This window comes from Triturus cristatus, chromosome 11 (genome assembly GCF_964204655.1).
Source record: "Triturus cristatus chromosome 11, aTriCri1.1, whole genome shotgun sequence".
NCBI lineage: Eukaryota > Metazoa > Chordata > Amphibia > Caudata > Salamandridae > Triturus > Triturus cristatus.
Genome location: NC_140594.1, coordinates 218,721,483 through 218,865,661, shown reverse-complemented (window position 1 = coordinate 218,865,661; position 144,179 = coordinate 218,721,483).

The window sequence follows — 144,179 nt, the reverse complement described above, 5'->3', positions numbered from 1 at the left end:
CTCCCACTTATGAGCTCTATTCTAAACATGGTGTTGGCCCCATTGCCTTTAACGAGGCATGGATCCGATACACGAAGAATGATGGTGTTTTAAAATGGCCAGAAAATGGTAGCTTTGAGCCTGACATTCTAGATAATTTGGAAGCTATTTTATTTAAACGAAAAGCCCGGCCGGCAATGTTTGACTCTTTCCGCCTTTGGCGTAAGGAAGCCAAACAGAAAAAAATTAAGCAAGAAAAACGACATAAGAAAGCACAGGGTATGACAATTATACAGGCTGCTCAGCAATTTAAAGATGATGAAGTTGATAATCCGAAGGAAATTTCAGAAAGACAGCATCGTATGGCGATTGATAAATGCTATCCGATGTTGCCAGCTTCCCCTTCTGATAAAAGAAAGGATTTAGAGGAGGATTCCTTGATGTCTCACCTATTGAGATTGCCTCCGCCTTATGTACAAGGTGCTAATGCACCCCCGTTGTTACAGCCTGTTCAGCCGCCAGTTGCACCTCTGCTTGCTCCGGCTCTTCCACATTTGCCCCCTCAAGTATTGCCGCCTTTGCCAGCTTTGCCTTCGAATCCTTTACCTTCATTTTCTACGCCCTCCGCTCCTCCGGTAATTACTGATTTCCCTTCCGTTAGTTCGCCTAATACCTTGTCCCCTATCCTTATGTCCAATTCTCCGTCTATGCGTAAACGACTCACAGAAACGGTCTCTGGTCTTTTATCACCTTTCTTTGAGGCATTAAATGTGTCTCTGGCTTTTTCTCGAAGACAGTCTCGTAGTTAGTTCCCAGCTTCCGAAGAACAAGAAAAGTTGGACTCTCTCGCTCGTAAATGGATTGAGAAGGGTCTTCGGTATAGTGTACCCGACATTTTGCCTACCTTCTCACAGTGGAATGCGCCTACGCAGAGATATGTTTTCAATGTTATGTGTGATACTCTTATTAAAGGGTGGGAGGATATGGACTTGGGTTCGGTTCCTCATGGTCTGTTAGATATTCAGGCTGATTTTGATAAGGGACTCATTGTGGGTTCTAAGGTTGAGGACGCTGTAAAGATACTTGTTTCATATAGAACCTTATTTACCTCACAGACTTTTCTAGATTCCGATCCTTCAGTTAGGTTGACACTGAAAAATTATCCAATGAGAGAGGTTCCTCCGGTATGGAGAGAAGAGGTTCCAGGAGCAGGTGGTAATCCACCTATCCCTGCTCACTTCCAGCAAATATGGGTACATGTCCCCTGGAAAAGGTCTGAAGTTTTAGCCCTTAAACAGTCTCTATCGGATCCTCGTAAAAACCCTGCAGGTTATTATAAAGAATTGTCACAAACTGTTGAAGCCTGCATCATGAATTTAGCACATATTGATATGTTGATGGGGAATGTAGTTCCACAAGCGTTATGGGCTAGGATTCGTAAAGAGAATCATGCCCAAGAATTAGGTGGAGACTGGGATGCTATAATTGCCGCAGATAGAAACCAAGTGGGTGGTGCGAAGCCTGAGGCTTTGATTTCAGAACTCCCTGGTAGGATTATTACATTAATGAAAACGATGATGCCTGCCTTGAGAGTTAACTGGGATAAACTAGCCGCGTGTAAACAGAAGAAAGATGAGAGTGTCTCTGATTTCTTCACTCGTTTCGAGGAGACATTCATTGATCACAGTGGTCAGGACATGACTACGGAGGGTGGACAGTGGTTATTTGTAGATAAGTTCGTATTTAATTTGCTTCCCGAGCTGTCGCATAAGCTGAAAGACTCCGAAAGTTCATGGGCTGTTTCTTCTTCAGCTCAGATATTGGCTACTGCTCAATATTATGAAAATAGAGATAAAGAAGAGAAAGCTAAGCAAGAGAAAAAGACTAAAGAATTGAAAACTAAGGTTCTCTTGCAACAGGCTTATCCACCTCGTTATGCTCAGCCCCAGTTTCAACAGCCTCCACAGTTTCAGAGGGTGTATCAAAAGCCTGAGCCATATATTCCGCGACCTTTGTTAGGTCCTAATCAATGTGCCTATTGTAGAGAGGAAGGTCATTTTAAGAATAGTTGTCCGGTTTTATTGCAGCGTAAAGGGACACTATCTGCTCCACGAGGTTGTGCTGGCCTCCAGTCAGCAAACAGAGTTAGAGGTCGAGGTATATTGACCCAAGAACAGCGTTCCCTTCCTCCCTCTAGTTCCGTGAACTATTTTGATCAGCAAAACGCTCGGTCTACACAGTATTACAATGAGGATTATTATGTTGAAGACGGGAATGAAAGTCTTCATGCTAACTAGGACAGCCATGGACAAAATAAGGGAGTTGTGTCGATTCCAGTAGATCAGAATGGACCTTATGTTAATGTCACTGCAATGGGTGTTTCAGAGCCATTTCTTTTAGATACTGGTGCGATGAGAAGTTCTATCATTCATTCAAAACTCCCTGGGGCACCTTTGTCTGGCTTAACAAATGTATCTGTAGGTTTTTCTGGCGCCCCAGTGCGTAATCCGGTTTCTTGCCCTTTGCCTATTTCAATTGGCCCTTATGATTTAGAAGTTCTGCTTCTCTTAACGAATGGTTGCGGGGAGAATCTATTGGGTTTGGATCTATTGAAAAGATTGCATGCAACAATATATTGTTCTCCTTCTGGTGTATATCTCACTTTAGGACAGAAACTGACTCCTCCAATGTACTTGTCTAAAGATCAATTTCCTCCTGAATTGCTCTCTCTTCCTACAACGCTTTGGGCTACGGGTCCGAATGATGTTGGTTGTCTCGAAATTCCACTATATATTGTTACTCTCAAGCCCAATGTTGAATTGCCACGTGTTCCTCAATATAGAATTTCCACTGAAGGTGAAAAAGCGCTTTTGGAAATCATTCATGACTTGATTCAGAAAGATGTGGTTGAGGAAACAAGAGGTAACATATGTAATAGCCCTATTCTTCCTGTTCTTAAACGCACTGATCCTTCTCAGCCTCCTGTTTATCGTTTTGTAATTGATCTTCGGGAGGTAAACAAAATTGTTATACCACAGTTTCCTGTTGTCCCAGATATCACTGCACTGTTGACGATGATACCTTCTACAGCGGTTTGGTTTTCTGTTATCGATCTGAAAAATGCTTTCTTTAGTATTCCCATTGCCGAAGAAAGTAGGGATATTTTTGGCCTCTCTCTTGGAGGCCGAAGCTTCCGGTTCAAGAGCGCACCTCAAGGCTATTGTGAAAGTCCTTCTATTTACAGTCAAGCTCTGAAATGTCATCTCGATGCTTTCTCTTTGCCGTCTGGTGCTGCTCTCATTCAGTACATGGACGATTTGCTAATCGCTACTGATTCAGAGGATCTATGTAAGAATGTGACGGTTGCATTGTTGCGACACTTATCCGAACTTAATCATAAGGTTTCACCTTCTAAGCTACAATATGTCCGCCAAGAGGTTACCTACTTGGGTCATCTCTTATCGAAGGAGGGAAGACGATTAACCCCAGAATGCATCCAAGTAATTGCGCAAATGTCTGTGCCATCCACACAAAGAGAGGTACGTGCCTTTCTGGGCATTACTTCCTATTGTACGCAGTGGATCCCTAACTTCTCTCTGTTGGCCAAGCCTTTGTTGGCACTCATTTTGAAAGATACGCCTCAGCCCCTTCCATGAACTGATGAGTGTCAGAGGAGTTTTACTGACTTACGTGCTGCTCTGTGTTCTGCTCCTGTACTAGGTACTCCTGATTACAGTAATCCTTTTACGCTCTATGTTCACGAAAAAGAAGGTTGTGCGTTGTCAGTTTTAACGCAGCGATTTGGAGATAAACAGCGGCCATGTGCCTATTTCTCGGCTATGTTAGATCCAGTAGCTAAAGCATTGCCTAGTTGTCTTAAAGCGACAGCAGCAGCAGCAATTTCTATTCGACAGTCTGGTGGAGTGGTGCTAGATAATACTCTCATTGTTATGGTGCCACATGCAGTGGATACTTTGCTAAACAGAACAAAACGCAGCATCTTACGAGTGCTCGTTTGACTGGATACGAGCTGACACTTTTGGCTAGTCACGTGCACATCAAACAATGTAATACTTTAAATCCAGCTACTTTGTTGCCTCTTCCAGAAGAGAAAGGTGTTCAGGAGCAACATGATTGTTTCTTTCGTACTGAGGAAGAGACAAAAGGTAGAATTGACTTAACAGATATGCCATTAGTGAATCCGGAGGGAACGCTATGGGTAGATGGTTCTTGTTTCAAGCTTCCTAATGGAGAAACAACTTCAGCCTATGCTGTTACTACCTTGCATACAGTCGTGGAAACAGCACGCATCAGACATAATTCAGCCCAGGCAGCTGAACTGATAGCCCTAACCAGAGCGTGTGTGTTATCCAAAGGAAAAAGATTGAACGTGTACACCGACAGTCAGTATGCTTTTGGTGTGGCGTTCAATTTTGGACGTTTGTGGAAAGAAAGGGGATTCCTTACTTCCCACGGCACTAAGATACAACATGGTCAGTTGGTGACTGATCTTCTTGAGTCACTTGCTTTGCCTACCCAAATAGCAATTGTGAAGTGTAGTGCGCACAAGAAGATTACTGATGATGTTGGTCGCGGGAATGCATTTGCAGATGAAGTAGCGAAAAAGACAGCCAGAGATGCTACAAGTCGCATGTATGTTGTGGGCCCTGCAAATTGGGTCAGAGAAAGAGGAATGTATGAGGATACAGTAGAAAGTGTGAAATCAATTCAAGAAGAGGCTACAGAGAAAGAATTGAGTAGGTGGAAAGAAAGTACAGGAATGTTAGATTCGATGGGATGTTGGGTGGAATTGTCCGAGCACCAACGTTGGCTGTTACCAGACGCTTATGTACTACCTGTAGTTACCATGGCACATGGTCCAGCCCACCTAAGTGCGAAAGGAATATGCAAGCTTCTGGCTCCAGTATGGCAAAACGAAGGAATACCGAAATGTGCAGACAATGTAGTGAAACATTGCATTGTTTGCTTAATGTACAATCCGGGTAAGGGAACCCCAACTCCAGCAGGTCACTTTGCCCCTCCGACCTATCCATTTGAGGTGTTGCAAATCGATTACATTCACATGGAACGATGCAACAATCTCAAGTATGTTCTAGTGGTGGTATGTTCCTTTTCCCGATGGATAGAAGCTTACCCCCTGAAAGACAATACTGCTTTATCTACAGCCAAAGTACTTCTAAAAGAGTTTTTCCCTAGATTTGGTTTGCCGCGCATTGTCCGGAGCGACAATGGGAGCGAATTTGTGGGCCAAGTCATACAAAAGGTTTGTGCAGGTCTTGGTATAAGACAAAAATTCCATGTGGCAAACCATCCACAATCAGCGGGTCTAGTGGAGTGCTATAATGGCACTCTCAAACTCAAACTTGCTAAAGTACAGGCTAGTACAGGCCTTAGTTGGCCCGATGCGCTACGTTTGGCTCTTCTATCCACCAGAACGGCTGTGCATTCTCGTTTGGGACTTAGCCCTTATGAGGTAGTTTTTGGACGCCCAGCTAATATATGGGGAGTCCCTCGCCCTAAAAAGTATTCAGACTTGCCATACCCAATGTTGATTGATTACTCGCATGACCTCACAACTAAATTGCGTGTTCTTCATCAACAGGTTCAGAGCGCTTTGCCAGAGGCCTCCACAGACTCAGGTAATTCCATCCGACCAGGTGACTGGGTTTGTGTGAAGAATTTTCAAAGAACGAATAATTTGGAGCCTCGCTGGAGGGAGCCCCGTCGGGTCCTCCTAACAACCCGTACAGCAGTGAAGGTTGAAGGAAAGAAGAACTGGATTCACGGCGTGCACTGAAAGAAGGTTCCTTTGCCTTTGCCCTTTGATCAGTGTATGTATGTATGTATGTATGTATGTGTCTTGTACAGCGCACTGCTGCCCTGAGGCGTCGTGGCGCTGTAGACCGCTGGGGAACCCGTCCTGGCTATCCCTGTGAGATGGTCCCTCCTGGGTATCTCCAAGGTGAAACCAGGCATCCCCGGCGAATGTGGGGGGCCGTTGTGGAGATGAGGCAAGCTAATGCCCAGAGTTGCCGAGTGTGTTCCTGGTTAGAGTAGGTACCGAGGCGAGAATTATCGAGTCCGTTTTGACCCTGGTCCACAACCCTGCCGCGTCAGGAATTGAACCCTGGTCCCTGGCCGATTCTCTGCTTGCGGATCTGCCACCTCTAACCAGTGAGCCACACCTCTCCACTGATCAGTGGGTCCGTAAGGGTATAGGTGACTCTGAAAGCGAGAAGGTTCCCCGATTTATACCCTTTAGTGATGCACGCTTTAATGGAACATTGTCGGAAAAAGAAAACGACGACATTCTCCAAGAAGCTGTACCATCACATTTTCGTTTGAACACCACAAACCCACGAACACTGTTTCAGGATCAGACTGTACCTGATACGACCCATTACGATTTGAGACCCAGACTGAAGAAGAGAATTTGAGAATCTCTCTTCTATGTAGTTTCTATCCCGGTTGCAGGGTCACTGTAGGAGTCTTGGTTGTGACCTGAGTAGTGGCAATAGGCCTGCAGGACTTGCAGTGTCATAGGACGGCAGACAATCGTGACCAAGTGATTAAGGAAGATTGCCGTGAGCATCCATTTAGAAGATGGAAACTACATTAGGCGAAAGAGAGAGAAAGAACAAAATGAAGAACAATCATTGTAAAATAATATACAGTCATTGTAGTATAACTTTATGTGTCTTCATATTATTGTGTATTCTATTGGCATGTATAGGCTGGATTTTTTATGCTATGCAGCAAAAAGTTGTCCCTTCTTCTGTTACTGTGCCTTCTTATTCCACTATCTCTCTGCATCTCTTTCATACACTTCCTCAACATGAACTCGTAAGAAGAATCGAATACTACAATAATTCATTTATTTAATTATTACACCAACACCAATTAGTAATTAATACAACCGATTGTTGGGTGTGTGGATTAATGCCTCATACCACAGAAAAAGGGATGCCATATTTAGTCCTTCCATTCTCTTATGAAGGTTCTGCTTGGGCTTATTTTGTCATTTTCTCTAACTCCTATCAAAGCCGATTCAAACGACCTGTCAGTTCTTATATTGGTGAACCAGATTTCAGTTATAGTTCATTGATAAAGGGAATGGTAGCTATGGCTAAAATCATGGAAAATAGTAAAATTGCTGTCGATGAGAGAAAAGCATATACTAATTGGAATGTCCCTCATTACATCACAAGTCTTAGTGATAAGGTTAAACAAGGAAAATCTCCACCGATTTGGACTGTACCTCATCAAGGCAATTTCTGTTTGCAAATAAATGGTCAAACTACTGACCCCGAACAAAGAAAAAGCTTTTGTTCCCATACTTACATCCACTCCTCTCAGAATTCGCCGACGTTAGTGCCATCTCAGGGCACGTATTTCATCTGTCATGATAGAGCCTATACACGGTTGCCGACTGGTTTTTCTGGAACTTGCTATATAGCTTTTCTTCTTCCCCCTACATACACTGCTTCTTCAAATTTTCATAAAAACAGATATGGCAGAGGAATTATTGATTCCAAAGACACAGCAGGTCAAGAGGGAGGAGACTTCCTAAAAGGATTTCTTCCTTTTTGGGGTCCTATGGCAAACAGCAGGAATATGAGACAACTGGTTCGTGTCGTAGAGACTACCATAGACATCACTGTAGGAGCTTTAAGTAATATTACAGCGGAACTACAGGCGGAGCGTCTTCTGACTTTACAGAACCGAGTTGCCCTTTATGTTATTCTTGAAGATCGTGGTGGAGTCTGCAAATTGATCAAATAGAGTTGCTGTATTTATATACCTGATGACGCTCCGACAGTATACCAGGCCATCTCTATATTACATGTAATCTCTGAGTGGATTCATCAGGACGAAGGAGATTGGTCGTTATTGGGATGGTTTTGGGAACTACTGTCTAAATGGGGTTGGAAAGTGCTAACATTCCTTGGTATGGTTTTAGCCATCGTATTCTCTTGTTGTCTTTATATGCACTGTGGTCCCGCCATCTGCTACCTTTGTGCTACTGTGTGCATCCCAAAACCCAAGGCACAAAGAACAGAGAATATTAGAATGATGTTACAGCAACAGCTCGATGACCTCATGGCCATCGACATCGACTCAGATTAACATGAGTCTGTGTATCTTGCCTGAGTTCTGGCAAAAGGAGGGTCTGAGGAAATTCATTTTTCGATCACGATCGCATTGAGCCGCCATTTTGTGCTCTGCCGCCATTTTGTGTTGCCCTCACTCAGGCAGCACGACGAACGAAGTCTTTTCTGCTTTTCCTGCAATATTGTGTCAAAATAGCCTTGTACCTCTGTTTACGAAGCTGGTGTTAGAGACTGGCCGAGTACACTAATCCCTGTCTGGTTCTTCGAATCCCTGTCTTAACTATCTGTTGGTTCACACTATTCTCTCCTGACTTTATCTTATCTTCTGGCCTTCGCTGTCCTCCGCTCGTATTCTCTCATTTCACAACTGTCCTCCAAAACACACAAACGTATCTCGCCACCTGCAAACCAGTTACAAACATGTTAATACCTTAACCTGTGAGAGGGATGGCACACACCGTTGGAGGAGAGGCTTCTTCGAGTCACTCGATATCTTTGTTTTTCAACCTTTCCTATTGGACACGTTCTGTCTTTAACCTTACCTTATTGGTCCTTCATGTATGTTTTAGGTGTGTTCTTTGTTAATGTATATGTTACCTATGTACTATAAAAGATTGTGCGTCACGGAGTGAAGTGGCAGTCTCCCGAGAACATACCGTGTGTACTTCTAGGACAACTGTACTAGCTGCAGCTAATGAAATCTGATCTTTTACGCCGACAGAGTGTCCCCGTGTCTCTGTTAGCTGAAGCAGGAGAACCCAGGAGATTAAGGCGTAACCTGCGCCGCCAGGCCCAATTGGTTCTGGTTCTTCAGTGTAGCCAATCAAACCAATAAATACAGCCCTCCATCGCCACCTCACATTGATTAAATCTAGTAACACATTTAAAAACACACCATTGTTTGTGGTACTGCCCTCAAAAGGTTCTGCAAATTAGTGTGCTTGTAAAGTCCCCCAGGCCGGATGAAAGAAGAAAGAGATCAATAAAATAAAGCAGGGGAGGAAAGTGCAAACATCTCCCATACAGTGCAGAAAGCAGAGACTGAGGGCCGTGCGCAATTACACCACCAATAGGAGGGTGAGCCCTTGCGGGACAATCAAGGGACATGCAGAAAACTCTTCCAAAGAGTCTGCTCTCCATTCACCCCCTTCACTGAAAGGAATGTGACATCGCCTCAAGCAAACTTCACACTCTGCATCAATGGGCGGCTTTGAGTGACCCTTTAAAGAGGAAACGCTAGTTATGTCATTGATATCTGCAGGACCGCACAGATTTGCATTTCCATGTCATTTTGTGGCGATTGTTTTCAGATTAAAGCCAACTGGAAATGTAATGATGCAGAGCGGCTGGATTTGTGCCAGTGGATCTGGAGTTATATCTCCTGTTTAGCATTTTTTTCACTTGAATAAGTCCGCCGGCAGGTTTTGTAATCCTGTTTTTCAAAAAAATGATAAAACGAATGTGCAAGTTATTGAAACTGCAGATATCAACTTTACTGGAACTGCTGCTGTCACAACCGAGTGGAACTGAGGCAAGGACAGAGTGGAAAGGCATGTAAGCTGATAACCCCACAACCATCCTAAAGCACGAGCCGAGGCAAAAGAGTAACGCCGCACGGCCGTGAAAGCTAAAGTCATCGCGATCGCAGTGAAAGCGAAAGTGATCGCGATGCCGCGCTCTGTGCTCAGCACGCGATGTGCGCGTAACCGAAAGCTGGTGGCCTTTGGAAGCATTTCCAAAAGCCACTGACTAAATATCTTGCAAAGCAGCGCATGCGCAGACACAGCGAGACCTAAAAAGACTTTTAATCACATGTCTGACTGCAGTGTTCCACACAACGTCGTTCAGAAGGCAAAGCGACTTGACATTTAAACGCTGCTTCACAGGAAGGGCATGTTTGGCCAAAGAAGGGGTAACAGAAGAGGCTCTGGTAATGTTAAGGAAGGGAACTTTTTGCAGCCGCTGCAGCTGATAGTCAGATGTTCGCAAGTATTATCAGTTGGTGGAATCTAGTCTTGTGGTAATGGATTGCACAACAGCTGCGCGGCAGGAGCAACATTTTACCGAGTTGTTTAATTAAGGCAAAACAGGGACCAGAGGCAGTGCTAATCTGTTCGGGAAAGAGAGACTGTGTTTGAAGAAGATACCCAGGTTTCTTGTTAATTGAACTGGAGAGGTGGGCCGTGGAAGTACCACGTTCATGGGGCCACCTTGAAGCGAACCAGACTGAGGTAGACTTGTTGAGCATGAGGACCTCAGTTTTATCACCATTAATTTTTAGGCAGTTTCCTGAGATGGAAAGGATAATCTGTGTCTACTCCACATAATACAGTGAAGTAAAGCAATCCAGCGTATGTTCTCGAAGCTTTGAAGTAGGCCTGAGCAGAGTGGTCACCTCCCTCGGAGCGTTGTCGATGTTCTAGCAATGGCTGCCACTGTCACACATGGGACGTGTGGCGCTGGGTGAAAATGGTGGTCTTTCCACACCGTCTCTATGAGTTTGCCGTCGCCAATGTACCCCTCCGCCCACGCACTCTGGAGCAGATTTACAAGAAAGTGACTCAGTGTGTTTTGCAAGCCATTTGGCTGCCCGCACTGAGTCACTCTCAAAGCACAGGGATGCGCCATATTTACAACAAAATGTCACATCTCTGTGCTTTCCCCGGCGCTGGTGCACAAACTGCTGCCATGCGCTGTCGCAGGCACCCTTGCACCATGGTGCAAGGATGCCTGCGTCGTAGGGAGTTTATTTTTGTTCAGGAAGGGGTCCCTTTCTGCACAAAAACAATCTGGAAAATGCAATTTTCCAACTTCTATGTGTGCTGCATTAGCACACATAGAAGTTGAAAAATGTCATTATTTCAATGATTTTTTATGTGCAGGAAGGGAACACTTCCTGAACAAAAACAATCATTAGAGGTGATTTCCTCTTTCTATTTGTGCTCTAGAATGCAGCACGCATAGAAAGAGGAAAAGAAAAGGAGGAGAAATTAATAAATGTCTCCTCGTTGCGCCTCCCTATGCCTCCCCTGGGGAGGCATAGCATTCACACGTATTTCCAAGTTTAATGATTCCTTGTAAATCTGGAAATGTGTCTGGTTCCATGGGTGTTGCGTGGGAACACCCACAGCAACACCCATGGAATGCTGCTTTCATGCAAAGTGCTGTGTGTAAAGGGGCCGTATTTACAAGGACAGGAAAAGTTACAAAGAGTGGCTTTTCCTGACTTGTAAATATGGAGCAGTAAAATGCGCCACCTGTACGACACAAAAAGTGACGCACCGGTGGCACAAGGGGCTTGTAAATCTGCCCATCTGTTTTATGATTTGATTAGCTGGCTTTCTGATATAATCCGAGCCGAGGCCGAACAACACATGGCTCTGATCAAATTGTATTTACCCACTGGCGGTAGCGGACTGGGAAAACGGATTATGACCTGTATTATCTGACCTGCCTGTTGCACTGGCTGATGATGGGCTTGCCCAAAGGGAACACCCTCCAGCCTCACAGGATAAGGGAAGGCTAACTCAGAGATATACTGGGGAGAGCCCCACATGCAGGGTAGGTTCCCTCCTGCTCCACTTGGACCTGTATTGTTGGGAGTGTTATCAGCGCCGCCAGTGCCCGTGCGGGAAGAAATCATGCTTGCCGAATCTGCCATTATGGTGTTTACCGGCCTTTGACAGGTTCTGGACGATGGCGCACCAGTCGCTGTGGAGGCAGCCAGCCTTTGTAGTCACACTGGGTTAACTGTTTAGAGACGGGATTGCCCTCTCTCATTCAAGGACCTCTGGGAGATCAGATATACAAAAAGTACTAGAACATACTCCCACACATGACCTGTATTGCTTCTCTATTGGCTAACCAAAACTCTATGGGTGGTCCATCATTGAAGTTTTTAAATCATGAACATAAACACAATAATATTAATTATTTTATTATAGTTTTTTTAGAATATCTTCAGACATTTCTATTCATACAAAAAAAGTGATCTGATTATACAAAGTTAAAACATATTAAGACCACAGATTGTTCATAAGTGCATATGTATTGTTCTTGCGTATTCTAATACATCAAATATATTTGCCTATTAAAACAAACAAATTAGAAAACTAAGCATATATAATAGAACCAATGACATGAGTGCCATATGTTAAGCCCCCTATGTAGTCAATCACACATAAACATTCTAACATTTAACACAACAGCACACTCTCACATTCACATCTCACACTTGTGAGATGTAAAAAGGTAAAGTGATAGGCAAATATAAGCAGAATCTGCGGACTAATATCTAGCTTCCGCCAAATTTGATGTAATTCCGTTCAGCAGTTTTTGCTGTAGCCCTTCTTAAAGAAGTTTAAAGAAAATGCAGGGGGATTTTGCATTTTGGGTCCCCCCTTTTCTCTCATCTCTCACTTCACAGATCACCTGACAATTTCCCTGCATAACAGTAGCACCTGTTTGGGAAGTGTCCTGGAGATTTGTCAAGCAAGGCCTAAGGTATTAGCAACACAACAACTTCTTTTCTTATGGAACGACTGACCTGACTATAACTGGGTAAGATATATATATATATATTCACTTAATGACGTCAGATATTACATCACTGTATTTAGACACTTATTTACCCATGTCTTCTTCCATTAATCTTTAGCTATACATATATTACAAATATTTAGTTTTCAGAAAGACACATATGTCATCAGTGATGTAATATCTGACGTCATCAGCAGAGGATTGCGTTCGCGTGAGTTATAGTTGCCTGCACTAACTATAACGGGGGAATTTCATTGTTTTTTTACGAGTGAAATGTCCAGCTAACTATAACATATGTGAAACCTATGGTTTTTTAAGTGAATTTGCAAGGTTTTTTAAATGCTAATTCGTAACTATAACGTGTGTGAAACCTATGGTTTTTTCAGTGAATTTCAAAGGTTTTTTAAATGCTAATTTATGTATGTATTTTTTATTTTTTTTATGGGATTTTTAGCGCGAACCTCGCTTAATTTTCCGTTAAAAATTAAAAAAACATTTTTTACGTATGTATTTCAGCGTGCGCGCACAGTGCGCGCATTCCGCGATTTTTTGAAAAAAAAATAAAATCTTTTTTTTGCCCTTGGGGGTCCTTCTGGGACCCCCTGACAAAGGCTAGGGGGTCAGGAACTGTCCACCCTGCCCCCTTTTCACGTTCTCCACCTTTGTTTTTCACCCCATCAGACTGCGAGAGACAAAATGGCGGCCGACACTTCCTGGTTTCGACCGATTCGAATGTTTACCGACATCTAACAACCAATCAGAATTGCGCTCGCGCACGGCAGGGTGTGCGCACAGTGTGCGCACGGTGCACGCGTATAGATATTTATATGCTTTTAAATGCTATTTTCTCAGGAAATACTGAACAGATTTACACGAGACCTTCAAAAGGCACTTCCTAGACCTTATGGCTACCCCTCTGCCAAATTTCACGTAATTCTGTTCAGCCGTTCGGGCTGTACCTTCGACTAAAGGTCCTATGGAAAAATGCATGGGGAAAACGCGTTTTGGGACGCCCCCTTTTTCTCGGCCCCCACTTGACGAATCACCCCTAGACTTTCAGGGTAGGAGCTGAATGGAGCGCCCCATTTGTTTTGAAAATTTCGCGAGAATTCGTCAACCGGCGCCAAAGTTATTCAAAATAGAATTATGAGATTTCCTATGGAAACTAGTTTGTAACTATAACTATATATATTACCTACTGGCAGTCACCAGTAGTTAGTTATAGTTAGGACCTATTTTCCATAGGAAATCCACAACATTCTATTCCCAATAAGTCTGGCGCCGGTTGACGAATCTTCGCGAAATTGTCCAAACTTTTGGCCAGCTCCGGTCTGCTCCTATCCTGAAAGTTTCGTGGTGATTCGTCAAGCGAGGGCTGAGAAAAAAGGTGGGGTCCCAAAACGCGTTTTCCCTATGCAATTTCCCATAGGACCTGTTGACGCAGCTACAGCATGAACTGCTGAACGGAATTACACCAAATTTGGCAGAAAGGTAGACCTTGGTTCAGAGTCGTGCCTTTTGCTTAAATGGTGTAAATCCGTTCTGTAGTTCCCGAGAAAATCAAAAGTAAAATTACATATATATCTGGGCGGAGCCTAACCACACATCTCATCGTGAGATCTGATTGGCTGTCAGCACTTCATCCAAGAAGTGTTGGCAGCCATCTTGGGACCAATATACATGATAGCACCTCATTAAACAGCATTGCAGTTAATAGAAGGTTTTAAGACTTAAGTTACATTATACATCATTTGTTGATGGTACCCTACTCATTTTAGGAATTGTGGTATGTTCTAAGGTGATTTTACCATGTGAAAAAGCCTACTGCTGGGATATCATGAATCATGTTTGAGAGAAAACTATTTTCACATGCTTTTCCCACAGAGGTTTGGAAGGTGATCTATAAGCTAAACTGAGAGCATATTTTCTGTAAATTCACATTATCTTTCTCAGTCATGTGAGAATGAAGCCTGACATTCTCAGTAAAACATGTGCATCCAACAAGGGCAAAGACTGTCAGTTGATTCCTTTGTGTTCTACTGCAGCTTCCCAGAGTGTTCCAAAGAACAACTAGAGCGCTAACACTCCTACTTATGATAAACGTATGGCACACCTGAAGCCATTTTGATTGGAATAAAGTGGTAACTCTTAAAACATTTAATTTAAAACGGAACAAAATAAGGGGGTTCATTTTGCCATAGACTGTATGATTAGTGCTGCAGAAAGAAAAATTAGGGCACATTTTGAGTGACTTCTCAAATCCTCTTCTATTTCATTAAAGAATTCTGACATGCAGACTGAAACATACATTTTCAATATCAGCAGCAGACTTCCCTGGTGAGCAGTAGCTTTCCTACAGTGATCTAATGAGCAACTAGACTGCTAACATTCTGAATTTATGGCAAATGTGTGACACATCTGAATGCCTTCTTCATTGAATCAAAGTAAAAAACTGACAGTATGCCTACTGAGGAGACTGTAGTAAATGAGGACATTAGAAAACTTCATAACAAGTCTCCCAAGATGGCCACCAGAGACAAAAGAGCCCAAATGTAGCACAAATATCACCGAGGTGTAGCCCAAGTATAGCCCAATTACAGAAATCCCAGAGTGTTTTAAAGAACAGCTAGAGCGCTAACAGTCTTACTTATGACAAAAGTATGGCACACCTGAAGCCATCTTGATTGGAATAAAGTGGTAACACTTAAAACATTTAAGTCGCAAAGGAACAAAATGAGGGGGTTCATTTTGCTATAGAAATTATGATTAGTGCTGCATAAAGAAAGATTAGGGCACATTTTGACTTCTCAAATCCTCTTCCATTTCATAAAAAAATTCTGACATGCAGACTGAAACATGCACTTTGAATACCAGCAGCAGACTTCCCTGGTGAGCAGTAGCTTTACTACAGTGATCTAATGAGCAACTACAGTGCTACCATTCAGAATTTATGGAAAATGTGTGACACATCTGAATGCCTTCTTGATGGAATCAAAGTAAACAAGCATTGAAAATGCAATAGATCTCGCCCTCGTTTAAATTAAAGCAATTCTGTTTGTAATTAGGTGGCTTTTTAGCTTTGCTTGTATTAGAGTTTTTCAAACTTTCATGTACATACCATGCATATGTATGCATATATGTATATGTATATGTTTGCATGCATTTATATTTATATAGATATGCAGATAATATTTATATGTTTATATATATATATATATATACACATACGTATATATATATATATATATATAAATGCATACTGACTATGTCATGAGTGATGTAATATGTGACGTCATCAGCAGTGCATTGCGGGGGCGCGAGTTATAGTTAGCTCAACTAACTATAACAGGTGAATTTCTCTGGTTTTATATAAGTCAAATGTCCAACTAACTATAACGTCCCTGAAACCTATGGTTTTTTTAGTGAATTTATAAGGTTTTTTAAAATGCTAATTCCTAACTGTAACGTCCCTGAAACCTATGTTTTTGTAGTGAATTTCTAAGGTTTTTTAAATGCTAATTTCTAACTATAACATGCCTGAAATCTATGTTTTTTTCAGTGAATTTCAAAGGTTTTTTAAATGCTAATTTCTAACTATAACGTGCCTGAAACCTATGGTTTTTTCAGTGAATTTCAAAGGTTTTTTTAAATGCTAATTTCTAAGTATAACGTCTCTGAAACCTATGGTTTTTTCAATGAATTTCAAAGGTTTTTTAAATGCCAATTCCTAACTATAACGTGCATGAAACCTATGTTTTTTTAGTGAATTTCTAAGGTTTTTTAAATGCTAACTCCTATCTATAAGTTATCTCTGAAGCTATGATGTTTAATGATTTTCATTGGATTTCTAAATTTTTCTATTTGTGTGTCAATTCCTTTAATTATGTTTTTTAAAATACTTTTTTATCACCATTTTTTAAACTTATTTTTTCAACTAATTCTTTTAAAAATTAAAAAATATAATTTGTTTGTAATGTTTTTTTGTAAAAAAATTGTAAATATTTTTTACAATATTTTTTTATATTTTTTAAAATATTTTTTAACTATATTTTCAATACTTTATTATTATTATTTTTTCATTTTTTTGGAGATTCGCGTGCCCTATGCGCACCGTTCTCGATCCCTGCGCGAAAGCATCCGCGTATGGTATGCGTTGGGTTTTTCAGGTTTTTTTCCTTGGATCCGCGCACCCAACGCGTTAGGAACCGCACACCCAGCGTGAGAGAAACTGTGCACCCAACGCCTTAGAATGCGCGTCAGGATGCGCAACTCCTAATTTTACCATTAAAAAAACATAGCCCCATCACTAATTTTTATTATCCCGGGGACCCCATCCCCCAGGGTTTATTAAAAAACATTGGGGACCGTGGGGGGAGCCCAAACGCACCCACGGTCCCAGCTGGCTCCCCGCATCCTTCGGGAGCCGGCATTGCTTTTCCACATGGGGAGCTGCTAACATGCAGCTCCCCGTGTGGAAAACTAATATTGTTTGGATTTTGAAAGAGAGAGCAGGTTTCCCTGCTCTCTCTTTCAAATTCCAAACGAAGTTTGCTATGGGAGGGTGGGAGACTCCTGCCCTCTCATAGCAAACAACAATGTCCTGGGGGTGGGCACCCCAGGACACTGTAAGAGCCGGACCTGGGGGGTGGCGGTCCCCAGGGCCCTCACGGGCTCCAGGAGGGTGGCCACACAGCCCCCCCTCCCCCATTCATTTTTAAAGATTTTGCCCCCCTGATTTGGCTAATTATTAACAGAGCGCGGAAGTCTGCGCTTCTTTTTTTTTTTCGGTCGGATCCGCGCACCCTGCGCGCATTTCGCCGTTAAGAAAAAAAAAGAAAAGGGGGCCCCAGGGGGTCCTTCTGGGACCCCCTAAAACCAACACTAGAGGGTCAGAGTATTTCTACCCTGCCCCCTTTACATCTTTCACGCACTTATTTCCCTTACTTAATCAACCTCACTTCTACCGAGGCACAAAATGGCTGCCAACAGTTCCTGGTTTCGAATGTAGCCAATTAGCATTCAGCGCGTGATCAGGAGGGTGCGTGCTCGGTTTGCAGAGGGTGCGCTTAGGGTGCGCATAGGGTGCGCGGATCCTCCGAGGCCATAGATATATCTATCTTTTTTCCTCTAATTTTCTCAGGAACTACTGAACGGATTTACACCATTTATGCAAAAGGCACGAGTCTGAACTGAGGACTACCTCTTTGCCAAATTTGGTGTAATTCCGTTCAGCAGTTCGGGCTGTAGCTGCGTCGACAGGTCCTATGGGGAAAACGCGTTTTTGGGACCCCCCTTTTTTCTCGGCCCCCGCTTGACGAATCACCACAAAACTTTCAGGATAGGAGCAGACCGGAGCTGGCCAAAAGTTTGGACAATTTCGCTAAGATTCGCCAAACGGCGCCAGACTTATTGGGAATAGAATGTTTTGGATATCCTATGAAAATAGGTCCTAACTATAACTACCTACTGGCGATTGCCAGTAGGTAATATATATATATATATATATATATATATATATATATATATATATATATATATATATATATATATATATATATATATATATATATATATATATATATATATATATATACACACACATTACCTACTGACGGCCGCCAGTGGGTAGTTATAGTTAGGACCTGGTTTCTATAGAAAAAGCATTATTTGATTTGCCAATATCTTTGGCGCCGTTTGCCGAATCTTCACAAACGTTTCAAAACTAATGGGGTGCTCAGGGCAGCTCCTGTCTTGAAAGCTTCAGGGTGATTCGTCAAGTGGGTGCCGAGAAAAAAGGGGGATCCCAAAACATGTTTTCCTCATGTTAATTCCATAGGAAAATATAGACACAGCTACAGCCCGAACTGCTGAACGGAATTACACCAAATTTGGCAAAAAGGTAGGTCTTGGTTCAGAAAGCGACCCTTTTTTAAATGGTGTAAATCCGCTCAGTAGTTCCTGAGAAATTAAAATAAGCAAACTTTCAATATCTGAGCACTGAGAAGGGTTCGCGAACCCCCCCCAAGCATGAGCTCAATTCTGATTGGCTGCCAACACTACAAACCAGAATGGGTTGGTAGCCATCTTGTGATTCAGTAACTGAGTTACATAAAAAGAGTGAAAAAAGGTTGAAAAACAAGAAGAGGGGGCCGGGTAGAAACACCCTGACCCCCAGGCCCATAAAAAAGCATTTTAATTTTTTTTAAATGGCCAAATTCACGCTGGGAGCACGAAACCGGGCAATTTTGTTTTTTTTAAAAGGAAGCGTGGGCTCCCGCGCTTTGTTTTCCATAAGCCCCAGGTGGGCCAGGTCCTGGGGGTAATCACCAATTAATATGCGGGGGCCAGCAGGGCCCCCGAAGCCTCTGGGACCGCCACCTCACCAGGGCTTAAATAGGATTAAAACATATGTGGGGGACTCCTGCCCCTTCCCACACTGCCCCGGCGACCACCACCTCCCAGGACATTTAATATGCTTATATGGGGGTCTGTTACAGACCCAGAGGCCCCAGGGACCACCACCTCCACTGGGCATTGACCAGTAAGGAAGGGGGCCACACGGCCCCCTCCTGGAGCCCTTGATGGCCTGAGGACCGCCACCCCCCAAGGCCAGCTCCTGCTATGTCCCGGGGTGCCCACCCCCGGGACATTGCTGTTTGCTATGAGAGGGTGGGAGCAAGGCTCCCGCTCTGCCAAAGCAAACTCTGCTTTACTTCAGGGAAGCGAGAGCAGGATTGCTTTTGAGCAAGGGGAGCTGCATGTCAGCAGCTCCCCTTGCTCAAAAGCATTGCCGGCTCCCGCTGATCCAAGGGCATGGGCAGGATGGTAAATAAGACTTTTAATCACATGTCTGGCTGCAGTGTTCTACACAACGTCGTCCAAGAGGCAAAATGATTTGACATCTAATCACTGCTTCACAGGAAGAGCGTGTTTGGTCAAAGAAGGGGTAACAGAAGAAGCTCTGGGAATGTTAAGGAAGGGAATTTTTTGCAGCCGCTGCAGCTGATAGTCAGTATTATCAGTTGGTGGAATCTAGTCTTGGGGTAATGGATTGCACAACAGATGCGCGGCAGGAGCAACAGTTTAATTAAGGGAAAACAGGGACCAGAGGCCGTGCTAATCTGTTTGGGGAAAGAGAGACTGTGGTTGAAGAAAATACCCAGGTTTCTTGTTAATTGAACTGGAGAGTTGGACTTTGGAAGTACCAGGTTCATTGGGCCACCTTGAAGCGGAACAGACCGAGGTAGATGTGTTGAGCATGAGGACCTCGGTTTTATCACAATTAATTTTTAGGCAGTTTCCTGAGATGGAAAGGATAATCTGTGTATACTCCACATAATGCAGTGAAGTAAAGCAATCCAGCGTATGTTCTTGAAGCTTTGAAGTCGGCCTGAGCAGAGTGGTCACCTCCCTCGGAGCGTTGTCGATGTTCTAGCAATGGCTGCCACTGTCACACATGGGACGTGTGGCGCTGGGTGAAAATGGTGGTCATTCCACACCTTCTCTACGAGTTCGGTGTCGCCAATGTACCCCTCCGCCCCCGCACTTTGGGGCAGATTTACAAGAAAGTGACTCAGTGTGTTCCGCAAGCCATTTGGCTGCGGCGCACTGAGTCACTTTCAAAGCACAGGGATGCGCCATATTTACAACAATATGTTGCATCTCTGTGCTTCCCCCTGTGCTGGTGCACAAACTGCTGCCATGCGCCGTCGCAGGCACCCTTGCACCATGGTGCAAGGATGCCTGCGTCATGGGGAGATTGTTTTTGTTCAGGAAGGGTTCCCTTTCTGCAAAAAAGCAATCTGGAAAATGCCATTTTGCAACTTCTATGTGTGCTGCATTAGCACACATAGAAGTTGAAAAACGTAATTGTTTCAATGATTGTTTATGTGCAAGAAGGGAACACTTCCTGAACAAAGATAATCATTAGAGGTGATTTACTCTTTCTATGTGTGCTGCAGAATGCAGCATGCATAAAAAGAGGAAAATAAAACGAGGAGAAATGAATACATTTCTCCTCGTTGCACCTCCCTACTCCTCCCATGGGGAGTCATAGCATTCACACGCATTTCCAAGTTTTACGATTCCTCGTAAATGTGGAAATGTGTCTGGATCCATGGGTGTTGCATGGGAACACCCACAGCAACACCCATGGAATGCTCCTTTCACGCAAAGTGCTGCATGTAAAGGGGTGGTATTTACAAGGACAGGAAAAGTCACAAAGGGTGGATTTTCCTGACTTGTAAATATGGAGCAGTAAAATGCGCCACGGGTACGACACAAAAAGTGACATACCGGTGGCACAAGGGGCTTGTAAATCTGCCCCTCTGTTTTATGATTTGAATAGCAGGCTTTCTGACATAATCCGGGCCGAGGCCCAACAACACATGGTCCTGATCAAATTGTATTTACCACTGGAGGTAGCGGACTGGGGAAATGGATTATGAACTGTATTATCTGACCTGCCAGTTGCAGTGGCTGATGACGGGGCTTGCCCAAAGGGAGCCACCCTCATCCTCACAAGATGAGGGAAGGCATACTCAGAGATATACTGGGGAGGGCCCCACATGCAGGGGAGGTTCCCTCCTGCTCCACTTGGACCTGCAATGTTGGGAGTGTTGTCAGGTGACAGTGGCAGCCATTACTAGAACGTCGACAACACTCCGAGGGAGGTGACCACTCTGCTCACATCGACTTCAAAGCTTCAAGAACATACGCTGGATTGATTTACTCCACTGTATTATGTGGAGTATACACAGATTATCCTTTCCATCTCAGGAAACTGCCTAAAAAACTAATGGTGATAAAACTGAGGTCCTCATGCTCAACACATCTACCTCAGTCTGGTCCGCTTCAAGGTGGCCCCATCAACCTGATACTTCCACGGTCCACCTCTCCAGTTCAATTAAAAAGAAACCTGGGTATCTTCTTCAACCACAGTCTCTCTTTCCCGAACAGATTAGCACTGCCTCTGGTCCCTGTTTTGCCTTAATTAAACAACTCTGTAAAATGTTGCTCCTGCCGCAAAGCTGTTGTGCAATCCATTACCCCAAGACTAGATTCCACCAACTGATAATACTTGCGAACATCTGACTATCTGCTGCAGCGGCTACAAAAAATTCCCTTCCTTAACATTCCCAGAGCTTCTTCTGTTACCCCTTATTTGGCCAAACATGCCCTTCCTGTGAAGCAGCACTTAGATGTCAAGTCGCTTTGCCTCGTGGACGACGTTGTGTAGAACACTGCAGCCAGACATGTGATTAAAAGTCTTTTTTACCATCCTGCCCGTACCCTTGGATCAGCGGGAGCCGGCATTGCTTTTGAGCAAGGGGAGCTGCTGACATGCAGCTCCCCTTGCTCAAAAGCAATCCTGCTCTCGCTTCAATGAAGCAAAGTAGAGTTTGCTATGGCAGGGCGGGAGCCGTACTCCCGCCCTGCCATAGCAAACAGCAATGTCCTGGGGGTGGGCACCCCGGGACATTGCAGGAGCCGGCCCTGGGGGGGTGGCGGTCCTCAGGGCCATCAAGGGCTCCAGGAGGGGGCTGCACAGCCTCCTCCCTTACTGTTTGAAGCCCAAAGGAAGTGGTGGTCCCCGGGGCCTGTGGGGGGCAGGAGCCCCCACACACTTATTAATTCTGTTTAAGTCCTGGGGAGATGGGCCCCGCATATTAATTGGTGATTGCTCCCAGGACCTGGCCCACCTGGGGGCTGATAGAAAACGAAGCGCGGGAGTCCACACTTCGTTTTGTTTTTATTTTCTCGTCTTGATTCGCGCACCCAGCGCGAATTTGGCTGTTTTAAAAAAATTTAAATCCTTTTTTATGGACCTGGGGTACCCCTTGAGCAGGCCTAAGGGGGTCAGGGTTTTTCCACCCAGCCCCCTCTTCTTGATTTTCAACGTTTTTACCCTCTTTTTCATGAGACTCGGTTACCGTGTGAATGGACTTTGGATTAAGGCTCAGCGGAGACGGGACTAGTTGTGTGCTTATCAGCTGTTCCTGATTGACTGCCTGCCATCTTTCTTTGCCATTAGCCCGTGAACAAGAGCATTGTAATGCTTGAAACGCATTGGGCTGTTTATGGATCTCGGGGTGAGACTGTTACCCTGTTGAGCTACAGCCATTCATTAAAGGCGTTGAACTCTCTGCTGTGTGACGTCTTCACTGTTGGGCAACCTTCGATTTGAATATATTTATATATATATATGTATATATATATATATATATACATATATATATATATAAATATATCACTCACGCTCGTATCACCTCGTGATTGCTTGTGCATGAAGAACGAGTGCAGACCTCCAATGGTGCCAAAATATTTTATTTTTATTTTAGTCCTCTGCCATAACGCTTTTCGGCCGTTCTTGCGGCCTTGATCACATGACGACGCTCAGCTGGTCTGTCCCGCTATTTAAAGTGCCAGTGCATACAAACCATGAACATAGTAAAAATACTATAGTAATAGTACTATAGTTTGTAACAAACATATTCTCTTGAAAGCTTGTGCATGTTATTAATAGACATTTTATGCATTTCCTACGTTTTCAGACATAAAATATGTCCGCATTAAATAATATAAATATAATTTTTCTGGAAATGTACAATCAATGCTCAATGCTGATAAAACCACTCAAGATTGCGGCCTAAATGCCAAGTTTGACCCTCTTTATACAGTTCATGAATATTGAATAAAGTGAATGAACAAATGTTAAACGTGCTCCCTAACCGTGAAAGAAATGCTAGCATATACTTCACAAAACCAATAATGAAAGTGCAAATAATCTATATATGTATATAAACAAAGAAAAAATAAATTTTAAATCATCGCCATATTAAATCCATTATACCTAGTTCTATGAGTCGTCTACTCTTCTTGGGGTTGATTCCATATTCTGTTTTTAACCTCATACCTGGCAAATGCCAATTGGGTATCTCATTAGTATTAATTCCTATTCTGATTTTGCATCATCCCCCACACAAGATTAAAGTGACATCGTGCTACAGTACTTTGGATTAAAGTGACTAATGCCCTTAGAGTGCAAATATACAAAAAGTTCCAAAATTCATATTTTCACAAATGTGCCAATGATCATAATGTACTGTTGGTACACACATTAAGTTGTACCAGTATCTCAGCGTTGACCAAATTGCCTAGGTCTTACTGAAAGGCCCTAGAGGAGATTTTGAGGCAATTGTGCTGCGACCCAGCTCTAGACCGAGGAAATAAAAGACCAAAAGATAAAACTACCCTATGTCCTAAAAATCATCCATCCGAGACTGAGCCACCTCACAAAGGCTGCCGAATATATTATTTGGTAAATGAATTCATGTAGCTCTAAGAGGAACCTGTCATTTATCCTCTGTACTAAATTTATATAAAATCAACAACTTCATTTCTAAAAGTCATTCTACATGTGGTTGACATATCCCCTGTTACACGCTAGAGAAGACTGATTTGGTTCATTAAAGATAGGTGTGGAGATCTTCCGTAATGTTAAGCCCTCCTGGTGATTTAGAATCGAATTCCAATATAAAACTTGTCTCCAGGCGACGCAATTTTGCTTCCCTATCTCCCCCTCTTTTTGTTATGGGGATAGCTTCAATAGCAAAGTAACTCAAATGCTTGGGGTTGCTGTCATGAGCCGTCTGAAAATGCCCTGCCACAGGGTAATTTTGATCTTTGTTGACTATTGCCGTGATGTGTTGCAAAATGCGTTTATGGACTGCCAGTTTGGTGCTGCCAATGTACTTTAAGTGACAGTCACACTGCCAAAATATCAAAGGCATACTCGTGGCATAGGCGTACTCACCGCTGCCACTACATTATCCAGAGTTCTATGGGGCTATTTGCTGGTATGATGAGCAGTGTGCGACCTATTTCGTATTTGCATTTAAGCTCTCTCGAGCGACTTGGGCTGACGAGCCTTGGTTCCGCACCACCGCGCCGTGAGAGGTACTATACCTTTGATATTTTGGCAGTCTATTCCGCACCCCACATACTTACCTGCTCCCTGCTGACGAGAGGCAATTACCTCGAAACACGTGTCCAGGGATGGCATAATAGTGACATACTCGTGGCATAGGCGTACTTACCGCTGCCACTACATTATCCAGAGTTCTATGGGGCTATTTGCTGGTATGACGAGCATTGTGCGACCTATTTCGTATTTGCATTTAAGCTCTCTCGAGCGACTTGGGCTGACGAGCCTTGGTTCCGCACCTGCGCGCCGTGAGAGGTACTATACCTTTGATATTTTGGCAGTCTATTCGGCACCCCACATACTTACCTGCTCCCTGCTGACGAGAGGCAATTACCTCGAAACACGTGTCCAGGGATGGCATAATAGTGACATACTCGTGGCATAGGCGTACTCACCGCTGCCACTACATTATCCAGAGTTCTATGGGGCTATTTGCTGGTATGACGAGCAGTGTGCGACCTATTTCGTATTTGCACTTAAGCTCTCTCGAGCGACTTGGGCTGACGAGCCTTGGTTCCGCACCTGCGCGCCGTGAGAGGTACTATACCTTTGATATTTTGGCAGTCTATTCGGCACCCCACATACTTACCTGCTCCCTGCTGACGAGAGGCAATTACCTCGAAACACGTGTCCAGGGATGGCATAATAGTGACATACTCATGGCATAGGCGTACTCACCGCTGCCACTACATTATCCAGAGTTCTATGGGGCTATTTGCTGGAATGACGAGCAGTGTGCGACATATTTTGTATTTGTATATATATATATATATATATATATATATATATATATATATATATATATATATATATATATATATATTCAAAAACAGATTCAGCTCCTCCTGGGTTATCCGCCCATTGTCTGGTGGCGCGCAGGGCCAGTAGAGCCACAGCCGGCGTAAAGTTTAATTCCGGTTTACAAAATGAAGCGCGCTCTCAGAAGGGTATATCAACCAGCGATCTTTATTCCGACGTTACGCGTTTCGAGAGTGAACTCTCTTGATCACACGTCTAACGCTTGTGACACAGTGCATTACATACAATTCAAAAGCTCAACATAGACAAAGGACTCCCATTGTGATAGTACCTCTGTATGCGGGTGGCCGCCATATTGGAACATGTCATATTTGATTCATATAACCTTTTAAATGGTGAATACCAACAGATTTCTGTGATCCGATTTTGTAAGCAGGTTGTACATACATATACATAAGATACCTGGTGGCAAGGTGGATCTGCCAATCTTGTACTTGTTCACAGTCACTATATAATCACAGTGCTCTATATAATGTGACAGACAAATGTCTCGAGTACTCGTTTATACATTTGTAATGCGCCAAGTGGCATGCGAGCCTGATAGGTTTGTGCGGCTATGTATTTTTGCGCGCAGTGTAGGCATCTAACTTTGTGTTATCTATTGCCAGCGTGGAGTTCCCGTTAGTCGCCTTTTTAGATTTACTACTAGCGCAGGCAAATGTTTAGGGTAGTTGTATGTACATATACAAATCAGCGCCAAGTGGCGTGCAAGCTTGACAAGTGTGTGTGGTTGCCTGTTTTGGCGCGCAGTGACGGCATCTATCAATATGTGATCTATTGCCAACCTAAAGTTCCCGTTTAATGGAGATCTGTACAAGCAAACAACAGGTACATCTATGGGTACGAGCTTTGCGCCAAGCTTTGTGAACCTCTTCCTGGGGCTCTGGGAGGAGGAAATACACAATGATGTCCTGTATGATGCCCATTTCAAGAAGGTTAACAAATGGTTGCGGTACATCGATGACCTCTTTGTAATATGGCAGGGTACCAAACAAGAGGCAGAAGATTTTGTGAATCTTTTTAATAGAAACACCTATAACATCGTGTTAACCCACAAAATACGCAGAGACGAGATAGAATTTCTCGATGTGAAAGTAAAGGCTACCGCCAATACTTTACAGACGGAACTCTTCAGAAAAGAGACTGCAGGCAACAGTCTCCTTCATGCTCTCAGCAGCCACCCTGACACTCTTAAATGGAGTATTCCGTATGGCGAGTTGCTGAGAGCAAGAAGGAACTGCAGTGACACCACCTGCTCCCAGGAAGAAGAAAGACTCATGGTACAAAGATAAGATTCAGGGAAAGGGGTTACCCAGAGTGGGTCTTAAATAGAGCTGTGAAAAAAATGGAACACATAACAAGAGAAAGAACCATGGAAGCAAAACCCAGATAAAATCAAGATGAGGGCCCAGAAAGTAGAGTAATTCTCACGTATAATAAAGATTCCCAGAAAGTGTACAAAATCCTCAATGAGAATTGGAACATCTTACAAAGTGACCCCATCATAGGTCACCAGATCAGTGACCGACCCAGAATCACATACCGCAAGAGTAGACGTCTCAGAGACATACTCATGAAGGGATACATAACTGAACAGAAAGCTAGTATCCAGCATAATCTGAAGGGGTTCTATCCATGTGGCCACTGCAAGGCATGCAGGAACAGCGGAATGGTGAAGGAATTCAGTACACCACAAAAAAATGTAAAAACCAAAATAATGCAGTTTCTCACATGCACCACATCGTATGCCATTTACATACTGGAGTGTCCCTGTAACAAAAGATATGTGGGGAGCACCACACTGACGGCAAAGAAGAGGGTCTTAGAAATCTAAGAGCCATTACAAACAAAGATCCCCAATACCCTGTGGCACGCCACTTTGCGGAATTCCATCTATCCAACAGCAGCCTGTTGAGGTATTTTGTAATTGAACAGATACCTGCCAAACATAGAGGGGGTAATAGGGAACTGGCCCTCAGAAGGAAGGAATCGAAATGGATCCTAGACCTCGAAACCAAGCAGCCCAAGGGACACAATCAGGATGAGGAGATGGCAACTCACCTGATAGAAGACTAACTGCGAAAATGTGGATTGTGATTATTGTTTGTGCTTAACTCATGATGCTTTAGTGACTGTACCTACTAGTATTATTTAGATTTTGTGATTTTATGACTTTTAGAACACTGCGTGCTCTATTTTAATCGAATTTCTCTCTTTCCATGCAGGAAGAAAGGAAGGGGCCCATCACAGCAACACGAGCACAATCACGGGCCACCTACCCTTTTCTTCAATATCTCGAGGAGAGCACCGATGAAGAAACTAGATAAGAACTTTCACAAATTATTATATCACTATAGTTCTTCACTGTATAAGGTCGACTGCTACTCACTCAATAGTATCATGCCTCTCTGATTTCTGTGCCACTATGGCGCAAGCAGCGCTTTAAGCATTCCCACTAACGGGAACTTTAGGTTGGCAATAGATCACATATTGATAGATGCCGTCACTGCGCGCCAAAGCAGGCAACCACACACACTTGTCAAGCTTGCACGCCACTTGGCGCTGATTTGTATATGTACATACAACTACCCTAAACATTTGCCTGCGCTAGTAGTAAATCTAAAAAGGCGAATAACGGGAACTCCATGCTGGCAATAGATAACACAGAGTTAGATGCCTTCACTGCGCTCAAAAATACGTAGCCGCACAAACCTATCAGGCTCGCATGCCACTTGGCGCATTACAAATGTATAAACGAGTACTCGAGACATTTGTCTGTCACATTATATAGAGTACTGTGATTATATAGTGACTGTGAACAAGTACAAGATTGGCAGATCCACCTTGCCACCAAGTATCTTATGTATATGTATGTACAACCTGCTTACAAAATCGGATCACAGAAATCTGTTGGTATTCACCATTTAAAAAGTTATATGAATCAAAAATGACATGTTCCAATATGGCGGCCACCCACATACAGAGGTACTATCACAATGGGAGTCCCTTGTCTATGTTGAGCTTTTGAATTGTATGTAATGCACTGTGTCACAAGCGTTAGACGTGTGATCAAGAGAGTTCACTCTCGAAACGCGTAACGCCGGAATAAAGATCGCTGGTTGATATACCCTTCTGAGAGCGCGCTTCATTTTGTAAACCGGAATTAAATATATATATATATATATATTCACTGAAAAAACCATAGGTTTCAGACATGTTATAGTTAGCGGAAATTTTACTGATAAAAAACCAATGAAATTCCCCCGTTATAGTTAGTGCAGGCAACTATAACTCACGCGACCGCAATCCTCTGCTGATGCTAATACTGTATTTAGACACTTATTTGCCCATGTCTTCTTCCATAAATTTTTAGCTATACATATATTACAAATATTTTTTTTTCATAAAGACACATATGTCATCAGCAGAAGATTGCGGTCGCGTGAGTTATAGTTGCCTGCACTAACTATAACGGGGGAATTTCATTGGTTTTTTATCAGTAAAATTTCCGCTAACTATAACATGTCTGAAATCTATGGTTTTTTCAGTGAATTTGCAAGGTTTTTTAAATGCTAATTCCTAACTATAACGTGTGTGAAACCTATGGTTTTTTCAGTGAATTTGTACGGTTTTTTAAATGCTAAGTTACTTTACGCCATTCGTGGCGTGCACGCCCACTTAACGAAGTTCGTTCTGTGCGCGCACGGTGCGCTTCGCGCACCGTGCGCGCACAGTGAGCACGCGGTGCGCTTCGCGCACCGCGCGCCCACTTTACGCAGTTAGTGCCGTACACGCAAGGTGGGCACGCAGTGCGCTACGCGCACCGCGTGCCCACGTTACGCACCGTGCGCACATGGAGGACATATTATGCGCTTCCTTGTGATAGGTAATCTGTTAAATTTAATTTGTAAGTGATGACAATAATATGCCATGCACAGAGAGTGTTTTTTTTTTTTTATTAAAATTTTTAGCGTAAGCGCACCGTACGCGTACGGTAAGCGTAATCGGCGAAATTTTCAAAAAAAATTTTTTTACCGTTTTTGGCCTTGGGGGATCTTTGAGGACTCAACTAACATGGCTATGTGCATGGGCGCTGTCTAAACAGCCCCTTTATATGTTTTTTGCCTTTGTTTACAGCCCCCCCCTCAGAGTGCGAGAGAGAAAATGGCGGCCGCCGCTTCCTGGTTTTGCCCGATTCGAATGTTTACTTAGATGTAACAGCCAATCAGAATCGCGCTCGCGCATGCCACCGTACGCGTACGGTAAGCTTACGGTAAGCGTACCTTAAGCTGGCTCAGATATATATATTGATTTAAAGGCTATTTTCTCAGAATCTACTGAACAGATTTACACCAAACCTACAAAAGGCACTTCCTTGACCTGAGGACTACCTCTCTGCCAAATTTCTAGTAATTCTGTTCAGCCGTTCGGGCTGTAGCCCTGTCTAAAGGTCCTATGGAAAAATGCATGGGAAAAACGCGTTTTGGGACCCCCCTTTTATCTCAGCCCCCGCTTGACGAATCCCCCCGAGACTTTCAGGGTAGGAGCGGAGCGTAGCGCCCCACCTATTTTGAGAGGATTCGTCGACCGGCGCCAAAGTTATTCAAAATAGAATGTTGCGGATTTCCTATGAAAACAGGGTCCTAACTATAACTACCTACTGGCGACCGCCAGTAGGTAATATATATATATATATATATATATATATATATATTCACTTAAAAAACCATAGGTTTCACACATGTTATAGTTAGGTGGATATTTCACTCGTAAAAAACCAATGAAATTCCCCCGTTATAGTTAGTTCAGATAACTATAACTTGCGCGCCCGCAATGCACTGCTGATGACGTCACATATTACATCACTCATGACATGGTCAGTGACATCACTCATTACATCACTGATGACATCATCCTTGTGATAGAGTGGCAGTCGCGTGAGTTATAGTTATCTGAACTAACTATAATGGGAGAATTTCATTGTTTTTTAAGAGTGAAATATCCACCAAACTATAACATGTGTGAAACCTATGTTTTTTTAAGTGAATTTGCAAGGTTTTTTAAATGCTAATTCCTAACTATAACGTGTATGAAACCTATGGTTTTTTCAGTGAATTTGTACGTTTTTTTAAATGCTAAGTTATGTATGTATTATTATTTTATTTATATATTTATTTGACAATAAACTACGTATTAAATGTATTTTTTTTTCTTGTTTTTGGTTTTACACCGTGCGCGCACCCCCGCGATTTTTTTAAAAAAAAGTAAGTTTGTTTTTTTCTGCCTTCGGGGTCCTTCAGGGACCCCCTGACAAAGGCTAGGGGGTCAGGAACTCTCCACCCTGCCCCCTTTTCACGTTCGCACCTTCCTTTTTCACTCTCGCACTGAAAACAAACAAAATGGCGGCCGACACTTCCTGATTTCGACCGATTCGAAAGTTGACTAACATGTAACCACCAATCAGAATTACGCTCGCGCACGTTAGGGTGCTCGCACGGTGCTCGCACAGGGCGCGCACGGTGCGCGCACGGTACGCGCTTATAGATATTTATATGCTTTTAAATGCTATTTTCTCAGGAACTACTGAACAGATTGACACCAGACCTGCAAAAGGCACTTCCCTGACCTGAGGACTACCTCTCTGCCAAACTTCAAGTAATTCTGTTCAGCCGTTCGGGCTGTACCTTCGACTAAAGGTCCTATGGGAAAATGCATAGGGAAAACGCGTTTTGGGACCCCCCTTTTTTCTCGGCCCCCACTTGACGAATCGCCCCGAGACTTTCAGGGTAGGAGCTGAGCGGAGCGCCCCATTAGTTTTGAAAAATTCGCGAGCATTCGTCAACCGGCGCCAAAGTTATTCAAAATAGAATTTTCAGATTTCCTATGGAAACACGGTCCTAACTATAACTATCTACTGGCGACCGCCAGTAGATAATATATATATTTATATATATATATATATATATATATATATATATATATATATATATATATACATATATATATATATATGTATATATATATGCATACGCAATCCGTCGCAGTACTCCCCTTCCCAAGCTCTGCACAAAAGACGGTACGGACCCAAGTGTAGGTGCTGATTAATTTATTTTCTTTAAACCGGCACTGCCGCCATGACGCGGTTCGGCTTCAGAGAAGCCTTGATCACATGACGCCACGAGGAGTGACCATTGAATTTAAAGTGCAAGTGCAACAAACGTGATTATGGGTTCATAAACATCGACAACATACTTTGGAATTTCTCAAATGTGCAAAATACTGCTTTCTTTGTGCAAATTTGCGTACATTCAAAGACATGTCTATTATATTCAAAAAACATGTTTAGACCTATTCCTCAACGATGGACATCAACAACATATTTTGACTAGTGCAAATAATGTTTCACGGATGTGCAAAATACTGCTTTTTTTGTGCAAATTCGCAATGCTTCAAAAACATATCTATTATATTCATAAACACGTTTAAGCCAATTCTTCAAAAGTATGAACATATATATACTGCTTCTGCTAGTGCAGATTATGCTTTACACATGTGCTAATTGCTGCATGTTATGTGCAAAATCACATAATTGAAAATCATGTCTATTAAATTCATAAAAATATTGAAACCAATCCTTTATAGTTGCTGCAAACATTGCTTCAGCCCGCATTGGTCAATAATCAATACCGTACTATGCAAGTAATGGCTTTCTTAGAATGCAAATAACGTTCAATAAATACAACAGTATCAGTTTATATTATATTGTATCACCATTAATGGAGAGAACGTTATGGTTAACTTAAATTCTTTTGTACACTACGTCTAAGAGAAATCTTGACAAGAGTGGATTGTAACCAATACTGCAAAATTTGTTTCATGAACATTATGGTGTAGTGGACATATCTAAAATACGATAATGCCAAGATCCGATACCGTGCCAATCAAGCCCATGTGGGCTGTCATTCTGCTTGTCACATACAAATGGCCATGTATGGATTATTAATAACGTTCACCAAAACCTTCCTCATTTTATGCATCATATGTGCAGTACCCATATACTCTATGCAATGCTGTTGAATAGTATATATATCTTATGTTTTGCGAAGATTGTAATATATTTTTTGTCCCTATACTTTTACTCAATAAACCACAGTCGAAAGAACCCGTATCTACAAAGACAAAATAAGTGCGTAAGTGCAATGATCCACTATATATCCACAAGTGTTAAAAGCATATAGTAACTCATTTCTTCACATATAAAAAAACATCATATTAAAAATTATATTGCAGAGGAGGTGGTTAACACTCAAGCAAAATATTGTTAAATCCAGAAAACAAACTCTACAGGAAACATTATTTGTTACTTTATAAACATGTATAAAGATCATCACTGGAATTGAGCCCATTGGGCACTTTAGAATCCAACTCCAGGATGTATTTGGTCTCTAGTTTTCTAAGTAATGCTTCACGGTTACCCCCTCGTCTGAGCGGTGGCACCGTATCAATCACATAATAACTGAGATGGTCAAGACAGTTATCATGGCATTCTTTGAAATGACGAGCGACAGGGTATGCCACATCACTATTATTGATTGCCCTTATGTGCTGGAGTATCTGTTTGTGAACCTGCAACTTGGTGCTACCCACAAATTGCAGGCCACATGAACACTCCAGCACATATACAGCATATTCTGTTTTACAAGTTAATCTCCTCAATATAGTGATGGACACCTCATTGAATGGACTGGTAAAAGTGGTTTTATTCATACCATATTTGCAAGCTTTGCATGTAACACATTTGCGAAACCCTTTTATGTTATGGAGCCACGGTTTAGACGATGTTATTTCAGGACTACTTTTAACCAACATATCGCTCATAGAGCGTGCCTTGCTGAATGTAATAGCAGGTTTTTTAGGGAGAAGTTCTCCTATAACTGGGTCATTGCGTACTACAACCCAATTTTTGTTGATCAACTTGCGCTAGGCCAAATGCTGCCTATTGTAAGTTAAAATCAACCGTGGTGAATCATTGCTAATGTTGGACCTGCCATTGGGTTGATTAATCATTTTAGGTGCAAGGGCTACTGTTCTGGAAATCGTACTAGTTTTGTTCATTGCCCTGTCCAGAATTTCCCTAGAATATCCCCTGGTAAGAAATCTTTTCTTACTCTCGATTTGGGCTAGGGTACATTCCGACTCAACACTGCATATCCTTCTGATTCGCAGCATTTCCCCGTAGGGAATGCTGGGAATCAGATGCTCAGGATGATGACTAGATGCGTGGAGCATTGTATTACTGGCTGTTGGTTTACGATGTAAAGTAGTCTCCAATTTGCCTTGGTTGATGTATACCTCTACATCTAAGAAGTTGACTCTTTCCCTACTAACGTGTGCTACAAAGTGCAGATTCAGCTCATTGTCATTGATCTGATCTATGAAGGTCAAAGCTTCTTGTACATTGCCCTTCCATACAAGGAACAGATCGTCAATGTAACGATACCTTCTAATTACATTGTTGGCCATAACTCCCGCAAATTTATTGATGAGGAGCTGCTCCTCCCAAAGGCCCATATGCAGACAGGCATAACTTAGGGAGAAGCAAGCCCCCATCGCAACTCCTCTCATCTGCTGATAAAGCTGGTTGTTGAATAAAAAGAAGTTGTTAGTTAAACAAAATAGAATCATGTTCAACAACATCTTATTATGGTTCAGCATACATATTGGTCTCTTGCTTAAGAAATAGTCCACTGCCTTGATGCCATCACAATGGTGAATGCTGGTATAAAGAGCACTGACATCTAGGGTAATGAGGAGGTAGTTTTCCTGCCAAACAATGTCCTCCACTTTCCGCAAGAAATCACTGCTGTCTTAAATATATGAAGACAGATGTTTAACATGTTCTTGCAAGAACAAATCAACATATCTTGACGTGTTCTCTAAAATACTATTGCGGGCTGAGATTATTGGCCGCCCCGGTGGTTTGTTGGCATCCTTATGAATCTTGGGGATGAAATAGATAACCGGAGTCACCGGATGATCATTTTTTAAAAACTTGAATTCATCCTCACTAAGTAGACCCGCACTCTTCCATCCTACAAGCTTGACAGAAATTTCACTCCATGCCTGTTTGACTGCTTTCATGTCACTGATTTTGTAACAGTCTCTGTCTTTTAGGTGGCAATATGCTTCCTCCAAATACATGTCACGTGGCCATAAGACCACATTGCCACCCTTGTCGGACTGTCTGACGATTATATTGTCCTTGGATTGCAATTTTCTTATCAGTTGACCATAGCAATTGTTGTCTCTAGACACTCTGCGCCGTGATTTCAGCGTAGAGATATGTCGTTTTTTCAATTGATTGGTTAACAACTCATTAAAGACATCCAAATTGTCATGTAACATGATTGGATTGAATGTAGACTTGGCCTTAAAGTGCGTTGAACCTGCGATGCCAATGTTAGGTATGCTGGAGCTGCCTATGTTCTGAGAACACTGCGAGCCTTTGCTTTCTTCGCGCAGTTCCTGTAAATCTCGCAGGAGTTCCATATCTTTAACTGTAAGCATGGATGGACTAATAGCTGCAGAAACCCCCATTGTTTCATTATTTGGTTGGCCTTTCTTTTGCAAAAAATTGAATTTGCGTAGTTTCAATTGCCTTGTAAATTTATAAATGTCAATGCGCGTCTGCACATAATTAAAATCGCTAGCAGGGCTATGAGATAATCCCAAAGCAAGAATGTTACGTTCATTGTCATTCAATTTCATGTCAGTTAAGTTGATTACTGACAATTTGTTGTTCTCCATAGTTACATCTACTTGCGATTCCATTTCTTGTAGGGTTTTTTGTTGTTTTGTTTTACTCCACTTTTTAATTCTGTGGCTTTGTCGTCTTTCCTTGCGCTTGTGGTTGTATCTTTGTCGTCTTTGGCTGTTTTCTGTATTCTTGGTCTCAGGGTTTGTCTTCTGTCCTGGCGCAGGCAATCTACCTCCTGCGCCAAGGACCGCTTTATAAACCCGAAACTTGCTGATGCCAGTGCCTGCTCACCCTCAGATTCGCTTCCAGGAACAGAACTTAGATCAGATATGTACGTAGAAGATTGAATCATATCTGTAGCTTTGCTTTTGCTACCAATTTGTTCCTTTGCCAACTTGAGTGCCTTAAATTTCTTCGCAAAGGTAAAAACCTGACCATTTTGGTAGTCAAGCTTGTCCCTCTGGAATTTGAAGGCTTTCCGTTTGATTATATCTTCCTCCTTCTTTAAACGAATTAGCATCTCTTCACGCGGTTTCTTCTCATTATCTGATGGTCCTAGATTGTTGATTTCCACATTAAGTTCATCTATCTTACTTTGTGGGACCAAACGATCACTCTCTGTGTATTTAACTAGAATCTTAACAAGTTTGCAGGAGGATTCCAAATTACATTCCGCCCACTCTGATAGCATCCTGGGGTCTGGATTTTCGTAGCTGGGGGCCAGCATGATGTGCAGCCCCCGAGGAATGCGCCCAACTTCCAAGTATCGTTATAGAGAGCGGTGCTCCCACCACTTTGATTGTTCACTGCGCATAGTCTTTTCCAATTTTTTAAACATTTCCCGGAGACCAGTGCTTTCTGCAGATGGATTAATTGGATTTATTCGTACTGATGACTCACACAGGTGAGTCATCAAACATTTTGTTTGCCGCCTCCTCGTGACCCCTCATAGCTTCGGCAGACATAGTGCAATTATGGTTGCGATTAATATTGAGGTAGCAAAAACAATCAGAAACAATGTTCCTGCTTGTGCCGCTTGCACACTCTTGAACCAGACTTTTTAAGCTTTCGCTCCTACCTCGGCAATCAATTCCAGCGTTGCTCGCGTCCTTCGGTACGCGCTGTATCGCCTTGTAACTTCGGTGGGAGAGTGTAGAGCTGTCTGGGGGCAACCACGGCTGAACCACACGGGAACAAACAATCTCTTTCGGTACACGAAATAATACTTCCTGCCGCTCGGCCCAAAACACCAGGAGGGGTCCGTAAAATACTGATGAAGCAAATCAGTTTACAGATGCACACGCAATCCGTCGCAGTACTCCACTTCCCAAGCTCTGCACAAAAGACGGTACGGACCCAAGTGTAGGTGCTATTACCTACTGGCAGTCGCCAGTAGGTAGTTATAGTTAAGACCTAGTTACTATAGGAAAATTGCAACATTCTATTCCCAATAACTTTGGCGCTGATTGATGAATCTTCGTGAAATTTTCAAAACTAATTCTTTGTTGAGATCTGCTCCTATGTTGAAATTTGGGGGTGATTTGTCAAGGGTGGGCTGAGAAAAAAGGGGGGTCCCAAAACGTGTTTTTTCAATGTTAATTTCCATAGGAAACTTTAGACAAGGCTACAGGACGAATGGGTGAACAGAATTACCCCAAATTTGGCAGGAAGAAGGGTCTTGGTCTAGAAAGCACACTTTTGTTTATTTGGTGTAAATCCGTTCAGTAGTTTTTGAGAAATATCAAAATTTACAGATATCGATATTTGGGAATTCTGCCATCTGGTTGGCAGAGATGTTACGAGCACAAGCTTGCTGCTGTTTGGCTGCGAGCGCTGCGAGCGTTTGCAACTAGGAAGTGTGGCCACCATTTTGTGATTCCTTCGAAGCGAGTAAGGAGGGAAAAGGGCGAAAAATGTGGGAAAGAGGAGCGTAGGAGCACTGTAACCTTTGTGGGGTGTTTAGGGTGTGCTATAGAGGGGTGCGAAGTGAACTAATCATACCTACCGGTGTGAAAGTTCTAGCGCCCTGGGTATCCACAAGCGACACAAGCACATCAAAGTAGAAAGGCGGTTTACTTCCCTGGTGCTCCTCCTGGCCAAACGATGCATTACTATGCACTGGAAGACACCGGAGGGGCCTCCCTTAGCGGCATGGGTGGGCACAGTCAAAAAATGGGGTAAGGCAGAGGAAGAGCTACTCAGAGCGGAGGAGGCCCAGGGGCTTTGCAAACACCCAATTTCCCTGCCCTGGGCCATGCTACTGCATTCCTTAGCGCAGGAAACGATACCGGTGGCGGGGCCACAACCGATCGGTCCCCCCGGGGCCCCCATGATCCATGAGCCCACCCAGGGAGACGTACAAGGGGTCCGGACGCCGGCGGGTCATAAATGTGGACCGCAACTTTTCCTCAATTGCGCCCTTGAACGGGTGGCGCTCAGTGCTCCAGCCTCCCCCCCCTCGCGCCCGCGTAATCCCAACAATATACCCTGTAATGGTATAGCTCTCAGGCGCACGATTAGTACTGTTCATCATCCGGGACACAGTGCACCCCCCAGTTCATATATCCCCAGTTTGTTTATGGTTCACATGTGGCTGCAATCCCATAGCCCCCTATGATAACATACAAAGGGGAATAGGCACACCCCGCGGCCCTTGCAGGGCGCGGCGACCACCACGCAAGCTGGTTGGGTGCGCTTAGGCATAGGCCTCGGGAGACTGTTCTCAGCTCATAGACTGAGCGGGGGCTCACCTACCATAGGCACCCTCGCTCAGACGTCCACACAGGGTGCAATTGAACGCTCTTGCTTGTATGTCTATGTCAATCATTACCAGATGTGCTGCTTTATGTACTATTCTATAAATGCCAATAAAAAAGGTTTTTTTAAAAAAAATGTTTGAGTTGCAAAATTGTAAGTTTTAATAGCTTTTGCTGATGAGTCTTCCTGGCAGACACCTGTTGACATTAAGTCTATCTATGGCTATAGTGGCGGTAACGGGAGTGCAGGGGCTCGTTGTTTTATTTCGTAAGGTTAAACATGGGTATGGGTATGGGTGGGGGTGGGGGATGTGCGTATGTTGCTGATTATAAGACGGACATTTGTAACGTGGGCATGTGTAGTTAGTAAAGGTAATGTAGTTTGAGCGGGCCTATTTATTAACCGTGCTATGGTATTGTTTATGTTTTTCCCATGAATTTGCTTGTTTGAATACTTTTTGTTGATAAGTGTTCTGGCACACACCTGTTAAAATTAAGCCTGTGTATGGGTATAGTGGCGCTACTAGGAATGGTGGGGGTTTCTGTTTGATTTTGTACGGTTAAGGAAGGGCGGGGTGGGTGCGGGGGAGGTGGGTATGTTTCGGATTAAAACACAGAATTTAGTTACATGCAGATGTCGAGCTACTGAAGGTGATGTAGTACCACTGGGAGCACTTCTAAACTGCCCTATGGCATGTTATATGTTTTACCTGTAAATTTGTATGTTTTAATACGCTTTGCTTATGAGCGTTCCAGACGTTTGTTGAAATTAAGTTCTTGTATTGGTATAGAGTGTTTACTAGGTTTGGTGTGGCTCTTTCTTTAATTTTGTGAAGTTAAGGAAGGATGGGGAAGAGGGTGGTGCAGTGGCAGTGTGCCCATTTATGAATCGCTTTATGGTATGGTATATGTTTTTCTGGCAAATTCCCATTTTTTAATACGTTTTGGTGATGAGTGTTCCAGCAGACAGGTACAGAAATTGCACAACATTTCTGTGGATAAGACATCTTCGTGCTGATAGACACTCTTGTACTGTGGTAGAAGGCTGATTGCGTTGATGGAAAATTATGAAACTTGGTGCCATTATAGATTTTAATGGAAGGTTGCATTGTTTGTTTGTTACTATGGTGTAGTTGGGTTTCTAAGTCGGAGAAAAAAAAGTGGGGGTGCTCTAAAAGGGGGGGGGGCAAAGCTCTTAAAGGGGTGTGGGCTTTGCAAGTTGTGGTGTGGTCTAAATCAAGATAATTGTGTGCTTTAGAAAATCCTTTCCAATTATCGTAGGTTTGGAAAAAAACATTGTTTAAAGGACTTCCCTTTCTTCCACAACGTGGGTAACCTAGCGTGATATCTCCAGTTCTCAGTAGTGAGCAAAATAAGCATGCGTACATCGATGAGCATGCGGTCACTGAAGTGTAATACAAAATAAAAAAATTGACTATTTTTGAGAGGGCCCGAAAATAGAGCCTGGTAGAGAGTCGTTTGGAGGCTGCCTGAAAATAAGTGCGGTCACCAGACCCGGCCAAATTAAAGCGCAGTATCCATGCATCCTAAGCACTTCGCCATTCAACCATCTTTTAATTGATGGATATTTTCCTACTTATATATATGTACATAAATCTGTTCGTCCGCTTATCTTAAGGATCAATGAGCGCACTCGCCAATAGTAAGCACTGTGCCATTCATGCAGCGATACACCTATATATGCATAGATATTTCTGTCCCAGAATCAATCGTAAGCATTTATCAGCCCACCCGTCTATCGTATGTACTGCTCTTTGCATTCATTCATCCTTCCATCCATCCATACATTGATACATTGATCAATATCTCTATCCATTGATGCATCTCGCCATGCATCCACTCGCCCTTCATTCAACTATACGTTCTTATTTCCGTGCATCGTCCGCCCCGATCTTAAATACGACGTATTATACTCATCCAGCTACCCTCCTAAGGTGTTGAAAAGGCTTGCGAAAAGCATTGACAGGCAGATTTTTTAATAAAGAATGACAAATCTTTGAGTTACTCTTTGTGGAGCATACTTCAACACCCTTCTCTGGTGGTGTTTTAAACAAAGGTACATCTAGCGAAAGAAATGTAAAGGAGCTTTTAAGTGTAATACATTAATTTAGAAACATAACGTTTTGTTGAGTTGTATATAGGTACACTGTTTTAAAGTGGCCAGGACTAACAGATAATGAATACCTGTACTTCTTATATTTGAGAAAGTATACCACAGAGCTAATTTGGGGTGGTAAGAACCTTGAGTTCTATATTTCCATGCGAAGTACAGTATAGGACTATAAAAGTAATTGGAAAGCTTTTATGTTCATATTAAAGAGGGGGTGTGAGAACTTAGTGAGGCAGTCAAAGTGTGTGTTTTCGTAGCATTAAAACAAGACCGTGTGTAAGGTGAGAGCAGGTTCGTGCTGGAGTTGCCTTGTTGTGGCCATTTGCAGAGGCGCAACCAGAGGGAAATTTCGGGGGAGCCTAATTCTTTCAGCAATAGGCAGAGAGGGCATGTAGGGGTTGTAAAAAGGGGTGAAAAAGAACAGAGTCTCCTTTACAAAAAAATGATGTTTTGAAGACCGGTGAAGTACTCGGGTGCGGCTCTGTGCGTGCGCCCGGGAAGCTGTGTCAGAGAGTCCGGGGCAATGGGCGTTGCGTGCCTGGAGGTCTGTCTGGTAATCACCCCACGATGATGTTGCTGGTGCGTTGCAAAAAGAGAAGGGCAATACTGAGAGAAAATGGCTCTCTTTAAAGGATTTTCCTTCTCCTACAATGCGAGTCACTTGGCATGATGTCTGCACTTCTAAGTAGTGAGCAATGTGCATGCTCTCACAGTGTCACTGCAGTGCAATAAAGAAAAAAAACGGATTACGTTTGTGAGGTTGGAAAATAGAGCCCTATAAAGACACGTTTCAAGGCTCCCAAAAATAAAGTGCTGGTGGTCACATCCCCACAGACACCCCCTCCAGTTAAAGCCCTGGGTGCAGTGTTATGTTTGCGAAGTTGTTGATAATATCATTCTAAGTACATAGATAAAAAATGTTAAAAATACTATTTATAAAGTTGTGTGCGGTGGGTTGCAGAGAAAGTGGTGTGGGGGGGGGGGGGTGGGGTGTGGCGTAGAGGTGAAAAGTATGAGGTAGTGCAGTTATATAAATTGTAAAGGAGTATGTAAATAATTAAATAAATACTTGCTGTATGTTCTACGGTACTACTTGTCATCCTAGTGTTCATCTGCCGTGCTCCATCACGTTGCAGCACTGAGTCTGGAAGTTGTTAGTGGAAGTTTTGCAATTGTATGTTATTATTTTAACATAGTGAAGAAATGTGAAAAATAATTGAATCTCTTTTTTGTTTTTCAGAAAATTATTTCGTTTGGATTAAAATTTGGAAATGCCTAGAAGAAGTGAAAAAAAAGAAAAGAGAAGAAAAATATATTTGACGAAAAGGAAAGATCTTGAAGTAGAAAAAAATGCGAGTAGTAGAGAAATTGTTTGTTTGAGGAAAAGCAAAAGACAATTTTTGAGAAAAATATTACGAACATTTAATGAGAAAAACATCACACAAAGCAAAAAGAAGTTTTTTTCAAGTAAGGTGAAGCAGAGTTCAATTGCAAATACGAGGAAAAGGAAAGATGATAAAGAAATAGTATCTGGTAGTCGAAGACAAAAACAATTTCAAGAAATTCGTCAGAGACTTTTTCGATCTAGAGTGATTCCGAATCTATTGAAAACATGCTGCAAATATAAAAGAAGAATGTTCCAATTCAAAGAGAAGCAGCGTATTGAAATTATAGTGGATACTGCTTTCAATTTGAAAGAGAAGTTGTTCATTTTGATATTAAAGAGATTGAAAGTATTGGATAAAATAGTGAAAGTATTGAAAGACAAAAGTAGAAAAAAAAGACTTATGAACAGAACCAACTTTTGTAAAATCTTTAGCGGACATTGGAGACCTACTTCTAGTACTGAGCCTTTTTTCAATAAGGAAAGTTACTTCCAGGAAAATAGTTTATCATTTGCTGTTGATACTGGAGGTCGTTGCTGCGAAGTTCAGGATGGTGTTCCTCTTCCAAAGGAGGAAATGGTTGATAAAAGTGCAGGAGAGTTAATAGCCGAAGAAGTGCAAGGGAAATATCCACAAGCTCCTGTGTATAAGTGGAGTTGTAGTAGCATTTGTAATATTCAACAGAAATCCATTTATATAATGAGACATTTACTACGAGAATATACTCAGAAAAGTATAAAACTGAAGATTAAGTTGTTACAAGGACTAGATCCATGTAATGTAAGAAAATATACTGAGAAGTATGGGCATTCTCTGGCTTGTCTTTCAAGAAAAGTTTGTAAAAGTGTTTCATCATTTGAGGATGTTAGCAGTACACCATTCAGAAATGCGGAACATTGTAAAGAAACTGTACTATGTAAAAAGTCCTGCATTAAGTTTAAGTGAACTGAATGGAAGTCTTTTATATGGTTCTTTATCAGATGTGTTAAAAAAAGTGTGATGATATTGAAATGCGATATTTTGGTTCAGAAGAGCAGTTCATAGAAAGTGAAAGTTTGACAATTACAGATGTTGGAGGAGATAAGGAAGTGATTAGCACTGATCAGTTTGAAGAAGACATTGGAAAGTTTAATGTAGTTTGCTCTGAAATACCAAACTATGTTTGTGTTTGTTGTCGACGTACTCATTATAAGAGTCAAAGTAGGAATGTTGATTTGTATTGAAAAGTGAAAAGGAGAACAATGGTAAGTGGGAAGAATTTGCAACTTACTTGTTTGTTGAAGGTCGATTTGAGTTAGGTAGTGATCAACGTATATGTAAATATTGTTACAACAAATTAGAAGAGAACAACATGCCTGCTAGAGCAGTGCATAATAAGTTGGAGTTAGTAGCTATTCCGCAGGAGCTGGCCAAATTGAATACATATGAGTCTGTTCTAATTCAATCTGTTCATCCTTTTCAAACTATAATTCGGATGGAGCCTAAAACAGGTAAACTGCCACCAACAAACTGGCAAAGAGGGCTGAAAGGAAGAGTGGTATACTTACTTTTGGATTTTAAGAAAAAACATTGAAACTATTGCTGGAGAGAAAGAGGAAGATGAGGCAGTAGTTATTTCAGTAAATGGTGTACCCACAGAGAGTGGGAAAATATGGCAAGAATGTATGGATGTTAATAAAGTTGAAAAGGCTACCTAATATCTTATAGAGAACAATATTTATTACAAAAATGTAAATGTGGATGAACAGGTAATACGTTTAGAAGATGATTTTGAAATTTCAAGTGGTCAAATAGAGAAAGTGGACAAGTCAAGGACTAAAGAGATTTATAAACATTATACAATATGTCCTTTGCATTCAATAGAAGTGATAGGAAGCAGCATTGAGTTATTTCAAATGAAAAAAAGCACAGGGAACTCCAATGAGTGTATGGGATAAAAGCTTGGAAGCTCGTTGTTTTCCACAGTTGTTTCCTACTGGAGAAGGTGGACAATATGATGACCGACCTGTGCGGATTCCAGCTTCAGAATATCGGTCAACAAGATTATATTCTGAAGATCCTAGATTTCGACAGTGCATTCCATACATATTTCACCTTTTGTTTGAAAGTGATCTGTCTTCTCTCTCGTATGCAGTGAATCACATACTTAAAACTGGAGTTCATGAATCCCTTCTTTCTGCGAAAGAATTTGTGAAGAATGTTCAAGAAACAGATGAAACTTTAGAAGCCCTGTTAATTTGATGGCATGTCAATGTGGAACAAATGAGTATTGGTATCGTCGTCATGGAGTGTATGTTACGGAACTTAGGTACACCAACATGGTTTGTCACACTTAACTGTGCAGAGAATGCATGGGAAGATGTGCTTGAGTTTTTAAGAGAAGCGAATTCTAATATAACAAATGTTGAAATGAAGACTCCTGGTGAACTGTGTTCATTGGATCCTGTAAATGTGTGCAGATATTTTAATCATAAGTTTCAAGGTATGATGTCTTTTATCTGTAATAAAAAGAATCCACCTCTTGGAGAAGTTACCGATTTCTTTTCGAGAAAGGAGTACCAAGCAAGAGGTGCACCTCATATACATATGCTACTATGGGTCAAGGATGCACCTAAATTTGGAACTGATTCTGATGAAACAGTATTGTCTGTCATCGAACAGTATGTGACATGTGAGATTCCAAGAGAAGGAGGAGATAGAAGCTTGAGACAGCAAGTTTTACGTTTCCAAAGTTACCATAGTGGAAAGTACTGCAGAAGAAAATACAAGTCTAAAGGAAAATTTTACTCCAAATGTCGGTTTGGTTTTCCCGGTCCAGTCATTTGTAAAGGAAGAGTAAATTCTTTTTTTTCTTCTGTGAGGCACACAATCACTCTGAACTCTCCAAAGAATACCTACAACTAAAAAAAGAACAGAAGTGTCAAAGTATATCAATGAATACAATCCAGTCATTTTAAAAAAGTGCAATGCGAACATGGACATCCAGTATGTTGCGGATAACTCAATTGCTGTTGCACGTTATGTTACATCGTACATAACAAAATCTGAAAAAACAGAGATGAAACAAATGTGGGAAGAAATTGCACAAGGTAATAGTCTTAGCAAAAAATTGTACAGCTTTAGTTTGAAAATGCATTCCCACCGAGAATTTGGATCATATGAATGTTCAGACCCCTTGTGTTCTTCAAGTTTATATTCAAAGTCACGAGGAATCATTTGGGTAAGTTTAGGTCTTGCCTGCAAACAAAATAGAGTGTTAAAATCATTGGAAGAAATTGAACAATTAGCAGCAAATGAGCCAGATAGTACAGACATTCTTAAAACTAGTATGTTGGACACATACTAACCGAAAAGGAGTCAACATCTGGAGCAGCTATGTCTGTATGAAGTACTTCAACATTACAGCTTCAAAAGAAACGTTAAATTGAATTTAAAAGAAGGAAAGTTTGCAGTAGTTGGTTGTCATGGTTGTTTAGTAAAACATGCAAAGGGTAATCTTATAAACCACAAGAAACTTAGTTGTGAAACTCCAGATAAGCGAGAATTTTACTATTTAGCACTTTTAAACCATGGCGTAGCGAAAGTGAATTACTTGGAGAGTTTGACTGCTACGAAGATTCTTTTAATGCTTGTAAAGATAGCATTTGATGTCTAATTTTCCCTACATATTTAAAAATGTTGAATGATGAAGTTGAACAGGAAAAGACTATTATAGCTGAAATAGCTCATGAAAATTCTCAAGATAGTCAAAGCAGTGGTCCATGTAGTCAAGGACCTCTCAGACAACCAATGCTGGAAAATGAAGCAGCGATTGCTATGCATGAAGTAGAAATTGCAATGCAACAAGCACAGGGAGAATATAGCATTGGAAAAGTTAGAAGAACAAGTAAATGTTGAACAGAAAGAAATATATGTGCAAGTGAAAGAACGGATAGAACATGGTTTGTTGCAAGAAAAAAAAGAATGTCTGTGTTCATCTTTTAAACCTCTTCTGATGTACATCAGTGGTCAAGCTGGGACAGGTAAAAGTTTTTTTATTAAAGTTTTGACCAGTTATCTTGAAAAAACTACTGGTTCACATTTATGTTGTGTGGTAACAGCTCCAACTGGATTAGCTGCACACAATGTTAAAGGAGTTACTTTGCATATATTATTGATGTTACCAGTGGAGCATGATAATAAATTACAATATCAGAAGTTGTCTGGGGAAGCTTTTTATGAAGTGTCAAAAGAGCTGAAGAAAATGAAACTTTTAATTATTGATGAGGTGAGCATGGTCTCAAACTTAATGCTTGCTTTTGTACACTTAAGAATGCAACAGGTATTAAAAACAGATTATGATGTTCTCTTTGGGGGAAAACATTTCATTGTATTTGGAGATCTGCTACAACTAACCCATGCAAAAAGGAGAACCAGTGTTTAAAACTCTTCTACATGAAGACACTAAGAAATCTTTGGGAAGTATTGGAGATGTGAATCTGTGGTTACATTTTGAATATAAAGAACTCACTCAGAATATGCGACAAGCAAGAGATGAGGATTATGGAAATATTCTAAAAGATGTAATAATTGGTGTTCTAAGCAAACATGGTAAACAAGCTTTTCAAAGTCGTCTACTAAATAACTTGTTTACAAATGAAAACACACCAGCTGAAGTAATGTACAAGAAAATGAAAGAAAAAAAATCTATATTTTGCTTAATGCCTACAGTGGAAGAGTGTTATACATTTAATAGAGAGCTTATGAAATTGGAAAATCAAGAAATAGTTCACATTGAAGCTATTGATAAAATAGAGCATCAAGGAAAAACAATTGTTCTTTCAGAAAACCTACTAAATTGGATTCTTTAGAAAAGTCTGTATCAAAAACTGCTGGCTTAGAAAAGAAATTAGATGTATGTTTAAACTGTCGGGTAATTTTTGAAGTGTAATCTGAATGTAGAAAAAGGTTTAGTGAATGGAGCAATGGGGAAAGTTGTTGATTTTGTGAATTATCAAAATAGAAATGGAATTTAATTTTAGAAAGTTAAATTTGATCAGATTGCAGAGGTAAAACAGATTGCACGTTCTGCCGCACGTTCTTTGCTTGTAAAAGACTTGTATGTTCGTAGAAAACAGTTTTCCTTCTGTTTAGCATATGCAATAACTATTCACAAATCACAAGGTTTAAGTGTAGATAATGCTTTGGTAAATGTTGGAAAAACTGTGTTTAAAGAGGGAATGGTATATGTTGCATTATCTCGAGTTAGAACGTTGTCTGGTTTGTATTTATTTGATTTTGATGAGAACAAGGTTAGTGCTGATGTTAATTGTGTAAGAGAATATAATCATTTGAGAAGGCTTTATGCTCCCCATTTAGGTGAATATCCTATTTATGAGAAACGTGTTGGGTGTTCAAAACGCAAATGTGTTGAAGAATTAACTATGGTTCAAAAGCTGAAAGAAAAGCAACAGAAAAGAAAAGATGTAAAGAAGCAGAAAATACAAACAAGTGATGATGTTGTTGGATACCAATTAGAAAATGCTTCTGGTGTCAACTGCTATGGTAATGTCATTCTAAATGTTATATTTTATCTTGAAGATGTTTGTGGTGAAATTATGGAAAGTCAGGAAAAAACTTTATGTTCTGCACTCTACACTTTATTTCAAGAATTGAGACCTGATAGAAGTAAGATTCATTCTGCTTCTGGTATTCGCCAACTGTTGGATACATGTAGTGGATCTTTAACGTTCACTGCTAATATACAGCAAGATGCACAAGAATTTCTGATGGTTATGCTTGGAGTACTAGAATATGAAGGAATTCAGATTGAGAGTTTATTTGGACTCAGTTACAAATGGGAACTTAAATGTGCAGAGTGTTCGTTAACTTCAAGCACTATAGTTGACAGAGAACGATTTTTATATTTAACAATACCTGACTGCAAATCTGTACCATTTTACAAATTAGTAAAAGAAGCTGATCATGAGATGATGTGTTCTCGTTGTAAATCAAGAATACTATCTGCATTATGCCTACAAAGATATGGAAAATATTTGATTTTAATGCTGCAACGCTGTCGACCAAATGGAAGAAAAGTGGAAACCAAAATTAAAAATGTTGTTCCTAATCAACTATCAATTTCTGGAAGAACTTTTGAAACAGTTGCTATTGTTTTCCATGCTGGAAGTACTACTACAAGTGGACATTATACAGTTTTTTTGAAGTGTAATAATGGTTGGAGGCACTGTTATGATACACACTTGGAAATGAAACCGAGATTGCCTTATGAATTACCCAACTCATACTTAATTTTTCTGAAACAAAGATTCTAGCTACACTATTCGGCTTTAATGGGAAGGTGTATAGATCTTTAAGGAATTCATACTGGATGCTTTCAAAGTGAAACTTTTGATACATTATCTGGCGTAATGGGAAAATGTGCAGAGAAACTACGTAAGATCTTTAAGGAATTCATACTGGATGCTTTCAAAGGGAAATTTTTGATACATTATCTGGTGTATTGGGAACATTGTGCAGAGAAACTACGCAAGATGTTTAAGGAATTCATACTGGATGCTTTCAAAGTGAAATTTTTGATACATTATGTGATGTATTGGAAAAATTGTGCAGAGAAACTACGTAAGATCTTTAAGGAATTCATACTGGATGCTTTCAAAGCAAATTTTTGATATATTATCTGGCATATTGGGAAAATGTTTAGGGAAACTACGTAAGATCTTGAAGGAATTCATACTGGAGGCTTTCAAGGCGTAATTTTTGATACATTACCTGGCGTATTGGGTAAATTTGCAGACAATCTACGAAGTAACGGTAAGCTTTGAACATTTGAAGTACTATTGGATGTGTTATTTGTGTTGATTTTGTATTATATTTGAGAGAATTAGGGTTTTCCTTTTTTTAACAATCTAGTTGATTGTTTTTTTTTCCCTGCTGTTTATGATGAAACTACACTGGCATCACTGTGAATAGTGAAGTTAAGTAGTAGCTGATGACATCAAAAAAGAGAGAAAATATGTTATCTGAATGTTAAATTGTTTTGTATTATTTAAAAACTCATTGTAATTTGTGAAATGTATTACGTTACATAGAACTTTTGTAGTTTATTTTATGTAGTTGAAAAGTTAGAAAAAATAGTATTGATGACAAATACACAATAGTAGTTCTATATTTAAAAAACCTTTGAAATTCATTGAAAAAACCATAGGTTTCAGAGACGTTATACTTAGAAATTAGCATTTAAAAAAATCTTTGAAATTCACTGAAAAAACCATAGGTTTCAGGCACGTTATAGTTAGAAATTAGCATTTAAAAAACCTTTGAAATTCACTGAAAAAAACATAGATTTCAGGCATGTTATAGTTAGAAATTAGCATTTAAAAAACCTTAGAAATTCACTAAAAAAACATAGGTTTCAGGGACGTTACAGTTAGGAATTAGCATTTTAAAAAACCTTATAAATTCACTGAAAAAAACCATAGGTTTCAGGGACGTTATAGTTAGTTGGACATTTGACTTATATAAAACCAGAGAAATTCACCTGTTATAGTTAGTTGAGCTAACTATAACTCGCGCCCCCGCAATGCACTGCTGATGACGTCACATATTACATCACTCATGACATGGTCAGTGACATCATTCATGACATAACGGATGACATCTCAAATGACATCACTCATGACATCACTCATGACATCATCCACGTGAAAATCAGATGCACCTAATCAGACCCTAATATAACACTTGATACACCCAGTCTAAAATACAGACTATAATTTTCAAAACCGTGAACACACCAATACCAGTTAGTGCATATCCACTCTCTAATTTGTAGGTGTACACACATCCATCCATTCACCTATACACTCACTCATACATACAGTCAGCCATCAATACAACATTATCATATCCAGTCACATATCTATACAGACACTCACACACTGCCTCTCATTCTTAGAGTTATTCACACACCTAGTCAGTAATGGAAATAATGAATAACACTTTCATTTACTCACCTGTACAGTTATATACATACCGCATCACTTATTTAAACATATACTAACACATACTTACACTCTAATACAATAACTAATACAAGGACACACTGATCCATACAGGCACTCTGACACTCACTCATTCTCACATACAGTCATTTATATAGTCCAACACTCATATATGCTGCCTTTCACATATGGAGTTACTCACATGTACCACGGAGGCATCCATTCACCCACTGAGACACTCATACACACACTCACTCAGCCATATAGACCTTCAGACTTGAACACATATATCTAGTGAATTAGCCACTCACACATGTATGCAGAGAGTTACACCCCCCTACCCACCCATGCAGACACTCAGATACTCATACAGGTACTCAGACAAGCAATGAATAGCTCATATAGATCCTCATTTAGTTGCTAACCAAACCATGAAACTGCTTACATACCAACTTACAACCTAAACTGTCTATATCAGTCGCTAACACATGCATTGAGAAAGACACAATTAATTAGTCACTTATACAGTTAGTCACACACCTACTTAATCATCCATCCTGAGTCTTATACACTCATTCATTCTTCAATACACCTTGGCATATATATATTTATAAAACATATTTAAACTTTACAGAAACACACATTCACTGGATGATGTCATCAGTGATGTCATTTGAGATGACATCACTGATGACATCATCCAGTGAATGTATGTTTCTGTAAAGTTTAAATATTTTTCATACATATCTATGCCAAGGTGTATTGAAGAAAGAGTGGATTTACAAGTGCCTGAATGGATTATTTAGTAGGTGTGTGACTGACTGTATAAGTGAGTGATTGAACATGTGTTACTGAATGTATGGGTTAGTGACTAAACTGTGTGAAAGTCTGTATTAGTGTCTCAGTTGGTGTATAAGCAGCTGCATGGGTTGTTGAGTAGCTACACGAGTGTCTATATGAGTTATTGATTTGTTGTCTGAGTATCTGTATGGGTGTCTGAGTGTCTGTATGGGTGGGTGGGGGATGTGTGACTCTGTGCATACATGTCAGAGTGGGTGATTCACTGGTAGTATGGATTAAAAAGTGCACCTGGGAAGGGTTGTATGGGTGAGTTAGTGTGTGTATGGGTGTGTTGGTGAGTGAATGAATGTCTCACTGGTATATGTGTGAGTAACTACATATGTTTTAAGGCAGTATATGTGAGTGTTGGAGTATATAAATGACTATACGTGAGAGTAAGTTATTTGAAGAGTAAGTGTATAAAAGAGTGTCTGCTTATATCAGTGATTGTATAAGACAGTAAGTATGTGTTAGTATCTGCATAAATAAGTGATGTGGTGTGTGTATAAATAACACAGTTGGTGTGTATAACTGTATACATGAGTAAATGCCTATGTGATTGATTCTTTGCATGACTGACTAGGTGTGTGAGTAACTCTATGGATGAGTGGCAGACTGTGACTGTATGTATAGGTGTATGAGTGCATATTATAGTACTGTATTGATGAGTAACTGCATGTATAAGTGAGTGGATGTGAGTGTAGACCTAGGAAATAGTGGGTGGTATGCAATGTTCCCTCTAATTTTTTTCCTCTGTGTGCAGCAGTGTAAGGTCTCTGTGCACAGCAGCCCTGGCTATGTGAGCCGCGAATCAGACTGCGCGTGTGGGTGCAGCGCCAAATATCGCTCCAAATATTTGCTTAAAAAAGTGAAAGGACGGTGCATTTCCACACCTGTAGCACCACATGAAGGGTCTAAAGGCAGGTGTTCAATTTAGATACACACGCCATGACATGAATTGGTTACACAGGCAAGTACACTTCGGTTTTAGAAAAGCATAGGACTCCAACAGTGGTACCATAATAAGATTTTACTAAAGATCCTCAAGCCTATAAAAGATCACATATATACAATACATACAATACACATGGATATGGCACTAGATGAATCTGGCTGTGGGCGGCTTGGAGAAGCCTTTAAATACACAAAGTGCAAGCACTGGGTTAAGCCTCACAATGACCCCTGAGCCTTATCTTATATTCCGGCTCCTGAAACTACTGAGCTTAAACATGGAGTTGCATCAAACCGTGTTCCAATACTACCCCACGCTTGCAATGCCAAAGGAGTGTGTAATGATTACAAGGAGACTGATCCAGCATCACCCAGCTTGTCATTGAGGTGCCTTACACAGTGTTTGGTTAAAGTTAGAACACTCTTTCAAGCAATAATACAGTAAATGACCTTTGACACAATTCTGTCCCGAGTCACTATCAGGAAAGTGTATTTATTGCGCTTGATCCCATTAAAATGGCAAAGGTTGAAAGAGTGGCAGACTTCAGAAAGGAAATAGTCTTTTGTGCTTTAATGTCGTTCTCTGCTCATATTAGTTTGTTTTGCTTAATTCTGATTCTTCTTGAATCTATACATTTGTGAGCGATAAAAGGTTCCCACCTTTTAATTGCTGCTTCTACCAGTGATCACTCATGTTCAAGTGTTAGTAGTTGAACAGTGGTTATTGAAGGTAGATGTGAAGACGTCTTTTTTAAAGAAAATCCAGCAACACCTTGTATTGCAAAGGAATTGGTCACTATTCGGTATGCTTGAAGTGTTATGTAGATGCCTTTTTTATTTCAGAACAATTTTATATGTAAAAAGGAAACATCATGAAATGCAATACAAGCTTTGTAAAGTGTACAAAGGGAACACACACTAAAATCAGATGTGAAATCACAAGTTCTACAGTTTCAGGTGCAGTGCGAATCGGGATAAAAGACTATGTTAAGTAATTCACTTTAATATTGTTTATGGATCAAAATGTTGTTGGGAAGCAAAATATTGAGACGCATCAGACATAAGAATAGAAATATCACACAAACACAAGGAAAATATGAAAATGTCACATAAGGAAAATGAAACTTGCCAGCTATCTTTTGCTGGAAAGAAAGAGTCACTCATAGTTGTTAAAATGTCACTAAAAATTACACTGAAATCATGAAAAGGTCACAGAGCAATGTGAAACCTTGACAGCTAGGCATGTAATTTCTAAATATGTTTCACTCCTCTTTATGGCTTGATTTTTCTGGCGAGAAAGTGTTACTCACAGCCCTGCCAGGGACCACGCATCAGGTGTTAGACTAAAGCATTTCAGTGTGGTGGTCCGCACTGAAATGCAAATTCACGCACAATAGGCATAGCACCTGCCTTGGCTGTCAAGCCATAACTCTGCTATGCTGAAACTGGAGTGGCAGCAGGGCTGTGCAAGAGCGCTGCTCCCGGTAGGCTTTGCGGGCTGCTGGCTACAATGTATTAGTTAAAATAGGAAGTAATCCTCATGGCTGCGTGCGGCATTACGCAGGGCGTGGCAATGCCAGGGCAGTGCTTACACCATAGCACGGTAATATAAGCATAATCATGAATGATCCCTGCCACCGCCAAGACCCAATCCCACGGACCCGTGGCGGCTTCTGGAGTCTAGAGCACGCACTGTGCAACTGCTGAGTCTGAATGCAGTCCGGGTGGCACGTTTGACTAGGGAGTCATTCGTTGTGGCCAGGAGGACTCTGATTTCTATGATGAGGGCAAAGCTCTAGTAAAATAGGCGCGTCGGTTCTTGTTAGTAAGTGTGCTCGCTTTTAAAATGTATGCTGTTAATGAATATGCATACTTAAGCTCATGGTATTTAGAGAAAAAAACATGCCTTGGAGTTGAAAACATTCCCGACTTTGGTCTAATCTATATCTAATCACCAGTGTATGATTTTTATTGATCCAGCTAGCTCTTTAGTGGGGCAATCAGTGCCCCAGTTGTACGCCGACGGAGCCAGAGGACAGGGCCGCCAGTCAATGACTCTGTGCCTCCTCCCGTGGAGAGCGAACAGAGACTTTAACATGTGAGGTGTGCTCCCTGTGACCTTTTGCAGTAACATTTCTATACCTGAAGTGGAGAAAACATTTAACAGTATTTAACATTATTCCTGCAGTGGTGAATATTGTATTGTCTTTCTATATCTCAAATCTTGCTCCCCACAGCCCACTTACTCTACGAGTGGCACCAGCACAACCCCACAGGCACCCTCTCCTCTTATGCTGCAGTCTGGCTGTTTTCGGCTGCCTCCAATGCCGCCTCATTGCAAACACGTCCCCTGGCTGGCAATTACCAGAACCCCTCGGGGTGATCCAGGCTGGCACTTGTGTTATGACCGATCGCCTGTTTTGAGCGCTGCGCAGCCGGTTCTCGCTCGATTTGTCGCATATATGTCTAGGCAGGCCTGCTTCAGGGCCTTCCTTTATCTCTTCTTAGTCTTACAAGGCCCAGTAAAGCACACTCTTTTCCAAATCTCTTTCTTAATATTATCACTCTCAAAAAGTGTTTTTTTCCATGTAATGTTCCTTTGATGGGAAGAGGAGGTTTCTGAGGTGGGAGGATCAGGCAAGTGACACTACTCAGGCTCCCTCTGGGAGAATCCCTCTTCATTACTTCCTCCACCTGACCCTGGACTCTGCAACGCACTCCCTTACAGGCTCCCTCTGTGCAAGCCTTCAGGGAGAATCCCTCTTCATACCTACCTCCACCTGACCCCGGACTCTGCAACTCACTCCCTTACAGACTTGATTATCCACTACTCCTGTCCAGTGCACCTTATCTCACAGCTGACCTTGGGCCCCAGCCCCATATCAGGCACCATTGGGCTCCACTTTCATTTTTCCTGGTAAGAACATTAGTAAAATCACCTTCAAACTTAAAACATTGAATATAGCGGTAAATATAATTAGCACACACTTTAAAGTATGTTGCACAGTAGCCCTTATGACCCGACTGCTAATTAAATAAACAAAAACAGAAAGGCCATGACAGGGCCGGCTTCAGAGCTGATGCGAAAATCTTTTTTGGCACCGCACCAATAACCTCTTTCTCCGTAAATAACCTTTACTACCACCTTCCAACAGTGCCCATCATCCCTCCATGACCCCCCTTTTGACCTCCTCCTCGGATTCCCTCACTGCCACCCTCCACTAGTGCCCATCATCTCCCCATAGCCCCTCCCCCTCATGACCTCCTCTTCAGATTCCCTCACTGCCACCCTCCACCATTGCCCCTCATCTCTCTGTAGCCCATCCCCCTCATGACCTCCTCCTCAGACTCCCCCACTGCCACCTTCCAACAGTGCCCCTCATCTTTGCGTAGCCCCTCTCTCATATGCATTTCATTTGTTGTACAGCGCTACTCATATCAGTGTAGTGTGCGTCAGTACTTTACACCACGCACACATTATAGAGACAATGAATCATATAAATGTGTAAATCAGTCTACAGGGAATGTCACATAAGCCAATGAGGATTATAAGGTGTAGGAATCACATGTCATACATACTGGTGGGCCGCATATTTTAAGAGGGTTTGGTCTGGCGAAACACAACCTCAGGATTTAAAAGAGTATTCCATGGGGGTCAACTTTACTGATAAAAATGTATATCTGCCCAAACATACTCATTTTAGCAACATTAGAATAATGAAAGACTGGGGAAGTTCTAACTACAGCACAAAAAAAGAAAGTGAAGTTCTAACTATACCATTGATGTTTGTATGCAGCTCTTTGATGTCAGTTCATTGGTCACTGTCCTATGTTAGGATTCTAACTTCTGAACTGCAAGTAGCACAAGGATCTCTATGACAAAGGTAGTAACCCACTGAGCTTCCACATAAAATACAGTTAATCTGCACTTAAAAACTGCTAACAGACAAATGATTTCTCTCCAGCAGGATCATTTATCACCCGTTATCTGGGCATTTTGTATTGTCTTATTATTGTCCTGCAGTGGCCATGATAATGATAAAAACTGTTTAAATGAACAACACATGAAGTATTTGTCCTGCTGGGCCTGTGCAGAATTTAAAAAGGAAGAAAAAAAGTAAAAAAGTAACACATTATTTTACCTACTTCATTAGTCAAACTTAGTGTCACAACCTGATGTGACAAGCAGCTGCAGGGGTCAGGAAAGGTGAATAGGAATAAACAAACTTTCTCCGGGCGCTGCATAATAAAAGAAATATCCATGCAGCAGAACATTGCCGCCTTTGCCATGTGGAGCAAAACATTGTCGCCTTTGCCATGTGGAGCAGAACATTGTCGCCTTTGCCATGTGGAGATGAAGGGGTGAAAAAACAAATAAAGCCTCTTTAACATGTAAATGGTCTTTTAAAGACCTGTGAAGTACTGGGTGCGCCTGCGATAATCTATAAAACTGTCTGTGTGTGTGTGCGTGCCCGGGAAGCTGTCTCAGCCCGGGTGCACACACACAACAGGATTGGGCATTGAAGCACTTTGAGTCCCATGGCGTTGCACGCCTGCCTTCAAGCCCTCACTGCGAGGGCCAAGGCTCCTGTTTGGGTGGGCCAGGCTCATGTTTGGGTGGGCCTGGCTCACCCAGCCCACCCGCTAGAACCGGGCCTGCTTTGAGATAGTATTCTTGTTAATTGCAGTGCACACCGGCGCTGCAATTAACAAGAATACTATCTGAAAGGCCCACATTCAGCCCCGCAGCTGCCCACTATTAGCTAAAGAACTGCAGGGTCAAATACGGCGTGTGCTTTTAGACGATTCTGAAAGCACACGTTGTGTATGACTCTGCATTCCTTTTGCTGATAATGCAGGTCTGAATGTGGGCCTTTGAGATAGCATTCTTGTTAATTGCAGCACCCGTGTGCACTGCAATTAGCATGAAAACTATTTCAAAGGCCCACATTCAGCCCCGCAGATGCCAACTATTAGCAAAGGAATGTGGTAATCTAAAGCGCGACGTGTTCTTTCAGAATCAAAAACACGTCGCGCTTTAGATTACCACATTCCTTTTCCTAATAGTGCACGCCAGCGGGGCAGTTTGTGCGTCTTTGTGAAAGTATTCATGTTAATTGCAGCACGGCAATTAACAAGAATACTTTCACAAAGGCCCACAAACTGCCCAGCTGGCGTGCACTATTAAGAAAAAAATGCTGCAAGTGGCGGCGTTTTGAAAGTGGCGGCGCGAACGGGCTGCGTTGTGTGTGTGCGCGCCACAATTGGGAAACTGCGCGCTCGGGGATACTTTAGTGCGCGCGCGCGCACCCGTTCACGTTCTAGGGAACAGTGGTGGTATGTAGTATCTGGCATTGTTGTGTGTATGGTTTCAAAAATAGTAGTCTGTATTTTAGAGTGCATGTATCAAAGTTTATGTTAGGCCATCAGTAAATTTTAATTACCTGTACTTAATTTATGCGGTAAAGTTCAATAAGGATAACTCAGAATAAATAAGAGGCAGAATCCGTGATATTTGAGGTTTTAAAAGGGATTTATTCCTTACAAAGGAATTGGTTCGAACCAGGCAATCGGGTTCCGTCACCACGAAGGTTCGGGAAGGGATCGAGCATACTTTATTGACAGGTTACCATATATATAGTCAATGTATTACAGTAAAGCAGGTGCAGAAGGCGTAACAGTTGAGAAGAGAGATAAGAATACACATACGTAATGAAAAAAAGGCGTTACAATAGGCGTACATAAGGGCGTGTACTAGAAACGTCATTATGAGGATGACACAGGTGGGTGGATCCATAAGAGAATCCTGCAATGTCAGCAGAAATACATGGCAGAGATGCACGTGCAGCAGCATGACGTGTGATTGACGTGTAACTGGAGGGTGAAGGGGACTTGACATTTAGCCCTACATGAGGAGACAGAAGTCTGGGATGTCAGAACAACCTAATCCCAAATCATATCTAATATCTTGTGTTTAAGGAACTGTATTATCTGGAAGGAAAGGTCTCTCGGGCAGAGGCTATCCTATACTGACTGCTAGTGCGTGTACAAGCGTCTACGTGTCTACATGAGATGCGAAGGAGCATGGGCCTACCATGGTAACAGGAGCTATGAATTACTTGCACGGAGACAGTAAGGCCGGGCCCTTTGCTCTGCAGCTGAAGGATGTTTACCTAAACTACTAGACAGGAATGTATTTTTCGAGGAGCGGAGCAGATAACTTGAAGGCTAAGTACAGTCTTGGCAGGCAACAGGCCGAGCCGGGCACCGTTAGCCGCGCAGGGAGTAAGACAAAGGTCATGGATACAGATGCAGGTCCAGGCTGGAGCATTCAGAGGCAGAAGGCAGGAAAAGGCTTGATGGCAGAATTCAGGCCTAACTTGCCATAGCTGAAAAACGTGAAAGGTACACCATATAAAGACGGTGGCAAGGCATACTTAGGAACGGAATATTCGACCCATTCAGGGTGGATCTGAAAGAGGACATGTTAACGTTGGACACAAATGTATTTGCGTCTTCATAGCTGGAAGTGGAGGGAACATACATGTACTTGTAGCACGTACATGGAGCCGTTGGGGTCTAAGATAGGGGACACAATTGATCATAAAAATTTATATTTCCTCATTCCCTCCTTGTCCCCTACGGACCCTTCATGATATATCGATCCTCATGAATCCATCAATCTGTTCATGTAACATCATTTGCTCTTCTTTCTTCTTACGGGATTTTGAATGAGAACTTGAGTGTGGGATACATGATGTGGCACACAGGCCGCAAATCGCTGGCCCACATTGTAGACACAGGCAGCAACTGAATACTATGAGAAGGGCAATACCTAGGAAGGATAGGACTTTCCATCCCCAGGCTGACAACACACTCCAGAACCAACCGGACCACGTCCAGGTGCCTGGATTCTGGTGTATCTGACTTGCAATCTCATGAAGACGAGTTATGGCTTTATATACTGATGGCGCGTTTTCTGGAATGAAAACACAGCAACTTGATCCGATGACTCTACAGGCTCCGCCCCTATCGGCCAGGATGACGTCAAGGACAAGACGATTCTGGAGAACAACAATCCGCATCGCAGACTGCTCTTCCGTTAAGTTGCCTAGGGCAGAAGTAGTTTCATTCACTACTGCTTCAAGGGTTCTGGTTAATTTGCGTATCAGTTTACTATTAGAGACAACACCTATGTAGGGAAAGAGACCTTTATTGAAGTCTGTGTATTGCTCCCATGCCGTTTCAGTGTAGTCGACAATCGGGAGATCTCTCTGGGGTCTATTGTGTACTAGATGGGTATTTCTATGATAATCAGGAGGGGCTAGGAAAACAGGTGGCAGAAGGAATGCAATGTAACAGGTACCATCCCAATCTAGAGGTAAACGTATATATGCGGTATGACCACAAATGAAGTAGGAATGACGGGAAGCTCTAAATGTAGACTTGCCTTGATCACTGAATTCGATCACAGTAGTACATTTACTATGACCCAGGTGTACTGAACCATTCTTTCTCGCACATAATTCACCTTTGACTGGTAATACTGACATAGCAGGCAAGACTGGTGCCGCTTCGGATTCTACGTTCAGAATCATGAGGTTAAGTGTAAAGTTACCTAATCCATATACTTCATTTTCTAGATCAGTTCCTGTCCTTCTGGGAAGTCCCTCTTTGTTAGGGTAGCAGGCTTTAAGCAAAACTAAGTTCAGGTTTCCCCATACCCAGTTGCCCTGATAAACTACGGTATTTGAATCCAAAGAATTAATCAAACTAAACCATGCACCACAGGAACCATTGTGTGTGAACGGATACGGAAAGAGGGGCAGAACTCCCTTGTATTTCTGGTAGGGAGGGAGTCGGCCACATATCCAACAATTTGTAGCGTTGTTGGCCTGATGGGAGTGATGTAACATACTAATGAATGTGTTGTTGCGTAGCGCAAGTCTGTAGGGCAACTCATGCGGAGGTAATTCGCTAAAAGTGTGTTCGGCAGTAACATTGAAAGCAGAATGTGTACGCTTGAAAATAGGGTAGTATATGTGCAACAGTATACTTGCAGCAATAATCAGAAGATTTAGAAAAAACATAATCAATAATGTCACTATACAGTGGCTACGAAGTAATTTACAATATGCACGTTTCTTGAGCTGTTGCTGTCTATCTCTCTCTCTATTTCGGTCTAGAGGATACATGTCAGAAACTAATTTAACCGATTCACCTAGGAGAGGACTTAAACAATTAAATTGTCTGACTTGCTAGACCTTAGTTTCAGTTTATATTCCTGGGAAGCGGTTTTCTCGACCAGGGGGAGTTTTGAGTCAGTCTGTGGAGGAGGGCAGGGCTGAGAGTTCGAATCAGAAGGTAGTCCGTGAAATTTCTTGATGTGGCTCGAGTGCAGCCAACCCTTGCGACCCTCAATCTTCACTGCTGTCCTCGTGGTCAGAAGTACTAATTTCGGCGTTTGCCAGCGAGGCTCCAGCGGGCTCCTCCTGTCGAAATTTCTTATAAACACGTAGTCACCGGGAACCACTTCATGGGGCTTCACCTCGGTGTTGTCGGGAAAGGCTGCAGCTACCTGTGAACGGCAAGATTGTAGTGCAGACATCAAGGAAGCAAGGTAATCTGTCAGCATATTACAATCAACATCAGTGATTTTACAAGGTATAGGCATCCCCCACATATTTGGTGGCCTACCGAAGACCACCTCGTACGGGGATAGCCCTGTTCGAGAATGTGCTATCATTCTCATGTAAAAGAGCGCAACTGGTAAAGCTACTATCCAGTCGACGCCTTTCTCTCTGCAGATTTTAGAAAGTCGAATTTTCAGAGTCTGATTATGACGTTCCACGAGATCTGCTGCCTCGGGATGCCGGACACAGTGGAATTTCCACTGATAGCCTAACAGGAGTGTAATGTGTTTCACTAGCTCGGATGAGAACGGCTGACCGTTATCTGAGTACACGATACGGGGCAAACCATACCGTGGGAAGAATTCACGAACCAGCTGCTTGGCAGTGGTCGGAGCAGTGTAATCTGGGACTGGATATGCTTCTGTCCATCGGGAAAGTGCGCATACAACTACGAGGACATATTTGAATCCTCGACAACGTTCCATCTGGATATAATCCATCTGGAGGACTTCAAAAGGGTGATCGGGAGGTTGAAATCCACCTTGCTCTACAGGAATGCTTTTACCTGGGTTGAACTGACAACAAATCATGCAAGTACGCACTTTCTGGTTGGCTGCTGCTCGTAAGTGTTTATTGAACCAAATGTTTCGAATACTGTCTAGCATAGCTTTCTCTCCTAGATGCGCTGGACTATGTATTGTGTTAATGATAACTTGAACCATGGAGTCGGGGAGAAACCATGTAGATTTTCCCTTCGTCATCCATCCCTGATCTGTTTGGATCCCTCCTAGTTCAGTCCATTTCTTGATTTCCTCTGGTGTAGCATGTGTCTGTATGTCAATTACATCAAGGGCGGGATCCCTAACTGTCATGCAGTGTGTCGATGTCGGAACTATTGTCTTTGTCAAGTCAGTTGCATGAGTCCGATTCTGTGCTGTTTGCTTAGCTGTTCGGTCTGCCAGGTCGTTACCCTGGGAAATGATATCGGTGACTTTTGTATGGGCCTTGCACTTCATGATAGATATCGCAGTAGGCAGATGTATTGCATCTAACAGAGCTTGAATGAGGAGACCGTGTTGAATGTTGGCACCATGAGAAGTTAAATAACCGCTCTCTCGCCAGAGGACTCCGAAGTCGTGTACAACTCCGAATGCATAACGTGAATCTGTGTATATGTTAACTCTCTTATTCTTGGCCTGAATACAGGCTTGTGTCAGAGCGATGAGCTCTGCTGCTTGAGCTGACAAGGTGTCAATACAATTCGTTTCAATAACTTCGGTGTCTGTCGTGACTGCGTAAGCGGCCACTAACTCTCCTGTACTTGTTCTCATGCATGAACCATCCACATAAAGTGTCAGGTCTGGATCTGGTAATGGAATGTCTGTCAAGTCTTGTCTGGGTTTCGTCGTAATAGTAATGACTTCAATGCAATCATGTGCCAATGGGTCTGTTCCACTTAATGGCAAAAGTGTGGCAGGGTTTAATGTACTACAGCGTCTGATTTCTATGTGTGGCTGAAACAATGTCAATTCATAACCTGTCAGTCGTGCTATAGTCAAGTGCTGGGTCTGTGTTCGGTTTAAAAGAACTTCCACGGAATGTGGAACTTGCACTGTCAATTGATGTCCTAATACTATGGAATCGCTTTGTCTGATCGCTAAAGCTGTCGCTGCGACTGATTTCAGGCACGTAGGCAGAGCCTGGGCTACTGGATCTAATGTGCTAGAAAAGTAAGCACACGGTTTGTGTGAACCTGCTTGTTCCTGAGTGAGTACTGACAAGGCAGTACCTTCGCGTTCTGTGACAAATAGTGTAAAAGGCTTACTGTAACATGGTGTCGCTAAAACAGGTGCTTGACATAAGGCTTTCTTTAAGTCTTCAAAAGCTTGTGTATGTTCCTGAGTCCAAGGGAGGACAGTCGATGTCGCTGCCTCCTGGGTTGTCAACTGAATGAGTGGCTTTACTAGAAATGCATATTGGGGAATCCATTGTCTACAGTACGAAGTGAGGCCTATGAAGGCCCGCACCTCCTTTTGTGTCTTGGGTGGTGACATGTTTACAATTAACTGGATGCGGTCAGGTGTGAGCTGTCTCCCCCCTTTGGACAGCAAGTGCCCAAGGTACACAACTTGCTGAACACAGAATTGCAGCTTCGAAGGGGACACCTTGTGCCCCTTGTCGGCCAGAAAATGTAAAACCGTCAGTGATGCTTTTTCACATTCGGGCTCACTTCGGGCGGTGATCAACAGATCATCGACATACTGAAGCAGGGCAGTGTTAACAGGCATGTGGATACTGTCAAGTTGTCTTTTCAGTGCTTGGCTATAGATGCTGGGGCTTTCTGTGAATCCTTGAGGTGCGCGTGCAAATTTGAAGCTTCGTCCATTTAAACAGAATCCAAACAAATATTGGCTTTCCGGATCGATTGGAACGCTAAAGAAGGCGTTCTTGAGGTCAATTACAGTAAAGAACGTTGCTTCTGAATCAATAGCTGTCAATAATGAAGAGATATCTGGAACCACGGGATACTGTGGTACAATGCATTTATTCAATTCGCGCAGGTCAATAATTAATCGATAAACCGGGGGCGCATTTGGATCAGTACGTTTAAGAATTGGAATGATAGGAGAATTACATACATTGGAGTCGGTTTCCACAACCACTCCTTGTGCAATGAGCTCGTCAATGATTTGCAGCAAAGCCACTACAGCATCTGGAGGTAACTTGTATTGTCGAATTCGTGGTAATACCACTCCTGCTTTGAGCGTGACTCGATATGGTGTAATGTGCATACAACCTACATCAGTGGGGCCTTGTGCCCATAAATGTGCAGGGACATTCTGTAACCGGTGATCTATATCTTTCAATACGTAGTGACCTTTAAAGTCACGCAAAAATAAGCGTACCCCTTCTGGGGAACAACATATTACAGCTCCTAGAGCTTTCAGTGTCTTTATACCTAACAAGTTTTCTGGGCATGATTTCGTAAGCAATAAATCTGTAGTCCGTATCAATGGACCAACTGCAAGAGGAAGAGGTTGCGATACTTCATTAACAATAGGCTTTCCTGAAAATCCAAGGGAAACATTCTGTGAGCCTGAGAGGGGTGCCCCTGGAACCTCGTCGTGACTTATAGTTGTTCTGCTTGCCCCTGTATCAATTAAAAACTTTCTGTCTTTCCCTAATACTTGACTATGTACATAAGGACCCTCTTGATCTACAGGAACCTCAATAAGAGGCAAGCCAACCTCCCTCTCTAGGCTGTTTCATGTGTATCGCTGATAATCGGGATAGTCATTTTGTGCATACTGGTACATCTGTTGTGTCGTGTTTTGTGTTGCGGCACTAGGCTGTGGCTGCGGTACTGCTACGGTCTGTTGTGGAGTTTGCATAGGCTGTACATTCTGAGGTACTTGTGGTTGGATCTGGTCCTGTCTAGGTGGACGCGGTCTCTCCTTGGTTTTACCGGTAGAGATATTGTGTTTCAGAACTGCACAATCGTTTATATAATGACCTGGCTGTTTATAATAGTTGCATGTCCCTTTAACAGGAGCCGCTGAATTACTGGACTGTGTCGCACCCTTTTTATGACCGTCAGCTGGAACTGACTGAGCAACGAGCATTTTCATTTTCGTGTCTTTCATACGTCTTTGTTCGTGTTCTTGTTCTTCTCTAATTCTATTCTGGTGGTACTGTAACATTTGTAACATTTGTGACGGGGAATTAGCTTGCCAAGTGCTCTCGACTTTCAATACTCTGTTCTTAACCTGGGGCAGGGAATTCTCGACTAATTTTGTTACAAAAAGATGTGGATATGAATCGCTACTTGCTTTCAGGCCGCTATTAATACCAAAACATTTTTCAAATCGGGAATAAAAATCACTAGTGTCTTCATCGGGTTTCTGTTTGCAGGCTGAGATTGCACCCCAGTCTTCCTTTTTCGTAGTTAATAAACGTGGCAATACTTGTACTAATAATCCTGGTAATGCTTTAGTTTTGTCCCCAAGCCCTAGGCCTGGAGTTCGGGTATTTTCTTCGTTTTCTAATGCAGTCCAATCAATCTTTTGCTCTCCCACCTCCCATTCTTTTTCTTTGAGTTTCTCGTAAATACCGGCAGGCAATAATACTTTTAATATTTTCATAATGTCAGGATAGGTATAATCACCCATGAGTAACATGTCTTTTATTTCACGGTGAAAACCTGCTGGATCTTTGTCATGGCTGGGCACTAATTTTTTCATTTCCAACAGTTCTATTTTAGTTATGGCGTGTACACAAACACGCGTCTAAAAGTATTATCATCATTTCTAACTGGGTGCACTTCGCGTAAGGGATTCTGTCTGTCTATGTAATACATTTTTCTTTCCATGGAGGGAGCTGGATCAAGCTGTGGACACAGGAAGGCACTGTATCTGTGCCGATGTTCTAGAATTACTTTAATTAGATCGGTACCTAGACCTCTCCATTTCTTCATGAGTAGTTCTATCAGTATATCAGGTAGGGGACCAGGATCGGAGTGTTGACCTTTATACAATATAAGGAGGTGTTGTATCATGTACATACCAGCTAAACGCTGTTCGTCTGGTGAAAGATTCAAAAACGTGTGTGCTAGCGCATCATCACTATATTTATCAGAACTGTCAGCCCATTGTACTGCTGATCTGGCTAATTCTTGTTCATCCATAGAATCGAGTACATGGTACCCCATTCGTTCTTGAAGTATTTTATCAGTAGCCTGAAATAAGTGTTCGGGGGTCTTTGGATTTGACATGGCTGCTTGAAAAATTCTCTTACTTTCTGGACGTATCGGACGCATTGAATTATTAAATGATCTTCCCTTACCTACATAAGCTATCATTTCTCTAGCTGGTAATTGTAATTGTCCTGTTGTCATTTCTGGTTGTTCCTCCTCCTCTGAGGATTCAGTCTTATCTGCATCTAGTTCTCTTTCAGGCTGTTCTCTTTCACGTATTTGTTCTACTGTTTTTCGGATCCTTCGGTACATATTTTTTATACTATTCTGTTTATCATGTTTTCTGTCTGCTATATTCTGACCCCATTTGTTAAGTGCTTTCATTTCTTCCGGGTCTACACTAGGCCTATCTCTGTTTCTTATCAGGCAGTTTATGAAGAAGCGTAACAGCAGTTTTTGCGTGTCCACTTTCTGGTATGCCATGGCCTCGCCAATACTTTCAGGACCTTGCCCTGTTTGGACAAAGTGATATATTTTGTCTAGATGATCAACCATTCCTGGTAGTATCATTAAATAGTTCGCAACTCGTCGTAGACGTACTGATGATAACATCATTCTGTCGTCTTTACCGGGTACTGGATCATATCTACAGTCTGTAAGAGGCTCTTTAAGTATGTCGTAACTCGCTGTTTGAGGTGTACGTTGGTGTGCTAAATCCCTATAAGTCAATCGATGTGTTGGTGGTGGCGTATGAAAACCTCCTGTCGCACCTCCTGAGGTGCTAGGTCCAAAAGGATTTGTTGGGTGTAAGGTAGGGAGAATAGGTGCAGGAAGGAGTGGAGGAACAGGCGGAAGGTTTGGAACGGGAGGAGTAGTATGTTGCTGCAGAAGTGGGGGCAGATTATCTCGGGGTCGAACGCCGTTAGCAGGTGGTGTGCGTGGCGGCGGAACATTAACATATTCGGGGGCTGCATCGTCTAAATAGGAAGAAAGGAAAATGTCCTTTGCGGTCTTGTGGTGCAATTTAGTCGGAAGCAATGGGGATGGCAGATCTTTTGGTACTTCCAGGGTGGCCTTAGGTAAACCCTCGGCCAGAAGAGGATACATACCATTCATAAGAGTGTTTCGTTGTCTGTCTACTTGTTCTGCTTTTACTCGAATACCTTCCTCAACTAATACGTTTTCTCGGGCTTTGTCTGAATCCTCCTTATTTTTCTCTTCTTTTCTGAGCGCTTTCTCTGTGCGTCTATGCGATTCTTTACGCCATAATTCAATGGCATCTTTCTGTGACTGTCTGGCTTTCTTTTTCCATAATGCTTCTTCTACTCTCATGATGCAATCTGCATCCCATGTCCCAGCAGCGGGCCATCTCTGATTCTCTGCTAACTCCTTGGTGTAGTCCACCCATAAATCGAGATATAATACGGCATCTAGGCCATGTTTATGGTACATAAAGTACCCTGGAGTGTCCCTAGGTGGAATGGGAACGGCTTCCTCGAGTATCCCTTTTCTAGTTTTTATCTGTCTTAGTTTTGAGAAGAACGGCATCTTAAACCTTGCTACTTGATTCTTACTCGGACTTGAACACAATTAATACAATAAACACAGTAATGAAGATCGAACAATCACTCATACCACGACATTTAAAACATATTAAAACATTTTAAAACGAACAATGATAATTAGAATAAAACTAGCTAACTGCATAATACTGGATGTACTGCTAAACAGTACAGATACACTGCTAAAACAGTGCAGACCAGGTCTGTGTACCCAAACCCGTCTTGACCGGCACAAATTAATGCGCACGTCTAGATGCGTCCCCAGCAACGGTACTCACCGGGAAGCACGGAACGGAACGGAAGGCCTCGGAAACTCTGGACTGGACTGGACTGGACCGGACTCGACTCGACTCGTGACATAGGTACTTCGGAACTTCGGAACCTGGTGGGCCTCTGTATACCTCGGATCTTGCTCTCTCAGCTAGGCTCTGGTCGGGATCCTCCGCACTCCTCACCGCCTCGTCTGGGTGTTGATCGCAGCCTCAGTCACCTCCGTTGGCCTGAGGGAGGTACAGGAAATCCTGTGGGTACGCGTAGTTGTCCGTCCGGCTGTGGGGTGGGGGAGGAGTCCCTGTTCGGGCGCCAATTATGTGGTAAATTTTAATTACCTGTACTTAATTTATGCGGTAAAGTTCAATAAGGATAACTCAGAATAAATAAGAGGCAGAATCCGTGATATTTGAGGTTTTAAAAGGGGTTTATTCCTTACAAAGGAATTGGTTCGAACCAGGCAATCGGGTTCCGTCACCACGAAGGTTCGGGAAGGGATCGAGCATACTTTATTGACAGGTTACCATATATATAGTCAATGTATTACAGTAAAGCAGGTGCAGAAGGCGTAACAGTTGAGAAGAGAGATAAGAATACACATACGTAATGAAAAAAAGGCGTTACAATAGGCGTGCATAAGGGCGTGTACTAGAAACGTCATTATGAGGATGACACAGGTGGGTGGATCCATAAGAGAATCCTGCAATGTCGGCAGAAATACATGGCAGAGATGCACGTGCAGCAGCATGACGTGTGATTGACGTGTAACTGGAGGGTGAAGGGGACTTGACATTTAGCCCTACATGAGGAGACAGAAGTCTGGGATGTCAGAACAACCTAATCCCAAATCATATCTAATATCTTGTGTTTAAGGAACTGTATTATCTGGAAGGAAAGGTCTCTCGGGCAGAGGCTATCCTATACTGACTGCTAGTGCGTGTACACGCGTCTACGTGTCTACATGAGATGCGAAGGAGCATGGGCCTACCATGGTAACAGGAGCTATGAATTACTTGCACGGAGACAGTAAGGCCGGGCCCTTTGCTCTGCAGCTGAAGGATGTTTACCTAAACTACTAGACAGGAATGTATTTTTCGAGGAGCGGAGCAGATAACTTGAAGGCTAAGTACAGTCTTGGCAGGCAACAGGCCGAGCCGGGCACCGTTAGCCGCGCAGGGAGTAAGACAAAGGTCATGGATACAGATGCAGGTCCAGGCTGGAGCATTCAGAGGCAGAAGGCAGGAAAAGGCTTGATGGCAGAATTCAGGCCTAACTTGCCATAGCTGAAAAACGTGAAAGGTACACCATATAAAGACGGTGGCAAGGCATACTTAGGAACGGAATATTCGACCCATTCAGGGTGGATCTGAAAGAGGACATGTTAACGTTGGACACAAATGTATTTGCGTCTTCATAGCTGGAAGTGGAGGGAACATACATGTACTTGTAGCACGTACATGGAGCCGTTGGGGTCTAAGATAGGGGACACAATTGATCATAAAAATTCATATTTCCTCAGTATGTGCATCCGATTATCACGTGGATGATGTCATCAGTGATGTCATCAGTGATGTCATCAGTGATGTCACTGACCATGTCATGAGTAATGTAATATGTGACATCATTACAAGTGCGTTGCGGGCTCGCGAGTTATAGTTAGCTCACCTAACTATAGTGGGTGAATTACTCTGGTTTTATATGAGTCAAATGTCCAACTAACTATAACGTCCCTGAAACCTATGGTTTTTTCTGTGAATTTCTAAGGTTTTTTAAATGCTAATTCCTAACTATAACATCTGTAAAACCTATGTTTTTTTCAGTGAATGTCGAAGGTTTTTTAAATGTGGATTTCATATTTTAATATTTATAAAACCTATATTTTTTCCAAAAATATTTGTAATATGTTGGAACTCTATTATCCTTTTTTATTAAAATTTGAAAAATTATGTAATTTTTTATATCTTCAAAAAAAAGTATGTATATACATATATATGTTTTTAAAACTAGACTCCCGTACCAGTAGTGTACCAAGCTCCATCACCACTCAAATCCTATCCGAGATATTGCGAAACTCGTTAAGGATGCGCATTTTGTATCCGACGGCATTGTAGCACCGTGTCACGTCCAACATCATATATGTATAAGGTCGCGCCAGCTTCTAGTTTGGTATGCGACGGCTGCGCAGTACCAATACGCGCGTTACATCATCTATAGGGTCGCTCCGTCTGTGCGTTACGTATGCGATGAGTGCACGCTGCCAGGCCCTGTGTTACGTCATTGAGGTATGGTATCGCGCTGGGTACGCCATTCCCTCCCTTTATTTTTTTATGTCTCAAAACTATATCTAAATACTTTTAAAGTGTATATGAGAGCAAGCGATAATCTAAAATATTTTCCACATTTATATATTTCTAACTGTAATAAACTTCTATTATGTTAAATATATGTTCTCAAAATTGCATCGGGTGCGGCCTCCTTACGCGTTCGGTGCGCGATTGCCATGTGACCTTAAAAAAATGCTTTTGATTGGTTCATAACATTTCCCGTTGTAACAGTTGGAGGACCCCACCCATTTTAGTCATTCTCTCTACACGTTTGATGAGAGACACCTCTTCTGCTTACAGAGCTTTTTTGAAAACTTTTTTGCTGTGTACACATATCTTATAGTACACACAACATGCAACAATCATCTTGATCAATAATCATGCTCTGTACAGTAGCCTTCCACGCGTGATAGCCATGCATCTGAAACGTTACATCAAAAAACAAATGTGTGTTACATGATGCCCCTGGAGTGTGTGTGCGCACATTATTGTAGATGTGTAGATTTGTGTTGCAGTATGCTCTGTTATCAGGCTTTACCAGTATAGTAGTGTGTCATATGTGAGACTTCAAGATTCACGTTTGACATGCATTGCTTGAATGTAATGAGCGTTATCACTGCTGATCCTCCCTCCATCCGAGCACATTCACATATATGCGCTTTGCGATAGCAACAATTTCAATAATACCGCACACCATTGACATGAGGGTCTGCGCATATCCACAAGCTTGACATCGACATGTGATGTTGTCCATTCAATGTTTTCGGACAGCATCTCATTAGCGATAGTTACTGCCCTCCCGGTACATGCTACATTAATGTAAATTGCGGATTGTGCGACGTCAAAACTGCAACAGGGACACACACATAAGTACACTTTCTGGCCAGGCAGGAACTGAACAATGCCCAGGTCCTCGGAATAATTATTCACACCCCTACGCTGGCCTGCCGTAAACAAGCCCAGCCCACTTTGGGTACATATAAATAGGATAACGACAACGCCACATGTCCTAGTTCTTCCACACTGCTTCAGGTGATATGGCCGCATCCAACTCGCATATCACAATGCACAATAAAAAAAAGGGATCCATGACGTGTACATCATCCTGGCAATCAAAACTACATCTGAATTGTGAACCCTGCTGGCCGTCGTGTTTGGACACAAACCAATGACAACAGGTGAGCAGTGGGGCCGGGTGCACAGGGGCTGCAATTTAGCGCGGTGGGCGGGAGGGATGGGGTGCATCAGCCTGGGTGCACAGGTGCAAACAAGCGATGTTGCCGTGCATAATGATGTGATCTCTGACCTCATTCAGTCACATCTCTGTCTCATTTTAAGGACCTGCTGGACCGTACAGTAGGCCTGAGCCAGCGGGCAGTGCTGCCCTACAGGCATATGGCGTTGGCTTTTGGGGCACTGTAGTGAGCTGATTACTAAGTGTACATGCACACAGGCTTGCGCCACTGCATTGCACGAGCAACATTATGCTTCTAGCATGGCCTCTGTTCCTTTGTATGTGAATGTTGGCATAACATATTATTATTTACCCTTGTCTATCTCATGCACTCCAACTCCTCTTTGAACCACGATTACCATTAACAGTTGGTAGATCGTACTTCAAGAAGGAAGGATGCACTCAACTGGTGTTCTCTCTTAAGCTTGAAATAAACCTTCATTTACCTTAAGACGTTTCCACCATTATATTATTTCTCCCTTTTCAGACACTGAGTTAGTTGCACGGAAAAAGCACGCAGCAGGTGCTCAACCGGTGCTGATGCTCTGGCCTTTCTGACGCCTTCCATCGTGGTATCAAGACACCGTCCTAGACCGGAGACCTGCTGTGCCATCCTGAGAAGCACCCCGGGGTCGGAGCTCGCACCGGCACGTCGTTGAACACTCCGGTTGTGGCAGGTGAGCAGTGAAGCCTCGGTGTGCAGGAGCTGCATTTGAGCACAGTGCGGGGGCAGGATCTGGGGTCCAGCAGCCTGAGCGCACAGGTGCAGGCAAGCGATGTTGCCGTAGATAATAATATAATCTCTGGCCTCATTCATATCTCTGTTTCATTTTAAAGACCTGCTGGACCGCACTGTTTCTCGTGGACCCCAGCATCCCAGACACACGGGTGATGGGAGGTGAACAATGAGGGCTGGGTGCAGTAGGCCGACGCTCTGTCTCCTCCTCCCTCTGTTCTTTTGACTCTCCCTCCCCTTCTCCCTTCCACCCACTCGCTCGCTGTCCCATTCTCACTTTCTTCCTTTCATTCTGACTACCTTTCTTTTTCTCTTGGACATGCAACACATACTTATGTTTCTTTTTTCTCTTGCAGGTTTGTACGCTGCTTCCGGAGGAGTCTCACCCACTTCTTTCATGTTTTACTGTTGTTCGAATAAAGTTACGTTTCCATTTATTTGTGTTGTTTTAATAAAAGTTTTTTTTTAACAATAAATAAGTGTGTATGGGTCTTCTTTTTCTGACAACACTTGTCTGTAGTTTATTGTGAAAATTGGTGGTTGATAGGAGGTTATGAGGGAAAACATTTGTAATTTTGCGGTGCACCTACCAAATAAAAACCAACAGACTATTACATAAATGAAGCCTGGGTAATTCTATAACGAATAGGGTTCTATGAGTGTATCACTTTATAACACCATGAGTACTGCCTGTGTGATTACAGAACCAATAAGGCACTGCCTAGGGCCACTGAGGCTTTAAGGACTGGCGAGGCCCACCCTGCATATTTAAGTAAAGCCCCGGAGGCAGCGGCCCAGAGCCCATCACTTTACAACAATCAGCTCGGTTTGTTACCCGAGTCTTCACACCAGTAGGCGTGAGTACTTCGCTTCCCACTTCCGGTATAGTATAAACGCACGGAAGACGTCAGTAGTTTGCTTCCCACTCCCTGCATGGTATAAACGCCTACTAACACTACTTCCACAGGTATGCTGCAAAGACCAGAGCACATCACTTTACAGCAATGACCTCACGATTTAGGCTCTCGGTTTCATACCCGAGTGTACCAGCATCTCATCTCAGCACCATGTCACTCTGAGCAACACCACACTTTCAGTCTGGTAGGAGTGACTACTTCGCTTCGCACTCCCCCACAGAGGTTACAGTGCTCCTATCCACCTGTTTCCTACTCTTTTCACCCTTTTTCCCCTCACTCGTTTCAATGGAATCACAAAATGGCTGCCAGCACTTCCTAGTTGCAACTGCTCACACCGCTCGCAGCCAATACGCCTCAAGCTTGTGCTCGTAACGCCTCAGCCAATCAGATGGCAGAATTCCCAAATATTGATATCTGCAAATTTCAATATTTCTCCAAAACTACTGAACGGATTTACACCAAATAAACAAAAGCGTGCTTTCTAGACCAAGACCCTTCTCCCTGCCAAATTTGGGGTAATTCCGTTCACCCGTTCGACCTGCAGCCTTGTCTAAAGTTTCCTATGTAAATTAACATGGAGAAAATAAGTTTTGGGACCCCCCTTTTTTATCGGCTCCCCCTTGACGAATCACCCCCAAACTTTCAACATAGGAGCTGATATGAACAAATAATTAGTTTGGAAAATTTCATGAATATTCATCAAACACCACCAAAGTTATAAGCAAAAACAATGTTCTTCCTGTGGAAACTTGGTCCTAACTTTAACTACCTACTGCATCTTACACAATTAACATGCAACTCCTAAACCCATACCCACTTACCATGCGTGATGAAGGCACAAATACCTGCATGGTAAAGACTACATGGGAAAAGGCATTGCGTGGTAAAGGCAGCATTGTAAAGGCTGTTCTGTGTGCATGCCCTGTTCTGTGCTACTTGTTTCCTTGCTGTATGTCATCCCTTTGTATTGTAATCTTGAATACATGGAATACTACAATCCCAGAATGAAAGCTTGTCTCTAATTTTCTTGTTACAGGAGAATTGTAATGTCTCCAGTCACCTATAATAAAGAAAAATATATATAGCTGCTAAAGTATAATATGTTATTACAGTCAAGTTCTGAAGTCACTGTGTAACTGGCAGAGACAGCAGCCAGGGTGAACAGCAGGTCAAGGAGCCATCATTTAAAAAAGGAAAACAGAAACTAACTTTTACTTCTTCTGATAAATTTCTCAAAAGAGAAATAGTGATATCCAGAAAGAAGACATTTATGGCTGCATGCTTATTTTTTCATTGCAGGAAAGATAGAATTGCTTCATTTTTCTATATTAACGGAACCACTGATTTTTTTAGTTTTAATTAGATTAAAATGATTCTATTATCTTTTTGCAGAAAATACAGACTACTTTTTGCTGAGTTTAATTTCCTAGTACAGAATCTGCTTTTATACTCCTTAGGGTAGATACTCAAAGAAGTTACGCAACTTCGCGCAGCAGCCAAAAATGTTGCACTGTATTGCGTGACAGGAAGGGAACAGGAGATTGCAATGTCTCAGAGATGTGGCTCTCTTCTCCACCCTCCCTAGTGCCGATGCTGATTTCAGCCAGACACACATCTTAACGCTTTAGTGCTATATGTGTGTGCCTGAGTCTAGCATAGGTTTTGTACAGGAAGGATACCCTTCCTGTGCAAAATACTATTTCTAGACAAGTTCAAACACTTTTCCCATGTTGGGCCCAATTACGATGTGGTTTGAAAAGCATTCCGAATAAATCGGTTTGGGAATGGTTTCCGACCGACTGGGATTGGGAGAGTCCAACCGACCAATTACGATACATCCGGATGCTTCCTGATACGATTCAGTTGGACTCCCGTTGACTTCAATGGAAGCCTATCTTCTGACCGAATACATAGGCTCCCATTGAAGAAAGGGGGGACTGGGGAAAATCGGGCACTCGTGGTGGGCACCCCCTGGTGCCTGCCACACTGTGCGTGGCTGGTAAGTAGGGACCCATGGGTACCCCCATGGGTACCCCCATGGGCCCGATTGGGAAGGCTCTGGGTGCACGGGGGCCCGCTACAGGCCCCCAAAGACTGGTTCTGACTGCCAATTCGAGTCAGACAGTAAGATTCGGAAAGACTGTCCCAATCCAGCATCATAATCGGTCGTCCGGAGATGCAGCCTGCAGAGATATATGAGTCTGCTCCGTACGGCTTGGTCATTCCAAATGCCATCGGGTTTGGATTAGGATATTCCTAACGCCTAACTCGCATCGTAATCGGTCGCTTGGAGACACTTTCCTGATCCGATTCGGATGGAACAAATGCCATTAGGTGGCCTTCCAAACTACACTGTGATTGGCCCCTTAGTATGTGTAGGAAAAGAAAGGAGAAATGAAAATATTTAACCTCTTAACACCTCCTTTCAGATGGTGTTAACTTTTGGTGCTAAACCTTGTCGACAATTGTTTTTAGATAGGGTTTTGCATCAAAAGGCATGCGTGGTTGCATGGTAACGCCCATGTACCACCCATGTAACAGCCACTTGGCGCTAAGTAACGCAAAGCAATGCCTAGCGCTGCTTTGCATTACTTGTAGGGTACTTTTAAATGCAAAACAGGTTTTGCGCTTTTAAATTGCTAAAAACACATTTTGTGCTGGTTAGTGGCACTTTTATGACACTAACTCAGCACAAAATGTTTGAAAATCTACCCCATTGTTTGCAAAAAACATGGTCCTATGTGTTTTATTGTTGTTTGTAATATTGTGTATGACTATATATGTTTTATATAAATGTAGTAATGTCTGTATATTTGTTTGTTACTTGTTTCAGCCCTGAAGAAGTTCTTGTCTTTTAGAACGAAACGCGTTGGCTGATGTCTGTTTTTAAGAATACATACAAGAATTAAAGAAACGTAAAAGGACTTTCTATCATGTTTGGACTTCTTACTGGTGCACCTTCCTCTTTCGTTAAAAAAGTCTTTCCATCTGTGAATCAGTGAAGTCCTTCTGCGGCGGACTTTTGGAAGAATTGTGCACAGGACTTGTATTTTTTTGTATACACCAAGATTGAGGTGCAGAACCAGTGGTCAGCCGTGGTGGTGCTTTGTGTTAGGTTTATGGAAAGATGATGATGTTATCATGTATTATAAGGGTGTTTTGACAAAATACTGAATAAAAAAGTATTGTGATACAAAAATATCGATTCAAGGATTTGGGGCATGGCTAGCTGCCAGCGAAAATTGCCATTAACTGATTGAGCTTTGCTAGTCGCCAGCTTTTAGCCTCGATAAATCCGTCATCATCCATTGATATTGAGAGCACCAGTGGCAGGAAGGTGGCTAGGGTCAAGATGGCCACTCTAACGACAGGCGTAGATCCTTTGTGACGGCGAAAGATCGCTGAAGATAACAGAGCAAGAGTGAATTGGCCAGGGCATGTAAGATGGCACCATCCGTGTGGCCTTCAGAGTAACGGAGGCTTGCATCATCAGCCTGGGGCCCAAGGAATTGCCCAAACACAGTAGCGGCAGTCAGACCATTAGTGCCGGTGGAGGATAACTGGGAGCCCCCCGCGGTCCGCGCAGATAAAGGGAGGCAGTCGTGGTCGCAGGGGCAGACCGGGGTGCTTCTACCCAGCACAAGATTGATCAGTGTGCGCTGGCTGAGATCCGGAGGGCGTAGGCCACACGAGTGAGAACTCTCCAGTCTACATCATCCCATGGGGCCTCTGCATAGGCGAGGGGTGAGTGGACATGGAACAGAGGGGAGTGCCTGAGGCAGCGCCTGAAGGGGTGGCCCCCAACGAGAAACGTAGAAAAAGAGACTGGCGGTCTACATTTGACCCCGCTGACGTGCAGGGGTCCCCCGAAAGCCGAACCCGGGTGGCCTTGTCAAGTCACAGTTTTGGGCCTGGAGAGTGCATTATGCAGGTTGAGGCACACTGAGATTCCTGAGTGGACAACCAAGAGGCCTGCTTGTTGGGGGGCCTACGGCCATGCTGGGCAAGGCCGAGACCAGCTCCTGGGTGATCAAGGAACTTTGTGGAGAGCGGGGGCACGGATTGTGAACAGCAAGAGGGGCCTTCGGCCAAGGTTTAGAACAATACACGTGCTCTTTCGGTGGTGGTGTTGGGAGGGTGCCCCCCCTTGGGTGCCTGGAGCCGATGAACGAGGTGTACTGCCATTGCAAGCAGGCAGAACAGTAGAAACCCGCCTGCCTACCTGCATGAAAGAAAGCCAGAAGGTGAGATAAGACAGTGCAGTTATGAACAGGAGCACCGGGGATAGCTTATTCCCTGAGAAGCATAAAGCAAGATCCTCATTCAGAATCTGGGCCTGCCCCTGACCCCTCCTTAACAGACATTATGATTGCAATCAGAGAGTTGAGGGGTACTCTGGAACCAAAACTGGACTCTGGAACGGAGAAAGTTAATCTACTCAGGGCAGACCTCTGGAAAATGTCTGAAAAGATGTCCACAGCAGAGGCAGACATTGGAGGCCTGCAGTCCAAAACAAAATGTCTAGAGGAGCAAGTGTCGGCATTGAATAAAAACCAGACTGAAATCCTGGCTAGACTTGACGATCAAGAGGGCAGAGCACAACGGAACAACATTTGGGTGGTAGGTGTTCCGGAGGGAATAGAGGGACCATTGATGGACCTCTTATTGGAGAATTTGATCCTAAATAAACTTAAGCCTAAGCACCTGTCTGCCTTTAGCAATGGGAGACAGGCCTCACCCAGGGGCTCCCCCCGCATGGTCATAGCCTGTATACTAAGCATGGCGACTTGCAACATGAAAACGCCACAATCCGATTCTTTCCCGATTTTACCCTCCACGTCCAGCGCCAAAGACACATCTTCGATGCAGTGAAAAGGGCCCGTTGTGAACAAAACGTGAAATACTTGATGTTATTTCCAGCAAAACTTAAAATCCTCAATGAGGGGAAATCCGATTTCTTCAATTCGCCAGATGAGGCAAGTGACTGGCTGGAAGGCTGGCGGACGGTTGGGCAGGAGAGGGGCAGGATTCAAACACCTACCATGAAAGATCAAGACAAAGAGCAGTGGGATGCAGAGCCCACCCCTGACAGTCCGGTCCAGCGGCAAAGAACAGATAAGTGAACGGGGGGACAACAAGTACCGGGGACACTTCCTTCCCTTTGTGCGGACAGGGGAAGGCTCGGGGTGGGATTGTGAAAAGAACCGGCATAAAGTGACACTGGACACCTAACAGACAATCATAGTGCTGGGATTCATGACACCATTACATGGGAGCTGGCAGACAGGATGGCTCTCATAAGAATGTTAAGGGGTTTTGTAATATTGGACAGCAACATTATTCCACTTCTCGCGAAGGCTGGTTCACCACCCCTCACCAATGGTTATCATTGCACAGTTAGGGCGGCAGGCACTCTGCTTGTTGGGGAGGTGGGAGGTTCTCTAGCAGGGTTGCAGGAAGGGGGGAGTTGGGTAAACTGTTTACTTTTGTAGTTTGCTTTTGTATTGTTGCTCAAGACTGATATAGTCGTATTGCGATGCATGTTTTCACGGGGACATCCTGGGAGAGGGGTAGTTCTGCAGCTGCTATTTGTCATGGCTACGATCATGGGGGATTCTGCTATCATCCGAGTATGGACCAGGAATGTGAATGGACTGGGGAACATGTTAAGCGGCACTCCCCAGATGTAGTACTGATACAAGAGTCACACCTCAGAGGAAGCTGATGTAAGGCCCTGGACCGCTTTGGGTACCGACTTGTGGCACACTCAGGGTACTCGACTGATGCCCGGGGTGTGGGAATTTTAATTAGAAACTCGTTGCCTCTTTTCACAACTGGCACCTGGTCTGACGAGGCCAGCTGCTGTGTGGCAGTGGCGGGCAAGTGGGAGAGGCGCTCGATGGTGCTGTGTTCGTTCTATGTGCCTCCGAGGCTCCATGCTATTACTCTCCCAAAGATTAGTGTGATCCTGTTTGGACTGCCCGCAGGCACTCTTTTGGTGGGAAGAGATGCAACAGCAGTTGTAGACCCGGATTTAGATCGTTCCAGTGCACTGACGGGCCAGAAGGTGGAATGGGACCTCTTGAGTTTTCTAGCCGCCATGGTCATTGTTGGCCTTTGGCGGGCACACAACCCTCTAAAACAGCAATACACATATTATTCAGTGCTCCATGACTCCTTTTCAAGAATTGATTACTTTTTCATGCAAAATGACAAAGTAGGAGAATTTTCATCACCAAAACATATGGCGAGGGGCATCTCAGGCCATTCCCCAGTGGGTGTTACCATCCGGGGCCTGTCCGTTAGTAGAGCACCATTCCTGAGGATTGACCCCAGTTGACTAAGGGACCCCGTACTCAGAGATAAAATCGGGGAAGGGACTGACCTATACTTCAAAGAAAATATAGGATGGTTGGATTAGCACCTGACTCTCTGGTAGGCCTACAAGGCGTTACCGAGGGGGCAGGCTCAGGCAGTAATAGAGGGTAAAAGAAAAGAGGAGGCATTAATAATTAAGTCATTAGAACAAGAAATCCTTCAGATTGAAGGCGAGGTGACGGCTGGTGCTGACTCAGAACAGTGGCATAGATTAGCATTGTGCTCACGAGAACTGCGTGCCTTAGCTGAAGGCGAAGCAAGAGCGTATGCCCATGGGACCCCTCTTTACAACCATGCACAGTGTGCCAGGCTCCACGGGTTGCCTGTCACAGGGTGCACTGTTTTCCGGAACAACCCCTTTTTTCAATGGGAGCTTGTGTTGTCAGAAACATCGTAATCGGTCGTTCGGACTCCCAGAACCCGTGTCGGTTGTAATGCTTGCCAACCGACATTGTAATCGGTCCCTTGGTATAGATTGGAGTGGGAACAGTAAATGTCACACCTTTAGTGCCCAAAACCTTTACCAAATTAGTATAAATTGGAATGTGAATAGTAAATGTGACCCCTTTAATGTCCAACAGTATCGTTAAAATGGTTTATGTTGGGGTGTGATTGTTTGATGTCATCATTTTAGTATGAAATACTTAAAAAAAAATGTATGTCTATATAGTGGGAGTAGTTTATGCTCTACAATTGTTATTTTTGGTGCTTAGAATGATATTTAAAACAGCAGTTACTAGTATATTTGTTATAACTAGCACTATCAATTACATATTGTCATAAAATAAACCCATTGTAACACATTTTTTTATTTTTATTTATGTTTTTCAAAGTTTATTTAATGCATATTGTTGCAGTTTTAAGCATAAGCATTTATATATAGATAAATAAAACTTTATTTAATACATTTTTATTATTAAATTAAAAATGTAAATCATATTTAAATAGTATTATATGTTGTACATGGTCCAGGTTTTGTATTTCATTGTTTAACATTTTGTAACATTTCTTAAATTGTTTCATATACTTATTTTTAACATCATTGTAGCATATGTTTTTTCAGCACATATTAAATAATTGTATATTTTTTATACCATTATTTAATTTACACTTTACAATTTTCTTCCAGTTTGTACATTTTATAATGCATTTATTCAACATTTGTAACTTATTTTCCCATTCATTTCTATGGGGAGATATTCTTCTTTTTAGTTTAATTTAGCAGCCATTTTTTTACTGCTACTTTCTATTTTGTAGTATATTTGTGTCAGTTATAATTTATTTTCTGGGATCCAGGTTACAGTAAGCTTCTGCTGGTCATCCACACAGGTAAGTACTTTTTGAGGGTAGGGGTATGTAGGGAGGCGGTCTAGAGGTTAGCTATGGTGTTGTTTGTATGGGTGTTTGTTCATTTGGTTGAATTGATTGTAGTGTTTTTCACTGGTGTGTAGAATTTTGTTTTCATCCACTGTTTTACTAATGTATCGATATGTTATGTTATCCGGTGTTATGTTACTTGCTTCATGATAATCAAGTGTAATGTATATGCACTTTTGGAAATGTAATGTTTTTACAGGTGGACTTTCTGTTTTACTTCTCAGAATTTTGTCTACAAATGTGTGATATGGCCATTGGGATGTAACTTCTTTTTTTAAAGGAAATCTCTTTTAGCCTATAATAAACCAATATTTTATATCATAAGTGTGTACAGTGACCCTGAATCGGCCATGGTGGTACGTGATACACCCTCAATATTAATCTAATATTTTGTTTTTTCCTCTCACCATGTATGCCTAGTACTTCAGGGTCCAAGTTCACACTTAAAACACACATATTTGTGTCATCAATGTCTGTGTCTTCTGTGTCCAATTTAGAAACCTCCTGAAGAATAAGTTTAATGGCTGTATTTTTACTATTTTTGTCCCACACACTTTTTGATAGTGACCTATGATTCCGCAAGCAGAACACCTTTGGTTGCAGGATGGACATTTTTTATCATTCGCTAAATGCCCAACAACCCACACTTATAGCATCTTATCTCAATGCTGAAATCTGACTCTTTTTTTCTTGTAAGTGAAGCTGGGCTTCTTTGCTCGAGATGTACTGTCTTTCTTTCCGGCTATGATTTTGTTTACTATCTCCTTACAATCTTGTTTGTGATTAGTATCAGGATATTTTTTGTTGTCAGCTAAGACTCCTTGCACACCTCATAGTCAGTTCCACTCATTTCACGATCTATATGACTTCCTGGAAAGGAGACCCTCCCTTGGCCCAAACGTTATCCTGAATGGATGAGTCTGCTGTGGGCATAACAATTTGGGCCCTGATGAGCTCATCACGCAATGAGCCAAATCAACATGTTAAAGAAAGATTCTTTAGATCAGAGACATATTCCTCCACCATTTCATCCTTAGATTGTTTTCTGTAATTAAACTTGTATCGATCAATGCCTAGGCACATAGTGGGTGAATAGTATACATCCAAGGGGCATATTATCAAGAACGGCGTTAAAATAGTATACATCCAAATCCTTTAAAGCATTGACAAAAACATCGCCTCTATCATATGCTTTTTTCTGTGCGATTGTATACTCTCAATCCTAAAGAGTGCATCAGGATTGTTTTCTTCCTTTCCTAGGTAAAATTGTCATTATCGTCCAGAGCAGTAATGTAATTGTGCAATATTCCTTCCATTCTTGCCATTTGTAGTGCATTTTCGCCAAAGAAAGTTTAAATGTTCGAGGAGGCGTTACATTGAGTGCACCATATGAAGCCATTGAAAATAAATGTAGTACAAAGCAGGCAATAAATCAAAAAACAAAAATACCCCAAAATATTTTGTGACTTACAGTACTAGAAAGTGTCTCCTCTTAATTAAAAATGATGGCAATCACAACAATCGGAAGTTCTATGGCAAATACGTCGAAAGCAGAGCAGTGCATCTGTGAGGAATACTCACGCTTTCCGAATGCCGGTAAATGTGATGAACACGCCTCAAAAGGACCAAAACTCCATAGGAAAGCATGGGATTCAGCCCAACCTTCCAAAATGGCCTCCCATGAAGGCGATGTGTTGTTTTATGAGAGGGTTAGAGGTATGCTTCACGTGGTGACATATTCTTTGCTCGCATATATACAAAGCACATGTATGCGAGGAAGTGCTGAAGACAATAGAATGGCCCATAAGTTGAATGATGCTCGCCTAGCGAGGCTATGTAAAATAGTGCTTGAAGTTTGTAAAATGCACCGGCTATTTGCACAGATTGTGGGCGGTGCTGTGTGCTGGGGAGGGCAAAAGCTGAAAATATTAGAATTGAAGTCCAAAACGACTCACCAGCAGTTAACACGCTATAGAGGATAACAAGTCAGTTTAACGTATGGACACTTATTAGACGTTCTGCCTTACATTCTAAGCACTTGTAGGAGACAGCACTGCTTCACACTGTGGATCTGTGTGCTGGGGCAACTCATCGCCAAAAGATTGTAGTGGTAGTCCGGACTCGGTGAAGTAATTGTAGTAAGTTTATTGTAAATTAATGGCCCCAGCGGAGAGAAGTAACAGTGTACATCCAGTCCATGTGCAAACAGCTTCCAATCTGGAACAACCTAATGCATTCTAAGATATCATGCCATACTAAAATCTAAACTCTACATGTCTAACTATGGCAACCCTAACTGGACAACAAACAAAATGACTACTATTAAATATAGAACACAATAGCCACAGTAAACATTGTGCATGAACTTGATATAGGGGCCTACCGCCAGGACATCAGGGTGAAGAGCCTATAATGTGTTTTGAAGTGCCCCATGTCATGGCAGCCTCAGTTCGGAGTCATTCTCTAATGCTAAAGCTAACAAGTCCCATCCTGGGATCTGGTTATCCCACCCAGCCCAGTCAGTGGAGTTGTTGAAGCAGATTCTTCTCGCCCACCAACTAACATTGCCTCTTCACACTGCCCATGGGTGGCACCAAGGTTCTCCTCTAGTGCATTGCTGTCACTTGGCGCTCTAGCAGGATTATAAGCCTGCTTGCTGCCTTATCTGCCTTCGGGTGATGCATCAAGCCTAGTAGGAATGATTTGGGCATATTAATATGCTGCTTAGCCGTCACTTGTGTGAGATATGTGCAGACGTCAGTCCAGAAGGGGCGCACTCTCGCGCATTGCCATGTCATGTGGTAAAAGTCAGCATTCTCTGTGCCTGCTCCTGGGCATTGTGCCAAACATCCTTTGCTGACATAATTAAATTGTAAGAGTTTCAGTCATGCATTCCTTGAGACCTGCGATATGTAACTCAAGATCTTTCTCCAATCAGCATCATTCAAGGTGATCTGTAAATTGGGGCTGCATCTGTCTTTTATCCCGAGCAATGCCAGGCCCCCTGCTTGCCCCACCGCAGTGTACACATTAGTGATCCAGTGCATAGGGCGGTCGCAAACATCCATTTTCCAATGGAAGCTTGTGCGGCGGGCGGAAAAGTCCAGCAGCACATGCTTCCATTGAAAAATAGATGTCTGTGAACATCCCTGCACCATGCGGTGCCTACCACACAGTGCAGGGATGTTTATGGGGCACCATGGGGCCCCTAGGCCCCACAGCAGAGGGCTTGGTGGGAACAGGGGCCAGCAAGGGGCCCCCAAAGTAATTTTCAGACAGACTTTCCATGTTGGAAAGGCTGACATGAAAAGGCTGTCCGAAAACAACATCATGATCTTGACGGCGGAGCCCCCGTCATTAAGGGATCATGAGCATTTCCGATGCTATGACGGGCAGCGGATTGCTCCTGCACCTGATGCCTCTGCTCGCTGTATCGTAATTAGGCCTGGGCTAAATTTCCGTTCCGCTCGCGGAAATTGCGATAATTTGATATTTTCGCGTTCCGCAGAGAGCGCGAAAATGTCAAAATTTCTGCATTCCGCAGCTTAGCGATAATTTGTTTCTTGCTCGCACTGTAAAATAATACATTCTCGCGCGCGCGGATCGCCTTACCTGAATCCCCGCGTTCGCCGACAAGTTTTCCCGATCCGGTCGCGTTCTCCACGAGATGTTGGATTGTTGGTAGCCATTTGCGCTGTCTCGCGACAGTTCGCGCCCGCAGTAATGTCATTGGTCGCGTGATCACGTCTTTCTGCTCGCGATCATGCACCGCGAGAAGAGTGAAAACAAGATGGCCGCGCCCGCAAGCAACCGCATGGGTAAGTTGGCGAGCCGCGACCACGCAGAAAATACAGCGAACGGGCGGGAAAAAAACTTCCGCATCTTCGCGATATTTCCGCATGTTTGTGGAGATTTTTAACATTTTGCGATAATTTGCGAAAGACACTTTCGCAAATTCCGCCCACCCCTAATCGTAATGTGGTGGGCTGCAGGTACCAACAGCGATGTGCCGTCAGTTTTGGTCCCACTGACATTGTAATTAGGTCTAAAGTCCACTCCAAATGCGTGGGAGCTTTAAAAATGCTCCCGCCAGCTAGTAGCAGGCTTAAGGTCTGTGTCCCTGCCTGCACTGATGCAGCAGCTGTGGTCAATTCTGGTAAGAGTGGTGTGGTGGTGGGGCTGTGTTGGAGGAATTTGACTGATGACCACGAGGGAAAATTAAATAAATAAATAATTTTCCCTCGTCGTCGTCTGTCAAAATCCCCTCCCCACCCGGCCCCACCGCTCTTACCTGCACTGGCCGGGAAGGGAAATAGATGAAGATATTGCTCCAACCTGGAGGAAGCAGCATAAATAGCTTCACCCTTTGGGCAGGAGCAATGCTGGCTCCAGCAGCATTCTGGGGCTGCGGATGCCCTGGGGTTCCACCCACAGCCCTAAACATGTTGCATGGTGGGTGCCCTGGGTGGACACCAGCACACCCAGCTATATTAATCTCAGGCCATGGGGTTCCTGAGGCCAAAATAGGCTTGGGGACTCCACATAACCCAAACTCTGCCATGGGGGCTAGGGTTACTAGAGCATTTTAAAGAGGGAGGCCCTTTAAAAAACAAGGCAGTATATCACCTACAAGCACTGCCTGTTTGATTTTCCCCTTCCACATTAGTGGGTTAAGTATCAAAGGGGTGACCCGATAGACCACTGGACTCGGGTAAGTAATAGTGCACAAAAAGATAGTTACAGTGGAAATTATTCACAAGATATCAACATCCAATACATGATCCAAATAACAAAAAATATATAACAACACCAAAGCTTGTCATACAATCAAGAAAAAGGGCTTTAATCGATTGAGCGTCAATAGTTCATTGATTCACAGATAAGTCTCTATTTCACATTTTGCAGCTTTAAAATGTAGGTGCAGTTTAAGTGAGGTGACAAGTGCTAAAGGTGGGATCAGTGCAAGTGGTAGTGCAAAGGAAATGTGCATATACATACATCAATATACAATGGTAGAATACCTAACCAGCCAAATAAATGGCACAGACAATAAATGCAAAATCATAAACAACTGCCGCAGTTAATTTTTCACTGTCATCCAGGTTTGATACAAAATGAAAGAAAAGTCATCGTTTTGACCCCTTGGTAAACCAGCCAACTGAGAGTCTTGGAGGTGGGGTCTTCTTCAGGACAGGTGAGTAAGTGTAGGGAAGGGGGAGCACCTAGAGGCAAAGATGTAGAATTACTGGGGTGTGTCAAGGGTAGGGAGCGAATCCATGGGGTATGTATCAAGAAATATAAATTACCAGCATCAGCAGGGTTCCCTCCTGCTGGAAAATTAGAGTTGTAGGCCTGATGGGCTCCTACATGGTATTTGAGACAAGACGGAGACAAGTAACACTAGGATCATAGTTCTGCTAGTCAAAACGGAGTACACTAAGGGAAGATAAAGCCATATACTCACAGAGTGGTATTGAAAATGTAGAGCATAGGGTCAGAGTACACTATGAGGAACTCAATCAAGCAGTAAGAAGGCAATAGGTTCATTAGTAACCTATACCTAGAAGGAAAGAGAGACAAAAGAAACGGAGGACATCGCATTAAAACCACATAGGTGCGATGTTGGTCCAAAACGCGCAACTAATAAAAGTATGAAAAACTGAGACTAGTAACGTGAGTGGTACGGGTTAAAATCTGAATGATAGTATTGCGGTAACGCTAGTTAATAAACTAGCAGCACAAACATGGTGACGTGCAAATTCATCAATAGCGTATGCTAAGAAGATTAGTGTGTGTTCTAACAATCGGGTGGGCGGCAAGCCTAACGGAGTTCGAGAACGGGTCAAAAGGGGGCGCGCTTGTGACAATTACTTGTTGAGAAAGCCAGCAAAGTTTGTTACAGTAAGGCTAGTTGTCACACACAGGTATCAGAAACGGAAAGGCCGTACGTGTGCAAAGTCGAGAAACTGACCGTGTAATTTAACACCCGGGTTGGCGGCATGCAGATTACAATTCCAATGATATTACAATAACGCTTGTTAATAAACTAGCAGCCCAACAAGGTGACGTGCAGATTGGCCATGCGAGTTCAAAACGCAAAATCACGCGCGTATGCTAAGAGGCACGTGTATTCTAACAAACGGGTGGGCGGCAAGCCTAATGAAGTTCGAGAATGATTAAATTGGTGGCGCGCGTGTGACAATTACTTGTTGAGACTGTCAAAAATGTGAATTACAGTAACGCTTGTTGTCACAACCATGTATCAGAAACGGAGTAGCCGTATGTATGCAAAGTCAAGAAAATTACCGTGTTCTTAAACACCCAGGTTAGTGGCATTCAGATTAAAATGCAGCGGAAAGTAGTGCACGTGTGTCAATTTCTAGCCGATCAATGAGATAGTTAAAAACGAGCTGCCAGCGAAGTGAGCGTTAGTGAACTAAGCACAATTAATTACAAAGTGATCGTCCGTGTATGTCCAAGATCAGCGCTTCACATGAGAATGTAGCGTGTACACTGAGTAAGTCTGTTAAAGCAGAGAATGCGGGAGAGGGTGCGAGATTAGTATCCGCACATCCAGGGTAATTACCCGAAAGAACAAAGACATTATGTGTAATAAGTTCCTCCACATATATATATGTATGTATGTTTGGGGAAGGGATCAATATATTGCAGGGCCCTTAGACAACTGAATGATACCAGAGTCTACACCAAGATCACTAAGGAAGACTATAGCAACAGCATTGTAGGAAACTTCTTGAGGGACAAGTTCTGTTATCTCAAGAATGATATCCCAGACTTCACATACTATACTTACTCCTCAAAATTCATAGAGACAAAGATAACCCCCCGGGTAGACCCATAGTATCTTCAAGGGGAAGTGCCTTGGAAAATATATCCAAGTACATAGACCACTTACTTAGAGATTTTGTCACGTCACTTCCCTCACATGTTAGGGACACAAAGCATTTCTTAGCCATGTGATATGGGAGGATGGTTTCCTTCTCATTACCATTGATGTCAACTTCCTATATACCATTATTGATCATGACATGGGGATCAGAGCATGTTATAATTTCCTCAAAAACAGAAATATTTGTTTTCTTCAACACAACAACATGCTGCTAGAAATGGTAAAGCACTGCCTGAGCAACAATATCTTTGTGTTTAATGGTACCATCTACAGGCAAACACTAGGAACAGCAATGGGTACATGCTTCGCACCCAGCTTTGCTAATCTGTTTCTGGGGGTGTGGGAAGAGGAACGGCACCCAATACATCCCGAACTAGCAGAAGTGGGGAGGTCACTTTGTGGTTACGATACATTGACGACCTCTTCATTATTTGAAGAGGCAGCGAAGATAGTGCCAGACCTTTTGTCAGCAAACTCAATTGCAACCACTATAATCTCAATCTGACGTACAACATGAGCAGAGAGAACATCGAATTTCAAGATGTAGGTATCAGCATTGAGAACAACACTATTTACACAAACCTGTTTCGCAAACCCAAAGCAGGGAACAGCCTTCTCCATGCCCTGAGCAGTCACCCAGACAATTTGAAATGGAGTATTCCATATGGAGAACTGCTCAGGGCAAGAAGAAACTGTAACACAGATTAAGCTGATGCATTGGAGACTGACATTATGATTAAGAGATTCCAGAAATGATGTTATCCGCAATGGGGTCTGACCAAGGCCATCAACAAAGCCAGCAAGGTACCCAGGGAACAAACACTCACTGACAACACCACCAAGGAAAATGATGATAGCCCCAACAACATCAGGGTCATCCTTACATACAACAAGAATTCACATGAAATACAGAAAATATTTACGTAAAACTGGAACTTAAGTGACATACTTGTACATAGCGATATCATGACTCAACGTCGTCAGAATGAACACATATTACAGGGATTTTTCCATGTGGCCACTGCAGGGCTTGCCGCAGTAGTTACATGATGAACGAGTTTACAACGCCGGGGAAGAATAGAAAAATAGCTCAATTTCTTACCCGCAGCTCTTGTTTCATTGTATACGTCCTTGAATGCCCATGTAACCTCCGTCACGTAGGCAGCACCACCTGTATGGCTAAGAAAAGGATCTTAGAGCACATGAGGGCTATCATGAATAAGGACACACACTACCCCATTGCCAGACACTTTGAACAGTACCATCTCTCCAACAGCTCCCTCCTCAGATACTTTATCATTGAGCAGGTACTAAGTGAATGCAGAGGGGGTAACAGAGTACTCAGGCTACGCAAAAGGGAGTCTAAATATATCATGGAGCTAATAACCCTGGGGGACACAACGAGGATGAGGAATTGGGTGTACATTTGCAGGAGTAATTTTCTTCGCAGTAGTCCAGTTGCGTTTATTTCCCATGACTATCATGTAACTATGCACTAGAAATTTCATGATACCTAGACCTGTTCCTTTCTACATGTATACACATAGCGTTTGCTTGATCTAATTATTTTATATGTTTTTAATCCAATGTTGTTATCTTGCAGGAGGAAAGGAAGGGGCTCTCGTCTTTTTGGACTCACTTGGCACTGGGCTCCCTACCCTTTTCTTCATGAATTCCACGGGTGAACTACACTAAAAGATAAGACTTTTTGACTTTATTTGTCATTAATTCAGCTCAGTGGGTTTGGGTGGACTAGTTATCACTTATCAATGCACACTGTGTGTCTCCACCAAGACCTCAGGTTTTATGAGTTTCTTTTGTTTCATTTTCGTCCTTCCATTAGACTGTTTTTTTGACTCCGGATGACATCCTCTATATATCTCTTTTCTGTGGGTTGCCCGGCTGGTCTCATACTTACTCTTTTGATCATACAATCCATTGATCATACAGATGCATGGTTAACCCACTAGAGGTTATTACATATTGACAGCCAGATGTTTGACTACGATCTTATAGTCAGCATGCTTTATGCCTTTCCAGCAATGCGCAATATTAACTGAATTTGACTCATTGACGTTCAGGCTACTGAGGCCAGACTAATGCCCTTTTAACTCATTGGTCTCACAGATGTATGATTAACCTATTAGAGGTCATTACGCATCTACAGCCAGATGTTTGACTACACACTTATAGTCAGCATGCTTTAGAGTTTCTAAGAATATGCATTATTCACTGAATTTGACTCATTGACATTCAGGTTACCGAGGCCAGGCGAAGGCTTTCATACTTACACACATTTATCAGATTGTGCATTATGGACGGCGAATGTATTACCCATGGACAACCAGTACACCGCGACATTGGGAACATGGCATCATTGCCCTACAGACAACTATGATGTTTTTTATAGGCCTGGGCGGTAAATTCCGTTCCGTTCGCGGAATTTGCGGAATTTGGGTAATTTCGCGTTCCGCGGAGAACGCGAAATTGCCCAAAAATCTGCGTTCCGCGACTTCGCGAAATTTTTTGCTTGTTCGCGTTCTCAATATGCGTGTTCGCGAGATATTTCACCTCGAGCACGCAAACAGCGATCGCGAACAGGAAAAAAGTATCGCGAACAAGCAATTCCGCGTGTTCGCGGAATTTCTGCGTGTTCGCGGAGATTTTTTACCGTTTCGCGGAGATTTGCGTAACGCAATTACGCGAATTCCGCCCACCCCTAGTTTTTTACCCATGTAGCATTGTCTTTAAGAATTTTCTTGTGTATAGTTGTTATTTTTTCCTTCAACCAGGCTCGTTTATATAGTATTGCATCGCCAATGTATACACATGCAAGAATGATAACACGTCACTGATCCCCTACCACGGGAAGATCAAAGACACTGCAGCTTGTTTCCCAATGCTATTGCAAGCATGATGTACTACTGTACATTTACATTGTATATCGGTTTGCATTGCACATTACAAAATGGCCGCATTCATTGCAGTGCACTGAGTCACCTTGACTATGTCTAAACCGGATATGTAAACCATGCCTTTTTTCTTCATTCTGTGTGTGAACATGACTGTGCACAGTTGAAACGTATTACAGAACCAATACAATGTCTCTTGATCTTCTAGATACCTGGGAGTGTGCTTTATTTAGAAAGACTTTATATATATGAACTATTAAATAGATTCAACCATTTTTGTACTGCCCGGGGCCTTGAAGTCAACCCTTCCAAGGCAAAATTCATGGCTTTTAACCCACACAGGTCGTACAAGGGTAAGCCAACTCTAGGAGGGGTACCCCTGGAGAGAGTAAGTACATTCGATCATCTAGGGGTTAAACTCTTGGAGAGAATGTTTTGGAACCCCAACATAACAAAAATGACATTCAACCACAATTGTGTAAGGGGGGCATTAGTGAAAGAACATCATTCCTCCCACACCAGACCAGTTGCCCCTGCTCAACAGGTCTATGATCTCAAAGCTGTCAGCTCTGCCCTTTACGGATCTGAACTGTGGCGATTCACAAATATATTGGAGCTCAGTAGATTGGAGCATAAATTCATAAGGAATCTAGTGATGCTGCCCCAAAGTACACCAATCTACCCACTTAAGCTAGACATGGGCCAACGTCCCATTAGTTACATTGCTAAGCTTTGTCCACTGCTATTCTGGGCCAGAGTCAGAAGGACCACAGGGTTACCATCTTATGCCGAAGCTATGGCAGAGGCCACCCGCTTAGACGTTTTTTATAAGGTGGGGTGGCTGAGCAAAATAAAGAAGCTTGTATCTGGCATAGGGCTAAAAGAAGCCTGGGAAAATGAAGATTCGCACCTGCTTCGGAAAGCTGTATTAAAGAAGAACTAGTGGGAATGGGTTGCACAAGCAGACAATGGCAGGGCTGAGAGGGGTAAACTAACTACAGAATTTCTACTCCACAAAGAGACGAGAGTTCTTGAACCCTATTTTGATCTAATACAAGTAACTCATGACAGAACGTATCTATATCCAATTAAGGCTTGGCACGCTCTCAGTAAATGAGGCAAAAGCCAAATGGGACACTAAAGACCCCTGCCTCATTAACTGTCCAGGATGCGAGGCTGCTGTAGAGGCCATAGCCCATGTGCTGTTTGCTTGCCCTGCTTGTGCATGCCCAACACGGAAATGTATTAAGCCCATCTGCCAGCAACTGGGCACAAAGTACTTTCAGAAACCTCTCCATATTTTAAAATCAGACACAAGAGCTGTGTTTGTCTACGTAGTTGCTAAGGTCCTTGGTCACATGTGGGGTAAAAGGTGAAAGAGGCAGGAAGGTCACTCAACATGTAGCAGAGTGGCTACTTGCATCTAAATGGTCTATCCCTCGATGCAGTATATAGGGGATACACCATTACAAACTGTTGGCCAACAACCGAGGAGGCTTTTTTACTGTACAATTATTACTAAAGCAATTTTGGGCTGTATTAATATTGTGTGCATATATTTTTATACTCTTATCTTTCTAATCCCAGTGATGTCCTGATGGTTATTATCTTACATTTTTATGAATGTTTACTTGTACGAATGTGTTCTTAATATGAATGATTTTATCTAGTCTGTTGCATGTTACACTTTGTAAGGCATTTTTGCCGATATAAAGTAATTTGATTGATTGAGATATATATATATATATATATATATATATATATATATTTTCACCAAAAGGAAGAGATACTCGCACTCCAGGAGGATAATTCAAAAGTTATTTTACTTCAATTATTACATAAACAGCTTAAGCACCATCAGGTTCCCTTAGCTAACCAACGCGTTTCGACCACTCTGGTCTTGATCACGGTTAGTTGTGTACTACAAGTGATGTCTTTATATATCCAATTCCCCATGTGGCCATTGAAGTGCATCATGGGATATGTAGTTTACATTGTGAAGAAGTGATTAATATATACAGTGTAATGTATCACAATATTATACAGTTTTGAAGGAAGAATCTGATCATTTAATTTGTATAGAGTATATATATAATTTTTTATATATATTTCTGTATATACATTTGGCAGTTCATTGACGGCTTAGTGCCCTGATTATCGGTATAGTACCACATGTGTCCTATTTTTTGCCAATCAGTTCCTTGCTGATTTTTGCATAAAGTCTATGATATTGTTTTTTAAGCATGAGCAGATTATTTACAAGTGAACATGAAGTTCTTCATCACCGTTCAGTCCTCTCGGTTGTTTCGTTTGAAATCTAATTATTAGTTTTGATTCCAATTGTCTCAATTTTTTAGTTCTGTCACCTCCTCTCTCATTTATGGGGATTGTTGCAAGTCCCCAATAATTCATTTGTTGCCATCCGTATTCCTGATGTGTTTTCATATGTTTAGTCATTGCATATGTTTGGTCGTTATTTTGGATTGCGCGGATATGTTCTAATATTCGTTTTTTTAATTGACATATTGTACTCCCAATATATCTGCTTCCGCAATTGCATTCCAACATATATATGGCATACGTGCTTTCGCAGTTGATCTTTTCTTTGATTATGTATTTGTTTCCTTTTGGACCCATGATCTCTTTTTTGTTTATTCCAATTTTACAGGCCTTGCATTTTTCACACTTTTTAAAGCCTCTTTGATGGTCCGAAAGCCAGGTTTTCTTTTTTATTCCTGTAAAGTGGCTATGTACAATCTTGTCTTGAATCGATGGTGCCTTTTTATAGGTTATATTCGGTCTTTCATTCAAGATTTTTTTCATATCTGGATCTCTCAATAAAATATGCCAATGCTTATTCATAATTTCTGAGATTGCATGATTTTCTTTGCTGTAGGACAAGATCATTCTGATATCTGATGTTTCAATTTTTTGTTGTCTATGTTTGGCCTGTAGGGTGATTTCTCTTGGAATTTCTTCTGTTTTTGTTCTTCCCAGTCTTATATCTGTAGGTTTATAGCCTCTTTCCAAGAATTTTTTCGTTGTTTCATCCATTTTTTGTTTGAGTTCATCCTCATCAGAGCAATTACGTTTCATACATAGAAATTCCCCAAAGGGTATGCTTTTTATTAATGATTTTGGATGGAAGCTGGTCCCATGGAGGAGGCTGTTTGTGGCTGTAGGCTTACAGTATGTTTTAGTTTTTAGTTGGCCATTTTCCTGGTATACCTCAATGTCCAAGAATTGAATTTTTGTTTTGTTTACATTAAATGTAAATTGTAAGCCCTCCTTGTTGATGTTTAGCTTTTTTACATATGTGCTGAATTCTTCTGATGTTCCATTCCAGATAATAAACAGATCGTCTATAAATCTGAGCCATAGCACAATTTTTTCCGTATACATTTCCATGTCTTCACTCCATGCAATTGATCTTTCCCACCATCCCATTGTGAGATTCGCGTAGCTCGGCGAAAATGAAACGCCCATGGCAGTGCCGCACATTTGGCAGTAAATCTGTTGATCAAATATGAATATGTTGTTCCTTAAACACATTTCCACCATCTCCAAAAGCATTTTGGAATGTTCCAGATATTTGATGTCTCTTTGGTTTAGAAAGTATTGCAATGCTTTGAGTCCTGTATCATGATTTATTGATGTATAAAGTGAGACTACATCTATTGTAGCTAATAGGTAGTCTTCTTGCCAATGGATTTCATTCAAAATTCTTAGAAAGTCTCCTGTGTCTTTGATATAAGAGCTTAGTGTAGTTACCATCGGTGCCAAAAATGAATCCACATATTTTGAGAGGGGTTCATAGAGACTATCACAACTTGATATTATTGGTCTTCCAGGTGGATCTATTAGGGTTTTGTGAATTTTTGGTAGAAAGTACATCGTTGGTGTTGTGGGATTATCCTTTGTCAAGTATCGCAATTCATCAGTGGTTAGTAGACCATTTTCTGACCATGTTTTCAATTTAGATTGTAGTTCAATTGTCAGTTGATTGGTAGGATTTGTTTTTAGTTTTTTGTAGTTTTTGATCTCATTAAGTTGTCTTGTGGCTTCTTTTTTATATTGGATTTTATCCATCACCACAATATTTCCCCCTTTATCTGCGGGTTTTATTTCAAGATTTTCATTTTCCATCAATTCTTTCAAAGCTTCTCTTTCTGTTTTTGTCAGATTCTCCTTTTTCTTACTTTGTTTGTTTGGTAGATTTTCTAGATCTGCTATTACCAGATCATAATAGAGATCGATCTTGTTGCCTTGAGTGAGGATTGGGCAGAATTTGGATTTGGGTTTGAAGGATGTTTTTTCTCTTCCAGATGTTTCAAAACCCAATTGTTTTATAATCTCCAATTCTTGTAATTCTTCATCTTGCAAATCATGTGTGAGATCATATACTGTTTTTATTTCAGATATTTGATCTATTGTAATATGGGGTGATGAGTTCATTGTGTTGCTTGTTGTCATTGGCGTTGCAGTCTTGGGAAATTTTGCAAAATATTTTGCCAATTTCAGCTTGCGGACAAATTTATAGGTTTCAATTTTAGTTTCTACTATATCATGATGCATTTCCGGACAGAAAGTCAGGCCTTTATTGAGCAGTGAGCATTGATTTTTTGTAAGTTTGGTCTTTGATAAATTTACAATAAGGTTATCTTCTTTTTCTAGATGATATTTGTTGTTTATTTCTTTGATTTGCTGCGTAATCGGTACTGGTTTGTGTTTCCTGAGGCTTCTCCTTGTTTTTCGACGTTTAATGACTCCATTGGTTTGCCTCTTCCACGTCCTCGTCCTCGGTTCTGTGTTTGGCTCCTTCCCCTTCCTTGATTTTTTCCAGGCCTTTGGTCTATGTATAACAGTCTAATTTCGTCTAAAAAAGACGTTTTTTCTGGAATATATTGATTTTCTCCTTCACTTGCTTCCACATCTGATTCACTTGCAGTGGTGTCTGAATCCTTTCATTTGTCGGGATTTGTTTTTAATTGTTTTCTTATTTGTACAAATCGTTTCGCAAAAGTGAAGATAGTTCCCGTTTGATAATCTTTCTCATCTCTGCGGAATTTCCTTTGTTTTCTCTCTTCAATTTCTTTTTCATATTTTTCTAATATGGACTCCATTTCTGTCCTATAGCGTTCACTTTCTTCTTGTTTTTTAAAGGATTGTATCTCTTTCTCCAAATTTTCGATTGTTTTATGAAGTTCCTCCAGGTCTTTTTTATCTTATTTGATAATTATTTCCATCATATTGCGGGAACATAGCATGTTGTTTCTCCCCCATTCTTCGAGCATTTCTGGTCTGGTTTCTGGATGATTAGGTAACGTAAAAATTCTCAGACCCCTTGGTACTCTATCGACTTCTAGATATTTTTCCATTGTTATTATTTCCCATCCTTTAGATATTTCTTTTTTTAGAACTTTTTCTAGTTTGAAAAAGGTATTTTTAAGGGTTTTTCCACTTTCTCCATTTCCATTAGGTTCAACTGATCCATAGTTGCCTTGGGTAGTTTTGTTTTGTGAAAACAAAGTTGTTGCTTTCATCTGTCGTTTATTCACTCTTTCTGCAATGTTTGCCATTTTTTATTATATAAAAATATATATCTTGTTTCCTTTTAGATATTCTTTTTTTGTCTAAACTCTTTAAATCACGCACTGTTTTATGGAAACAAAATGTTTTTATTTGATGATGATATGATCCTAGGTTTTGTATATATGAGCGTCAATTGCCAGCTTCTATTTGGTGAATAAACCACAACATAATATTTGAATTAGATCGTACTTTGTATCTGAAGCAATAATTTTGAATGTTAGTGCTCGTTTTCCTTGGCTGTCTATTTGTATTGTATTGCTTCGTCTGCTGTTAGAAACAAGCAAAGATTGTTGATCGTTAATAGTATGGTTCTTATTTTTTCGAGTATTTTATTTGCCAGCTTCTATTTAATAAAGGAAACAGGATACTTTAGTTGAACGACAATTGCCACGGTCATAAATGTTTATGCTCGTTTCCCTTTGACAGTTTGTTAAAGTTGTTTTTCGTTTTTTTTATGTTTAGTTCATGCTTTGGTGACAAACGATTTGATTCTCCTTCGTGTTCTCACTTACTTAAGGGACAAGTGAGGTGTTTAATAGGTTTGTTAGCTGCCGCTCGCAGTATCGACCTACTGCTGCGTTTGTTAATTACTTTTTACTCCTGGCATGAAATGTGACTTTTCGCTGCTGCTGCTACGATTTTGTCTACATTCAAACGCTACCTCGCTCAGTAGCCTGCTTCCGTCAACAACATTCCTGGACATAGAACCCAGCACATTTCGCACGGCGTCTCTTACCTCGCGGTTCTCAAAGAGAGTGGCAGTCCTCCGACTTCTCTCCTCTCGATGTTTCCCCGTTTCGGTCGTCAGCCGGCTGCTCAATGTGCGGATTCTCTTCACCTTACGATAGTCGGGTGAGTCTTGTTTGATGTCAGGTTGCAGTTCCTTGTTGACGCTTTCTAATTTCCAGAACACAAAGGTCGCTGTTCGGATTTCTTTTACCAGAAACAGCCAGGCTAAATGGCGGGCGCTGCTGCTCACAATTTGTTTTTCACCAAGTAATCCCTCGTTTTTTCTCAGCGCGCTCACGGTCGGTGCGAGGAATGCAGATAAGGGATTGAGATCTGCATATATATTTTCACCAAAAGGAAGAGATACTCGCACTCCAGGAGGATAATTCAAAAGTTATTTTACTTCAATTATTACAAAAACAGCTTAAGCACCATCAGGTTCCCTTAGCTAACCAACGCGTTTCGACCACTCTGGTCTTGATCACGGTTAGTTGTGTACTACAAGTGATGTCTTTATATATCCAATTCCCCATGTGGCCATTGAAGTGCATCATGGGATATGTAGTTTACATTGTGAAGAAGTGATTAATATATACAGTGTAATGTATCACAATATTATACAGTTTTGAAGGAAGAATCTGATCATTTAATTTGTATAGAGTGTATATATAATTTTTTATATATATTTCTGTATATACATATATGTTCAGCATGTTCCACACAAGATATAGGGTTCTGCAGAAAAAGATATATATATATATATATATATATATATATATATATATATATTCACTGAAAAAACCATAGGTTTCAGTGGCATTATAGTTAGCTGGACTTTTCACTCGTACAAAACCATTGAAATTCCCCCGTTATAGTTAGTTCAGCTAACTATAACTCGCGCGCCCGCAATGCACTGCTGATGACGTCACATATTACATCACTCATGACATGGTCAGTGACATCACTCATGACATCACTGATGACATCTCAAATGACATCACTGAGGACATCACTGAGGACATCATCCAGTGAATGTGTGTTTTTCTGAAAATTACATATGTTTTATAAATGTATATCTCAAGGTCGATGGAAGAATAAATGGGTATATAAGTGTCTAAATGGATGATTTGTTTTTGAAAAATTGATTGTATAACTGACTGATTAAGTGTATCTTAGTGAATACATGGCTTAGTGAGTAATGTTTAAATATGTAAATATCTGCATCAGTCTCTCACTTTGTGTATAAGTGGCTGCATGGGTTGGTGAGTAGCTACATGAGTGTCTATATAGGTTATTAGTTGTTTTTTTGAGTATCAGTATGAGTGTCTGAGTGTCTGTATGGTTCGGAGGGGGGGTATTACGTAGTGCATAGGTGCATGAATGAGTGACTAACTGTTGGTATGTGTTGAAGACAGCATGTGTGCAGGACTGTATGGGTGGATGAGTGTGTGCATGGGTGTGTTAGTGAGTGAATGACTGTCTCAATCGTGTCTTTATGAGTAACTGCATATGTTTTAAACTAGTATATGTGACTATTGGTGTATATAAGTGAGTATATTTGAGAGTGAGAGATTGGAAGAGTTCCTGTATGAATAAGTATGTGTTTCTATAAGTGATTGTTTAAAAGACTAAGTCTGTGTAAGCTTCTGTAGAAGTAAGTGTGGTGGTGTGTGTACAACTGTATATGCAAGTACATGGATATTTGACTCTTTATTAGCATAAGTGACTATGTGTGTGAGTAACTCTATGGATGAGTGGCGTTTTGTAACAGGATGTATAGGTGTATGAGTACATATGATGAGTGAGTACATGTATGAGTGACTGTATAGGACTGTTGGTGAATGAGTGGATGTGTATGTGGATCTTAGAATTACTGAATAGGTTGTTGTAACTGGTATTGGTATGTCCATTGTTTTGAAAATTTTAGTTTCTATTTTTGGATGTGTGTATCAAAGGTTATATTAGGGGGAGAGGAGGTCTGCCACTCTATCACAAGGATGATGTCATGAGTGATGTCATGAGTGATGTCATTTGAGATGCCATCAGTGATATCATGAGTGATGTCACTGACCATGTCATGAGTGATGTAATATGTGATGTCATCAGCAGTGCATTGCGGGCGCGCACGTTATAGTTAGCTGAACTAACTATAACGGGGTAATTTCAATGGTTTTGTACAAGTGAAAAGTCCAGCTAACTATAACGCCCCTGAAACCTATGGTTTTTTCAGTGAATTTTTAAGGTTTTTTAAATGCTAATTCCTAACTATAACGTGCCTTAAACCTATGTTTTTTTCAGTGAATTTCAAAGGTTTTTCAAATGCTAATTTCTAACTATGCCTACAGAGATAGGACATGTGAAGAAAGAAGAAAAAACACACAGAAAGAAAAAAAGAAATGCAGAAAGAAGCAACAGAAGTCCTCAAAGACGAAGAAAAGTGCAGGAAGAAGGATAACGCGCAGAAAGAACAAACAGAAGAGCAGAAAGAAGCCTTGTTGCAAAATCATCCTGTACCCTCAACTTTTTCAGACGGATACTGGTGGTAACTGAGTCTGACTAACCAGTCCTAGAGCCAGTGCTATATTAAAAGACACTCAGAATACAGTGAAAACACCTACATACACTAGGGAACACTATGCGTTGGGGTCCCCCTGTGATTAGCATGACCTCCTCTGTAAGCCCCAAGTATATAATAGGGCAGGGATTAAAACTACCTCCTAAAACGCGCCACAGGGCGTGTTTGCACAAGTCAACTCAGGCCCCTTCCCCTCCCTTCCCCACTGTGTAAACACGCCCTGTGGCCGTTTTAAGTTGTGATATGAAGTCCCCTTGAATCCTGAGGGTCCCTAGGGTCCAACTAGACCACTAGGTACCTCCAGTAAGCACCACAGAGCTGCGTTGCAGAGAGATGTAAAAAGGGGCATGGCCTAGACCACCTCTCTGCAACGCAGTGCAGTGGCGCTTACTGGAAACACCTGGTGGGCTAGTTGGCCCCCAGGGTCCCTCAGGATTGAAGGGGTGAATTATTTCCCCAACCTAAAACGTGCCACAGGGCGTATTTGCACACGTTAACTCAGGCCCCGACCCCTCCCTTCACCACTGTGTAAACATGCCCTGTGGCCGTTTTTAGTTGGGAGATTAAGTTCATTCTGCAGAGAGGTGTAAAAAGTGGCACGGCCTGGACCACCTCTCTGCAACGCAGCTCAGTGGCGCTTACTGGAAGCGCCTGGTGGGCTAGTTAGCCCCCAGGGGCCCTCAGGATATAAGGGGAATTATTTACCCAACTTAAAATGTGCCATAGGGCGTGTTTGCACACGTCACCTCAGGCCCCGTCCCCTCCCTTCCCCACTGTGTAAACACGCCCTGTGGCCGTTTTAAATTGGGAGATTAAATCCCCTTGAATCCTGAGGGTCCCTAGGGGCAAAATAGCCCACTAGGTACATCCAGTAAACGCCATTGCAGAGAGGTGTAAAAAGGGGCATGGCCTGCACTACCTCTCAGCAACGCAGAGCAGTGGCACTTACTGGAAGCACCTGGTGGGCTAGTTGGCCCCCAGGGTCCCTCAGGATTTAAAGGGAATTATTTCCCCAACTTAAATCGTGCCACAGGGCGTGTTTGCACACGTCACCTCAGGCCCCGTCCCCTCCCTTCACCACTGTGTAAACGCACCCTGTGGCCGTTCTAAGTTGAGAGATTAAGTCCCCTTGAATCCTAAGGGTCCCTAGGGCCAAACTAGCCCACTAGGTACCTCCAGTAAGCGCCACAGAGCTGCGTTGCATAGAGGTGTAAAAAGGGGCGTGGCCTCAGAACACCTGTCTGCAACGCAGCTCCCTGGCGCATACTGGAGATACCGGTTGGGCTAGTTGGCCCTCAGGGACCCTCAGTATTGAAGGGGAATTAATTCCCCAACTTACAACTGGCCAGGGGGCGCGTTTGCAGAGTGCTGCAAGGAGGGGGCGTGGCCTCCGGTGCAATTCCGGTCTTTTATTTTTTTAAGAAGGAGGGCTGTGTGGCCCCCCTTCTTTTTCTAATTTATTGGCCCTGGGGACCCCTTCCCCAGGGCCTGCACCCTAATTATTTTTGTGGAAAAAAATTAATTTGGAAGGGGGCCGCATGGCCCCCCTCCCAAGGCCTTAATTGGCCCCAGGGACCCCAAACCGCGGGTCATGGCCTTTTTTTTTTTAATTCTTTAGGAGGGGGGCTGCGTTGCCCCCCTCCTCAGGCCACTTATGGCCCCAGGGACCCCATCCCCCGGGGCTGGCCTTTGTTTTTAAAAATATATATATTTATAGAAACACCTAGGACATGCTGGACAAACCGTATGTACCTATCACCATGACGATTTGCGTGATATTCATTAAAAGGCGAGTATGCCTACAATGAATCCACGTGGAATGTATTTACACCGCTAGTGAAGCTCTGACCTGTCTGACGCCCTACCATGCCTAATCCCGGCGCCCCCGCCAGTGGGTACTCTCCAAGTAGACACCCTTGTCGTTTATTTATACAAACATGGGTAGCTATTGATGGCGCACATTTAATACACATGCACACCAAGCCATTCAAAGGGGATTCGACAAAAGAAATTATGCAAGAAACCCCCCTCACGGTTAATAAAACACACATCCACCGCCGGATGTGTAATACTTTTTATTTTACTCTCTGGAAAGGAGACAAACCTCACTTGAGAGTCACAGCATGCTCCTGGCTGAGCCCAATGCTGTGTTACACCCACCAGTGCCCGCCGAGTGCCACACACCAGCTAGTGCGTATGCTATGACACTCTCTAGCCCATGTGCACTGTCACACCACCCCGTGAATATGTCATGCCACACTTGCCTTCGCATGGGTTATATTGCCCCATCTAACGTGCCTTCCTCGATACCTATGTTATAACGCACAGCGCTATGCCATATATATTACAATCTGGGATCCATATCAATGTCACAATGCATATGCAACGTTACACTCCCCAGCACATATTTTATATTACAACTTTAGAGACTAGTTAGGTTACACAACACTGCCCTGTGCATATTACACTCCAAGGCGCATATCGCATAGCACGCGCTAGTGCCTGTGCTATCTCGCGCTCTCCAATGAATCTGTCATTGCGCACAATGTATTGCATATTATATTTCACGCCCGTTTCATCTTATATCATACTTTTTGGTGCACAGTTTGTACCATATACTATATCTAGTTTCCATTTTCAATCGTGCTCTCAGGGCTATGTTCTATATAACACTGCGTCCACCTACCCTTTTCACGGGTATTACATTTTGCGGTGGGGGTGGAGGGTCAGGGGGTGTTTCTGCCAAGTGAGCCCGGAGTCACAGTAACAAACGTCCTCTTCTTCCTGAATAAAAGTGAGATTATGCTGCATACTTGTTCATATTTTAAGTAGTTCGCACAGACACACAATAATGTTCCTAATACCCACCTTCTCTGAACAGTTAGCTTGCTGCCCCATCCACCTCCTCCCTATCCTCTGTTGTCTGAATCCAGGGACTAGCCTCCTCCCTCCTGCTATGCATGGTCTGATGTGCTGCCACTGCCCTCCATTTAGCATGATGTACCAGTCCACTCCTCCTGCCCTCCATTGCCCAATTCTATGGCCCATCATTGACCTCCTGCTTAGCCTCTGTGCTTCGCTTGCTGCCCCTATTCTCCTTCCCCCTGCTGTCCGATGTCTTTGTGCATGCCCCTGCTCTATCCTTTTTGCCCACCATGTTCCATGGACCTGCCACTCCTATCTACGCTGAGTGTTCTGTTGAGCAGCCACTCCCCTTCCACCTGCCTAGCAGTGTCAGATGACTGTAACCTGTCCCTGCCACCTCCACCCTGCCTGTCCACATGCCATGCCCCTATCCCCTTCCTCCTGTCCTCCATGGTCCATTTTACTGCCGCACCATTCTGGCCTCCCTGGTCTGTTGTGCTGCAACTGCTCCTCCTGCCTGCCCCGCACGGTCTGTTGTGAGGCCCCTTCCCCTGAACTCTCTTGTGTGTGCCCAGGTCCTGACCCTCCCTTCTATCCTCCATGGTCCTTTGTGCATGCCCCTGCACCCTCCTTCTTGCCCATCATAGCCATTGTGCTGCCACTAACCCTCCCGCTTGCCATGCATGGTCTTCTGTGCTGCCATGGCCCATCCCACCTTCCCTGTGTGGTCAGCTAGCTGCCCCTGATCTACTCCCACCTTCCCTCCATGGTCTGTTTGTATGCCATCATAGTCTCACTGTTGCTCTCCATGGTGTGTCTTGTTTCTAGTGCCCATCCTACCTGACCTCCATGGTCATCTTGCTGCTCCTGCCCTGCCCCCTTGCCCCCAGCCCTCTGTTTCCATGTGCAGACCCCTATTCCCTCCCTCCTGGCTTGTCTGTTCCATTGTAATGCCCCTGATCTGTCCCTCCTGCCCTTTATGGTCTGTTATGCTGCAGCTTTATCTCCTGTCTGTCCATTATGGTCAGCCAGCTACCATTGCCTCTTTCCCCTCTGTTCTCTGTTGTCCATGTGCATGGTCGTGTCCCGTCCCTATTGTTTTCTATGGATTGTTGTGCTGCACTCCCATCCCGCATGCCCTGTGTGGTGTATTGTGCTGCTGCAAACCCTGATGCCTGCCCTGTAGGGTCAGTTTGGTGCACCTCTCCATGTCCCTCCTGTCCTCTGTTATCCGAGTCCATGTCCCTACCCCAATTTCTCCTGCCTACCATGATCCAATGTACCATACTTGCGAACATTTTGAACTGGGTAAGAGGGTATTGATTTTCCCCTTTGAGTTACATTGAAAAAGAGGAGATTGTAGACAGGAGACAGATCAAATAAAGCCCATTTGAGCTTAAAAACATTGGACGTTTCCTGGCTGAATCGGGTCTGTTGGCATGTATGGTTGTACTACCACTGCCTCTTCCTTCTGCCCACAATGGTCTATTATATTGCCACAGCCTCTCTTGCCAGTCCTGTATTGTTGGTTTGTTGCCTCTGCTCCCCTTTCCACTGCCCTCCATAGTCTGTTGTGCTGCCACTGCCCTTCCTGCCTGCCCAGTATGGTCAAATTGTTGCCTCTGCACTCTCCTACCTGCCTTCAATTTTCAGAGTCCGTGCCCCTGGCCTCTGCCTCTCAACAGTATCCCAATCAAAAACTAGATTGCTAACATTCTATATTTATTACAAAAGTGTGGAACGTCTGACGTCATCTTGATGTAATCAAAACTGTAATACCTAGAGCATTTCCGTTAGAAATTACATATATGAGAGGGTCTTATTTGCATCAAAATTATGGTTAGTGCTCTAAAACACTAAAATGAGGACATATTTTTCAAAAAGCGACAAAGAACTTTTAAATTATTTGTAATCTTTATTTTTTTTATCCAGTTGACCACTTGATTAAATGTTGCACTTAGGGGAGAGGATGTGGTGTTACTTCCCGAGCTGCAGACTTTGCAACTGGGGAACCAGGTTGGAGTTTCTGCTTCAGCTCAACATTCTGCGATTCTGGTCAAATCACTTAATCTCCCCATGCCTACAACAAAAATCAATTTGATCTTGTGTGATGTAACCAATGCTCATGTAAAGCACTCCAATACCTGACAAGTCTGCACTTTATAAAACTGCACACAAAACTACACAAAAAAATAAGTGTTTTGCACACTTCTGTCATTGGGCTACATGTGGGCTACATCTGGGTGATATTTGTGCTACATTTGGGCTCTTTTGTCTCTGGTGGCCATTTTGGGAGACTTATTTGTTATGAAGTTTCCTAATTTCCTCATTTACTACAGTCTCCTCAGTAGGAAATACTTTCAGTTTTTTACTTTGATTCCATCAAGAAGGCATTCAGATGTGTCACACATTTGCCATAAATTCAGAATGTTAGCACTCTAGTTTCTTATTAGATCACTGTAGTAAAGCTACTGCTCACCAGGGAAGTCTGCTGCTGATATTGAAAGTGCATGTTTCAGTCAGCATGTCAGAATTTTTTAATGAAATTGAAGAGGATTTGAGAAGTCACTCAAAATGTGCCCTAATTTTTCTTTCTGCAGCACTAATCATACTTTCTATGGCAAAACGAACCCCCTCATTTTGTTCCTTTTTAAATTAAATGTTTTAAGAGTTACCACTTTATTCCAATCAAGATGGCTTCAGGTGTGCAATACGTTTGTCATAAGTAGGACGGTTAGTGCTCTAGTTGTTCTTTAGAATACTCTGGGAAGCTGCAGTAGAACACAAAGGAATCAACTGACAGTCTCTGCCCTTGTTGGATATACATGATTTACTTAGAATTTCAGACTACATTCTCACATGACTGAGAAAGATAATGTGAATCTACAGAAAATATGCTCTCAGTTTAGCTTATAGATCACCTTCCAAACCTCTGTGGGAAAAGCATGAGAAAATAGTTTTCTCTCAAACATGATTCATGATATCACACCAGAAGGCTTTTTCACATGGTAAAATCACCTTAGAACACACCACAATTCCAAAAATGAGTATGGTACCATCAACAAATGTTTTATAATTTAACTAAAGTCTTAAAACCTTCTATTAACTGTAATGCTTTTTAATGAGGTGCTACTATGTATATTGGTCCCAAGATGGCTGCCAACACTTCTTGGATGAAGTACTGACAGCCAATCAGATCTCACGATGAGATGTGTGGTTAGGCTCCGCCCAGATATATCTTTTTAACTCTAATTTTCTCAGGAACTACTGAACGGATTTACACCATTTAAGCAAAAGACACGAGTCTGAACTGAGGACTACCTCTTTGCCAAATTTGGTGTAATTTTTTCAGCAGTTCGGCTGTACCTGCGTCAACAGGTCCTATGGGAAAATGCATGGGGAAAACGCGTTTTGGGACCCCCTTTTTTTCTCGGCCCCCGCTTGACGAATCACCGTGAAATTTTCAGGACAGGAGCGGACCAGAGCTGGCCAAAAGTTTGTAAAATTTCGCGAAGATTCATCAATCGGCACCAACGTTATTCCAAATAGAATGTTGCGGATTTCCTATGGAAAATAGGTCCTAACTATAACTACCTACTGGCGACTGTCAGTAGGTAATATATATATATATATATATATATATATATTACCTACTGGCGGTCGCCAGTAGGTAGTTATAGTTAGGACCACGTTTCCATAGGAAATCCTCAACATTCTATTTTGAATAACTTTGGCGCCGGTCGACGAGTCCTCGCGAATTTTTCAAAATAGGTGGGGTGCTACGCTCCGCTCCTACCCTGAAAGTCTCGGGGGGATTCGTCAAGCGGGGGCTGAGATAAAAGGGGGGTCCCAAAACGCGTTTTTCCCATGCATTTTTCCATAGGACCTTTAGACAGGGCTACAGCCCGAACGGCTGAACAGAATTACTAGAAATTTGGCAGAGAGGTAGTCCTCAGGTCAAGGAAGTACCTTTTGTAGGTTTGGTGTAAATCTGTTCAGTAGATTCTGAGAAAATAGCCTTTAAATCAATATATATATCTGAGCCAGCTTACGGTGCGCTTACGGTACGCTTACCGTACGCGTACGGTGGCGTGCGCGAGCGCGATTCTGATTGGCTCTTAGATCTTAGTAAACATTCGAATCGGCCGAAACCAGGAAGTGGCAGCCGCCATTTTCTCTCTCGCACTGAGAGTGATTTAAAGCCCAAAAACATGTAAAGGGGCTGTTTCGACAGCTCCCACACACATAGGCATGGTGAGGGAGTCCCCAAAGATCCCCCAAGGCCAAAAACGTAATTTTTATTTTTTCGGTAATTTCGCCGATTACGCTTACCGTACGCGTACGGTAAAAAATTATTTAAAAAAAAAATCATCCACACTCTCTCCACCCCGTGTGCAATTGGTGGCCGAAGGCCACCAATTCTGCATGGCTTATCACAGGTGAGATAAACTAAAATATTAAAAATAAATAAATAAAAAAAAAAATTATCCACACTCTCTCCACCCCGTGTGCAAATGGTGCCCGAAGGGCACCATTTGTGCATGGCTTATAAAATATACGAAAAATTTAAATATTACCTTTCAAAACGAAGTACATCATATGTCCTCCATGTGCGCACGGTGCGCGAAGCGCATCGTGCGTACATGGCCCATCTAGCGTAACGTGGGCACGCGGTGCGCGTAGCGCACCGCGTGCCCACCGTGCGTGCATGGCACTAACTGCGTAAAGTGGGCGCGTGGTGCGCGAAGCGCACCGCGTGCTCACTGTGCGCGCACGGTGCGCGAAGCGCACCGTGCGCGCACAGAACGAACTGCGTTAAGTGGGCGCGCACGCCACGAATGGCGTAAAGTAACTTAGCATTTAAAAAAACGTACAAATTCACTGAAAAAACCATAGGTTTCACACACGTTATAGTTAGGAATTAGCATTTAAAAAACCTTGCAAATTCACTGAAAAAACCATAGGTTTCACACATGTTATAGTTAGCGGAAATTTTACTGATAAAAAACCAATGAAATTCCCCCGTTATAGTTACTGCAGGCAACTATAACTCACGCGACCGCAATCTTCTGCTGATGACATATGTGTCTTTATGAAAAAAAAATATTTGTAATATATGTATAGCTAAAAATGTATGGAAGAAGACATGGGCAAATAAGTGTCTAAATACAGTATTAGCATCAGCAGAGGATTGCGGTCGCGTGAGTTATAGTTGCCTGCAGTAACTATAACGGGGGAATTTCATTGGTTTTTTATCAGTAAAATTTCCGCTAACTATAACATGTGTGAAACCTATGGTTTTTTCAGTGAATATATATATATATATATATATATATATATTATCAAGCAAATGCCCTAGAGCTTTAAGGACGCACTCAACACCAACCTCATCACCATCCGGTTTATTATTCATGGCAGAACCCAGCATCGAACTCCAAACGTGCAATTTTGTTTACGCCTGACGCGTTTAAAGCAAGAGCTTCTTCCTCAGAGGCGGCTTTCCATGTATATTTTTAACGATGTGCCTCGATCTCATTCATCGCATGCGTTTAAATACCTTGCTGAGTGCGTGCTTTAGTGCATATCTTCTATTCGTTGCATGCCGGTACTGGTAGTCCCCATCAATTGGCCTTGATGGGGACTACCAGTACCGGCATGCAACGAATAGAAGATATGCACTAAAGCACGCACTCAGCAAGGTATTTAAACGCATAAGATGAATGAGATCGAGGCACATCGTTAAAAATATACATGGAAAGCCGCCTCTGAGGAAGAAGCTCTTGCTTTGAAACGCGTCAGGCGTAAACAAAATTGCACGTTTGGAGTTCGATGCTGGGTTCTGCCATGAATAATAAACCGGATGGTGATGAGGTTGGTGTTGAGTGCGTCCTTAAAGCTCTAGGGCATTTGCTTGATAATATATATATATATATATATATATATGCAAAATTTCCAAAACTGGTGGGGTGCTCCGGTCAGCTCCTGTCTTGAAACTTTTGGGGTGATTCGACAAGCGGTGGCCGAGAAAAAAGGGGGTTCCAAAACGCATTTTCCCCATGTTAATTTCCAAAGGAAAATTTAGACAAAGCTACAGCCCGAACTGCTGAACGGAATTACACCAAATTTGGCAAAATGGTAGGTCTTGTTTCAGAAAGAGCCCTTTTGTTTAAATGGTGTAAATCCGTTCAGTAGTTAGAGATACTAAAGGAAAAAATATATATATATATCTGGGCATAGCCTACCCCCCGCACGAGCTTGGCTCTAATTGGCTGCCAACACTACAAACCAGGAAGTGCTAGGAGCCATCTTGTGCTTGGACCAAGGGAGAAAGAAAAGGTAAAAGAAAGATTAAAAACAAGAAAAGGGGGTGGGGTAAAAACACCCTAATTCCCCAGGCCCGCTCAAGGGATCCCAGGCCCAAAAAAAGCATTTTTTTATTTTTATTTTCGACTGGGTCACGCTGCGTGCGCGAACCATGTTGAAAATAAAAAAAAAAGGAGCGTGGACGCCGCGCTTTGTTTTTTAAAGCTCCCGGGTGGGCCAGGTCCCGGGGGCATTGCTGATTTATGTAGCGGGGGCCCGCAGGGGGCCCCTGTAGCCCCGGGGACCGCCACCTCCCCGGGGCTTCATTAGAATAGGGTGGGGCGGGTGACGTTGATGAAAAGCAGAGGCAGTGTCCTATTACAGAATAGCACTTTAGCTGAAAAGAGCCGCTACTGTCAAAATTAGTGTAAGAACCTTGATAGTAAGTACTTGTACTGTCCCATTTACAGTATTGCGAATTCGCGGCCAAGTGCAGATTACTTTCCCGATGCGGCCTGTCTTTGCCGAGTGTCCCGGTTCTGCCACTCCATGCTGCCTGGAGCTGGCCCCGCCCCATCGCTCCCTCACTGACAGCCTGGAGCAGCCTCTGACAGTCCTGTCCTTGGGCAGGCAGGCCGGCTGAGGAGGAGCTGCGTGGCTGCTCCCTGGAGGCCTCCGGCACACAGTACTCCTCGCTCGCCCTGGGGACAAGCGGGGGCCGAGAAAAAAGGGGGGTCCCAAAACGCATTTTTCCCATGTTAATTTCCAAAGGAAAATTTAGACAAAGCTACAGCCCAAACTGCTGAACGGAATTACACTAAATTTGGCAAAATGGTAGGTCTTGTTTCAGAAAGAGCCCATTTTTTAAATGGTGTAAATCTGTTCAGTAGTTAGAGATACTAAAGGAAAAAAATATATATATATATCTGGGCGTAGCCTACCCCCGCACGAGCTTGGCTCTAATTGGCTGCCAACACTTCAAAACAGGAAGTGCTGGGAGCCCTCTTGTGCTTGGACCGAGGGAGACAGAAAAGGTAAAAGAAAGATTAAAAACAAGAAAAGGGGGCGGGATAAAAACACCCTGACCCCCCAGGCCTGCTCAAGGGATCCCAGGCCCAAAAAAAGCATTTTTTCATTTTTATTTTCGGCTGGGTCGCGCTGCGTGCGCGAACCATGTTGAAAATAAAAAAAAAAGAAGCGCGGGCTCCGCGCTTTGTTTTTTAAAGCTCCCGGGTGGGCCTGGTCCCGGGGGCATTGGTGATTTATGCAGCAGGGGCCCACTGGGGGCCCCTGTAGCCCCGGGGACTGCCACCTCCCCGGGGCTTCATTAGAATAGGGTGGGGCGGGTGACGTTGATGAAAAGCAGAGGCAGTGTCCTATTACAGAATAGCACTTTAGCTGAAAAGAGCCGCTACTGTCAAAATGAGTGTAAGAACCTTGATAGTAAGTACTTGTACTGTCCCATTTACAGTATTGCGAATTTGCGGTCTTTGCCGAGTGCCCCGGTTCTGCCGCTCCATGCTGCTTGGAGCTGGCCCTGCCCCATCGCTCCCTCACTGACAGCCTGGAGCAGCCTCTGACAGTCCTGTCCTTGGGCGGGCAGGCCGGCTAAGGAGGAGCTGCATGACTGCTCCCTGGAGGCCTCCCCGGCGCACAGTACTCCTTGCTCGCCCCGGGGTGAGGGGCGCGCGCCATTCCTCTCCCCGCGCATTGCTAAAGACAGAAACAACCTGCTATGTACACAGCCCGCCCTTTGGGGACACCTTGTGAAACAGGTGTGACTGGCATGGTTAGAGGGTTTCCACATCAGCAATTCCATTTTCTTTCAAAATGCACCACCCCGTGTCTTTGTTGATGGAATGTGAAATATCTTGTCCTGTTCCATTCAAATCGCCACTATTGCGTTGGCACAATCTGACTCCAGTCCAATGTGTGATATGAACGTCGGAAACTGATTACTCAGAGTAACCAAAAGCGCTCTGATGCCGTACCGGTGGCGGGCACACTGTGCGCTATGCAAGTCTTAATTAGCAAATATAATAATAGATCGAACACCTGCGTGCATACTGTCTCACGTCTTTTATTTAACCATATTACATTTCCAAGTAAGGTTCAACATACATATGATGAGTGGAGCAGATGTAGCTCAGAGATGTGATAGGCCCACTGAACCCACATTTTGTTTGCCTTTTACTACATAACCTTGTAGCATGCACGGACGTTTTCCCTGCTTGAGTTATGGCATATGGGACCCTAGCTACCTCCATGTCCTATATAGATTAATCTACAGTACATATCTACATGGCTACTGGGAAAATAATTGTAGCTGGTTCCCATATAAATGGCCAAAGCTGGAATATATTAACACATGATGTGGGCATCTTCACAAAACATCAATAAAATACCTACATAGCGGTGAAGTCCTGGCCTAAACGCCATATTTAATTATGGCTAGGCGCCGTGTTCCACCTCAGGTTGTGGTTCTGTTGATCGGGCTGTTGTGTGTGAGTGTTACTCTGATGCAGGCTTCTGGGCTTTAGACCCCTAATATGGTTACTTGTATTTCACCTGTGAGCACCAGACTTGATAAGTATGTGGCCTCTTAAGCAGGGCAGGCTTTTGGCACAGGCCAAGGGTGCCTATTTTCAGAGGGACACATGGAGCTGTCTACATCAAGGTCTTGCGTGCAAACCGCAGCATCCCTCTCAATTGACTCCAGTGATGATGTTTAAATGTATTTTAATTAGTGCTTTACCTGCCACATATACTGTTTTTAACACTGCGTCGACCGTCATCCCCGCCTTTCCCTCTTATGTCCCTCTCTCTCACACCCTGCTGTCACCCACCAACACCTCCACCAAATAAACAACTTGGCACAAGCGTGACTGAGCTTAGCTGTGTTTGAAACAGGTGAGTGTGGGAGGTGCTGGCAAGTTTGTGCCAAAGGGCATGATGGACGGAGCATTTGAGCAAATCAACACTCACCCCCAGTCAACTGATCTGGGTTTAATCCATCATCATTCTTTAGCTCACTCCACCACCCCAGTTCAGACTTTCAGTCAGAGGCAGTCACTCCTCTGATGTTTACTTGTTCGGTGTGCAGGGGAACGCCAGTTACATTGTGTCAGTGAATTAATGACACAAGTGTTTGTGGCTGCTTATTAGCGCTATGAGGATCGGGATGGAAACAGAGTACCCTTACAAACTACTGCTACAAACGGATGAGAGAACCTTGCACTTTATTTAACTGAACTTTTATACAGAATGCAAAGCACAACTTTATTTTGGGCTGAATTGAGTTAAATGTTACAACTCATTTACACACAGTCACAGAGGCCCTTATTTAAGGCAATCTAAGAAATATGCCAACAATGTATAGTCTTTAGAGTTTATTCGGTTTGTTATTGTTTTTATTTTTAATTATTAGATATGTACACCCATGACAGCCTCAGTTATTCAGCATCCAGTGTATTTCTTTTGTTAACATGAAAAGCATACCGTCGACCTAAATGGAAATTACATTGTTCAGTGGGTAGGTGTTTCGCTATGAACCTCTGTGACTTCTGTAGCTTTCTCGATGCTTTAGAATTTAGGCGTTCTACACATGTAGCAACAGTGCAAGGAGATGGGTTAATTTCAGGTGTTTGGGCTTTGAATTCCTCACGTATCCTGTGTAGCATTCCAGACTATGCAGAGAATCAGCTGGGGATCAGATCAAGTTCTTCAAGATGGCACTCAACTGCTTTGGGACTCCACAGGAACATGGGGTCAAGCTGACACCAGGCGTACATGCAGAAGAGATTAATGCAAGGAATGTCAAGCTGGATCATCAAGGGTGCAGCAGATTCGAAAATCAGCAAAAAGGAAACATTCATATTTGTTCCATCATCTTCCTGGTGGAGAAATAGTCTAGTGAATTTAGCATGGTACTGGATCAGAAGCAGGCCAACAAGACGATCAGAACCATTCATCAAAACATGAAGATGTTTCAGCTGGTCAAACCACAGGTGGCCTAAGTGTGATGGAGATAGACCTGCAAGATAGCTTCCATTGCAATCCACCACTTGCGGCAGAACGTATTTCATTGGCTTCATACAGATTCTAGGGGCGTTTGCTAACATTTTGGGCCACCTGTTACAGTTATGAAATGGTGCATGGTTTATTCCTATCTGGTTGGCTCATCAATTTATGCTCCATCTTTCAATAAATTAAAGGAGGTGAAGTTCATAGTGTGCAAATTAGGTTTTGCTCCTCATCAGTCTCAACAAATTTCTCCTTGCACCCTATCAGATCTTGTCTTGGCAGGGGTCTCTGCTCCTAAGAAATCCAGTGCCAGAATTACAGTAATGGGCCCCAAATTTGTGGAACCCGAGAAGCATGTCAGATGGCTCTCAGGCTCAGCTAAATCTGCAGACGAACCACTGATCTAACGCCTCCCTACTGAGGGGCAGCTCTAGCTTGGTGACCTTACTGAGGTGGTGAAGTTGGGTGTAAAAACAGACCTCAGTATAGTCTGTCTGCTTGGGAATTATCTCATCAAGCTAGAGATGGTGAATTTGATTCTGATTCACTTTCAGCCCACGCAACATGGAAGATTTGAGGAGGACAAATCAGCGGAGGTGGATTTTCCGCAGAGCACCTCAAAAATGGCTTGATCAAAGCACAGGCAGATAGTTTAAACTGCAGAGCTCCGGCTCCTACAGAAGAAGAGTCTTGGGAACCTACAGGTGACAAAGCATTTTCTACTGACAAAGTCTGGAAATTGATGCTGCAAGAATTTTCTAGCCCTGCCTGGATTTCCAACAAAGTGAAAAGTCAGGACAGTAGACGAGGGCTCCCCTAATGTACTGCCAGTGACTGGAGTTCCCTTTGAAAGCATGGTGGTGAACATTGCTGTTCCTCTGGGACCCCTAAGAACTCCAGGGAACAAGTATGTACTTGATTCTGGGGTACTTGGAGGACAATTAGTGTCTCCCATACAGTATAATGAAGAAGATTAGCAGAACAAACTGGTTAAAGCTGATGGCAGCAGAGAGGATCACAGTGTTTAGTGTTAGTTGGCTCAAAAGTTACCTCCACAATGAAGATCTGGTAGCAGTTATTGTGCCCACTGTTTAAGAGTGAATTACTTCCTGACTACCACATGAAAATGATGGCTCTGTTAAGAGAGCAATTTTCCCCCCGATCTGGCTCCTTCACAGCAGGCAGAGTACAAGACAACTTCGAAGGCTTTCCTTCTTCTGGGTTTCACTGGACCATGAGCTGACCATGCATTCATAATATAAAAATATGAGATAGCCTACCTAACAACCTTAGAAAGTTAGGTAGAGTGTCAGAAGACTCAAAGTCATTACATCACAGGCAAGTACATGGGATTTAATACATTACGTCCAGTACATCACCTATACATCACAAAGTGATTTGGCAGAATGCTACATCTTTACTCAGAAAGTGTAGTTTTTATGATTTGGTGTAAATTCAATCAGTAGTTTTGGAGAAATTAAGGTTCATCATTTATAGATATATCGACAGTTGGGTTAAAATAAAAAATGTAAGCCTTCTGATTGGCTGAGGGAGATTTTTTGGAGTGATTGGCTGGCCGCAACATGCACATAAATGTTGAAGCAGCCATTACAGGAGTCAGGGACCTGGTCCACTGTTCTGAAAATGTTTTTTTAAAAGGACATAAGGGAGCAGGGTTGGGATACTCTGCCCACCAAGCCCATGAGTGGAGGGGAATCCCAGAGGGACACTCCTTGAGGCCCAAACCTTTTTTAAAAAGAGCAGGGCACACTATTTCATTAAAATTCCCAAGGCTGTGGGCCAAGGATCAGGGGGTTGATGCAATCTGATTTAAAAAAAAGAAAAATTAAGTGGGGAGGGGGCATGAGTGCCCTCCTACCTGAGCAATGTAATGGCTCAGGGGACCCCATCCCTAGGGGCTGAGGCAAGTATGGTGTCCGGGGACCACGTTCCTTGGGCCACAAAAGATTGCTCTGTATTTCCACAGACTTTGTATTGTTCCCAAACCCAGTGAGAACAGAAATAAAGGTTGCTCCTGTCAGGCAGGAACACTTAGGAGTGTTGCCAACTTCTACTGGCACTCGAGGATTTGTGATAGCTGACTGGGCTGCAGGATCCTTGGGCCTACCTTCGCGGCCCCAAACGGCCACAGGGATGTGGGTGACCAAGATGAGACCAGGACACAGAAAAAACAAAGTTGGGAAAAATGTGTGGACAGGGCAGCGGGGAACTAATGTCGTACTTTAATATTCGGGACCGCATAGGGGACAGGGCCCTACCCCTGTCTATCTTGGTATTAGCAAACCGCAAATGGTAAATGCGGCATGTACGAGTGCTTTATATATCGTTCTAGCTATGAATGCACTGTGTACACGTTATTCTGCTTCACTACGCGGGTTCCATTTTGGAAGCAGTGGCCATCTTGTCATTGCCCTCACATAGGCTATAATGGAGTAAATACGGGCCTCACAGTACATGGTCTTTCCTTCTGACTTCTCTGTGACCTGGGCAGCTGGCTCTGCTGCCCCAGGTCAAACCGGTCTCACGAGCTCCCCTTCCTCCGTCCACCTGTGATTAGCATCAGGGCTTGACCCGTCATAAAACCCTTTCATTCTACACAATCCTCCGGCTAATCTCTTTCACACCTGCTTGTTCCTGCTTTATGACTTGTTTCCCAAAACAGGAGATGCTCATGTTTATTGGGGGGTCTATTGACATCAAATGTGGGATCTGAACCTTACTGTGTAAATCATTGTGGGCTGGCCGAACTGGAATGTGGGATGGTCATCATGACTCTGCTTTTTCGTTTGTAACGAATACTTGTAATGGCCATATCGTAAACCAAGGAATGTGTGCCTGAAGCATGATATTTTGTACTTAAGGAGAAGCCCGTTCCTATGATTTTCAGCAGTCTCCTGAGAACATACACGCTGTTGTACTTCTAGGATACCTGTAATTGGTCTGCAGCCAATAAACGAATCTTTGACTTCACCCAGAAGACTCTGTGTTTCTGTAGGTCTGGAACAGGGTGAACCCAGAAGTCATAGGGTGTGTGCCCCTGCACCGCTGGGACTAAAATACCCAGTACTTCACTAAGGTCTCCCTTCGTGGGCCCAAACAATATGTCCAGCTATGATTGTCCCTGGTGGGACTGGAGCACCTACAAACAGAATTAAAGAATGACAAAAATAAGCTGCCCATTTAGTTTTTCACTGCTCCCAGCAGGGATTGTCCCATAATGCCCTTTGTGGGTTAATTTGCATATGTTTTCTTGCTTTGTGGTGGCCCTATCTGGACAGGGGCATCACCCACATGTTACAAAAATGTTGTGGGGGCTGCAGGGAGTGCAACAGCCCCCCGAAATAATTTATTAAAATTAATCCTATGTTTCCTGGGGTCTATTCAGCCTGACCCCAAGAAATGATTATGGTGTTTCTAAGCATGCTCAGAATGCAAAAATCTCTTGAAGTTGGTCTTATATTTATGTTGTGTGACCAGAGGTGGTGTATATTGACAGTGTATACTGTTAACAATTTAGTGTAAGTATATATATATATATTTTATATTTCGCTACGGTGCTCGTCAGTTTCCCCGCTCTCAACACGGCGGGTGCAGCAGTCGCGAGGACGAAACTCGCATATTCACACAAGTCACAGTTCAAGGATGCTGCGCACTCAGGCCATTATTCCAATTAATTTATTTAGTGATTTTCTGCACACACGATCAACTGGCAAATGCGTTTCAGCCTCCTGGCCTTTGTCAATGTCAGTTATTCCCTGCATGGACACTCTATTTAACCCTTTGTATTCTCATTGGTCAACGGCAGGGACTGAAAACATGAACATAAAAAAGGGACTTCATAATTCAGTCATTCATTTGGAAAGGATGTCGACCATTTTAACACTATACAATTGTAAATCAAGGGGGCTCCCTTCTTGACTTATTTACATTCTCCCACATTGAATAAATTAAACAATTAATCAAAGTCCATGCAAATTAATCAGCACACAATTTAAATAAAACAACGATTTGATGCAAGCCCACAGAATTCTAATGACAATCATCAATATTAAACTCATATTTGAGTGGACTTTTCTTACCATCGTCTCATCGTATTTTTATTAAATCCATACAAAAATGTGTGTGGATGTTTAATCATGCTGTGTATGAGCCTTCCCTCCTCTCAAGGATTCCCCTGGACATTCCAATGTTTGTTGGCCTATCCTTCCCTCCTAGCTTTTCTTAGGGGGTGGTTCACTGTGTATTTAATTCTCCTATCGATTTTTCTATCCAGTAAAGGACCACAGTTCCTCTTCCTGATTTAACCCCCATGGTGTTCTGGTATGGAGGTCCACTTTAAGTTTCGCCTCAAGTTGTCTAAGGAGTTTGACTCTATCCCCTCCTTTCTCTACCGCTGGGATCTGATCCATGCAGTAGTACAATAATCTGTCACTCCTGGCCTCATGCATTCTCGAATAGTGCCTCACCACCGGGTGTGATTTATCCCTGTTGGTCATTGCCCTTTTATGCTCCAGAATACGCTTTTTCACCGGATGTATTGTGCTCCCAATGTACTGTAACCCCCAGGGGCAGGTTAAACTGTAAGTTCAAGCAAAAATTGATTCCCTGAGCAATAACCAGAAGTATATATCTCTATATTATATGATAGAGTTTTCAAGCACAAGTTCATAAAAAATGATAGTATCCGGTATTCATCCACAATCTTTATTTTTAGATTCTGTAGTTTTTCTTTGAAGACTTGTTTAAACACAAACTCTGTTCACAGATCGTACAGCCAACACGTGTTTCGTCTAAGGTAACATTTTCCAAAAGACTTCCTCAGGGCTGTAATAAACAAATATACAGTTTCATTACCAACTGCCTCTACTCTCTAATTAAGTTAAATTAAACCTACACCAAAGTGAGACAAGGCGAAATACGGAAACTGAGAATCAGGAGAAGCCCCGAAAAGTGCACATAACCTACCAATCACCAAGAAAAAAAAGATTGTAGAAAAGACACGATTTAGCCAAATGAAAATAAAATCATAAATCAATCAAAAATTATCATCCGACCATATTAGCCAAGATTTTTGATTGTTTAGAAGCAAATCTGCAATTCTTCATGATTCTAGCAAGAACCAAAGAACACCCCATGCTATAGGGCCAAGTAAAACCAAACCACTAACCTCAAGCAAACATACAGTAAAGATGATCCTTAAGTAATTAATATATCAATAGAATCTAAAATGAGAAGTAGGAGAACAGACCTCTTATCAGTTACAATCAATAATAGCAAGAAACCTACATTGCTACATCAATCTATCCACTCACCATTATCCAAGTCTGTCGCTTCCTATTCCTAAAAAAACGATTGCGGATTAGCAATGTATTCAACGACCAGCACGTAGCAAACTTCTCCTTATTAGCTGACTCCTAACATAAAGAAACATACACATATATTGTATAAAGCTGAACAGGAAATTTTTTTACTCCAATTATTTGATATTATTTCATAATTCCAATAGTCAGAACACTCTAGTCCTTATTTATATATGATCGTAGTGAGCATAGTTCATAGCCAAACACAGAAATGGTTCTATTGCTAAATATTAGTTTTGTTCTCCAACCTCTAACGCCTCAAATCGTACCCAATATTACAGTTGTCAAATAAAAAAATATATCCTGTTCATTAAAACACACTACTAAAAAACACACCTAAATCTTACTACTATTTTTTAGAGCTTTACCTCCAAATTCGAGGCATAGCCATCCAACCTGTGTTGCCAGAGGTTATTTATGGCGTGTAGCATCGGTGCCATATTTACATCTCTATTTGTTTTAAGCAGACACACGTAAACAAAAAGAAAAGACTTAACCGCTGTCTACGCACTATAACCTTCACAAGTTGGCGCCATCTTGGAAGGATTGGTTAAACTGTACACCACGAAGTTCGAGTTACAGTTTAACTTGTCAATGGGCCTTCTCTCATTTCTCCCCGGCACTGCGTACTCTTTCACTTTTTTGCAGTTCTTGCACGCCTTGCAAGTTGTACAGGGGAAAAACCTTGTAATCATGGGCTTAACATAGGGTTTGTCCTGAAAATGACTCCCTACCAGGATATCCTTCAAGGAGGCGCTCTTTCTGAAGGTGATATCCGGTCTGTTTGGAACTAATTTCCCAATAACGCCATCCGTTTGAAGGATATTCCAGTTTTTCTAAATTAGACATTTAATCTTTTGTGCCTCTGCTGAGAAGGTCATAATCAAATCATGATCGCCTTCTCTTTCTTTACTGCTGGCTCGCCTGCTTGTAAGCAGTTTGTGTCTATTCTTATCGCTGACCTTTTCCACAGTTTCCTGTAATACCTTTCTTTTATAGCCCTGATTAGCAAATCTCTGTAGGGACTCTTTTGCGGCCTCCTGATAGGCATCTGGGCGGGAGCAGTTTTGTTTAAGCCAGAGCTACTCCCTGTATGGTATGCTGTTAATCAAATTACGGGGATGCTGTCTCCAGGAATGTAAAACTGTGTTCCCTGCTGTGGGATTACGATACCGCTTTGTGTACAGCTTCTTATCTGCGACGAAGACCAGAAGATCTAAAAAAGCAACCTCCCTCTCACTGATGTTGCTCGTGAATTTTAAATTAAATTTGTTATTGTTCAGGATCCTCACATAGTCTTCTGCCTCTGTGCGTGTACCCCTCCACACTATAAACAGGTCATCAATATACCTAGTCCACAAGGCTATTTTCTCTAGCCAATTTTCATTGCCTTCCACCCAGGCCACGTGCTTCTCCCACCAGCCCACAAATAAATTTGCATAGCTGGGGTCGAAGCATGTACCCATCGCAGTCCCCTGCGTCTGTAGATACAATTAACCTGCAAAAAGGAAAATGTTGTTATGTAGACAGAACGATACTATTTGCAATAGCATTTTGTTGTTTTCCTGGAATTTAAGAGCTCTTGTCTTAAAAAAAAATTCCAGAGTAGCCAGTCCTTGCGAGTGTATGATGCTCGTACAGAGGCTTGTTATATCTAGGGTTTTTAACAGTAGTTCATAGTCCCAAATGATATATATATATAAGCACGGGGAGAGAGGAGGCGGTATTCACTGCCTGAAAAGGGGACCGCAAGTGGTCTGAGCATGACATCTTCATACATGGTGACTGTGGCAGAGTGTGGCCCATAGCCAACATGATTGGTATACCACTAGGTGCCTGGATTCCCCCAATTACTCAATGGGCTTCAACGAATGGACTACATGAACCAGAATGCAGTTGCCTGTAATTAGAGCGCGAGGAGTTCACACCTTTAAACAGGAGGAGGGGCTGAGCGACTACTCTATTGGGAGTGGTCCTGGCAGTAATTTAATCAACCCCATATGATGTGACAAGCCTATGAAACCGGCACTGAATAAAGCCACATCGGCTGAAACGCATCTGCCAAGCGTTTCATGGACTTTGGGAACAACACGCTATTAAATCCTCCAAAAATCCATTTGATCTGAACCTGGAGCTGTGTCCTGCCCATTCTTACCGAAGAGTGATGACATCATCCAGTGTCTGTGTGTTTCTATAAACTTTAAATATGTTTATTATATATAGGGAAAGGCATATTGAAGAATGAGTGAGTGTATAAGTGTGTGAATGGATGATTTTGTAGGTGCGTGACTGACTCTATAAGTGAGTCATTAAATGTATCTTACTAAATGCATGAGTTAATGACTAAACTGTGTGAATGACTGTATGCGTCTGTCTGTTGGTGTGTAACTGGATGCATGGTTTTGTGAATAGGTACATGAATGTCTATATAAGTTATTAATTGGTTGTCTGAGTGTCTGAGTATCTGTATGGGTACCTGAGTGTTTGTGTGGGTGGGATGTGTGTGACTCTGTGCATAGATGTGTCAGTGGGTGGTTCACTGGGTACATGGTTTCAACACTTGGTCTGTAATGGACTGTATGGGTGGGTGAATATCTGTATGGTTGTGTTAGTGTGTGAATATATAATTCATTAGTACATGTGTAATTTACTACATATGTGAACGGCAGTATATATGTATGTTGGAGCACAGAAATGACTATAACTGAGAGTGTATGATAGTGTGAGTGGCTGTATGGATGAGTGTGTGCTTGTATCATTGATTGTATAAGACCATAAGAATGTGCTAGTATTTGTATGAGTAATTGACCTTGTGTGTGTATAACTGTATAGGTGAGTAAATGGCAGTGTGATTAATTACTTGCATGACTGACTATGTGTGTGAGTAACTCTATGGATGAGTAGCGGTGTGGGAGTGTCTATATAGGTGTATGAGTGCATATGATAGTCCTGTACTGAGTGACCATAATTATGAGTGACTGTACGGGTGAGTGAGTGGATGGATGTTTAGACGTAAGACTCTGTGATGGGGTATGTACTTATTGGTGTTGGAGTGTCTATGGTTTTGAGAGTGGCAGTATGTAATTTAGAGTGGGTGTTGTATTACGGTGTGACAAGAAGCATCAAATGATCACATGAATGACGCCATCAGTGATGTCATTTGAGATGTCATCAGTGATGTCATCAGTGATGTCACTGACCATGTCATGAGTGATGTAATATGTGATGTCATCAGCAGTGCATTGCGGGGGAGCGAGTTATAGTTAGCTGAACTAACTATAACGCGGGAATTCCTTGGGTTTTGGATGAGGGAAATGTCCAGCTAACTATAACGCCCCTGAAACCTATGGTTTTTTCAGTGAGTTTCTAAGGTTTTTTAAATGCTAATTCCTAACTATAACCTGCCTGAAACCTATGGTTTTTTCAGTGAATTTCAAAGGTTTTTTAAATGCTATTTCCTAACTATAACATACCTGAAACCTATGGTTTTTTAAGTGAATTTCAAAGGTTTTTTAAATGCTAATTCCTATCTATAACTTATCTCTAAAGCTATGATGTTTAATGATTTTCATAGGATTTCTAAATCTTTATATTTCAGTGAATCAATTCCTTTAATTATGTTTTTTTATATAGTTTTTCACCATTTTTTTCCAATTAATTCTTTTAAAAATAAAAAAATATTATTTATTTTGAATGATTTTTTTTTGTAAAAAGTTTGTAAATTTTGTAAAACTATTTTTCATATTTTCAAAAATATTTTTTAAACTATATTTTTAATACTTTTTTACAATTTTTTTTTGATTCGGGCACCCTATGCGCACTTTTCTCGATCCCTGCGTGGAACATAGTTGACATTTTACGATTGTAGTGTAGGATCTGCGTACGGTATGCCTTGGGAACGTATTTTCGTGCGCGATTGCTATGCGACCGGTACACGACTCCAAGCCCATACGCGACACGCACGAAGTAGGTTACGCGAAGCTCGCACGCTTCCGCAAACGTCATTTGGCACCCTGGGGGCTAATTATTAAGGAAGCACGAAAGCCCGTGCTTCGTTTTTTTTTTTACGGCCGGATCGGCGCAACCTGCGTGCATTTTGCTGTCTAAAAAAAAAGAAAAGGGGGCCCTGGGAGTCCTTCTTGGACCCCCTTAGCAACACTAGAGGGTCAGAGTATTTCTACCCTGCCCCTTTCCATCTTTCACACACTTATTTCCCTTACTTCTTCAGCCTCGCTTCTACCGAGGCACAAAATGGCTGCCAACAGTTCCTGGTTTCGAATGTTGATGACACTTGACAGCCAATTAGCATTCAGCGTGTGATCGGGAGGGTGCACGCACGGTGCGCAGAGGGTGCACTTAGGGTGCGCATAGGGTGCGCGGATCCTCCGAGGCCATAGATATATATGTACTTTCAACTCTAATTTTCTCAAGAACTACTGAACGGATTTACACCATTCAAGCAAAAGGCACGAGTCTGAACTGTGGACTACCTTTTTGCCAAATTTGGTATAATTCCGTTCAGCAGTTCGGGCTGTAGCTGCGTCAAAATGTCCTATTTGATATTGCATGGGGAAAATGCATTTTGGGACCTCCCTTTTTTCTCAACCCCCGCTTGACGAATCACCTCGAAACTTTCAGGATAGGAGCGGACCGGAGCTGGCCAAAAGTTTGGAAAATTTCATGAAGATTCGTCAACCGGCGCCAGACTTATTGGGAATAGAATGTTGCAGATTTCCTATGGAAAATAGGTCCTAACTATAACTACCTACTGGCGACCGCCAGTAGGTTATATATATCTATATCTATAGATATCTATATATATATATATATATATATATATATATATATATATATATATATATATATATATATATACATATACATATACATACATATATAGATATATGTATATAACCTGCTAGCGGTCGCCAGTAGGTAGTTATAGTTAGAACCTAGTTTCCATAGGAAAAACGTTTATTGATGTGCCAATATCTTTGGCGCCGTTTGCCGAATGTTCGCGAAATTTTCCCAAAATAAGACTTAGACAGCTGAGTTTCTGTGCTGACAGTTTCGGGGTGATTCGTGAAGCGGGTGGTGAGAAAAAAGGGGTGTCCCAAAGCGCGTTTTCTCCATAAGAATATTTTGGAACAGGCTACAACCTGAACTGCTGAATGGAATGACACCACATTTGGCAAAAAGGTAGCCCTTGGTTCAGAAAGCGACCTTTTTTTTAAAAGGTGTAAATCTGTTCAGTAGTTTTTTAAATATTAAAGGAAAAAGAACTATAGATATCTGGGCAGAGCCTAACCATATATCACCTCCCGAGCACGAGCTTCTTTCTAATTGGCTGCCAACACTCCAAACCAGGAAGTGCTGGCAGCCATCTAGTGACTCGGTAACGAGTCACAAGAAAAAGGTAAACAAAAAGGTAAAAAACAAGAAAAGGGGGCAGAGTAGAAACACCCTGACCACCTAGGCCTGCTCAGGGGGTCCCGACCCCCAGGCCCAAATAAAGCATTAAAAAATATATATTTTCGGGCAGGTCGCACTGCATGCGCGAACGCCATCAAAAATGAAAAAAAATATGAAGCTCAGGCTCTCGCGCTTTGTTTTTTATGGCCCCCGGGTGGGCCAGGTCCCAGGGGCATTGCTGATATATGTAGCGGGGGTTAGCGGGGGCCCCTGCAGCCCCGGGGACTGTCACCTCCCCGGGGCTTCATTATAATAGGCTTGGGGGATCTCACGGGCCCCTCAGAGCCCCAGGGACTGCCACCTGCCCGGGGCTCAAATAAATAATGTGTTTGGGGAGCTAAAGTCCCCCACACTGCCCCTGGGACCACCACCTCCACAGGGCACTTTGTATTTAAATACGGGGGTCCGTTATGGACCCGGGCCCTGGGGACCACCACCTCCCCGGGGCTTTGCAAATGTTGGGAGGGGGGCCGGCTCCTGCAATGTCCCGGGGTGCCCACCCCTGGGACATTGCCGTTTGCTCTCGCTTCCAAAAAGTGAAGCAGAATTGCTTTTGCACAAGGGGAGCTGCATGGCTGAAAGGGGCGTGGCCTTGTACCACCTCTCTGCAATGCAGATCTGTGGTGCTTACTGGAGGTACCTGGTGGGCTAGTTGGCCAGGGACCCTCAGGATTCAAGGGGACTTAATCCCCCAACTTAAAAACGTGCCACGGGGTGCATTTGCACAGTGGTTCAGGGAGGGGCCTGGGCCTGATATAAGAAGTTACCAATCCTGCTGTGTGGGACTTACTGGTGGTAATAAAAGGGATAGTTGTCCCCCAAGGTTGACTTTGGGGGCTAACTACTCCTCCTGTAAATCCCACAGAGTGAGATTGCTAAGAGGTGTTTCGGAGACCACGCTCACCTTTCTCCATCACTCTGGAAACGTGACAGGTATGTTATAGTTAGAAATTAGCATTTAAAAAATCTTTGAAATTCACAGAAAAAAACATAGGTTTCAGGGACGTTATAGTTAGAAATTAGCATTTAAAGAACCATTAAAATTCACTGAAAAAACCATAGGTTTAAGGGACGTTATAGTTAGTTGGACATTTCACTCATACAAAAACAGAGAAATTCCACCGTTATAGTTTGTTCAGCCAACTATAACTCGCGCCCTCGCAATGCACTGCTGATGACATCACATATTACATCATTCATGACATGGTCAGTGACATCACTGATGACATCTCAAATGACATCACTGATGACATCATCCACGTGAAAATCTGATGCACTTCCTCACACTCTAATATAACCTTTGATACACCCACTGTAAAATACAGACTACCATTTTTGAAACCATCGACACACCAATACTAGTTACTACATACGCACTCACTGATTCCTAGGTCTACACACACATCCACTCATTCACCCATACATTCACTCATGCATGCAGTCACACATCAATACAACACTATCATATGCACTCATACACCTATGCAGACACTTACACACCGCCACTCATCCATTGAGTTACTCACACACCTAGTCAGTCATGCAAAGAATCAATCACACTCCCATTTATTCACCTATACAGTTATACACATACCACCTCACTTATTCATAGAGATACTAATGTATACTTACTCTCTTATATAATCAATAATACAAGTACACACTCATCCATATAGCCACTCTCACAATCACTGACTCTCACGTCTAGTCATTTATATACTCCAACTCTCACATACACTGCCTTTTACATATGTAGTTACTTGGCCATGTACCACTGAGACGTCCATTCACTCACCAACACACCCATACACACACTCATCCACCCATACAGCTGTTTCCACATGCACTCTTGAACCCATACACCCAGTGTATCAACCACTCACACAGAGTCACACACCTCTCACCCACCAACACGCACACTCAGTCTCCCATACAAATACTCAGGCAACCAATCAATAACCCATATAGACACTCATGTAGCTACTGGCCAACCCATGGAGCAGCCTACACAACAACAGACAGACTGATATAGACATTCACACCATTTAGTTACTAACCCAAGCATTCATGGCCCCCCTCCCTGAGGCTGATTTCTGCCCTGGGGACCCCATCCCCCAGGGCCTGGACATATATATATGGTGTGATCAAGGCCGGTACTTCCTGCCGAAACGGGTCATGGCAACATGGTGATTTGACAATAGATATCACTCAAGACGAATTTGGGTCTGCTCTTGCGATTCACACAGTGGATTAAAGGCAAGCGTCATTGATATATATATATATATATTTAAAATATTTTCAAAGGAGGGGGCTACATGGCCCCCCTCCTGAGGCCTCTGTTAGCCCCGTTGTCCCCATCCCCGGGCCTCTGCCTCATTTAAAAAAAAGCATTTTTTTATTTTATTGGGAAGGGGGGGCACTTCTGGCCCTGGGGACCCAATCCCCCGGGGCCGGCCCTATACGTTGGGGACTGTAGGGGGAGCCCCAATTCCCCCACGGTCCCGCCGGCTCCCCACCTCCTGCGGGAGCTGGCATTGCTTTTCCACATGGGGAGCTGCTGATAAGCAGCTCCCCTCGTGGAAAAGCAATCTGCTTTGGATTTTGGAAGTGAGAGCAGGAAACCTGTTTTCGCTTCCAAAATCCAAAGCAGAGTTTGCTATGGCAGGGCGGGAGCTGCACGGCTCCCGCCCTGACATAGCAAAAAGCAGTGTACCGGGGTGGGCACCCCGAGACCCTGCAGGAGCCGGCCCTGGGTGTCCCTGCCAACGTGCGTGAAGCCCAGGGAGGTAGTGGTCCCTGGGGCTTGGGGGTCCATAATGGACCCCCAAATTTACATACTTAGTGCCCCGGGAAGGGGGCGTTTTTTTTAAAATGAGCCCCGGGGTGCTGGTCCCTGGGGCAGTGGGGGGCCGTGTAACCCCACAAATATTTTAGAAAAGCCCCAGAGGTGGCGGTCCCTGGGGCTTGAGGGGTCTTGGAGGCCCCCCACACATTAAAAACAAGTCCCGGGGGTGGCGGTCCCTGGGGCTGCAGGAGGGCCACGTTCCCTCCTGCATATCATTTGCATAGCCCCAGGAAGTGGCGGTCCCTGGGGCTGCGGGGGCCGCTGCAATTATAAATTGTAAATTGGGCAGTGCCCCCGGGACCTGGTCCACCCGGGGGCCTCATTTTTCATTTTTTTATAATTTCGGCAGGATTCACGACCCTAGCCCGAATTCCTTTTAAATTATTTGAAAAAATGTTTTTTTGGGCCCTGGGGATCCTTGTGGGACCCTCTGAGCAGGCCTAGGGGGTCAGGGTGTTTCTACCCTGCCCCATTTTCTTGTTATTTACCTTTTTGTTTACCTTTTTCTTGTTACTCGGGTACCGAGTCACTAGATGGCTGCCAGCACTTCCTGGTTTGGAGTGTTGGCGGCTAATCACAGTGAAGCTTGTGGTCGGGAGGGGCCGCGAACCCACCGCGGCCATAGATATCGAAACTTTTACTTTTTGAATTTCTTAGCAACTACTCAACGGATTTACACCATTTAAAAAAAAGGTCACTTTCTGAACCAAGTGCTACCTTTTTGCCAAACTTGGTGTAATTCCGTTCAGCAGTTCGGGCTGTGAATTTGTCTAAAGTTTCCTATATAAAATAACATGGGGAAAATGCATTTTGGGACCCCCTTTTTTCACGGCTTCCGCTTGGCGAATCACCCCGAAACTTTCAAGATAGGAGCTGACCGGAGCTGAGCACTAGTTTTGAAAAATTCGCGGAGATTCGTCAACCGACGCCAAAGTTATTGGGAAAACAAAAAACGCTTTTCCTATGGAAACTAGGTCCTAACTATAACTACCTACTGGCGACCACCAGTAGGTATTATACATATTTATATATTTATATGTATATCTATATATATATAGGGGTGGGTAGTGGTAAAGAGTAGTAAAGGCCATTTTAGGGTTTAGGTGTGTAGTGGTAAAGGTTGGTAAGAGTTATGTTAGGGTTTAGGGATGGGTAGTGTTATAGGATGGTAAGGGTATTTTGGAGGTTCACAGAGGTTAGGTTAATTTGAGATTTTAGGGGTGGGTAGTGGTAAAGGTTGGTAAGTGTAAATTTAGGGATTAGGGGTGGGAAGTGGTATATGCAGGTTAGGAGTAAATTAACTAAAGGGTAGGGATTGGGGTTGCTTCCCCCCCAAAAAAAGTATTGAATATTAAATTTGTATATACAAGCAGAAAAGTAAATAAGGTGGAAGTAGCGCAGGATGTGAGCCACAGTAGGGGAGGTAGGTTACAGTTGACAATGGAGGCTTAATGACTGTGTAAAGATATAATGCAGAGATATGAATTACTGTTTAGAGAAACTTGTTAGTGTGCAGTTATGACAGAAACATGGATTACTATAAAGAAAGCATTATATTGTATGACAAATGACTTACCGTCAGTACTAGGGATGGGTTTTAGTATAGGGATATTGTTTCCTGTTCAATGAGGCTACAGTGTTTGAGAAGACTTGAAATACAGATGCGCAACAATACAGGCGACAGTGATACAGCATGTGAAATGTATATTGTGATAGGTAAAAAGACATAGATTATGGTGCAATGAGATGATTTAATGTAAAACGAGTGCAATGGAATGGATTGCAGTACAGATCAATGTGTACAGCATGTTATCATGAGAGTTTGTGCTCATTCACGGCGCTCAGCCAAATTTGTGTTTTGATCTTACTTCCTACCACTTTCAAACTTCTGCAGCATCCACTGATAGATTTCTGTTTTCTCCCGGACCTGTAAATCTGACCCTTTGTGTTTTTAAGTAGAAGCAGATCATGCCCATTTCCAGGTTGCACTAATTTCACAAGGAAATAAGATTCAGATAAAAAATCTTCCAGTTTTAGAAAGATGTTTTTAATATTTTGAGCAATACTGTCCAACATATGGCAAGTCAAGCTATCTGCGTGTATAGCACTATGAAGATGGGGGCATGTAAGAGCTCAGTCCCTAATGGGACTCCAGGACAATTTAACTAGGTGAAAGAGGTCTTGATTTCCTCATATATTCTTATCACTTGCAGATGCTTCTGACTACTTTAGCATAAAGCATAATTGCTTTTCAAGATACCTAATGGAGCAGAACTGGTTCAGAGTATTATTCTGTAGCTTTATTAAACAAAAATCTAGCACCATTGTTATTGTACTGAGAAGCATTATTTAAATAAGTTATATTTTTACCTTTATCTTTATTAGTTTTCATAGAATGGTAACTAGCATCGTGTTGAAAATTAATAGCCCAACATGTGTGGATAGGACGCATGTATTGTTGAACTGATTTTGGGGAAGGCATAATCTCTTGCCTCTTATTGCTGACTTGACAGGGGCCTATTAAACTGGCTAAGAAACAAATAGGAGTAAAGGCATGTGTTTTCAACACATTAGAAGCCTGAGGTTTCTGCAGCAGGAAATATCCGATTAAATAAATGAACTGAGTGACATTTCTCTGAATCATTTATTTCTGCACGATGCGAGTGAGGCGATATCTTCTGAACTCCTTCGGACTTGATCTTGGGATGCACTATGATTGATCAACTGTTAAGTCTATTTACAATTGACTTTTGAATGAGATTGATCAAGTTAGAAATTGAAGAGACAGGGCAACCAAGTGATTTATGAACTCAATCGGGTTCATATAAAGCGGGAATTTTTATGAACACAGCTTGAATTGATTTGTCTTTAAGAAACGAAGAATTAAATACAGGTTAACACATTAGGTCCCAAACTAAATTATCGCACACCCGTAGCCAACACATTTTTCAAAGTGTATTGCTCCTAATTAGAACTGATAATCATAGGCATATATTTACATACATGTGATGGGTTTTAATTGGTTTCATTTGACTACATTGCCCTTTCACGCTTGCATATTAAATGCCCTACAGGTGTAATGTTTCAATGTTTCAATATTTCATGATATGATAGAAGTTTTAGTGCACCCCCATAGAGCAAATAAAAAAGTAAAAAAATATCACAGTATACCACATAATCGTCTGTGCCTCTGCAGGATTCGTGGGTACCCGACATCCAGAGCAAGGGCTGTGGTTGGTTGCCATGAACCCATGCAAAGTCTCTCCCACCAATGCATTGTGTATAAAAGATTCACAGATCAGGATCTGGAACCGCAAAACAATAAAAGGGACAGCGTTGGCCAGAGAAGCTTGCCCTGGGTTTGCAATACCCCTGCATGATGCTTGCCTTGGATTTACAGTTTCAAAGTAGGCCACACAAAAAAGTAAACAAAAAAAACAAAGGCAATGTCAAACCCAAGTTCTATTGACCAATCCAATCTGCACTGGCTTTGCGACGAAGGGGTTAGCTGCACATAGGGGTGGGTGCAGACACTGACTGGCACATTGCCAGATGCTCTGTACAGTTGTGGTTGGTGCCCATGGTCAGTGGGGTGCATGGTCTAGCTGAAGTGCAGGCCTTGTTGCCAACCACCACTGTGTACAGCCAAAAGCCATGAGTAGCAGTGTTTGGGGGCCAAAAGATGGCTGGGTGAAGGGTCTGGATGAAGGCCAGACCCCGCAGATAGCATCTGCGGCACATCACCAAAGGGTTTGGCCACCCTGTCCCAGGTAAGGTGCTGGGCATGCCCACAGACCATGTGTGGTGGGGATTGGAATTTAAGCAACACATCATAATTTGTGCTGCATGCCATGGTCAAAACACCAATTTGCCAATGGTTCAGCAGCAAAGGAAAGACAAGTGAGCACTAGTTATGAAACAAGATAACACATTGGTGAATTCAGAACCAGTGGTTGCAGTGATATATCTCTCAGACAGGAATCTACTGTCAGAATTGCCTGCAATAGTCAGGCAACCTACCCCAACTTAACCTTTGAGTTCTCTTCAGCCTGATGTCATGCAGCACAGATTGTGCCATACTGCATGACATCGGGCCGAACAGGACTCAATGCCACCTTCAGTTTTGCACCAAAGTTAAGTTGGGGTAGGTTGCCTGACTAGTGCAGTCAATTCTGACCAGTGGATTCCTGTTTGAGTGATATATCACTCCAACCACTGGTTCTGTATCCACCAATGTGTTATCTTGTTTTCACATATATTACACACAATTTGCAGGAACATGAGGTCCTGAAGAAGGCCTCCACACCACCTATGAGGATATGAGGATATTAAGGCTAAAACATGTCGACCTACACTGCACTCTAGGACAGGTCTAATCTCTCCCTGTCTTAGTCTGTTTTTAATCCTGGTCTGGAATGAATCTAATTGTGTACCCCTGAACTAGTTTTAACTCACCTTTACACTTTCTGTTTGAATACCCCTCACCACACCCACTTCACTTTAAGGTATTTAGTATACTGCTTGGACACAAACAAAATATCCCTGAGCTCCTCCCGCTCAGAGAGGGGGTTGTAGCCCACACTATGACTAGGTTCGTAGTGCAAGGAGGTTACCCTATAATGAAGCATGCCACCTTTGGGTGTGTGAGGGAACCCGTCCTTTAAAAGGGACACCCCATTAGCATTCTTCCAGTTCTATAGACCAAGGGTTTCTTTTGTGTTGCTTGCAGTTATTTGGGGGGACAACCCCTGCTGGTCTCTAAACCTCTTCTGGCCCCTTCTTGTGTGTTGAGCATTGATAACATGACATAACTTGTGACAACACTGTGCATGATGGGGGCTCGAGTTACTTGAGGGATTGAGTTATATTTACTTCAGTTAACTGCAAATTATGAATTTCAGTGTCTTTTTTAGTTTAAAATGTTATGTTTTAACAGACTTGTTACCTAACTGTAATGTCACTTTATCCTTTATGATATTCCACTGTACACGACTCCACTCTACCCAACTCCACTCTATGCCACTCCGCTGTATGGTATTCCACTGTATGCTACTGCACAGTATGCCACAACACTGGACACTACTCCACTATATGCCACTCCTCTCTACACCATTACACTGTATGCCACTCCGGTGTACACTACTCCACTGTATGCCACTCCACTCTACACCAATCCACTTTCCGCTGTTTCACTCTGTGGCACTCCACCGTACACAACTACACTCTACACCACTCCAATCCACGCAATTCTACTCTACTACACTCCACTGTACGCTACTCAACTCTATTCTATTTGACTGTATACCACTCCATTGTACTCCACTCAATGCTCTTCCACTGTACACCACTCTACTCTATGTTGATCTATTGTACGCAACCCCACTCTAGGCCACTCCACTGTATTGCATTCTACTCTACCCCACTCCACTGCAATACCACCTTAGTCTACTCCACTATATGCCAGTCCACTGAACGCTACTCCACTGTATTCTATTCTACTATATGCCACTACACTGTACGCTAGTTTACTCTACACCACTCCAGTGTATGCCACTCCACTCAATTCCACTGCATTCAATGCTATTCCATTGGATCCCATTCCACTCAAGGGAATGCCGCTGTGTGCTATTCCACTCTACCCCATTCCACTGTTCGGCACTCCACTCTATGTTGTTCCACTGAATGCCACTCATCTACACCACTGCACTCTACTCTACTACACTATATGTTATTTCAATCTATGCTATTCCACTGTATGCCACTCCAATCTACACCACTCTACTGTTTGTTATTCCACTCTACCTCACGCCACTATGCACCACTCCAGTCTATGCCATTCCACTGTACACCACTGAACTGTACACTACTACACTGTACAGTACTCCACTGTACACTGTCCCACTCTCTGACACTCCACTGTACTCCACTCTATACTATTCCACTCTATGCCTCTCCACTTTATGCTATTACACAGCACGCAACTCCACTCTACGTCACACCATTATATAGTATTCCACTGTACCCCACTCCACTATATGCCACTCCAACTTATGCCACTCCAACTTATGCCACTCCACTGTACCCATCTCCACTATATGCTATTCCACTGTACGCCACTCCACTGTACACCACTCAATTGTATGCTATTCTACTGTAATCCACTCCACTGTGCAACACTCCACTGTATGGTATTCCACTGTATGCCACTCCACTGTATGCCACTCCTCTGCATGCGCCACTTCACTGTACTCCACTCTACACTATTCCATTGTACACCACTCCAGGCCACTCTATGCCACTCCACTCTACACTATTACCTTTTATGCAGCACTAGGCCACTCCACTGTATAGTATAGTATTTCACTGTACTCTACTCCACTATAGATCACCGCAGTCTATGTCACTCCACTGTACACCAGTCCACTGTACACTACTCCACTATACACTATTCCACTGTACGCCACTCCATTGTACACCACTTCACTATACGCTATTCCACTGTATGCAATTTCATTGTATGCTAGTCCACTCTACATCACTCCAGTGTACTCCACTCCACTCTACACCACTCCGTTCTATGGTATTCCATTCAAAGCCACTCCACTCTACACCACTCCACTGTATATTATTTCACTCTACCCCACTACACAGTATGCCACTTCACTGTATGTTATTCCACTTCACTGTAGTCCACTCTACGGTATTGCACTCTACGTCATTCCACTGTAGACCACTCCACTCTACACTATTGCACTGTATGCAACACCACTCCACTAAAAGGTATTCCACTCCACCCCCTCCACTAAATGCCACTACAATCTATGGCACTCCAGTATATGTCTCTCCAGTATATGTTACTCCACTATATGCTATTCCATTCTATGTCACTCCACTGTATGCCACTACTCTGAATGGTACTCCACTGTATGCCACTCAAACCAATTACACTCCACTGTGTGCTATTCCACTGTACACTACTCCACTGTCCACCACTCCAGTGCACTCCACTCCATTCTATGGCACTCCATTCTACAATATTCAATTGGATGCCACTTGACTCTATAGCACTCCACTGTATGCTATTCCACTCCACGGTATGCTACTCCAATTTAAGCCACTCCACTATGCGCAACTGCACTGTACGCTACTCAAATATGCCCGATTCCACTCACTCCACTGTGTGCTATTCCATTGTATGCTACCTCGCTCTATGACACTTCACTGTATGCTATTTCACTGTACGTGAATCTACTCCAGTGTATGCCACTCCACTGTACCTCACTCCATTCTATTCTTTTCCATTGGATGACACTCCATTCTATACCACTCCACCATATGCCACTCCACTGTACACTACTCCACTCTACGCCATTCCACTCTATTACTTCACTGTACTCTACTCTACGCTTTTCCACCTCCATCTATCCAACTCCACTTCATTCCACTCCAATCTACTCCGCTCTACAACACTCTACTCCACTGACCATCACTGTATGTTCCCCCACTCTACCATAAAATCCTACACTCTATAGTACTGCACTGTAAAACAGTTTACTACACTATATGCAGATGTACTGCCCTGAAGTTTTCTCTGTGCCACTATACGACACTCTGCTCCATGGTACAAACCTCTAGGCAACTCCCTCTATGCCACTCCACCCCACTTTACTGCATTTGACTCTCACACACATAACTCCACTCTACTCTACTGTACTTCACTATTCCCATCTACACTACTCCACTCTACCCAACTCTATTACAGTCAAATCTTCGACACTCAATGCCACTCCCCCGTAACACACTATACTGCACTCTACTCTGCTCCATGTCACTTCACTCCACTCTACAACAATCTACTCCACTGTACAACACTTTTCAACACTGTACCACAGAGCTGTACACTACACTGTATGCCACACCACTCCACTCTATGACACTTTTTTACACTCTATGCTATGCCAGTCTACCCTACTCCAACCCACACCACTCTTCTCTACAACATAAAAGTACACTCTTTGACACTTTAATCCACTCAATCCTACGTGATTCCATCCAACTACACTTTGCTTTACTCCACTATGCTATACTTTACCCCACTCTATGTCGCTGTTTGACACACCACTCTACACTGCTCCACTCTACCGCACTCTGCTCCATTCTATGCAATTCCACTTTCTCAAAACTCTACTACACTGTATGCCACTCTACAACACTGTACTCCACTTTTCCCGCATATACTCCACTTCACAACTCTGCATTCAACTCTATCCCACTCCACTCCACTGTACAACATTCTTTTCCACTCAATGAGACTTTTCAAAACTTTACAACACAACACTCCACTGTACTCTACAAGTCACCTCTCTAATATATTACACTTTACTCTCCTCCACACTATGCCACTCCACTCTGATATACTCCATGCCATTCGACTCTAGGAGACGCCACTCCACTCTATCACACTTTACTTCACTATATGCTACACCACTTCACTGTACTCCACTCCACTCTACTCTACTCTACAACACTCCACTCTACAACACTACACTGTACAACACTTCGCTTGACTGTACTGTATGACACTCCACAGAATGACACTCCAATCAATAACACTGGACTTGATTTGAAACACATTTTTATAAAAAATAAAAAACATTGAAATTCAGAGAAAAAAACCAAAGTTAAAGCTTAGTTATATTTAGGAAACCTTTTTTCCCCTATACAAAGTACACGAACATTAGAAATTCTAAAGTTATAGTTATGACTTTCATTTACATATTATCCACCACCTTCAAATTATTATAAGTAGCACACCTCCATACACACTCTTTTCAGCTTGCTAAAAAGACAATGCTAACTATAACTCACCACTCTACCATGTACAGTGTTCTCACAAATGATGACACTCCATTGTACAAGACTTTTCACCACTCTACTGCACGACATTCCACTTGACAACCCTCAATGGTATGACACTCTACTCCACTGAACTCTTCACTATGTCACTACACTCTACAATACTCTTCTACACTTTATTCCACTCTACGATACTTTACTTGACGACACTACACTCCACCACACTCCATTTAATGACACTCCAGTCAATTACACACTACTGCACAATACTCCACTCTATTGTTCGACACACCACTACACTGTACAGCATGCTACTCCACTCTACGATACTCCACTGTACTATACGACACACCACACCACTCCACTGTATACTACTTTACTCCAATGTACTCTATGTCAGTCCACCCTACTCTAGTCCACGCTATTCCACTCTACAATATGCCACTTTTTTGACAGTAGACACTACAACACTTTTCTTCACTGTACCGTACAACACTATACTTAACAACACAACAATAATTGACACTCCACATTACAATTCGAAACACATTTTTAATAAAAATAAAAACCATTCACATGCAATGAAAAAAAACAAATATTAAGAATAAATTATACTTAGAAATACTTTATGTATTCTTTCTATACTGTGGTAAATATTTAATTACCTGTACTATTTTTTATGCGGTAAAGTCTAGTAAGAATAACTCAGTAAAAATAAGAGGCAGAATCCGTGGTATTAGAGGTTCTGAAAGGCTTTATTCCTCTACAAAGGAATTATGGTTCGAACCATAGGCATCAAATTCCATCACCACGAGGGTTCAGGAAGGGAAGGCAATACATTATTGACAAGTAAAGATATTTATATGAAAAGCATTACATTAAGACAGATGCAGGAGGCGTAACAGCTGATAATATAGATAATACTACACATACGTAATGAAAATAGGCGTAAACATAGGCGTAACTAGAAACGTCATTAAACATGATGTCACAAGTGGGTGGATCCATAAGAAAATCCTGCAATGTCAGCAGAAATACTTGGCAGAGATGCGTGCGCAGCCGCATGACGTGTGATTGACGTGCAACTAGAGGGTGAAGGGGACTTGACATTTAGCTCTACATGTGGAGACAGAAGTCTGAGGGGTCATGTCAACCTAATCCCAAATCATATCTAATATCTTATGTTTAAAGAACTGTATTATCCAAAAGGAAAGGTCTCTCGGACGGAATCTATTCTATACTGACTGTTAGTGCGTGTACAAGCGTCTAAGTGTCTACATGAGATGCGAGGGGGCAGGAATCCTCCATAGTAACAGGGGCTATGAATTATTTGCATGAGGACAGTGAGGCCTGGCCCTTTGCTCGGTAGCTGGAAGAATGTTTACCTAAACTACTAGACAGGAATGCATCGGATGAGGAGCGGAGCAGATAATCTTGAAGGTGAAATACAGTTTTTGGCAGGCAACAGGCCGGATCAGGCACCGTTAGCCGCGCAGGGAGTAGGACAAAGTTCATGGATACAGATGCGGGCTCGGACTGGAGCTTTCAGAGGCAGAAGGCAGGAAAAGGCTTGATGGCAGAATTCAGGGCCTACTCGCCTGAACTGTAAAACGTGGAAAGTGAACCACATAAAGTCGGTGGCCTTTCATACTTAGGAACGGAATATCCGACTCATTCATGGCGGATCTGAAAGAGGACATGTTGACGGTGGACGCACATGTATTTGCGTCTTCATAACTGGAACTGGAGGGAACATACATGTACTTGTAGCATGCACATGGAGCCGTTGGGGTCTAAGATAGGGGACATAACTGATCATAAAATTCATATTTCCTCATTCCCTCCTTGTCCCCTACGGACCCTCAGGAGATATCGATCTTCATCAATCCATCAATCTGTTCATATAGCATCATTTGTTCTTCTTTCTTCTTCCGGGATCTTGAACGAAAACTTGAAGGTGGGATACACGATGTGGCACACAGACCACAAATCGCTGGCCCACATTGTAGACATAAGCAGCAACTGAATAGTATGAGAAAGCCAATACCTAGGAAGGATAGGATCCTCCATCCCCAGGCTGACAACACGCTCCAGAACCAACCGGACCAAGTCCAGGTGCCTGGACTCTGGTGTATCTGGCTTACAATCTTATGAAGGCGAGTTATGGCTTTATATACTGACGGCGAATTTTCTGGTATGAAAACACAGCAACTTGATCCGATGACCCTACAAGCTCCGCCCCTATCGGCCAGGATGACGTCAAGGACAAGACGATTTTGAAGCACAACAATCCGCATCGCAGACTGCTCTTCTGTTAAGTTGCCTAGGGCGGAAGTAGTCTCATTCACTACTGCTTCAAGGGTTCTAGTTAATCTACGTATCAGTTTACTATTAGTGACTGTACCTATATAGGGAAAGAAACCTTTATTGAAATCTGTGTATTGCTCCCATGCCGTTTCAGTGTAATCGACAATCGGGAGATCTCTCTGCTGTCTATTGTGTACTAAATGGGTATTTCTATGATAGTCAGGAGGGGCTAGGAAAACAGGTGGCAGAAGGAATGCTGTGTAACAGGTACCATCCCAATCTAGAGGTAAACGTATATATGCAGTCTGGCCACATATGAAGTAGGAATGACGAGATGCTCTGAATGTAGTCTTGCCTTGATCACTGAATTTTATCACAGTGGTACATTTACTATGGCCCAGGTGTATGGAACCATTCTTTCTTACACATAATTCACCTTTAACTGGAAATACTGACATAGCGGGCAAGATTGGTGTAGCTTCGGATTCAACATTCAGAATCATGAGGTTAAGTGTAAAGTTACCTAATCCATATACTTCATTTTCTAGATCAGTTCCTGTTCTTTTGGGAAGTCCCTCCTTGTTAGGGTAGCAGACTTTAAGCAAAACTAGGTTCAGGTTTCCCCATACCCAGTTGTCTTGATAAACTACGGAATTTGAATCTAGGGAATTAATCAAACTAAACCATGCTCCACAGGAGCCATTGTGTGTGAACGGATACGGAAAGAGAGGCAAAACTCCCTTATAGTTCTGATAGGGAGGGAGTCGGCCACATATCCAACAATTGGTAGCATTGCTGGTCTGATGGGAATGATGTAACATACTAATAAAAGTGTTGTTGCGCAGCGCAAATCTATAAGACAACTCGTGCGGAGGTAGTTCGCTAAAAAAAATGTTCAGCAGTAGCATTGTAAGCACGCTTAGAAATAGGGTAATACATATGTAGCAATACACTAGAAATGATGATCAGAAGACTTAGAAAAAACAAAATTAATAATGTCATTATGCAGTGACTACGAAGTGATTTACAGTACGCATGTTTTTTAAGCTGTATCTGTCTATTTTTCTCTCTATTTCGGTCCAGAGGGTACATGTCAGAGACAAATTCAACCGATTCACCTTGGAGAGGACTTAAACAATCAAATTGTCTGACTTGCTAGACCTTAGTTTCAGTTTATAGAGTTCGTTCTCAGTCCTTTCAACCAAGGGGAGCTTTGAGTCTGTCTGTGAGGAAATACAGGGCTGAGTGTTCACATCGGACGGTAGTCCATAAAATTTCTTGATATGGCTCGAGTGCAACCACCCTTTACGTCCCTCAATCTTCACGGCTGTCCTTGTAGTCAGCAGAACGAGCTTGGGCGACTGCCACCTAGGCTCCAGCTGGGTCTTCCGGTCAAAATTCCTCACAAGAACCAGGTCACCTGGAACCACGTCATGGGGCTTCACCTCAGTGTTATCGGGAAAAGCTGCAGCTACCTGTGAACGACAAGATTGTAGTGCAGACATCAAGGAAGCCAGGTAATCTGTCAGCATATTACAGTCAACATCAGTGATTTTACGAGGTATAGGCGTCCCCCACATATTTGGTGGTCTACCGAAGATCACCTCATAAGGGGATAGCCTTGTTCGAGAATGTGCTACCATTCTCATGTAAAAGAGCGCAACTGGTAAGGCTACTATCCAATCGACACCTTTTTCTCTACATATTTTGGACAATCTAATTTTCAGAGTTTGATTATGGCGTTCCACGAGACCTGCTGCCTCGGGATGTCGGACACAGTGAATTTTCCATTGGTAACCTAACAGAAGTGAAACGTGTTTCATTAGTTCGGATGAGAATGGCTGGCCGTTATCTGAGTATACAACACGTGGTAAACCGTATCGTGGGAAGAATTCTCGAACTAACTGTTTGGCAGTAGTCGGGGCAGTGTAATCTGAAACCGGGTAGGCTTCTGTCCAACGGGAAAGAGCACAGACAACTACGAGAACATATTTGAATCCTCGACATCGTTCCATCTGGATATAATCCATCTGGAGGACTTCAAAAGCGTGATCGGGAGGTTGAAATCCACCCTGCTCTACGGGAATGCTTTTACCTGGATTAAACTGACAACATATCATACAGGTACGTACTTTCTGTTTGGCTGCTGCTCGCAAGTGTTTGTTGAACCAAATGTGTTGAATGCTGTCTAGCATAGCTTTTTCTCCTAGGTGCGCTGGACTATGTATTGTGTTAATGATGACTTGAACCATGGAGTCGGGAAGAAACCATATAGATTTTCCCTTCGTCATCCATCCTTGATCCGTTTGGATCCCTCCTAATTCAGTCCATTTCTTTATTTCTTCTGGTGTAGCATGTGTCTGTATGTCAATTATATCAAGGGCGGGATCCTTAACTGTCATGCAATGTGTTGGTGTCGGGACTATTGTCTTTGTCGTGTCAGTTGTATGAGTCTGATTCTGAGCAGTCTGTTTAGCTGTTCTGTCAGCTAGGTCATTACCCTGAGAAATGATATCGGTAACTTTTGTATGGGCTTTACATTTCATAATCGATATTGCAGTAGGTAGATGAATCGCGTCTAATAGAGCTTGAATGAGGGGTCCGTGTTGGATGTGGGCACCGTGAGAAGTTAAATAACCTCTCTCTCGCCACAGTACGCCGAAGTCATGGACGACTCCGAATGCATAACGTGAGTCTGTGTATATGTTGACTTTCTTATTTTTGGCTTGAATACAGGCTTGTGTCAGAGCGATGAGCTCTGCTGCTTGAGCTGACAAAGTGTTAATACAATTTGTTTCAACGACTTCAGTGTCTGTTGTGACTGCGTAAGCGGCCACTAACTCTCCTGTACTTGTTCTCATACATGAACCATCTACATACAATGTCAGGTCCGGATCTGATAAGGGGATGTCTGTCAAGTCTTGTCTGGGTTTCGTCGTGATAGTAATGACTTCAATACAATCATGTGCTAATGGATCTGTTCCGTTTACTGGCAAAAGTGTGGCAGGATTTAATGTATTACAACGTCTGATTTCTATGTGTGGCTGAAATAATGTTAATTCATAACCGGTGAGTCTTGCTATAGTCAAGTGTTGTGTTTGTGTGCGGTTCAAGAGAACCTCTACTGCGTGTGGTACTTGTACTGTCAATTGATGTCCTAACACTATGGCATCGCTTTGTCTGATTGCTAAAGCTGTTGCTGCCACTGATTTCAGGCACGCAGGAAGAGCCTGAGCTACGGGATCTAATGTACTGGAAAAATAAGCACATGGTTTGTGTGATCCTGCTTGTTCCTGAGTGAGTACTGACAGGGCAGTACCTTCGCGTTCGGTAACAAATAGTGTAAAAGGCTTACTGTAACATGGTGTTGCTAAAACAGGTGCTTGGCATAAAGCTTTCTTTAAGCTTTCAAAGGTTTGCGTATGTTCTTGAGTCCAAGGGAGGACAGTCGATGTGGCTGCCTCCTGTGTTGTCAACTGAATGAGTGGTTTTGCTAGAAATGCATATTGAGGGATCCACTGTCTACAGTATGAAGGGAGACCTATAAAAGCCCGCACCTCCTTTTGTGTCTTAGGTGGTGGCATGTTAGCAATTAACTGGATGCGGTCGGGTGTAAGCTGTCTTCCCTCCTTGGACAGCGAGTGCCCAAGATAAACAACTTGCTGGACACAGAATTGCAGCTTAGAAGGGGACACCTTGTGCCCCTTTTCGGCTAGAAACTGTAAAACCATCAGTGATGCTTTTTCACATTCAAGTTCGCTTCGGGCGGTGATCAGCAGATCATCGACATATTGAAGCAGAGCAGTGTTAACTGGCATGTGGATACTGTCAAGTTCTCGTTTCAGTGCTTGGCTATAGATGCTGGGGCTTTCTGTGAATCCTTGAGGTGCGCGTGTGAATTTAAAACTTCGTCCATTTAAACCGAATCCGAACAAATATTGACTTTCCGGATCTATTGGGACGCTAAAGAAAGCATTTTTGAGATCAATTACAGTAAAGAACGTTGCTTCTGAATCAATAGCTGTTAATAATGAAGAGATATCTGGGACCACAGGGTATTGTGGTACAATACATTTGTTTAATTCGCGCAGATCAATAACTAATCGATATACTGGTGATGCTTTTGGATCCGTTCTTTTAAGAATCGGAATTATCGGTGAATTACATACATTGGAGTCGGTTTCCACAACCACTCCTTGTGCAATGAGCTCGTCAATGATTTGCAGTAAAGCCACTACAGCATCTGGTGGTAACTTGTATTGTCGCATTCGTGGTAGTACCACTCCTGTTTTTAGTGTGACTCGATATGGTGTAATGTTCATGCAACCAACATCAGTAGGGCCTTGTGCCCATAAATGTGTAGGTAAATTCTGCAGCCGGTGATCCATGTCTCTGGACACGTAGTGACCTTTGAAGTCACGTAAAAATAATCGTACTCCTTCCGGAGAACAGCATATTATAGCTCCTAGAGCTTTCAATGTTTTTATACCTAACAAGTTTTCTGGACATGATTTAGTAAGCAATAAATCTGTAGTTCGTGTCAATGGACCAACCGTAAGTGGTAGGGGTTGCGATACTTCATTAATGATAGGTTTTCCTGAGAATCCAAGGGAAATATTCTGTGAGCCTGAGAGGGGTGCCCCTGGAACTTCACTGCGTCGTATAGTTGTTCTGCTTGCCCCTGTATCAAGTAAAAACTTTCTGTCTTCCCCTAATAGTTCACTATGTACATAAGGTCCCTCTTGATCTACAGGAACCTCGATAAGGGGTAAGCCAACTTCCCTCTCTAGGCTATTTCATGTGTATCGCTGATAATCGGGATAATCAGTTTGTGCATACTGGTACATCTGTTGCGTTGTTGCTTGTGTGGCAGCAATAGGCTGCTGCTGTGGTGTGGCTACGGTCTGTTGTGGAGCTGCCTGTTGCGGAGCTGGCCTAGAGTGTGCATGCTGAGGGATTTGTTGTTGGTTCTGATCCTGTCTAGGTGGACGTGGTCTTTCCTGGGTTTTACCCGTGGCGATATTATGTTTCAGAACTGCACAATCGTGTATATAATGACCTTGTTGTTTACAATAGTTGCATGTCCCTTTCACCAGACCTGCGGAATCACCCTTTTTATGACCATCAGCTGGAACAGACTGAGCCACAAGCATTTTCATTTTCGTGTCTTTCATACGTCTTTGTTCATGTTCTTGTTCTTCTCTAATTCTATTGTGGTGATATTGTAACATCTGTAACATCTGTGACGGGGTGTTACCTTGCCAAGTACTCTCAAATTTCAATACTCTATTCTTAACTTGCGGTAGGGAATTTTCAACTAATTTTGTCACAAACAGATGTGGATATGACTCGCTACTTGCTTTTATGCCACTATTTATACCAAAACATTTTTCAAATCGGGAATAGAAATCGCTAGTGTCTTCATCTTGCTTTTGTTTACAGGCTGAGATTGCACCCCAGTCCTCCTTTTTCGTAGTTAATAAACGTGGCAGTACCTGCACTAGTAATCCTGGTAGTGCTGTAGTCTTTTCCCCAAGCCCTGATCCTGCAGCTCGGGCCTTTTCTTCGTTTTCTAATGCTGTCCACTCTATCTTTTGGTCTCCTACCTCCCATTCCTTTTCTTTGAGTTTCTCGTAAATACCGGCAGGCATTAATACTTTTAATATTTTCATAATGTCGGGGTAGGTATACTCTCCCATGAGTAACATGTCTTTTATCTCACGGTGGAAACCTGCTGGATCCTTGTCATGGCTGGGTACTACTTTCTTCATTTCTAATAATTCAATTTTAGTTATGGGCGTGTACACAAACACGCGTTTAAAATTATTGTCGTCACCTCTTATTGGGTGCACTTCGCGTAAGGGATTCTGTCTATCTATGTGATACATTTTTCTTCCCATAGTGGGAACTGGAACATGTTCCGGGCATACGAAAACTATATACTGGTTTCGAAATTCTAGAATTTCTTTAATTAAATCAGTACCTGACCCTCTCCATTTATTCGTGAGTAATTCGGTCAATATGTCAGGTAGGGGTCCAGGATCGGAGTGTTGGCTTTTATATAATATAAGGAGGTGTTGAATCATGTATATACCAGCTAAACGCTGTTCGTATGGGGTAAGGTTCAGAAACGTGTGTGCTAGTGCATCTTCACTGTATTTGCCGGGACTGTCAGCCCATTGTACTGCTGACCTGGCTAATTCTTGTTCATCCATGGAATCGAGCATATGGTACCCCCTTCGGTCTCGGAGTAGTTTATCAGCAGCCTGGAATAGGTGTTCAGGAGACCTTGTATTTACCATAGGGGCTTGAAAATTTCTGTTACATTCTGGACGTATCGGATGTATCGGATCATTAAAGCATCTGGTATTATTAAAGGATCTTCCTTTACCTACATAAGCCATCGTTTCTAAGTGTCCTGTGGGCATTTCTGATTCTTCGTCCTCCTCTCCCTCTGATTCATGTTGGTCTGTCTCTAATCTTTCTTTATGTATTCGTTCTACTTCTTTGCGGATCTTTCGGCACATAACTACTATACATGTCTGTTTATCGTGTTTCCCTTCTGATATATTCTGACCCCATTTGGTAAGTACTTGTATTTCCTTCTGCTCTTCCTCAGGCCTGTCTTGGTTTCTGATCACACAGTTTATGAAGAAGCGTAACAGTTGTCTCTGTACATCCACTTTCTGGTATTCCATGGCTTCGTCAATACTTTCAGGGCCTCGCCCTGATTGGACAAAGTGATATATATTGTCTAAATGTGCCACCATTCCTGGTAGCGTCGCTAAATACCTTGAAGCTCGTCGTATACGTAGTGATGACAGCAGCATACCGTCCCGTCTACCGGGCACAGGATCATATCTACAATCCACTAGATGCTCTTTAAACATGTCGGGAGTTGCTAGTTGGGGTGTACGTTCGTATGCTAAGTCTCTAAGGGATAATTTATTTCCTCGGGGTGGCGTGGCAAAAATTTCTGTCGTACCTCCTGTCGCACCGTCTGAGGTGCTAGGCACGAAAGGATTTGTTGGATGTAAGATAGAAACTGTAGATGTAGGAAAAGCGGTAGAAACAGATGGACCTGTGGGAATGTGCGTAGGAGTTTGTTGTTGCGGGGATACAGACGGATGATCTTGGCGTTGAGCACCATCGGTGGGCGGCGTGTGTGGCGGAGCATTAGCATATTCAGGAGCTACATCATCTAAATAGGAAGAAAGGAAAACGTCTTTTGCTGTTTTGGGATGTGCTTTTATCGGGAGTAATGGAGGCGTCAAGTCTTTCGGTATTTCCGGGGTGGCCTGGGGTAACCCTTCGGCCAGAAGAGGATACATACCATTCATAAGAGTGTTTCGTTGTCTATCTACTTGTTCTGCTTTTACTCGGGTACCTTCCTTAATTAATATATTTTCTCGGGCTTTATTTGAATTCTCCCTACTTTTCTCTTCCTGTCTGAGCGCCTTTTCTGTACGTCTATATGATTCTTTACGCCATAATTCAATGGCATCTTTCTGTGACTGTCTGGCTTTATTTTTCCATAATTCTTCTTCTACTCTCATGATGCAATCTGCATCCCAGGTCCCAGCTGCGGGCCATCTCTGACTTTCTGGTAAATCTTTGGTGTAGTCCACCCATAAATCAAGAAATAGTACGGCATCTAGGCCATGCTTATGATACATAAAGTACCCTGGAGTGTCCCTAGGTGGAATGGGAACAGCTTCTTCGAGTACCCCTTTTCTGGTTTTGATCTGTCTTAATTTTGAAAAGAGCGGCATTTTTAGACCTTATTACTTAATCTTGAACACACTTAATACAATAAACACAATAATGAACAATCATTCACACCACAATATGTAGAACGTATTAAAACATTTAACATTTAATATTTAACGAACGATGATAACTAATAGAAAACTAGTTACTGACATAATACTAACACTAGATAATACTGAATTATATGTAAGACATACTAGATATACTGCTAAACAGTACAGATACACTGCTGAAACA